The 139,975-nt window shown below is 51.3% G+C and overlaps 5 protein-coding genes and 1 pseudogene across 15 annotated transcripts in view; 4 read left to right on the top strand and 2 right to left on the bottom strand.

Moving 5' to 3' along the window:
- The window catches only part of ASB2 (ankyrin repeat and SOCS box containing 2), a 43,230-nt gene extending 21,948 nt beyond the window's left edge, over positions 1-21,282 (bottom strand). Inside the window, exons 1-3 of the mRNA XM_059056879.2 lie at positions 20,957-21,282; positions 7,528-7,804; positions 449-547 (exon numbers count right to left, since the gene is read on the bottom strand). Of these exons, the coding sequence (XP_058912862.1) occupies positions 449-547; positions 7,528-7,733 (305 nt within the window). The 5' untranslated portion in view covers positions 7,734-7,804; positions 20,957-21,282. The remainder of the gene's footprint in view (positions 1-448; positions 548-7,527; positions 7,805-20,956) is intronic.
- A 19,959-nt stretch (positions 21,283-41,241) lies between these two features.
- Positions 41,242-52,462, top strand: CCDC197 (coiled-coil domain containing 197). Its single transcript, XM_067027597.1, is given in 10 exon segments — positions 41,242-41,359; positions 41,794-41,921; positions 42,783-42,868; positions 44,139-44,158; positions 44,161-44,217; positions 45,639-45,817; positions 47,414-47,524; positions 48,221-48,286; positions 48,572-48,688; positions 52,259-52,462. Coding segments are annotated over 10 exon segments (1,086 nt in total).
- A 13,713-nt stretch (positions 52,463-66,175) lies between these two features.
- OTUB2 (OTU deubiquitinase, ubiquitin aldehyde binding 2) lies at positions 66,176-91,058 on the top strand. The gene is made up of 6 exons (XM_059056144.2): positions 66,176-66,348; positions 79,181-79,276; positions 80,640-80,758; positions 84,309-84,393; positions 85,001-85,195; positions 89,234-91,058. The coding sequence occupies exons 1-6, from the start codon at positions 66,346-66,348 to the stop codon at positions 89,438-89,440; spliced, it is 705 nt and encodes a 234-aa protein (XP_058912127.1). The 5' UTR covers positions 66,176-66,345; the 3' UTR covers positions 89,441-91,058.
- LOC131752042 (regulatory factor X-associated protein pseudogene) lies at positions 75,763-77,535 on the top strand (annotated as a pseudogene).
- Positions 91,059-94,034: 2,976 nt separating the features above from the next.
- DDX24 (DEAD-box helicase 24) lies at positions 94,035-114,173 on the bottom strand. 9 transcript variants are annotated; one of them, XM_059056137.2, is made up of 10 exons: positions 113,907-114,024; positions 113,194-113,291; positions 111,851-112,570; positions 104,321-104,869; positions 103,091-103,244; positions 102,315-102,830; positions 99,991-100,066; positions 97,643-97,831; positions 96,102-96,231; positions 94,035-94,588 (listed from the first exon to the last, which is right to left on the bottom strand). In XM_059056137.2, the coding sequence occupies exons 3-10, from the start codon at positions 112,563-112,565 to the stop codon at positions 94,314-94,316; spliced, it is 2,604 nt and encodes an 867-aa protein (XP_058912120.1). In that variant the 5' UTR covers positions 112,566-112,570; positions 113,194-113,291; positions 113,907-114,024; the 3' UTR covers positions 94,035-94,313. The 9 variants fall into 9 exon arrangements, with proteins under 9 accessions (XP_058912120.1, XP_058912121.1, XP_058912123.1 ...); XM_059056138.2 differs by having other exon boundaries at positions 113,713-113,930; XM_059056140.2 differs by lacking the exon at positions 113,194-113,291 and having other exon boundaries at positions 113,907-114,173.
- Positions 113,678-129,843, top strand: LOC131752112 (interferon alpha-inducible protein 27-like protein 2). Of its 3 annotated transcripts, XM_067027837.1 has the most exons (8): positions 114,086-114,105; positions 115,166-115,210; positions 117,843-117,865; positions 118,197-118,322; positions 118,728-118,877; positions 127,810-127,839; positions 128,883-129,044; positions 129,586-129,843. In XM_067027837.1, the coding sequence occupies exons 4-8, from the start codon at positions 118,250-118,252 to the stop codon at positions 129,792-129,794; spliced, it is 624 nt and encodes a 207-aa protein (XP_066883938.1). In that variant the 5' UTR covers positions 114,086-114,105; positions 115,166-115,210; positions 117,843-117,865; positions 118,197-118,249; the 3' UTR covers positions 129,795-129,843. The 3 variants fall into 3 exon arrangements, with proteins under 3 accessions (XP_066883937.1, XP_058912126.1, XP_066883938.1); XM_067027836.1 differs by lacking the exon at positions 115,166-115,210 and having other exon boundaries at positions 113,678-114,105; XM_059056143.2 differs by lacking the exon at positions 115,166-115,210 and having other exon boundaries at positions 114,083-114,206.
- Positions 129,844-139,975: the final 10,132 nt, after the last annotated feature.

Here is a 139,975-nt window from a genome sequence, read left to right as displayed (position 1 = left end):
TCGTGGGTGTGCTCAGATAGACCCACGGTGACGGCAGGCAGGAAAGTGAGACAGAATGGGAGGCTGGCTCATCGGCCTCAGCTCTGAGCCCCTGGAGTACTAGGGCCGTCTCCCCAGTCCCCCTCTCGCTGGGTCGCCAGGTTCAGAGCCCTACGGGGCTACTCCAGCATGCAGGGCCCATTCTGGGGGAACTGAGAGGTTAATCACAAGCTCAGCCTGGCTGGCAGTTCCTAGAGGATGGAGCCTGCGCCCACCAAGCCCAGCTCGGCAGGAACTGCCGGGTCTCAGGGGGACACACCAGGGAGCGGTGTTCCTGGGAGTCCCTCCAGAGTACCCCTCTTCCTGGGGGCTGTGGGACTGCTTCCCATCCCCGCACCCCAACCCCAGTTTGGAGGAGAATGAGCTTGGATGGTCTGGGGGCCGCGCGGGGGTGGGGGGGTGCACTTACGCCAGCTGGGAGGACTTGCTGCGGTTGTATTTCTGCATAACCTCCTGGAACAGGCCCTTGGGGGCTGAGGTCGGGGCGCTCTCAGGAGACACAGCGGACCTGGAGGGTGCAGGGCAGGAGTGAAAGAGGGAAAAATACTCTGCATATGAGAAGCGGGTCATGGCCGGAGGCAGGAACGAGGATGGAGGGAGAGCGAGGGGGAGAGACTGACAGACAGACACAGGGCTCTGAACCAAAGCAGATGGCCGGGTCCTCCCTGTGCGCTGGACACAGCTGCTGTGTCTCCAGATTATTTTTGGCCCTTGGAGGAAGCCCTGGGAGATTTAAATGACCATATAAGACAACAATGAGGTTAACCTCACCCCACCCCCGAAGGTCCCCCTCCCCAGCCAACCACGCAGGAGGCAGATATGAAGCAAGGTGACATTCTTCACCCAGGAGGATTGAGGAGTAGTCAGCAGCAGGTCCCAGGATGAAAGGGGCTCAGTCCCAGGGCGGGCCAGGCTGGGTCCCCCCAAGGATGGACAAGAGATTCGCCGGGCTGGGGGGCTAGGAGAACAAAGCTGGGGCCCCAAGCCAGGTCTGTGCTCCCACCCTCACCTCACTGGCTCCTCGTTAGAGGGTCCTGCTGTCCCAGGGTCGGGAACAAGCAGTACAAAGGGTAGAGCAAAAGGATGCACGCAGAGGTTCATCGGAGTCAGGGACACACTGGAGTCAGAGTGACACGGGTTCAAATCCAGGCTCTGGCACTCCCTGGCTGTGTGACCTTGAACAGGTGCATCTTCTCTGGGACTTAGTCTGGTGAGGCCTGAGTGCGCGAATGGTGTAAAGTGCTTACCAGAGGGCCAGGCACAGGGCTCCACAGGTGTCCACCATTCATTGCCTCATTATTTCATCTCTCTGAGTCTCAGTTTTCCCACCCCACTGGGCTGCTGTGAGGACAGGAGGGGTGAAAGGAGGGGAGGTGGCCACTGCACAGATCTGGATTGGTTGGAGCTGGAATGGGAACAGGACGTGCTGGCCCCTCCTCCAGCGGGTTGGGGACCCTGGTGCAACAGACACCCCAGCGGACCCAGCCTGGTCTCCTGCGCCCCTCTGCGGGGTCCTCTGCGGGGTCCTCTGCGGGGTCCCCTGCGGCATTGGGAAGGATGTTGCTACAGGTGACCATCATCGTGTGGGCCGCGGAGGTGCTGGAACTGTGACCCCGAGGCCCTGCAGATTTTGTGGACACCCTCAGCCAGGCCGGGGCACAGGGAAAGGGAGGGAGCTGAGAGAGACGGGAAGGATGCCTGCCCCCTCCACCTGCGGCACCAAGGTCATCACTTTCCACCTTCCTTCTCCCCCACCTGCTCCCGAGCAGCAGAGAGGCCGAGCGAGATGCCATGAATGCTAGAGAGGGTGCAATGCCACAGCCTTTAGGCTCTGAGAGGCGGGAAACGGCCCCAGGGCCACACACAGCTGCACAGTCGACTCCTGTGACACGTGTTCCCTCCTCCAGAGGCTTGGCGTCTCCCGCCCCTTTGTCCCTTCTCTGGCTCTCAGGCCGCCACGCTGACAGGCCCTGAAACTGGGAACAAACCCCCACCCCTCTCTGTGCCTCAGTTTCCTCCTTTGCAAAATGAGGAGGCAGGGCCAGACCAGGGGTTTCCTCGCTGCTGCGGTTGCCGTGGAGCCTTCACTGCAATGAACTCATGTGGAAACTCAGGATGCCATACAGATCTCGGACCACATCCTGGGGAGCGGGGTGCAGAGACTGGCCCTGCCAGGGCCCCTTTTCCCCGGCCCTGAGAGCTGCTGTTCAGTGTCATTATCTGCACTCGCTGCCGGCCCTGAAAAGCGGAGGATGCTGGGTAAGATGGAAGCAGCCTGAGGCCGGGCCCCCCTGAGCAGCCCCCAGCCCTGTGGTCATGACAAAGCCCTGGGCTTCTATCTCTACGTGGTCCCGGGGAGCCAGTCCCTCTTACCATTGATCCGTGTGTGGCCTCCCGTCGCTTTATGTTGTTAGAATGTTTTTAGCCGGGTAAAACTCACTGATGAAAACCTACCCCCCACCCTAAAATTAGGACATCTCTCTGATGGTATAATAATAACAGCAACAACAGAACGGAGAGGCCGGCGGGGATGGCGGCGAGATGGCGATGGTGACGTTCCCTCGCGCTGGGGCATGGCCTCGCCTCCTTTCTACCCTCCCTGCCACCTGGATGGTGTATTGGTCCCACGTGCAGAGGAGGAACAGTCAACAAGAATTTCCCAGCTCCTGCTGGTTGCACGCCCTGTGCTAGGGCCCGGGGGCGCAGATCAATGGCATACTCCTTTTTGTTGAGCCTCAGAGGCTCACGGGGTCGCAAGGGAGGGGCTGGGAGAAAGGCAGGAGGACTCTCTGGGAGCTCTGGAATTGGCGTGTTAACTAGGCTTTAGGGGCAGGCAGCATAGTGCTCAGATCCGGAAGGGGAGCCAGGCCGCTGACTGGGTTCCGTGCTCTTTCTGAGCAAGGCTAGAGGCCCCTTTTCACCTCAGGTCCAGAGCAGGGAAACTCCCAGCAGAGAAAACCACTAGGGCTGAGTCATCAGAGGAGAGAGGAAGCTGGTAGGATGTGGGCGCAGGTCATGCCCTGAAAAGGGTCCAGGTAGGGCCCCACGTCCTTTGTGTGGGCGGGCAGGTCGGGGCCGGTAGCATGTCACCATCACCAGCTCCCAACAGCCCTGTCCTGGAGCCCAGCTGGTCCTGGCTTCAGACACAGGTCAGGCTCGGTGAGAGTGGGGACCGGGGCCGTGATGACAAGGCCCCCTGACTCCTCAGTGGGCCCTGTCTGAGCTAATGAGAAGCCCCGGCCGGCCCCAGGAAGGGTGTTAAGTTGGCCTGGACCTGGCTGAACGCGGGTGGCAAGCAGGTGTCTTAATAACAGAGGGAGCTGGCAGATACAAGAGTCTTCCCGTGCCTGCCACCGAGCGGTACCCTACACCTGCTCTCCCGTCTGGTCCCCACATGAACCCTGTCGGGCACAGGTGTCATGAGTACAGGGCCTGGCACCGTAGGCGCTTGATACATTTAAATGAATGAAACAAAACAAGCAAACAAAAGCCTTTGTAGGGATAGCGTCCCGAACGGTAATCTTGGTGCTGTGTGGTTGGATGCCAAGCCCTCAAATTCCTGGAGAGCCAGCCCCCTGCCCTCTTGGCTGGAGAGAGGAAGAGCTCACACAGGATTGTCCCCTCCACGCCCGTTCACCCCAGGAGAGTTCTGTTTCCCCTTCACCCACTGGCCAATCCATCCTTTCTGGGCTGGCCGGAGAGGACTCACACATGTAGAGAACATGGATTCCAAGCTGCAGCAACTTCTGCCTTCCCATCCATGGCTAAGATCCATGGAGAGCTTGCTATGTACCAAGTCTTAGGATAGGCACATGGCACAAGTCATCTCATTTCATCCTCTCGTCCATTTTGTGAAGGAGACGAGATTGGCTCCCTTTTGCAGATGAGGAAACTGAGGCCCAAAGAGGTTTGCTTCCTCTAGCCTGTTTGGCAAACTCCTATTAATCTGGCAAAGCCCACCTCCTTGACTAAGAAATAGGTCAACCCTTCCTGTGTCCCTCTGACACCGAAGCAAGCCTCTTTGCTGCATCCATCCTGTTGGATGATTATGTATCTCTGGGCCTTTGCCCTCATTAGACTGAAAGCTTAGGGAGAACAGGAACCAGGCCTGATACACATCCAGGTGCAGAGAAGGCACCTGGCACTTCGTAAGTGTACAGTAAGTGTAGGTGGCTTATTTGAATTGTTTGCAGCTGTGCGCACATCAGCCCCAGCAAGTTCCTGCTTCATGCTTTCTTCCTTTTTCTTCTTAGAAGTTTAACCTTAAATAAAATGCAGAAGTTTAAAGACTGGAAGACTCAGCTTCCTGGACCCACTCAGACTGCTAATTTGGTACCCTTGGGTTCCCTGTTTCATGAGTGCATGAATCCTACTTCTCCACTGGATGGGACGTTGGTCTGCCTTTCAGGAGGCCCTCAGCGGGCCAAGGCTTGGAAAGTGATCCTCATACATGTTCAAACTTCAACCCCCTTACCTTGTGGTGGGAGAGGAACAAATTGGAAAATGACTCTAAAAGGGAATATTATATTTTCTCTGGGATGCTGAGCTGACTTTCATTTCTAGGATCCCAAAGACCCGCTTGACCTTTACGTCCACGTTTGCCATTTTGGTCACAAGCTGATGATAATAAATTATATTTCTAGAGAATTTTATTGGATTCAAAATGCAGGGACTTCCCTGGTGGTCCAGCAGTTAAGACTCCGTGCTCCCAATGCAGGGGGCCAGGGTTCGATCCCTGGTCAGGGAACTAGATCCCGCATGCTGCAACTAAGACCCGGCACAGCCAAATAAATAAATATTTTTAAAAAATGCATTGATTTGCCTAAAAACATTCATTGGGCATCTACAATGATCCAGGCTCTTTGCCAGGTAGTGAGGATACAAGAGTGAGTAATATCTGTTCCCTGTCCCCAAGGAGGTCTCACAGTGTCATTGGGGACACTCAGGAGGCCGGGCAATGCCTTCCTAGGGTGACACAAAAGCTTGTCCACGATACAGAGGCAGCCTTGAGATGGACACTCGGGGTCCTCGGGGAGGAAGTGGGGCGAAGTTGTTCAGGCTGCAGGATGTGGGAGAGCACCCACCTCATCTGATTAGCTTTTCATAAGAATACTGCAAATTAGGCCTGGGCAAATTTTTGTTATTGCCATTTTAGGCATAAGGCTGCTGGGGCTCAGAAAAGTCAAGTAACTTGCCTGAGGACACACAGCCAGCAGGTGGCAGAAGAAGGAGCAGGACCTCCCAACCCACTTCTGTTTCCGCTCTAGGCTGCCGCGTCCTCACTCATTCACCGGTTCATCTGTTCACAAAGAGCTTTGAGGTGTTGCCACGGATCAGGCCCTGTGCGCTCGCTAGACACGAGGCCTCACGGGAAGGAAGACGGCTGAGGCCCCTGCCTTCAAGGAGTTCACAGGTTCATGGCAGAAATAAATACATAGAAACTGTTGTAGTCAGGGCAGTGAAAGAAACAGCCAGGAAAATAAGAGAGCAACTTGCTTGACCTGGGAGGCTGGTCGAAAATGAGGCGGAGCTGGCCAAGTGGAGCCTCTGGGGACACATGTGATGTCTGCTTTCTAAACCTGCTGTGGGTCTACTTAGATGAGCACTATGATATTTTGGGATAAAAGTGGACAAGGACTCTACTGGGCCCCATATTTACTGTCACACCATGTCTGAGTGTGGACACAAATCCGTGTGTCTCTTGTTTGGGGGACCCTGAATCTCTGCGGGGAGGAGTCTCTTCAAGGTGGAGGAGGGACAGGAAATAGAGAGAGGCTTTTGCAGAATCAACAGAGCTGGTCAAGTGTCTGAACTTCAGGGTGGGACAGACCTTGGTTCCGTTCCTGGCCCTGCTGGGCGCGTGTTTTGTCATACGTAAAATGGGCACAGAAACGTCCACCTTGCGTGGCTTTTGTCGGGATCCAGTGAATGCCTGTGGGCTGGGCATGTGGAGGAGGAGGCAAATTTGATTAACAATCACATGGAAGGGATTTGCTTCCCTAGCAGGGCCCAACCCAGCCTGCTTTCAGAGATGAAAGGGCAGAACAGAGCCTAAGGAGGTTTCAGGTCACCTCAAGAGTGAGGAGATGCAGGTTGAACCCTCCTGCCCTGCATGACTGTGCCTGGATCTTGGGTGAGGGCCGCGTGGCCTTAGATAAGTCCTTTCTCTGCTGCGTGAGAGCTTTCTTTCTCAGGGTAAATGTTGACACCCCACATTGGGCCTCTACTTCCTTACCACTCGAGGAAGGAGGAGGTCAGGGCCCAGTTCTAATGTTTTCAAGTGTCTACAGGACTCCTGGAGGGGGTTCCCATGCTGGGGAGAAGGCTGCAGAGGCCCCAGGACGTATGGCTTGTGCTGCAGGCCAGGTTGGAGGGAACTCGCTCTTCTCTCCATCTGATTCCTCTGAGAAAGAGGAACCTGTGGTCTGACTTAGGCTGAACTGGCCAAAACAGGAACCAGGGTCTCTAGAGCATCAGCCACCATGAGTCCTTGGCTCTGGGCTTCTGTTTTTCAGATTGGGTCTCAGGATGGGATGTCCTTGTGGTCAGTAACCTGGAGCCTTCATATTCCTTCCAGCTGCCCAAGGAGGTTGCCTGCCTTCCCCTTTAGGGAGGGGGCTCCTGAGTGATGGGCATCCCAGGCCTTTGCCCAGCCTTCCTGGCAGAAGTGGTCCAGCCTTGGAGCCAAAGTCACTTGGGGAACACCCTGGTAGGTTTCATCAGGGCACAGGGCCAAGATGTACCGTCACCCACCTTCACCCGTGTCCACTGGCTCTGGTCATCGGAAAAAGTCTGTTTGTTGTTGCTGCTGTTATTACTATCATTGTTTGAGGTTCAGAGAGGTTAAGTGACTTGCCCAAGGTCACACAATTCAAAATTGCCTCTGTGGAACTGCAGTTGTGACCCGTGTCGTATTTCTACTGGTGCGACGTGGTACTGCTGTAGACGGCCCTGCTAATGGGATGAGGAGGTCATGCTGAGCTGGGGAGCCGGAACAGGAGGCAGGATGGTTTTGCTGGGCAGATGTCACTGCTTCTCAGACATGTTTTGCCAGGGAGACGGCATAGAAAGGGTTGGCAGCCCTGGCCAGATTCAGAACATCAGTTCCTTTGCATCCAAACCTAAAGCCAGTGCTACAAGGCCCAAGCCATGGGCTCTGGAATCAGACGGCTCCAATCTCTGCACCACTGTTTGCTAGCTGTGTGACCTTGGACTAGTTACTCAGCCCTGAGCTTCAGTTTCCTCATCTGTAAAATGGGAATATAGCATAGAGCCTCCTAGAAGGTCCTTAAGAGGATAAAATGAGGCAAAGTGTATACAGCGCCCAAGGTGGTACTTGGTGCCTTCAGAGCTCTGTAAGTTTAGATAACAAATGTAAGTCATTACAGTGTGAGAATGCATCTTAGAGACCAGGATAATTTGGTCTTGGATTAACAGTGTTCGGGATCTGTGCCTGATGGACGCCCCATCTGGCCTCCCCTCGCTCACCTGGTCCACGGGTAGAAATGCGCGGGTTCGCGGTTGACACGTGTGGACACAGCGGCCTCAGTGGCGGTTGGGCCCCGAGTCTTGTCGGCCAGGCTCTGCTCTATGGCCATCTGGACCAGCTCATCCTCACTCAGGCTGCTATACAGGTTGTACTCCTCTTGACCAATGGCACGCTGTCTGCCCCGAGCACTGATCTCCGTGGCCATCCTCTTCCACCCCTCACCTCGGCCTCCAGAAGACACTCAGTGGGGAGGAGCAAGCATCAAATCAGAAAAGTCTGTGAGGAGATCAAAGCCACCCTGGTCACTAAGAGTTTTGCAAGGTAGCTATGCTTACACACAGGGAAGGCTGTGCTTTCTTGTGGCAATCACACAATCATTTTTCATCCATTCATGTTGTCAGATGATCCACCCAAGCCCCCATTCACCTACACATCCGTCCACCCACTCATCTATTCTCACTCCGCCAGCCTATCTAACTATCCGTCCAACCAGCCGCCCGTCTGTCCAATTATTCATCGTCCCACACATCCGGCTGTCCACCCACCCACTCATTTATCCATTCACCCTCCCATCTGTTCACTTAGCCATCCGTCTGTCCAACCAGCTAACCATCCATCCAACACGCATGCTCCTTTCCATCCGCTCGTCTGTCTAGCCAGTCATCCAACCATCCACCCATCTCTCCATTATTCACCCTCAGATGTATCTGTCTATCCACCACCCATCCATTCATCCATCCATCCATCTATATATTCAACCAACCATCCACTCATCCACCATGCATTTTTCCATTCCAGACAGCCTATCTCTACACGTGTGCATGCGTCATTAACTGAGAGATTGTTTACTGAGCACCTCTTCTATGTCTGACACTCTTCTAAGCGCTGGTGATACAACAACACGATCCCAAGAGACAGAATCCCTGCCCTCAAGGAGATTACACAACCGCGCCCACATTCCTTCCTTCCAATCATCCAACAACACCTATCCACGCATGTCTCTGCCTTGTACAAGAGTTGAGATGATTACAGATGAATCACATGATCTAGTTAAAACCGATGGTTAAAATCATTTGCCATGTAATTCCAGGGACCGTCTTCTTTAAAAAATTGCCTTAAGGAGAAATGGACTTTGGTTGAGTCAACTGCTTTTAGGAAATGAAGTGAAATCAGCTAAGCCTGATTTTCATTTTGACTGGCTGACATTCAGTGTGACTGTAGGTCAGTGATTCTGAGCCCTGACTGAAGGTTAGAGTCACATGAGATCTTTTCAAAAATATCCAAAATACCAGTGCTGTAATTCGGTTTGCTCGGCAAATATTCACCCTCCCTTTTCCCCTCGAGGCAGAATGTTGCCCCTTCCTTCCCCACTGAGACTGGGCTTGGCCGTGTAACTTGCTCTGGCCGATGAATGTTAGTGGACGTGATAAAGCAGCCACTTGACATGCGCGTGTGCAGTGGCACTTGCTCTTCTGCCATCGCCAGGACTCCCCCTTGGAGCCGTTGCCCTTTAGCTGGGCCCCAGAGTGAACCCACCTGGGGCAGCCATAGCCCAACCTGCACGGAGGAGCTCTGTCCAGTGGGCCTGCAGCCTGAAGCTGAGTAGCCCAGCCTGGCCTGGCCTAGATCAGCCTAACGACCTGCAGCGCCAGAGCACGAGAATAAATGCTTGTTGGGGGTGCTTTGTCATATAGAATTCTTGTGGCTCTAGTTAACAAATACCCAAAAGACCAGGCCAGGCACTTCACAGAGAGGCTATCTAAAAGGCCAACCACCAAACGTAAGGGTGCTTAACTTCGTAAGTGTTTGGGGAGAATTCAGATCAAGACCCCAATGCAATACCACTATACACCCACCAGAACGGCTCAAGTGAAAAAGATGGGAAATGGCAAGTGTTGGAGAGGAAATGGAGCACCCGGAATGCCCCCCACTCGTGGCAGAAGTGTCAACATGGGATGGCGTTTGCTAATGCTGAACATATCCATGTCATGTGACCCCCAAATCCCACTCCAGTCTCTATGCCCAAGACAGGTGTACATGTGTTCACCAAAAGACAAGTTTGAGAATAATTCAGAGCAGCGTTATTCAAAATAAACCCCAATGGAAACTCCCCAAATGTCTACCAGCATTTGCATGGATTACTGCCCTGTGGTATATTCATGTGACGGATAGTGTGCACCATTGAAATAGTCAAACGGCCACTACACACGGTAACAGGATGCATCTCACAAACCAGCAGAAGTCAAATGGTAAAGAACATACATACACGATTCGATCTGTATAAAGTTCAAGAACAGGTAAAACTGACTTATGGTGGTAGAAGTCGGGAGAGTGGTTACCTTTGGGGGTTACTAAGTGGGAGGGAACACGAGGGCGGCCAGTCACGCTGTATTTCTTGATCTAGGTGGTTACGTGGTCGGTTGGTTCCCTTTGTAAGAATCCCTGGAGCCGTTCAGGTATGACCTGTACATTTCTGTACATTATACCACAGTAACACATCTACTTAAAAGAATATAAAACTGGTTCTAAAAGGGATTGGTGTCTGGGCCCCGTCTCAGACCCATTAAGTCAGAATCTCTGGGAGCGTGGCCTGAGCATCACGCTTCTTCGAAGGGCTCCATGGGTGACTGGGAACCCCCACTTGGCAGGAGGACCAGCCATAAAGCACCAGCGGTGGGGGGCACCCATCTGGGGTGGGAGCTGGGCGAGGGGTGGGATCTGACATGGGCTGAACCCTTGGTAGATATCCTTCCATCTCATTCCTGTCACAGCCCCAAGAGTACCACCTACTGCTCTGTAAGGCACTAGCAAATGAGAGTCGTGATTATCAAACAAATCTGGTTTTTCCAAACACAGCTAGACGAGGCTGCAGCTCCGAAGGCAGCAGATGAGCAGCCCGAGGGCGTCTGGGGACGACGGTCCTGCACCCTGGCTCAGCCTTCCTGGTGCCACTTCGCTCCACCTGCTTCTCCCCACCGATTCTGCCTGGTTCAGGCCTTGACTTCCTCCTGTCCGGCCTCAGCAGTGGCCTTCATGACGGTCTCCCAGCCCCACACCCCACACTTCACCAAGCCCTTCCTCTGCCTAACAGAACAAAGCCTGCACGCCTTGCCTTGGCCTTCCACCTCTTCAAAATCCAGCCCCCAAGCTCCTTTCGCCCTCTTCCTCTGCATCCCTGACTTTCCAAGGGAGGCGAGGGCACACCTCTCCCCCAACCCAACCGTGGTTCCTACCCCAGTGCCCTTGCTTGAGCTGTGCTGGACATACCTCCCTCCTTCCTGCATTTTAAGAACTCCTTCTCATTCCTCAAGGCCCAGAGCAAGTGCCTCCTCTTCCAGGAAGCCTACCCAGTTTCTTCCAAGGAACATTCTGCTGCTAGAACTTCTCCCTCCGGGCTGTGGTCAGTAGTTCATGTGTGGACTTGATCCTGGGTCGTCTTCCCAAGGTCAATGCCTTACGAGGGGAGAATGCCTGGTTCAAGTTTACTGTGCGGGTGGCTGTACGTCTCCACTATCGTAGGACACGGCGGACCCTCTTGATTGCCCACCCAACAGCCATTTCCCCCAATTTCTCTGACAGCAGAACCTGGCTTTGTTCAGGCAGCAGTGTGCCCTCTTCCATGGATGAATCATGACTGTTCCAAGTCAACTGGGACAATCTCACCCCCTTGGCCAGTGACTAATTTAGGGGAAGGCATGTAGCCTGGTTTTGTCCAAAGAGACATAAAGGAAATTCTGCTGGGGTCTCCCAGGAAAGACTTTCCTTTTCCTAATAAAAGAGAAAGCAGTGAAGAAAATGACTCCTCGCCCTCACCCCTGCTCTGTGCTGGAGGACGTGCTGCTTGGAGTGGTGGCAGCTATTATAACCATTAGAGGGACGGTGTCGCAGCAGTGAGTTTGACGGAGTGAATGACAGGTCTTCTGAGTCCTTCATTATATTGTTGAGCTGCAGAGCCAGTGCTGGGTCTGCCCATCCGGGCCTGCTTATTAGGTAAAGACTGAAGATCCTTATGGTTTAAGCCAATGTTAGGTGGATTTTTTTGTTATATGCAGTCAAAAATCATCTTAAAGCATGGTTCTTAGGCCTGACCGAGAGTCTTACAAACATGCCAGGGCTCTAGTCCCACCTGAGACCATGAGCTCAAAGCCTCCAGGGCTGGCGGCCAAGCACTGCAATGTTCAAGGCTTCCTTGACAATTTTAGTAGGTAGCCAGTGCTGAGAACCACAGCTCCACAGCGACTGTCAGGTAGCTGCTCTGTGCTCCACACTAGGGGAGGGAAAAGAGGCATTCTGACCTCACAATCACTTTGTGCCTAATGTGTAGGGTACTATTATTATTATTACCATTATTATTATTTTGCAGCACCGACAACCTCAGTTTTGTTTATTGTGTAAATAGCCCAAGGCTGGCAATGAAGAGACTTGGGGGTTCACGTCCCAGCTCAGCCATGAGCATCTCTCTTTCTCTCTCAGGCTCTCAGTTTTTCCATCTGTTAAATGGCGGGATGGACGAGAACCTGCCCTCCACCCCTTCCACCCTGGAAGGGGGCACTGTGCAGACAGGTGGTCCCCACCCCCGGCTGACCCAGGCCCTGCTCCCCATCCCTTCTTTGCTTCCCTGTGCCTGAAGTCCCTGCCTTGGCTTTTCCAGGGCTGGAGTTTGGCTCTACCGCCACCTGGCACAAGGCAGAGGCTCATTCATGTGGTGCCACCCTGACTGGAAGTGCCGACGCCCAGAGCCTGCCCAGCATCGTGGTGCCCTCGCCTGAGGGCATCTGATCCAGGCCAGGGGTGAGGGGGAAGAGCACTGGACTAAGAGTCGGGGGCCTGGGTTATAGTCTCCAAGTTGATGCTAAAGTGCTGTGTGACCTCAGCCACATGCCTGTCCCTCTCTGGGCCTCAGTTTTCTCATTGCAAAAAGAGGGTTTTGGCTAGAACGTTTCCAAGGGTTCTTCCAGTTCTAAAGCTTCTACAGCTCATTGAGATGTTTGGTTAGCTCTGCGCTAGTGAACACCAAACTCTCTGTCCGTGGGGGTCCCTTATGGTCACTTCAACAGGTCCACCATATGTATACAGCTTAGCATTGGTCATGGGGGAATAGTGAACCAAGCAGGAATGGAAGGATCGCAGATCTGAGTGTCAGGAACCCTACGTCTAGTTTCAATCCTGCAACTTACTAGCTATGTGACCTTGGTCAAATCACTTCCCCTTCTGGGTCTCTGTTCCTTTATCAGTAAAAATGGGAATGAGACAACCCACTTCACCATGTTGAAGGAGCCATATACATGTGCTGGTCAAGTGCGGGCAGCTGGGAGGGGACCCCTCCAGCCCCTCACCCTACGGCAGCATTGGCTCTGCAGCCTGGTATGGGTAGCTCAGAGGTACCCAGACAGCACCCGGCTCCATCAAGCACCCCTTCCTTGACCAGATGCCTAGGGAGGTGAGGAGAGCCAGGTGATGGTTACCTGGAACCGCCATCTCCCGCAGCTAATTCCAGACTCCCCAGGCCCTCCCCCATGGATCAGACAGCATCCAGAGACTTTCCTTTTGTCACTTATTCCATGGCATTGCCCTGACAACAGCCCTAGAAAGTAAGAACTTTTTTTGTTGAATTAACTTATTAATTCTTATGCATCCTCTCTCTTTTCAAAAAGACTTGATGCCCCTGCATGATTGATCCCATTTGATAGACGAGGCAACTAGATTCAGAAAGGGGAAGGGAAAGGTTTGCATGAGGACAGGCAGCTGGAAAGTATGGATTTGGAGCCCAAGCTTCCTACCTCAAATCTAGTGCTCCTTCTGGGAATTCCAGGGACACCAATCCAAGTAAGTGGCACCGCAAGGGTTCTGAGCAGGCAGGTTTAATACAGCCATCCTCACCCAACCTGGCCCCTGTGCGGTGGGGACCACGGTGGGTTCCCACAGATGGGGGTTGACCTTGAAGGGACCTTGAGGGAGAAGAACTTCCCTACCCTCACTGTGGGGTCGGACATCTCTTGATTTTCCCACTGAGATCCTTAGCCTTTTGATGGGCTTCGAGTAAGTCCCCATCTTTAGAATCCTTCTGTTCAAAACGGAGATCCTGGTAAGTACGATTGTTAAGGAGGTGGTGGTAGAATTAAGAGGTTCAAGCACGGACAGGCCTAGCGCTGGGTCTGGCCGTTGGTAAGGAAGTGTGTGACACCAGGCTACTTCCCCGTCATTGGGCCTGTGCAATTACAGGCTAGGGCTGCTGCCAGGGACACTGGCAGGTGGAACTGCTCAGCCTTAGCATGAGGGGGCAATTAGGAAGCAGCCTATGGGAGACTTCCTTGGCGGTCCAGTGGTTGAGACTCCACGTGTCCACTGCAGGGGGCACAGGTTTGATCCCTGGTCGGGGACCTAAGTTCCTGTGGGCCACGCTGCATGGCCAAAAAAATGAAAAAAAGAAAAGAAAGAAAAGAAGCAGCAGATGAGGTCAGCTTGGCCGGCTTCAAATCACAGCTTTGCTGGTTATCAGCTCTGTGACCTCTTAGAAGCTCAATTTCTCCACCTGTAAAATGGGCCTGAAAGAGTACTTATGTCATGGCAGAGTGAGGGCAGGGCTGAGGAGGTGAGATCCTGGGTGATGCCCTGCCCCTCTCTTGCCCTCAGTTTCTCCTCATCTTCATGCTGTCCAGCTTGATTTCTGAGGCCTCTGCCTGGGGGCTAGTCTACCTTCTGGGCCTGAGTCCTGGAGAGAGGCCGGTGGTCTCAAGGGACCCTCTGGGAGGCTGATGGGAATTTTAAAATAGCCCTTCCCCAGGGAAAGCGAGAGTGTAGTGGGCCCTGCCAGTGGAGCCAGAGGCCTCCAGAGGGAGCGGTGGTCGAGAGTGGCTGATCCAAGGTCAGCTTGGAACAGGGGAGACTGGAGCCAACCCTGAGGCTTCCAGGGGCTCCTCTTTTGCCTCCTTTGTGGGGCCCCAAATTCTGGCTCCAGGGGAGCCCCCACCTCTCTCAGGGCAGCTGTAAAATGGGGATAACAGTGGCTGTGACGGGGCTCCTTGAGTTAAGACAGTAAAGCACTCAGAGCAGTGCCTGGTCCATCCGCAGCCAGTGCTCTTCTAAGTTGGGCCTCAGTTTTTACATCTGTGAAATGGGCATAGAAACATGGACCCTTGCAGGACTGGAGTGAGGACTAAATAATAGCATTTGAAAAGCGGTCCTTCTTCCCCCCAGTTCCTTCCCCTCTCCGCAAATCCAGGCTCTCTGACAGCCAGGGTCTGCCTGGGAGCTGTGGTGGGGTCTCTGTAGCCGTTTGGGGGTCTGCGGCGGGAAGAGTGGTCTCCTGGATGTTCTATCAGAAACTGGGGGTGGGAGGTGTGGCTGGGAGGGTTGGGGGCAGGAAAGGGACTGGCGGTCATCCTCCAGGGCATCAAGCTCCCCTTCAGCCGGGGACTTGAGTCAGGAGTGAGAGCCCAGACAAGAGGCTTCCTGTCCTCCTCTCATCTCAGCCTTCCCTTCCCTCCCGACCTCATCCCCTGGCGAGCCACCCTTCCAGACGCAGTTCATGCAGCTCCTCCACCAGGAAGCCTCCCTGATCTGACGGCTGAGGCATCCAGAGCTGCCTCCAAGGGCACCTCTGACTGCCCACTTGTGGGCCTGGCTCCCTAGAGAGTCTGGAAACTTCCACAGAGCAAGCCTGTGTCACACTTGTGCCATAACCCCAGGACATACCCAAGGCCAGGTACACAGTAGGTACTTAATAAATGTTGGATGGGCAGGTGAGTGAATGATTAGGTCGAACCTTGGAAGCACAGTTATTATGAGAAGACACTGTGCGTGGTAGAGGGCGTGACCACAGGTGTCTGACTGCCTGAGTTCCAATTCCGCTCTGCCACCAGCTGGCCGTGTGATGCGGAGCAGATTACTCCACCCCCTCTGCCTTGTTTTCACCCCTCTGTAACATGGAGATAGTAATAGCATCTGGCCTACAGAGGCGCTGTCAGACAAAACGAGGTAACATATAGAAATGTGGGACAGGGCACTCGGCATGTGGCCGGTGGCCCAGGAAAATCTGCTTCCATTAGTTCATGGCTCCCAGGATGCTGCAGTTCTCTGCTCTGACCCATTCCTGCTGAGACGCTGTCACCTGGAACTCGTCCCCAGTTGGCAGTTTCCATGCAAACTGTTTTCCCCTGACAGCTGTGGTCAGGAGGGTCGGCTGTGGCTGTCGGCCCCCGGGCTGTCCTGGGTAGCCCCGAGGGACGCCGCAGAGACACGCTGGGTGGGCCCAGGCCTCAGCAACGGGGTCAGAGCTTGGGAAGGAGGGAGATCTCCACGCTCTCCCTAAACCCAGCCTGGGTGCAGGATGGCTTCTCCCCACCACTTCCAAATCCACTGCTCCCCACGACCCCTCTGTCTGCCGCCTCCCTTCCTGCTGGCACGACCTGCTGTCCTAGGAACTTCAGAAGGACCCACAGCCCGACCCACTCCTCCTCGTCCTGGGTTTGAGGTCATGTATGAGGTGACCACCTACAAATGACAATAGTGGGTTTCCGGTGAGCACTTAGCTCCTGGATCAGGGCCGTACGTAGTAAGGGCAGGATGAGTATATCAGGCAGGGTCCACGTGGATGTTTTAGGTGTGAGTGTGGACAGTGCAATTCAGCTCTCATGCAAAGCACTATGGTTCAGACACTGCAACAAGCACTGGGAGAACCACAGCCCTAATGCCTCCCTTTGCAGTTAATTTACACTCTTACGTATGTTGTTAGCTTGAGCTGCGTGATAGATTTGTGATGAGGGTGTGGTTCCCATTCCACAGATGAGGAAACTGAGGCCCGGCAGGAAGAAACTGATGAGGAAGAGACCAGAGGCTACATCTTCTGACTTCACACCTAGTCCTCATCCTATGTAACCCACAGCCTCCGGTTCTTTTTTAAGTTTTGAGTAAAGGCCTGGGTTAAACTAAATTAACTATCTATCTATCCATCTATCCATCTATCCATTCCAGGGCCTCACATCACATGACCTTAGCCCAAGGCAGTCCTGAATACCTGCTGCTTGGCGAGCCTGGGGCCGTATGAGGAAGTCAGGAATTGACCTGGGCTGTTCCTTGGCCCCCAAGGTCCTCAAGCCCTCTCCTTGCAATGCCCAGTATGTTTACGTCAAAGCTTATCTTTCTGAGCTGCTGTTCCCCCGGGATCCAGAGGGGTCCTAGGAAATCTGAAGAAACACTTCCAGCTGGAGAGCTCGTGATTGAAAAACATTAAAGCGTTCTCTCCCCTTCCTGGGTCCTATGGCTTTAAAACCTAAACTGTAAAAAACGCTGGCGCTCACACTACTATGTATAAAATAGATAAACAACAAGGATCTTCTGTAGAGCACAGGGAACTATAGTCAATATCTTGTAATAACCTACAATGGAAAAGAATCTGAAAAAGAATATATATATATATATAAACTGAATCACTTTGCTGTACACCTGTAAAAAATAGCCCCTTCCCAGGGAAAGCGAGAGCGTAGTGTGCCCTGCCAGTGAAGCCAGGCGCCTGTGGAGGGAGTGGTGGTCGAGATCCAAGGCCCGCTTGGAACAGGGGAGACCGGCGCCATCCCTGAGGCTTCCAGGAGCTTCTCTTTTGCCTCCTTTGCGGGGCCCCAAACGCTGGCCCCAGTATATCAACTATACTTCAATAAACTTTTTAAAAATAAAAATAAAAAGGCTGGTGCTGTGGGTCCTTGCACTGTTTCCTGGCCAGTTTCATGTATTGCACCATTTGACTTCTCCAACCCTCCAGAGTCAGGGGAGGATTCTTCCCATTGTCCAGATGAGGAGACTGAGGCCCAGATTGTAAGTGGCAGAGAGCCTGCCTGCCCCTCTTTTCATCGGACCTTCTGACACCGAATCTTTAGGGCAGTGGCCAGGGGTTCGTTACTCTGGAAGTCTGCTCTGGCTAAGGGGCGAGCCAGCCTTGAGGGGAGGGAGAGTGGAATCCAGGCCACCTTCATTGGCCCCCAGAGGGGCCCAGGTCAAAGCCCCAGTGTGGGCCTTTGTAACAGGCAGTGCTGACAAGCCTTTGGCTGCCGGTGTCCAGGGCCTGGCAGCGAATGGGATTTGAGCCTTTTGTCCAGACTCCAAAGCTCAAAAGCCCCTCCCAGCTCTGCTAATGCAAGAAACTTTGATGCTGGTTACACACTCCCCCGGCTTCTCTCTCGAGTTAGGACTTTAGATTTCTGAAGCTGGGCCAGGGTTTTTGGAGGTTACCAAGGGGATCTTACCACAGCTGACCCCGTAGCCCAGGAGGGAAAGCTGAGCCCCAGGGACGGGGCATGACACGCCCAAATTACCCAGGTAGGAGGTGACGGCCGGGGATTTGAACCTGTCTAAAGCTGCTTCCGCTCCCACGCCACCACACCGCCGGACCCCCTGTGCCCACTGTATGTTTGGGAGGCCAAAACTCCATCTGAAATGAGCTGAGTGCCCCTTGCTAGCCTGAATCAGGATGAATCACTCACAAGTGGTCTAGGACCCTGCTGACAAGTTTTAGAAGATTATTTACTTATTGCTGTACATTGAGGAAGCTACGGGAGGAGAGAAAGAGGGCGAGAGGGAGAGAGGGAAGAAGAAAGAACAAGAGGAAAAAAAAACCTCTTTGCTGTTTTTGGTGGAAAAGATTCCATTTTCCGAGGCGAAGCATAACTTCCACACAGGCCCAAAGGCGCACAGTCTGAGGCGGTGCCATGAGCGCCAGCTGAGAAAAGCACCAGTGAATATGCCAAGGTTGATCTCTGGGGGCCCCAAGTGGAGGACACGTCTCTCAGCCCCTGGCCCTGCGGGGGCTGGAGGTGACCCCTAGCTCTGCTGACCCCGGCACAGCCAGGCGCCTTCCCAAGCCCCTCCTGGTCCATCTCCCTGCCTTTTCCTGCCGCAGCCAGCCTGGCTGGCTTGGCACATACAGGTCTGGACGCGGGACTCCAGGCCCCTGCCCCAGTCTCTGTCCAGGGCTCAGCGAATGCCTTGCCTTGCCATCTGTGCCAGCACCCTGGGCTGGGGTGAGGAGGGGCCAGCTCACGGGTCTGGGGCTGAGCCTCTGACAGCTGCTGCTCTGTCCCTCTGCAGCCCAAGTACGGCCTTGCCTAGCCCAATTCTGGGTACCCGGAGAACAGGGACTCTCCCTCATCTTGGCCCCATGGGTGGCAGAAGGTTCTGGAAGCTCTAACTCCAGGCTTCAGAGGGGGAAGTCTCAGGTGGGGCAGGGGTGTCCACCCAGAGCCCCCTCCTCACCCAGCCTAACCACACGCAGGACTGGCTGGAAATTGTTTTATTCGAGATCACACCCAAATCAGCTAGGATTGTTCTCCTTTCTGTTTTTGTTTGTTTGCTCTTTGCTTTCCTGCCTTTATTTAAACCTTTTGCGTCTCTCTCTCTGCTTCTCTTTTTCCACCCCTCTCTTCTGTGTGCTTTTCTTTAAAAAATTCAGGCAGGTTAGGAATCACCTGACTTTTACCTTACCACCATCTCCCCAAAACGTTTCCCTCAACCGCAAAGCTCTTAACGACTTCATTGCTACTCCCAGGCATTAATGAGTCCAGAAGAAGGTGCTGAGGATGAGAAGTAAAGATATAAACAAGCCCTGTGACAGCCACCCTCTCCGCTCAGCAGTGGAAGGACAGTGGCTGGGTCCAGAGATATTTTTGTGCCTCCTTTGGGAAGACTCTCTTGGATCCAGCCTGTCCACAATATACGGCACCTTATGATGCTTCGAAGGTGCCAGGACGTGTCTGTTTACCTCGGTGCCAGTCCCCTGGGAGGCTGCAGAGACCACGGCTTAGACTGTGGGCAGTGGAGGCCCATCGGCCAAGAGGTCGGGATTTGAGTTCCAGCTCCAACTCCTCCTAGCTGTCTGGCTTTAGGCGAGACCCTTAACCTCTCTGGACTTCAGTTTCCACATCCGGGAAATGGGAGTAACCATCACATTTAACTTATGTCCAGGAGAAGAGTCATTGAGAACAACCACCGCAAGCCCTGGACTCGGTGCCTGGCTCACGGTAAATGCTCAATGAACACTCACGGATACTGATGACTCTTATTAACTGTAAGGTCACCATGGGGTGGATCATACGGGGTCCCCACCCCGAGGAGGAGGAGGAGGGCATCACGGGCTGGCCTGTTTGTGCAAGAATGGATGATGCAAACTAGAAGGGTGCCAGGTGGAGGCAGCTGCCAGCCCCTGGAGGAGGCTGTGTTGTAAACAGACCTGCCACCAGCTGTCGGGACCCGTCCAACCGTTCCAGAAGTGACTGGAGCATCTGCCCCTGGCTACCCCACTGTGCTCTGCCCCAGGCCTCCGACAGCAGAGATCAGGGCCCATGGCTGGTGGGCTGGCCCCTCAGGATCTGCCTGGGCCCCTGTGAACTCCCTCAGTCCCTAGCTCACACATAGGCTCTTCCATCCTGGGCAGGGGGCTTGGCCTCTGCCCCGACTCAGGTCTTCATCACTTACCTAAGGGTCGCTGCCTCCCTGCCTCCTCATTCGGGCCATCCCCCTGGCTTCCTGGGGAGCTGCCGGAAGTCAGATTCCACCCATGCCTCCTCTGCTCAAAAGTGATCAGAAAATGTTCCATCTTCCTGCCTCGCCTGGTGGGACCCCCCCCGCCATCCCCACCCCCGGCTTCCCCTCCCAGCATCACCCCCGCTTCTCACCTCCTGACCTTCTGCTATAGCCACACTGCGCTTCCCACCATCAGCCCAGACCCACCCCGGCTTGTCTGCCTTTGCCCGAGCCGCCCCTCCACCTGGAGGTCCATCTCCCAGCCACCCTCCACCCACCTGAAGACATCCACCCATCCTTTCAAAGACTATCACCTCCTTGAATATGTCCTCATGTTTACACACACACAACGCTTCTCATTCTTTACGTGGCGTCATAGTTTTTGTCTGCACACATTCTATTCCCTCTCCTAAACCCCACGTCATGGCAGGTACAGCCCATGGCATCCAAGGTTGCTGTCACCTGCCCCCCCACCCCCACCACAATACTGCACACACACAGATGCTCCATAAATGGCACATGATATTGACGACCCCATGCATGAAAATATCTTTCTTTCAACCTGAAAACATTTCTGAAATTCATTTGTCTGACACAGACATTGCCCAAGGCCTATGGAATCAACAATAGCATCACTGATAACTCCTTTTACATTTCCATTTTTAGAAGTGCACAGCAGAGTGACATTCGGAGCAAGAATCCTCCAGAAGATCGGACAAGTACGTGCAAACAGCCGATTCTTGTCCCCCAAATCCCAAATGAAAGTCACCAGCTTGCTTTATAACTCAAGAGAATAAGAGAAAGAGGGAGACGCAAGAACACACTTTGCCTTGAAGAGGTTACAAATAGGCACCGCGGCAGTAAGCCCCAGCCAGACAAGCAATCTTTCTGTATAAGAAAGTTGAAAGCATGCATTACCTGCTAGGCTCTGAAACAAGGGTACAATTCAGGGGTAATAAAAAAGATTTTCTTGAGAGTGTCTTAATTCCGAACATGCTCCCTGAGTTTGCCTTCTGCCCTGGCCCTGGGCTCCTGGCTGCTGTGCCAGGCAGTTCTGAAACACTCTCCTTTGAAGCAGGGAGTTTATTCTGGGCCCACCGCATGACCAATGATGGCAAGCCAAGCTATAAGATGTTATGAATCTCAGATTTCCTGTTTAAAGTTTGCACTGGGGAAGCCGCGATTCTGGTTCTTCCAGGGCACATCAATTACGGACTTCACTTCGGAGAGCATCTCGGAGCTTTGGCCCTCCCGTGATGTCATCACTTGCGATCCCTGACATGGAGGCCATATATGGATATGTTTCTGGAACTCCCCAGGAGGGAGCGAGAGAGGAGAGAGATGCAGAGGGTAAGAGACACGGAGCTGGGAGATAAAGACACAAGAGCAAGGAAGAAAGTGTAGGAGAGATGAGAAGGGAAGAGAATGGGGAGAAAAGAACGAAAGTGGGAAGAGAGGATGGAGGGAAAAGAAGTAAGAGGAAGGAGAGGAGACAGGGAGGCTGGGAAAGAGGAGAGGAAGGAGGGAGATTGAGAGCAGGCAGGAAGGCAGGGAGGAAGATGGGCTGGACGAGAGGGAAGGGGAGATGAGAGTGTTCAGCGTAAGGGCCTTTGCAGAAATCACTGCGGGTGTAGCAGGTGGCAGAGCCTGATATTCGGAGGTACCAGGATCCAGCTGCTGGAGGCCATGGGGTGGGGCTGGAGCTACAAAGGGCAAATAAGCATGTGGGCCAGCCTTGAGCAGAGGCACACAGCAGAAGGGAGCCTTTCCTCCAGGGCCAGGGAAGAATACCCCGTTTCTGGAATCGACGGAGTGCCATACAATGTCAGCCTCTGGTGGCAAAAAACAACACACATAGAGGCACACGCACTGAGCACACAGGATGCCAGGCGCGCATAAGCCTGCATCTGCGTTCAGATCTCAGGTGTCAGAGTCAGGGCGCCGGAAGTGTCACTTGGTCTATTCCTCTAAATGGAAAATAATTTCAACTTCAAAGACCCCTTCCCCCTTTCAGGATGTTGGATTTATGACCCCCTGGCGTGGCTCACTTTGCATAGCTCATCTGGAAATAAATCTCAGTGAGTTCAGGGTGCCCTGTGGTCGGGTCAGTGTTCTGGAGGGCTGACCCGAGGCTGAGGACGGGAGGACACGATTAGTCTCAGGCTGTCTCCCAGCTACTCACATCACTCCCACTGGGACAGTTCCCCCCAGGCCACTGTGGCTGGCGACCCTTCAAGGACAGCTCACATTCGGCCCCTCCCAGACCGTGTGCCATGGTGGCGGGGTGCAAGAGAAGGTGGCGGCTGTCTAGGCCTCTTTAACGTCTGGGAATTTTTCTCAGTAGGAAGGAGTTCTAGTGGATTCCATGGAATGCATCCCGGGGTCCTGCTGCTTCCTTGGGATCCCTGCCAGACATAGGGCACAGATTCCTCTTCTGCCGATGTGTCACAGACCTCAGATTTGGCCTGGGAGGGCTAGGCCATGGGCAGACACGGGGCCCCCTCTCAGGGGACCCTCTGCCTTGCCTCTCCCTGCCGGTCCAGACAAACCACTTAGAGTCAAGAAAGCTGGAGAAACTCAGTCTCCAAATCCTGTTGCCTGTGCCTGCACTCATCTTTTGAAAATTAAGAGCCCAAACGGTGGGTGAAGCATCACGGGAACAGACAGTGCATTGGGGGTGGACAGCAGGGGGAGGGGACTGGCCAGATACACTTTGGTTCGTATATGATAACGTCTTCTGGCTGTACTCACACACCTTTTCCAGCAAGTGCTGCTGTCACCCCATTTCACTGATGAGAAAACTGAGGCTCGGAGAGGCTGGGGCGTTTGTCCATACTCCCAGAATCTATAAGTGACGGTTTAGCAGTTTGAACCACATCTGCCTGATGCAAAAGCCAATGCTTTTAGTCGCAGCTCTATCCCCCAGGTAACGGGAATCCAAATGTTGGGGCAGAACAAGGAACCCTGAAAGGCTACGACTATACAAAAAATTGGTGAATATTTGCTGCTCCCCTGGTCCTTCACTCATCCCACTTGGGAGGCTTGATGCTGCAGAGAAAGGTCCACAGACCCTGAGATAAACTCGGGTTGGCATGTCTGTTGACATCACCAGTCACTCAACTCCAAAATGAACAGGTTGGGCTAACCTGGTGACTCCCCACCTTAGCTGTACGTTAGAATCCTGTTAAACTTAGCCACGCCTGCCTCTACCCCAGAGATTCTGATTTCACTCATCCTAGGCAACGCCCGAACAGCACCAATTTTTAGAAACTTTTCATGAAATAATAAGAGACCCACAGAAAAGCACACCTGTCATAAGCATACAGCTCAATCAACACACAGACACCCCAGCATCTACGTCAAAGAGAGAATCTTACCAGCACCCCAGAAGACCCCTTTTGCTTCCCGCACCCATCTCAGTGCCACCACCCACCACCTCCTGCCAAGGCTGACCAGTCTCGTAACAGCCAGTGGTTCAAGTTGTTTGAACGTCATATGAGTGGAGTCACGCCTGTGTCTTCCTCCACTGAACTGTATAGTGTGAAGTCCGTCTGCATTGTTTCATGTAGCTATGGACTGTTCTTCCCTGTTGCTGGGTAGCTTTCCATGCTATGAATATATCACAGTTAATTCACTCTACTGCTGATGGACCTTTGGGTGGTACCTAGTTTTCGGCTATCATGAATAGCATAGCTGTGAACTTTCTAGACTATCTTTTGGTGAATATCCCTACCCATTTCTGTCGGGTCAACACCTAAAACAGGAATCGCTGGATCAGAAAATCAGCGTAGGCTCAGTTTCAGGAACACTGCCAGTTTTCCAAAGTTGTTGTTGTACCAACTTACCTTCCCATCTGCCACGTGTAAGCGTTCCAGTTCCTCCACATCCTCACCCACACTTGGCATTTTCCATCTTTTCTCACATTATCCATCCCGATGGACAAGAGTGGTAGCTCACTGCAGTTTTAATTTATGTGTCCTTGATTACAAATTACAAATTCCACACGCGTCTGAGAAGTCCTGGCCCCGGTGATCTTTGGAGCCTTTGGGCCAGGCCCCAGAGGTGGTCCTGTGGAAAAGCCCTCCAGGGAAGGTTTTTATGGGGACAGAAAGGGCTAAATGGGGGCATAGATGCAGAGGCAGAAACCGAACAACTGGTCAAGCTGCAGGGAGGCAGAAAGAAGGCTGGGCCACCAAGAGAAAGCCCCCAGGGCTCACGCATGGCACCAGGAGGATCCTACATAGAGGGTCCCCTGCCTCCATCTCTATCTCCTTACCCTGCTTCATTTTTCTCCATAGCACTTATCACCCCCCCCCTTAACTATTATATATTTATTTGTCACTTGTTTATTGCCTGTCTGTCCCATCTGGAATAGTCTTTCTGTTCACTGCTGAGTATCAGTACCTACAACAGTTCCTGGCACACAGTAGGTGCTCATTAAATGGCTGTTGCTATGTGCGCTTACACGCAAGCCACACAGCTCCCGGATCTAAACTGGGAAGGGCTGTGGCACGTCCACCAGCTTCATCCTGGTTCTTGGCTACACATACTCTCACGCATAGACACACACAGACACACACAGACACAGACACACACACACACACAGAGCACACCTCTCCCTTTCAGGCTTCCCTCCATGTTTATTTTAATCTGAATTCAATGAGTAAAGTTTTGGGGAAGGAGGCAGTTCATAGAGCCCCAAACCTAGTAGGGACCAGAGAGGGAGCCAAACCCAGCATGTTTTCCATATGACAGCGATACCTCTTTCAGGAAGGAGAGAAAGAGAGAGAGAGGGGAGAGGAAGAGCCAGAGAAGGGGAAAAGGGGGTGGCAGCTGAGATGTGGTTCCGTGCCAAGTCCTCGGACAGTTCTGACCCAGTGATGGACCATCATCTGCTAAAATAAGCACTCCTGCAGCCTTGGCATCCTGGCCCCCAGCCCTGGCTGCCTCTTCATATCAGTTTATTTTGGTTTCAAGAGATGAAGAGGGACAGGAAAGTGTCAGATCCACACCCTGGGCAGAGTTCTGGGATGGAGAGGACAGAATGCAGCCTGCAGGGGCGGGGAGGGCAGACGAAGGCCGCACGTCCTGGGAGGGAGGGGGGTGCATCTGTGGAAAGGAAGGAGGGGGCGAGGAGAAGGCAGAGAGAAGTCCCTCACCCCTCTTCCTTTCTTTACAATGAGCACTGTGCCCTCCGGGGTGCGGCCAACTGACGGTATATTTCCTCTGGAGCAGTCTGGACCCGCATCAGCCTCCCAGCTCTGGGGGCCAAGGAGAACTCCTGGGAGAGGAGACAGTCTGCCTATTCATAGAAAGCAGAGGGAGGGTATAACCCCGCCCCTGAGACGGGAGAGAAGGGCTGGTCAGCCTCACACCCCATCGACACCCTAGATGTGGAGGTGACACCCCAAGGGTGAGGGGTCCCCTGGGAACTGGCCAAGGGCAGCCTGATCCTGGCCCTGCTCCCTCCGGCAGCCCCCACGCATGTCAAGGGAGGAACAACGGGGTCTTGTAAGGGTCTGCATCCCAGTTAGCAGATTTGAGGCACAGACTCCATTGTGGGACACGAGCGCTTTGCAGCCGGCTGGGGCCTTCCTGAGCCATGACCATCCACGACGGACCCTTCAGACAAGAGCGGCCAGGACAGAGCAGCAGGACAGAAAGAAATGGCAGAGCCACGGCCTCAGCCAGGCTCACATTTCCCTCCTCTATACCTCATCCCCCGTCATACAAATCACCAGCCATCCTCGGCTGGCAGCTGCGAGTTATCCCTGCTCAGAGATGCAGAGTAAGGCTGTCTACCTTGGCTCCTGGGCTTCAGCCCTCAGATATGGAAGCATCTGCAGCAGAAGCGCTGTAGCCCCAGGACCAACTGTCTGTAAGCTCTTTCTCCGAGGAGTGTCTTGCCCTTGGAGGAGATCCCAGTAGGGGGTGGTCCTAGGCCTGGTGGGGACACGTGCGATCAGCCCTGTGGTCAGCCCTCCACAGCTTCCTTGTGGAGGCACCACCCACATGCAGTCCCAGTTAGCACCGCCCTGTCCTGTTTCCAGCATGGGCACTGGTGCCGGCTAAACCCAGCCCAACCCTCGCTTGCTGTGGGGTCTGGCTACAGCCCTGCACCTCTCTGAATCTCAGTTTCGTCGTCTGAGAATAGGAGAGTGATGAGTCTTCTCTCCCATGGCTGTTAAGGGGTTAAATGAGGTCCCAGGGCTCAGACAGCCCACCCAGGGCCCAGCACTCAGGAGACGCTCATCCATGGTACTTCTTCCTTGCCACCTGTCACCTGCAGGGGGAAGGTGTGTGCAGGAGGGGAGGGCATCTCCCATGGGTCAGGCAGGCTCAGGTGACCAGTGAGTGGGCCTTGGACTGAGCCATCCTGGAGGCTGCTGACCCGTGAGCCAACCTGAGTCACCATGCCCGAGTCACTGTTGGGAACTCGAGTTAGCTCTGTTAGCTGCTGGGAACAGATTATCCACGAACATAAACATGTTCCAAGCAGGTCTGGGAGCTCTCTCTTGCCCTTTGGCAAGAGGGAAGGGCATCTCAGCTCCCAAGCAAGACTAGCACGCAGCAGGCCCTCCCTCCTGCCCCGGGGTGAGCCAGGCTGTGTCAGACGCTGCATTGCCTGTTGGATCCAGCAGCTCCTTGCCGGCCCAGTGCCATCCCTCCATAACTGCAGGGGAGCGGTGAGGGCAGGAGCCTTGGCCAGATGCTCTGGAGGCAGAGCTTGAGGGGAGCAAAGTGACAGCTCCAGAAACGCAGCTCTCACCGGGTTGGCATCTCTGCAGGGCAGCCAGCTGAAAGACGGCTGACTGCTTCACCTTGGCCTTGCTCCTCGGGGAATCCAAAGTGGCCATGTGACACGGCAGAGATGTCAGCCAGATCTGGCATTCCGAGGAAGGCTTGCTGCGACGAGGAGGGCCTGTGTTCTGCGTGGGAGGCGGGGCTGAGGAGGAGGCAGGCAGTGGACCAGGCGCCCTGACGTCCTGGCGGTGGGAAGGGATGCAGATGCCCCTGGTTAGCAGCCCCTGCAGGGGTCCAGGCATCTGCATGGCCGTCCCGGGAGGGAGGTGTTATCATCCTGATGGAGGAACCAAAGCCCTCCCGGGGCTCGCCTGCACTTGGTGATGGTGACACCTCCGCCCACCTAGCCTCTGTCCCACAGAGAACTGAACCATCAGAAGATCAAGAAATGTCAGAAGGTCCTGGGTTTCATCTGCTCCATTATCCTTTTTCTGAGAAAAGGGAATTTGAGGCTGGAGAGTGAGAGGGGCTCACCAAGGCAGAAGCCACAGCTTCCAGAAATTCATCCTGCTTTTCTGCAGCTGCCTCCCAAGCTTACGGTGTGATCCTAGTGGTTGATAATCACATCATGCCCTGGACCCTAAAACCTAAGTTGCTGGGAAAATTGGCAGGAATCCCACCACATTAGAGGGAGATGGGCCCAGAAAGTAGGCCACACATCCTCATGGGCACATTTATGATGCCTGTTACCCCCTGGAGACTCCCAGAAATGCTTCGAGGCAGGGAAGTTGTGGTTCGCAATAGACCACAAGCCCCAGTGACCAGCTGGAGGCTTAGGCACAGGCACTTTAGGTGTCAATGTCATTGTGCTTCCTTGTTCCCACTCCAGGGGGCCAGGCAGGGGCCACTCCCAGCACAGAATTGCTTGTAAGTTGACCGCCCCAGATCTCCCTCGCAGAGCCAAGCGGCTAAGAACCAAGACTCGAGTCATCTGCCAGCTCCACTACTTGCTAGCTGTGTGACCTTGGACAACTTACTTAACCTCTCTGAGCTTTGGCTTTCTGATCTATAAAGTGGGGAAAAAATGATAGTACCTATGCCTCATAGGAAGGTTGCAAGGACTAAATTTTATATATAGTAGTCGCCCCCACCTTACCCTCGGTTTCACTTTCCATGGTTTCAGTTACCCTCGGTCAACCGCAGTCTGAAAATATTAAGTGGAAAATTCCAGAAATAAACAACTCATACGTTTTAAATTGCAAGCGGTTCTGAGTGGCATGACAAAATCTCACACCGCGCTGCTCCATCCTGCCTGGGACGTGACTCACCCCTTTGTCCGGTGTATCCCGGCGTTAGTCACTTAGCGTCTCTCTCGGTTATCCGATCGACTGTTGCGGTACCTCAGTGCCTCTGCTCAAGTAACCATTTTACTTAATAATGGGTCTAAAGTGCAAGAGCACTGATGCTGGCTATTCGGATGTGCCAAAGGGAAGCCGTGGAGTGCTTCTTTTAAGTGAAAAGGTGAGAGCTCACAAATTAATAAGAAAAGAAAAACATTGTGTGCTGAGGTTCATAAGATCTAGGGTGAGAATAAATCTTCCATCTGTGAAATTGTGAAGAAGGATAAAGAAATTTGTGCTAGTTGTGCTGTTGAACTTCAAACTGCAAAAGTTACAGCCACAGCGTGTGATGAGCGCTTAGTTAAGATGGAAAAGGCATTGAATTTGTACAAGAGGTATTTTGAGAGAGAAAGAGAGGGGGACCATACTCGCATATCTTTTATAATTGTTCAATTTTATTATTAGTTATTGTTGGTAATCTCTTACTGTTCCTAATTTATAAATTAAACTTTATCATAGGTATGTATGTATAGGAAAAAATAGTATATATATGGTTTGGTGCTATCCATCATTTCCGGCATCCCCTGAGGGCCTTGGAACGTATCCTCCATGGATAAGGGAGAACTACTGTATATATACATTCCTTAGAATAAAAACTTATGTCAATAAATGTTAGATGTTGTTATTAGTTTATACTTCCTAATAGAGACAGAGGGGATGGTGGTTGGTTGAAAACAGCGGCTCTTAGCTGGGGACAGTTTCCCCCCAGGGGACATTTGACAATTCCTGGAAACATTTTTGGCAGCCACAACAGAGGGAGGTGGGTTTCCTACTAGGTGCTACTGCACCTAGTGGGTAGAGGTCAGGGACGTTGCTAAACATCCTACCGTGCACAGGACAGTTTCTCCAACACAGAATTCATGGTCAAAATGTGCACGGTGAGGTGGTACGGTGGGAAGAGGGCGTGCGAAGGGAGGAGGAGGTCTGCTAGGAGGGGGAGAAGCTCCCCAAGGATGGCTTTGGATTTCAGGAATGGCTGCCGTCAGGAGGGCCAGGTGTTTGGATTTCAAATACCTTGTGATTGGTATGGGGTGGCTCACTGAAAGGGGCTCATAAACAGCCCTGAAGGTCGCCAGCAGAGGGGAATGCAGCCGTAGTTCAAGCAAAGCAGAAGCAAGAGCTTCAGGGATCACCGTGGAGCTTGGGGTTCTCCATTAAGCAGGAAAGGGGGGCACTCAGCCCTGCTCGTGCCAGGCGTCCCTGCTGGTAGCTGGTGCATTCAGACAGACAGACAGACACACAGAACAGACACAGATACACACACACACACACACACACACACACGTGCTGTTGATGCTTAGGTCACACACACACTACGCACACAGCTTACCTTCTTTCAGTGAAGAGAAGAGGTGAATTTAATCTACCAGTTGGCAGGGCAGTTAGCAAATGAACTAGTCTTATAAATATATTAAGTAACTGTTGATGTCTCTTGTTTCCTAAAAATATAGATCTGTCTCTCTTTCTTGGTGCATGTGTGTGGTGAGAGGCACCTGGCACCTTGGGAAGAGCTCAGGCCTGGCCTCTAGGGTGCTGGTCTTGGCCCTTCTGGAAAGTTCTGTGTGACCCTATGCAAGTCTTTCCCCTCTCTGGAGCCCTGAGAAAAGAAGGAAGGCACGGCCCTGAGAGCTGTTAAGAACACAGGCTCCTCCAGACTCTGAGCGCCTCTGAAACCAGAATGAGCAGCTATAAGTCGGGGTACCCACATCTCTTTGCTCTCTGAGAATAAAAATTCTAATTGTAAGGCAGCTGGAATTCAAATCAAGCCTATGTAAATATTTCAAAACCAGAAATTAAAAATGGAACAACAATGGTTTTGGACAAGTCTCTGAATCCTGGGATTCAACCTCCCATTACACACGATTGCAAAGAAACTAGCTGTTGCGCAGAATTCAGTCAAGACGTGTGTTTGCACAGGTCACTGTCTCCCACACCCACGCACACACGGGCTTGTACACGCCCCAGTGAGGCTGACCCTCCAGGAGGCCCTGGGGTGAGCGGACACCGGGATGCGGTGTCAAGCCGAGAGCTTGAAAAGCAAGGGCACTTGTGGCCACTCTCACACTGTCCTGAGGGGCGGATGTGGCCGTCACCATCTCACAGATAAGGAGATGGAGGCTTTAAGAGACTTTTCCAAGTTCACTCGGTCAATACAGGGGCTGGATTTAAAATTCTCTCTCTCTCTCTCTCTGTTCTTTCCCTTCCTCTCTTACTTCCCAGTTTTCCTGCTGCCACTGAAGCCAGCCAGCATCCCCTCCAAACTGCACTGTCACTGCTCCTGGCCTGGCCGCCGAGAAGCGGGTGACCTGGGTGCACACCGGTGCTGCCAGCAGGGAGGGCTGTGCCGTGGGCCACGACTGCCAGCCCCTGGGCTCCTCTGCCTGTTGACGCAGGACCTATGGGCGGCCCCGGATGGCCAGCTGGCCCCTCAGTCTTGCCCTTCTCTCCAGGCCTCCAGGTCTCTATTTAGCCCAGATGGGATCAGGGGTCCGCTGTACCACATGTCCTGGGATAAGGACCACTGGGGCCTGAAGATGATCTCCAGGCTGCGGTGCCCAGTGGCCTGGTTTCTGACCCACGCAGTCTGGGGCCCGTTGGGGTGAGGGCTGCTGTGTCCCCCGGGGGCACGTGGATGCTGAGAGAATCAGAAGAGGCTGCATGTGACGCACGCTGCCCCGGCGGGCTCGGTGGCATCTCCGAGGCGTCTGCGGTCACATCCCCCCGGAGATTATCCCCGCCTTCTGCAGCCTCGTTCCCCCAGTGTCCCCGACCTTGCTCCGTCCGTCTGCACGTGGCTGCACTGGAGCCTCTTGGACCGGCAACGCCCTTTCTCCCCACCCTTTGGGCAGGTTCTGCACAGTGGCTGGTGCAGGATTAGAGTAGATGCGGCTTGGCTGGTCTGCTGACTGTCTCCTCTCCCGCTGCTGGACGGCTTACTCAGCCTTCTCGGGGCCCCAGCTTCTCCCCTGTAAGTCAGGAGCCGTAACCAGCACCTTCCTCCTGGGGCCGATACAGGGTTTAAATGAGAAGGTCTAGGGCAGTGGCCGCTTGAGGCTCAATAACTGTTACTATCACTATTTTTATCCCCGAGGCACAGACTAAATGCCATGAGCCCTACTAAGAGCCAGAAGCAGTGTCAGGCTGCTGGGATGTAGAAACCCTACATCCCAGCCCCAGGGAGGCACAGCCTGGGGGGCAGGGAGCAGGGGCCAGGGAGGAAGAGGAGTAGGGGGAGGGAAGGGGGAGGGGAGGAGGGTGGAGAAGGGAGGAGGGGGAGGGGTTAGCGGGGGGCGGGGGCGGGAGACCTTCCGACGAAGGAGGAACAGGCCGCCCTGAGTCTCAGCAGGTGAAGGTTGTCTCGCAGCACAGGTGGGTGCAGGGCACCACAGGCACAGGGCACAGCATGAGCCAAGGCCCGTGGCCTTGGAGCCCGTGGCCAGCTGGGCAACCACAGGAGGTGGGCCTGGCCAGAGTGCAGCGTGTAGGGGAGGGCAGACGTGGGGCTGGAGGAGTCAGCAGGCGCTGGACCAGGAGAGCTCTGCAGGCCACACGGAGGGCCTGGCCTGTGGGGGAGATGCTGGAGAGGTGGCCTGGTTTCCTTTGGGGCTACCAAAGACAGACCTTTACTCCTCTCGCGGATCAGTCCAAGGTCAGCGTGCCACGTGGGTGGGGAGCTTGCTTCTCAGTCGGTGACCCAGATTCTCATGTTGCACTGACATCCCTTAAGGCCTGGCATCATCTGTATGTTTGAGGCAGGGTTGCCACCGGTTCCAGAATTCTGGAGGCTGGGAAGAGCAATGTGCTGGCAGGTCCCGGCTTGTAGGTAGCTGGCTGTCTTTTCGTTGTATCCTCACATGGCAAAGAGCAGCCTAGGGAGGGTCCTGTCATTTCTACAGCCTGGTGCAAGGTACACGGGTGGGGGGAGGGATGGAGGGAGTGAGGGAGGGAGAGAGACAGAGAGAGAGGGGGTCTTTGCTGGGAAATACTCCGATATAAGTTTGGCGTGGATGTGACTCCCACCTCATTCTGGGCCTTCAGCAGAGGGGGAGAAGCTCTGCACAGCAGAGAGAGAAGAAGATTGCAGACCTGGGAAGGAGGCAGTGGGGGAGGGCGATGTGGATCACCAGCCCTGCACCCAGGGGCGGTGGCGGAGGGGAGAGGGGTGGCACCCTCCCACCTGCCTGAATTTCCCAGGAAGGTCAGTCAGGCTCCTGAACGGTGGGTGCCGTAGACAGTGAGCCTATGGCAGGAGGGGTCCAGCCTGGGTGGAGACGGCCGGCCTGGAGCAGGGGCCTTGCGGGCCAGGAGAAGAGAAACCCTAGAACTGGTAGAAGTCTTGGGAGAGGGTTTGGGCTCAAAGGGCCAGAGACCCTAATGGGCTTGGAGCCACTCTTTGAGGGGTGAAAGGCCCCTGTGGACATCTGGCCACATCTGCTTGGCCTGCACTCGGAGCCTCTTCCTGGAGGCCTGGGGGTCTATGTGTAGCATCTGTGACTCTGCCCCATCCCCGCCCAGCCTTCTGGGAAAGTCGTCTGTAAGTCTCGTCAAGGGGACAGAGCCCGAGGTGGGTTAAGGAGCCCTGGTTTCCTTTACCACACTGTGCCGGCTGCCCCTTTGCTGTCAGATCTCTGCTCTGCTCTTCTGTGCCCGGCAGGCTGACCAGAGCATCACCAAGGTCCCTGCCCTCTGGCTTTTGACTGGGTCCAGCCAATGGGAGGCCAGGTGGGCGGGACAAGAGAGACGTCGGGGGTGTTTATTTCTCCAGCTCCTCCTCTGCTTTGGGCCTAGGTTCCCAGGGACTCCATCCTCCATGGCTGCGGCTCTTCAGGGGGCTTCTCACCAGGCTCCAGAGCATCATTTCCTCCCTGGGATGGTAACAGCTTCCCTTGGCTGCTGGAGTCCGGGTGCCTCAGTCTGCCTTGGTGCCCTTGACCCTGCCCACCCCTCTGTCCCCTCATCAACTTCATCAACTTCTCTTCATTTAACCTTTTGCATGTGCCTTCTGTCTCTTGTATTAGATAAAATATAAGATATCCAGTTAAACTTGACTTTCAGACACATAATAAATCATCCTTCAGTCTAAGTATGTCCCCCAAATTGTGTGGGATATACTTATGCTAAACAATTCCTTGCTGTTTATCTGAAACTCAAATTTAACTGGGTGTCCTGTATTTTTCTTTCTAAACCCGGCGATCTCACCTGCAGCCTCCCTGGCTGATACACTAACACATCCCTCAGGTCATGGGCATTTCCGGCCACCCCTGACTAGAGGAATAGGTGGGTTTGAAGCTCTTATACTCTGCCCTGCCGAGACGGAGCTACATACAGGCTGCTTCTTTCTCCTACTGGGGCAGTAGGAGGCTTCCCTGGGGGCAGGAACATAGTCGAAAGATGAGGAGACTGGCCCAGACATCTCCCCAGTCGCGTGGCATCAGCCCCTAAGATGCCCCCAAGGCCACGGGCAGAAACGGTCCCAGTCCCTGTCCGCATGAGCAGGTCCTGGCCATCGGCAGAGACGTGGCTGAATTCTCAGCCTCAGCTTTGAGCTCACAGGAGAACCCCGAGGGGGTTGGCATCCAGGACAAGGACATTTGGAGAGAGAGAGCAGGGTGTCAGATGGACTTGGAGTCTCTTAGACTCGCTCCTCTGCCACCAGCGGGAGAAGGCGCGCTGCCTTTTCAGGGCTCCTGTGATTACGTCAGACCCACCTGGCGATCTCCCACTTCTCAGCCCACTGATGAGGACCCTTCATTACACCTGCACAGGTGATGGAATCACGAGTGTGATGGCTCATCGTATTCACCGTTCCGGGGACTGGGGAACCGTGGAGCCAGGTTAGAACTTGGTTCACCTCCGCCCGCTTCCTCCTGGCCTTCAGGACTCCGCACTCCCCTGCTCTTCCTTCCTCACTGCTGCCCCTGCCTGGTCTCCTTCACCCCGTTCACCCACCAGCACCAGCACCTTTAGGAACATCGGGATGCCCAGAGCCCCTAGGGAGCTGGCAGAAGCCACCCCAGCCGGGGATTCAGCCCCTACTCGGGGAAGCCCGTGGCCTGGGGTTTGGGGGCCTTGCCTCCAAGCTCGGTGGTGGAGTGACCTCCCAGGGTCAGGTAGTGCCCCGGGAAAGTTTGCGAAGTGCTGAGACTCCACTGTGAGGGGGCAGCTCTGGCAGCTGGGGGTGTGCACGTGGGCTGGGTGACCCAGACAGAACTGGCTCTTTTTCCAGCTTGGCTGCAGAGCTTCAAGAGAGGGTCTGGCCTTAACCAGAAACGGCCGTGGACCCGGAAGTGGCACAAATGCTGGATCTGGCAGTGGCCTAGCACCAGGCAGAGTAATAGCAATAATAGCAGCTGTTTCTGCGTCGGGGGCACTTACTATGTGCCGGCTGCTAAGTGTACATGAATATCAGCTAATTGAATCCCCACAGCTATGTATGAGGTAGGTACCACGTTAACCCCCATTTCCCAGAGAAAGGAACTGAGGCTCAGCCAGGTCAGGAGACTTGCCAAGACCGGACAGCTCATGACTAGAGAAGAGCTGCTGAGGGACGTCCCATCTGCTTTCACTGCCGTGCGGAAATGTGGCATAAATCTGTGCCCAACATGCACAACGTGGTTATAATGGCACGAGACTTTCCGTGGGCGAGCAGTTGAACTAGGACTTAACGAGGGACACTATGAGAAGACATATTTGGACTCAGTATAAGGGAGGGCAGATGTTCTGGCGGTCAGAGAGGCCCAGAGGTGGACCCGGCTACCTTGGGAGGGAATGAGGCCCCCGTTGCTGGATATATGCAAGTGAAGAGGCTGTTTCCATTTTCTGAGGCCCTGGTAACACAACAGATACGGTACTGAACATCCTACCCGTGTCACCTTTAGGTTCTCACTGCTCTATCACATAGGCACTGCTGTCCCCCATTTACAGAGGAGGAAACTGAAGCCCAACGAGGTTAAGTGACTCAGTGATGGTTATGTAGATGGTTGCTGGGGGAGCCGTGACTCAAACCCAAAGCTGCGTATCTCCAAAGCTGTGCTTGTCCCCATACAACTATCGGACGCCTGCTGTGTGTCTGGTACTATTCTTCTAGACACTAAGACCCAGCAGGGACACCTTAGTCCCAATCCTTGCCCTGATGGAGATCAGATTCCAGTCGGGAGAGAGACAACCCAGAGTAATGAGACCAAAATAGACCTCAACGAGAATGAGGTGAGACCGAAGGTAAGCAGGAGTCAAGGAGGTTCAAGATGGTCAGGGGAGGCCCCTCTGAGTGGTGCATCTGAGCCCAGATCGGAAAGGAAAGAAGACAAAATATTATGAAGAACTGGGAGAGAGAACAGTTCTCTAGGCAGAGGCGACCACGCGTGCAAAGGTTCTGAGTGGGGCAGGGAAAAAGCAATGTGGGAAGAACGGCCAAGGTGGGGGCCAGAGCACTGGGGGCTCGGTCATCCAGGGTTTCAACGTCATTAGCAGTTATCGGAGGGTTTTAAAGCAGTGGTGTGCTACAGCCAACTCATGCCCGCACGTGAGAACCACCCGTTAAATCTTCAGGATTTTTTTTGCACGCTGTTAAACTATGAGTAGCTTGAAATCAGCCATGGTGGGAGTATTTACACCATGGAAATGGGCAGCAGGTGGGTAAACATTTATCTGCCTCACACTGGTTTTAGACAGAGAAGTGGGGAGAGTGGATCTGCGCCTGAAGGAGCGCCCTCTGGCTGCAGGGGGGAGAATGGCCTGCAGGGGACGGAGAAGCAGGATGCCCCGCACGGAAGGCCATTGCCTTGGTCCATGTGGGAGAGATGGGGGTTTGGACCAGGATGGGCCAGTGGATGGACTTGAGTGATTTTGGAGGCAGAACCAGTGGGCCTTGCCGAGACGACCCCGTTACTGAAGGTCAGAGCAGGGAGGTGAGCTGCCCAATGTCACACGGCTGGAATACGGAAGAGGTATGATGGAGCGCGGGCCTGCCGGGCCCCTAAAGCCTTTCTGCTCCCTGTACTTCAGTGTTTCCCTAAGTTGCCATGAAGATTCTTCCTGGGGAAGGTTATGGTCTAGGATGAAGGGGAAATAATTAATGATGTCCCTGGCTGCCCTCAGCCCTGGCTGCCTGTGGTCAGAGCACCCCTTTCCCACACCTCTTCTCAGGAGGGCGGGTCCTCCGAGCTGCGGTTGGGGGTGGGGCGTGGAGGTGTAGGGCCTTAACTATACTTATACCCCTACTTCCCTATCGATACTTTTGAGCTTTAAGCTTTTTCGGCTGGCAATAAGATACTGGAATGTCCCCCCTGGGCAGAAACCGTTCCGAGCAAACAAGTATGGCGGGGGATGAGACCTCGAGCAAACCAGTATGGCGGGTGATAAGAATGATTAAGCCAGAGTTTAAAGGTCGCCCTAGCCAACCATAACTCATGTGACTCAACCCCCCACCACAAAAACACGAAAATGTAAAGTAGGCATCCGACAGCCAACCAATCAAGGAACTAGAGCCAAGACCCCACTCCGGTCCAGGAACAAACAAACCAATGAGAAAAAAACCCTTGATATATCCACACTTTGCATAATGAAAAATGAAAGCTATAAAATGTATGTGATTCCGCTTGGGGGGGTTCCTCTTCGGCCTCCTGCGTGAGGACCAAGGAACCCCGGTGCACCGGCTCCTAATAAACCTCTTGCGTGTTGCAGCGACTCTCGACTCTTGGCGGTTCTTGGGCGAGCTGGGATTCTTCGGAGACCGTTCAGGTCTAACAGAGGGAGCCAAGATGCCACCGTCATAGACACTGGGAGTCCCAGCTCCCACTGGTGGACGCTGCGGCCATGGCATCTGTCCTCCCTCCCAGGAGGGCCGCCCCAGAGATGGCCTCGGAGGGTCCCACGACCTGCTTGGGCGATTCCCAGCTCTGGGATGCGGGACCTCCCCTGGGGCAGGGCAAGGACCAGGGCTGGAACCAGTCTAGGACCTCAGAGGAGGAGCTGCCACGGCACAGCTGCCCGGGCCCGGGGCTGCTCCGGTTTTTGCTGGGGTGGGAGGGAGGGGATAGGGAAAGATCTGAGAGTCTAGCTCAGTGAAAGCGGGGCATCTAAGCAGCGCCAGGTCTTAGCGAGATGCCGGCAGAATCACTAGGCCCTGCTTGTCTGCCCGCACCTGCCCCCCCCGCCCCCCGCCAGGCGTCACACTCCCAGTCCCTTCCCTGAAACGGCCGCCGTTGGCACCAAACCCAACAACCGGGCTCATCTGCTCCAGCCCCTCCCTCTGTCAAAACTCACTCTCAGAAAAGGGTCCTGTGCCGGGGGATCACTGTCGCGGTGACCTTCTGCAGGAAGCGAGAAGGGAGGAACAGGAAACAAAACTAATCAAATACCTACCAGGTGTCGGGCAGAGCTGCTTGCTTTCCTCAGAGTTAAAACTACAGAAAGGTTTCCCCTCATACTCTGCCCCTAAAATAAGGCTCTAAAAAGTTTATTCTTATCCTTCTAGACTTTCTTCTTTGTACACACAGGCTATTTTTTTAAAAAATGAGATCATGTTACGTGTTCTACGTGGATTATTTCATTTAATCCTAGGTTGTTATTATCTCTACTTTGCATTTCAGGAAACTGACGCTCAGAGAGGTTATGTACTTTTCCTAAGGTCACACAGCTGGTAGAACTTCCTGGCTCCACAGCCTCACTCTCTGCATCCTGGGCATCACCTACGGGTGCAGAAGGCCAGCCTTGTTCCTGTTAGGGGGCATTTGGGGCTGCAGAGCAGGTGGGGCTGGAATTCTGGGCAGAGGCCTGAGCCGGCCTTCCCTTCTGTTGTGCTGTGAGACTCAAGCCCTGGGGTCAAATTCCAGCCCCACTGAGTCCTTGTCAATGCTTTTTAAAAAGGAATTCTATTGACATTTAATTGTGGCTCTGCCCTTGAAGCAGACTCCCAGCTGTCTGTAACAGACAGCTTGGCCTTGGATTTCTCTCTCCCAAAGCCCCGGGGATAGAGGCTGCACTGGGAGGTCTGCGACCTGGGCCACTCACCAGCTGTGGAACCTCGGCTGTTCCTGCCTCTCTCGCCTTGGTCTCCTCTCTTCAAAGTTCCTTTCAGCCCCAAGGTAAGCCCATGACTCCACCCCTAGTCACTGCAGCTTGCTGGAGAGAGGAGGGGGAGGAAGAGGACGAACCAGAGCAGAGAGTAGGGCTCTGGGGCAGCTTAGTGGGTTTGGAAGGGAGTGGGAGTTTAAGAACAGGTTCTGGAATCCCTAGACCTGGGTCCAAGTCCCAGGGCAGGACCTATGCAGTTGTACAGTGCCCAGGCTCAAAAGATTCCCTACTTGGTTTTTTGTGGGGTTTTTTTTTGCGGTATACGGGCCTCTCACTGTCGTGGCCTCTCCCGTTGCGGAGCACAGGCTCCGGACGCGCAGGCTCAGCGGCCATGGCTCACGGGCCCAGCCGCTCCACGGCATGTGGGATCTTCCCGGACCGGGACATGAACCCGCGTCCCCTGCATCGGCAGGCGGACTCTCAACCACTGCGCCACCAGGGCAGCCCCCCTACTTGGTTTTACGTTCTGTCATTGCTGTCTTGAAATTCTTAACTTTCTAAGTAAGGAGCCCAGCATTTTCCTGTTACGCTGGGTCGCACAAATTGCACAGCCAGCCCTGCTACCACTTATGAGCCGTGTGCCCTTGGCAAGTGATTTCACCTCATCGATCCTGAGTTTTCTTATCTGCAAAACGGAGCGATGCTTACACCCCCTGGGAGGATTGTTCTGAGAATTCAAAGAGAGATGCCCGGTAAAGAGCCAGGCAGCAGCAAGTCCATAAGCGGTGTCAAGCCCTGGTAATTGTGGCCATCTTTCTGTCTGGCTCTGTAGGACCTGACAGGGAGAAATATCTCCGGAGCCGCAGTCTGTCTCGCGGCCTTGTCCACGGGTCGGGGGGACATTTCAGGCCAAAAATAAAATCCTCACTGGGAGGCGAATGGTGCCACCATGCCCACAGCAACCCCTGCCTGTGGCTATACTGGGTCAAGTGGTGTAGGGCCCTAAGTTCCTGGGAGATCAGGTGCTGTGAGATTTGAGCCTGGGAAGAGATGAGGGTCTGGTGAGGCTGCTCCAGCACCGGCTTTCAGCTGGGAGAGGGTCAGTCACATGACCTTCATAAATGAAGGCCTGACGCCTAGAGGCGCTGATGGAACCTCCCCAAGGGCCGCCTCCTTCACTCTACGTCTTGGCTTGTAGGACCCCAAGGTGTTGTCCCAGCACCTCAACCTCCCAGATGTTTCTAGAGTCCCGACTTCCTGGATTCATAGCTCAGCAATTTCCCAATGGTGAGAACTTGGGTAAGTTACTCAACCTCTCTAGGCCTCAGTTTCCCCATCTGCAAAACACTAACAGGTTTGACTTCGTGGACATGTCGTATTAAATCGACCCCCGCGTGAAAAGTGCTTGCAAGCGTGCAAACGTTAGCCACTGCGACGACGGCTGGCCTGCCTGCCTCCCTCCTCTCCACGCTGAGCCCGACAGCAGGCTCGGAAATGCCGGTCTGACCACGCCTCTCCTTCAGCAGCTTGTTGCCTTCAGGATAAAGACCAGACTCCTTGTTCTGGCTTCTCTGAGCCTCCATGTCGTGAGCCCCTGTTCAGGGGCCGTTTCCCCTTTTAGAGTCCACAGCCTCAGGATTTGCTCTGGGAAACCTCCAGCCCCCAAGGCAGAGCCTACGATGTGACTGTCAGTCAAGCCAAGGGGCGGGCACATGACCCAGGCTCAGCCAGCTGGGCAGCTTCTGTAAGGACTTTGATTATTATTATTTTTAATAAATTTATTTACTTTTGGCTGCGTTGGGTCTTCGTTGCGGTGCACGGGCTTCTCATTGCAGTGGCTTCTCTTGTTTCGGAGCATGGGCTCTAGGCGTGCAGGCTTCAGTAGTTGTGGCGTACAGGCTTAGTTGCTCCGCGGCATGTGGGATCTTCCCGGACCGGGGATCGAACCCATGTCCCCTGCATTGGCAGGAGGATTCTTAGCCACTGTGCCACCAGGGAAGTCCCAGGACTCTGATTCTTAAGGATGGAGAAGCTTATGGAAAGGGGTTGGAAGGGTTCATTTGGGAGGTTATTCCCCTGAGCTCCTGCTGCCTGGATATCCAGGGCTACCCTGGGCCCCGGTCCTCTCTGAGCCTGGGTTTTTAGCCTTTCTTCCGATTCTGTGCAATCTCTCACAGCCTTCCGTCGATGCTCTCTTTGTCCACAGTAGCCCTGTCAGTTTCTGTTGCAGGCATCCAGAGATCCTGGGGGATACACCCTGGCTCCAGACACATCCCAACTTTGACCTTCACCTTCTGCTTTTAAGTATCTGCCTGCGTTTCTCACAGTCCGTGCGCGCTACTTTGTGCCTCTGAACCTTTGTCCCTGCTGTTCCTTCTGTCGGGAATGCCTTTCCCACCTTCTTCTCCTCATTCATTCTTATCCCAGGAACCACCTCAGACACTGTCAACTCTGGGGGGACTTCCTCCAATCCTCCTCTATACACCCCCGCCTCCAGGCTGGCTCTGACCCTCTGGGGCAGCCCTAGGCCCTGGGCTTCTCTCCCTCAGCACGGGCATTCCCTCGTCTGAACCCAAGGCCAGATCCAGGCCCAGCCACCTCCATTTCTCCGTTGGCCGCAACAAATGTGTTTTGGGCTCCAGAACCATGGAGGGTCATACAGGCAGCTCCCTTCGACCTGCCCAGAGATCCCTCAGCCAGCTAGGACCAAATCCATCGCCTGCTGCGGAGGGGTCATGAGGGGAGCTGCGGAGGAGTGGGAGATGGGGAATTGTCCCGGAATAACAATGAGTCCGACTCCTCCGGGTTGGCCATGGCTCCAGCCCCAGCCTTTGATCCAGAGCCTGTGCCAGCCTTCGTCATAGCCCCAGCCCCTGCCCCAGCTCAAGCCACAGACCCGACCTCACGCCCCCACCCTCGGCCCCAGCCCTGTCTCTGCCCCTGCATAGGCCCTTCCTTCCACCTCTGCCCTCACTTCAGACCCCAGCATCCTTCCCAGTGAGACCCACCCAGGCTGCCCTCTGTAGAGGCCCTGCCTCTGATCGAATGGGGCTTTTGGTGGGGAAGGACTGGCCGGTTAACCGGGCGGTGAATGGCGCAGGTATATCAGAGGTAGGTGCCGCGCCCAACTCCCCTCAGTGGCGCAAGACCTGCAGCTCCAACAGTAGGTAACAGAGCAGAGCCTTAGGCTGGGGCAGGGCCAGGGCCAGGTTTAGGTCCTGAAGTTTCCTTCTGTTCCCCGGCTCCCCTGCCCTGGGCCAGACTTAGTCCTGAGCCGTGGACAGGGCTGAACCCTCCATGGTTGCTGAGTGCCCCAGCCGGGGAAGTGCCCGAGCTATAGCTGCCCAAAATCAGGTAAAAGGAGGCAAAAGGAGGAGTCCCAGGACAAGCCAGTAGGATTGGGGAAGCTTGCAAGGTTGGGGTATCAGTAAAGACCACCACAGATGACCATCCTTGAAAGAAAGGCAAAAACAGCCTAAGTCTCCCCTGAGGTCACCAACGCCTCTCCACCCCTTCTCCTTGGGAACTGAACCAGGGCGGCAGGGATGGGGAGGGCCACAGGACCTCGGGGAATCAGGCCCTCCACTCCACCCACAGGTGGATCCTGCAATGGACACCTCATGAGGACAGAAGCCAGCACTGTGATGTCACAGCTCAGCTGCCGCTTTGTGCTCCTGGAGCTGTCGAGTGAGACAGCTGGGCCCCTTCCTCCCTCCTGTGCTCGTGTACCCGTGTGTCCGATGCTCAGGGCTGGACAGGTTGACTGTGTAGCCCCACCCCTTCTCTCCCTGCTCCTCCCATGTGCTGGGGCTGACCCAGCAGATGGCCAATGAACAGCACGCTTAGGGAGACTGTCTTCTTTTGGCCATAACTTGCAACCAGACTTAGGTGAGCGGCCCGGGAACTCTTTGCAAGGCTGTGTTGAAACCACCTGTCAACTAGGCCACCTTCCCAGCTTGACCGTGAGCTCATTCAAAGTGTCTGTCCCGGTCCCCAGTCTAGCTCTGTAGAAGCTCAGAGTATATGATGTCAGTTAAATGCATAAATGGCCGGAGGGATGGGTGGGTAGAGATAGATGACAAAGGTATCTCCTTCCTATGTGGGCTACTCTCTCACCCGTCCCCAGCTCTGACCCTCGGAGTCTCTCCTGAATGCTCTTGGAAGCTAGCACCTGTTGGAAGTCCCGGGCATCTTGGTACCCGTGGGACTTGATGGTGATGGAGCTGTCCCAGTTATGGGGTGACAAAGGCAATAATGCCACCGCAGAATGGCACATTTGGCCCCTCCAGAGCTGGGGGGCGCAGCTCAAAGACCTCAGACTTTGAACTTAGTGAAACCCGAGTCCAAATCCAGCCCTGTTGTACGTCCTCAAGCTGGTCACAGGGGCCTCTCGGAACCTCTGTTTCCTTTTCCATGAAGTGGGAATGTAAAGTGGCTTCTGAGGACCGTCAGGAGAATCAGAAGAGAAAGCTGCTGCCTTGACTGTTGCTGTGGCCACCCATCTCCTTCCTGCCTGGCCCACGCGGCCCTCATCCTCCAGCGTAGCCTGAGGTGGTGAGGGGCAATGCCGGAGGCCGTGGGCACAGGCCAGGAGGCTGAGCCTGAGCAATACCGGTGACAAGGACAGGGACCTGCACGTGCTGTTCCAGGAACTCTGCCAACTCCAGGCAAAGTACGAGCTGTCCCGTGCCCCCTGCCTCAGCCCCAAGGCCACCTGCGGTGGGCTAAGCAGCTGGGACTGAGCAAAAACGCCTGAGGAGGCCGGGCCAGGAAATGAACGGGGAGGGGACTGAGGCCTGGGAGTAAGTCAGGAGGGGCAGCTGATTTGCGAGTGGTGGGGAGTTGGGGGGCTTGGCTCCCGCCCTTTGACCTCAGACCTTGGGTCAGTCCCAGGCCCTGTGCAAGCTTAGTCTCCCTCCACGAAGGCAGGGCTGTGGGTGACGATCCGTACGCATCTGTCAGCTCGGCCCCTCTAAAATCAGCCTGCGAGGTTGCTGCCGTGTCTCCAAGCAGATGCCCTGAATCCTTGCCCCCGCGTGACTCTTCAATTCCAGGCTGCCCACGAAAGTCTGAGTTAGATGCAAAAGGACGGATTGCTACCTGTGAGTGATTTTATGGAGAAACGTCCCAACCGGTCCATCGGATTCTCATAGGGCTTCCCAACCTCCCCACCGAAAGGTTGAGCTCCGTGGCTCACAGGGCCCCACGTGGTATTGGCTGGGGGAAGACAATTTTTTCCTGCATTTTTCAGGACTGTATGGATGAGAAAATGGGGCCTGAGAGGCGGAGTGGCTTGCCCTGGGGAAATCAGCAGTCCCTCAGAGATACCCACCACAGCCCTTTCCTGCTCTGCCCGCTGCCCTTGACCACTGACCTTGAAGGCGCCCAGGGTGGGCAACCTGTTGGAGACTGTTCTTGCTTGGTGATGCCCCCTGACGGCTGGGCAGCGGCACGTGGCTGTCGCCCCTCTGGGGGCTGCCAGGGCCCCGACCACAGACTGAGTGCTTATGATGTGCTGGGAGCCCCAGACCCGGTCCCCACCGGCCTGTGAGGGAGGGGTCTGGTTACCCCGGTTACGGACGGGCCAGCCAGGCGCAGAGAGGCAAAGCCTGTGGCCGGATCACCGGCTACTGGGGGCTCAGGCCATCTGCCGCCAGCTCAGCCTGCAGGAGGGGATCCGTAGACCCCACGCCACGAAGGCCCGGCCTCGCTGGCCCCCAGGCCCCTTCCCCATGGCCTGACAACAGGCATCTCTTTGACCTGTTTGTGGCTCAGTTTACTCAGCAGTGAAATGGGGGTGGAGAGACTCGAGTCAGTGACCAGCCCAGCCGGGATCCGTGCAGATCCACAGAGGCTGGGCCTCGCCAGGGGTCACGACCTGGAAGTCCCCAAACCGTGTTCTCACGTCTGGCTCTCTCGCCGGCACTGAAATATCTCTACAGACAGAGGAAGCTGAAGAGAGAGGTCATAAGGTTTGTGAAGACTATCTGATCAAGGTCTTGAGAAAGTCCCCAAGGGTACGTACGCATGTAGCTTCCTCAGCAGGCGTGTCCTCTCTGCAGGCACCTCCCAGCCTGGGCACCTGGGCGCGCGTGAGCTCGCTGAGCACTGAGCTCGCCCGCGGAATGGAGATCCAGAGGCCGGTGCCACCGTGGTCGGGCCAGCCAGGGCACCAGCCACGCGGCCTGCAGCAAGTTCTCAGTGTCTCTGTTCAGTGGGAACAGCGACAGTTCTGTGGACAGGATCATCCTTTACGAGCACGTAGCCCGGTGCCCGATGTTTAGCTAGCACCCAGTAAGTGTCGGCTATTATTATTATCTCATTTGTCTTTGATTTTGCTCTTAGGAACTAAAATTACACAGGCACCTGAAATGAGTTTTGTGTTCTGTTTTATCACGATTTGCACCAGAATCCACTGTTATCAGTGCTGAAAACTTGATAGGAAAGAGAAGGGGAGACACACATACATAATTTTATTATCGTCATTGTCTTTACATCACCAATAATAAAAATAACTATTACTGTTTATGAAATATTTACTCTGCGCTAAGCTCTTTAGTAAATCTTTTTTACCCCTTCTTAGGAGCTTCTGAGAACTGTGTTACCCAGGCTCAGGGAGGTTAAGGGACTTGCCCAAGGTCGCCCAGACAGGAAGTGGTGGGGCTGGGTCTCAGGCTCTGGTCTATCTGATTTCGGAGTCACCGTGCTAAGTGCTCTGGAGCTGCGGGAGCCCCAAGGACTCTGCCCTGGAGGTCAGGGAAGGCTTCGTGGAGGAGGGGGCCATTCATGGGGCTCAGAAGTGTTCGGCAAAGGGCAACAGCACTGTAGGCAGAAGAACACTGCAGATGTGGGCTGGAGCCACGGCCCTGTGGCCCTGGGTTTGGGGTTGAGCTCCAGTGTGCTGGAGTGCCAGGATCTGGCAGGGGTCGCTGGGAGATGTAACTGGAAGAGGCTTGAGCACCAAGCCAAGGAGGGGCGCAGGCCTCCAGGTCAGGCACGGGATTTGAAGCAGACCCAGGGCCCAGTGCTGCTTCTAGAAGCCTCCTAGTTTGGGGCCTTCCTAATTCAGCAGTTCAACCCCGTTCGACCCATCCAGAACGAGCAGCCACCAAAGCTGGGGATCCCGTCACTCGGGACAGCACCCACCCCGGTCCCCTTCCTGCAGGCTCCCCCGGTCAGCAGTTTCTCCTGGGGGGGTGGCGGTGGGGCTTCTCCTGCCTCACTGGGCAGCCTGGATCCAGAATCCTTGCTCTGAGCCCGCGGTGGCCTTTCAAATGCTGATTCTTCTCTTGAAGAGGTGGGAGGTCAGTGATGGGGTACTCTCAACTTGGGGGCTCCAGTGGACAGCAGAAGTCCCACCTACCTTATTAGCATCCCTGCAGGGGGCGGGGGAGGGCTGGGCATTCTATGCCCACCCATCCTGCCATGCACTGTCTCTCTAGGCTACAACCAAGGGGAGGAGCCAGAGGAAGCCCCGGTGGGGGCCATGGCGGAGCACTGTGGGAAGTTCTTCGCAGTCAGCCAGGACGTCCAGAAGCACCTGGAGGCCTTCTTCAAGATGAGCCAGGCCGTCCACCAAAGCCTGGAGTGTCTAGAGGGAGGCCACAGGGCTCTTATCCTGGTAACAGCTGTCTGAAGCCCGGCCCATGCCCCTAGGCCCAGAGAACTGGGATGTAGGGACCCCCTTCCCTCTGCACCCCCGGAGAAGGCCTGGAGCAGGGGTGGGCTCCTGAGAGGGTCTGAGTGGGGCGGTCACTCCAGAGCCTTGTTCTGTACCCCTTGCCCTCCCTTTCCGCTGGGTTTCTCCTGAGGAAGACTCAGCTTATACTTAAAAGGTGTTCTTCGTGGTAGAAAACTCAGGAGTTCTAGATTCAGACAGACTGGGGTTCAAATTCCAACTCAGCCTCTGACTAGTTGCATGTCCCTGGGCACGTTTAGACCCTCTCTGAGCCTTAGTTTCCTCATCTGTGATGTGGGGGCAATTCAACCTAGATGGTAGGCTGTTGTGAGACACTGAACACAAACTGTCTCAGAGTTAAGTGCCCCAAGAGATCATCTCTCTCATAGTTGGTTAATCTTCTAATAAATTGAACTTTCACCCCAAGGGATGGGCATTCCATCCGGAAGAAACTGCCCTGGCAAAGGCATGGCATGATAAATTTTTGTGCTGCACGGAGAAGACAGAGGACGGGGACATGGAGAGGAAGGAAACAGTGAAAGGGAGGCTGATGAGTGCGCTGATTCTTGCAAAGGACCGTGGCATGGCATTTGCAGCCACTCTCTGCCCCCTAGTGGTAGCACTGAAAACCGACACCATTTTGTACGGGTTTTTTCCTTCGTGGGCGGGGCACTGTGAGAAGCGCTTAACAAGCTTTATCTCCTTTCAACCTCACCCCAGCACCCGGAGGTAGGTGCTTCTATTCCTAGAGCTGAGACTAGAGGAGGGGAGTGAGGTGAGCATGCAAGTAGAAGGTTGGATCCCAACTTTATTGAGAGCTGTGATACTTCGTTCATCGTGGATTTTTTTTTTTTTTTTTGCATTAACTTTGATTTTTAAAAAACACTGCATTTGGGAATTCCCTGATGGGCCAGTGGTTAGGACTCTGTGCTTCCACTGCAGGGGCACGGGTTCGATCCCTGGTTGGGGAACTAAGATCCCGCAAGCTGTGCAGTACGGCCAAAACCAAAAAACAAAAAATTGCATTAAAATATTATTTATATTAATTATGAGTTAAATGTTGCACCCTAGTCCCAGGCATATGCTGCTTTTCTCATTTGCAAAGTAAGAAAACTAGGCCTCAGAAAAGTGTGGACACGTATATCCTGTGTCCTCCAAACACACCTCGGCGGGGCCTGGCGTGGAAGTGCACCCAGCACATCCTGTGCCCTGCAGTCCTGGGCCGCAGAGGCTGTCACGGCCTTGCCCCCTGGTGTCCTCCCAGCGGTTCCTGCAGCCGGAAGGGCCCAGACAGGTGGTTCTGCTTACGGTGAGAAAAACGGGCTCCAGGAGCTGAGCTGGGATTCAAACCGTAGTCGTCCTAGACGTCCATTTTCCTGCATCTCCTGGTGCCTTAAAGGGCCCTGACCACCCAGAACTTTCCCCTCCTCCACCCCCATCATCGCTCAGACCCCCGAGCCGTGAGCTCCTCGGGACCAGGCCCAGGGCAGGTGCCCCGGGAGGTCAGCTGCACCGAATTGACCAGCCACCCTACCACAGAGCCTCAAGATCCGGCTGTGCCAGCTGCAGAAGAAGTGTCACCGCAAGCAGGAGAAGTGGTGGCAGCTGGAACGTGGTGTCACCTGCCAGAAAGACACAGGCAGCTGGGATGTGAGTCCAGTCCACTGGCTGGGGCGGGGGGCCGGCAGCGCAGGGGCTGGGGGCTGCTGTCTCCTCGATAACGATCGGCCCCCAACACACACGCACACGCACACCACTTCCCCACTTACCTCTCCTTGGCGACTGTTAGCTTTCAAAGGGCTTCTCTGAGATGAGCCAGATGTCGTGTGACAGGTGGGAGAACTGAGGCCACAGATAGTTAAGGACCAGCTGGGATGTCCCTGTACAGTCCCAGGGTCTAGCATCTGCACTCCTAAATATTGGTTGGTTGTTACTACATCTATTCACAGATGAGAAGAAAGAAGCTTGGAAAGAGCAAGTCAGGGCTGTAGTCCAGGATTTCTGGGGTTAATCCCTTGAGCTCCTCCTTCCTGGCCTGGAGAATGTGGACTACTTATTCTCCGGACCCCCAGCTCCTCCCCATACCAGAGCCTGTGCCCTTCTGGCCTTGGGGGCTGCCTGGAGGACACAGGGGAGCAAGGCTGGGGCACAAGGCTGTGCGAGGCACGCTCCACCTGGGCAGGGTGCAGTCAGCAAATGTGGGACCTTCTCAGGCCCTTGTGGGATCCCAGTTTGGAAGACATGAGGGTTGGGGTCTGTGGGCTGCTGACTTCCAACCAAGGAGCTCTGAGGGGGAACTGGATTGGCCACGGTTTATAGAGTCTGTTATGGGTCTTTATCTTGAAGGTGAGAAGTAAGGTTGCTGATCACAGCCCTGAAGGCCTGAAGTCCACAACTCTGGAGCTTCCCAAAGTGAGGAGCCCTGGGTTCCCCCATGTCCCCTCCTGGCCCCTCCCCTGGGTGTGGACCACAGATGTGCCCAGCCGGGAGGAGCCTCTTGGAAGTTAGTCGGTCCGGTGTCCCTCTTTGCAGAGGCGGATGCTCTGGCCCCGAGGTGGGGAGGGACTCGTCCAAGCCCCTTTGGTTGTGGAGCCCAGACCAGCAGGAGGAAGTGGCTCCTGGCTTCAGGACACTTCTCCGGCCTGAGTGAGCTGGGGGCAGGGGGCAGGGAATTCTGGGAGGGGCCCGAGCCTGCAGAGCCAGCTGCTAAACTGCATGCAAATGGCCATCAACAGCATGGCCCAGCAGTGCTGCGCCTCTGCCCACGGCGTGCCCAAGGGCACGGGTCTCTTCTCCAAGCTCGACCTCATCCGGGTGAGGACTCTCGTGCCCATGCTGGCCTCCGACCTGAGGCTGTCCTCGGCCTCGGCTCATGGGGCATGGGTGGTGAGCTGCCCTATCAGGCCCTCCATCCGCGGCTGCATGGCTCCTGCACGGGTTGCGGTAGGGTCTCAGGGTCTCTTTTAGGCTCTCAACAAACTTCTAATGAATGCTCATTGGTGCAGGGTCAGAAGGTTGTAAAGGAACTCCTGCCCTGCCTGGTCTTAATGTGTAGCCCCACCCTGGCACATCACACACACACACGGGGTACACACTCATACAGACACTCCTATGGGCTCTCCACACACCCTGCAATATACACGAAACATACACGACACACCTGCAAACAAACACACCAAGGTGCACACAGATGTAGTCACGTTTACACGGGGAGGCACATTTCAGTGACCGAGAGAGCGAGCCTCTGTGCAGGGTCCTCATTTTCAACTTCAGACTCTCGTCAGGTCCACTGAGATTTCCCGTCTCAGTGGGAAGGTCCCCACCAGGACCAAACCCCCACCAGTCATAATGCTGATGCTGCAGTAATGGAGGTCATGTGATCTGATTGGCTTCCACCCACAGCAACATATCTTGTTTTCTTTTTAATAATAGCTTTATTGAGATATAATTGTAGTACCCTAAGAGTTACCCTCTTAAAGTGCACACTTCAGTGTTTTCAGTACGGTTTCAGATTTGCGCAACTATCATTAGTATCTAATTCCCAAATCTTTTCATCACCTCCCCAAAATACATTTTGTATCTGGCTTCTTTCACTTTGCATGATGTCTTCAAGTTTCATCCACATGGCAGCACAAATCATTCTTTTTTTTTTTTTTTTTTGTGGTATGCGGGCCTCTCACTGTTGTGGCCTCTCCCGTTGCGGAGCACAGGCTCCGGACGCGCAGGCTCAGCGGCCATGGCTCACGGGCCCAGCCGCTCCGCGGCACGTGGGATCCTCCCGGACCGGGGCACAAACCCGTGTCCCCTGCATCGGCAGGCGGATTCTCAACCACTGCGCCACCAGGGAAGCCCCAAATCATTCCTTTTTATGGCTGAATAATAGTTTGCTGCACGGATAGACCACATTTTGTTTATCTGTCCATTAGTTGATGGACATTTGGGTTGTTTTCATTTGGGGGCTGTTATGAATAATGCTGCTGTGAACATTCATGCCCACGTTCTTGCATAGACATATCTTTTCAGTTATCTTGGGTATATACTTAGGAGTGGAATTTCTGAGTCTTGTGGTAACTCACGAGGTAACTCAGCGAGAAACTGCTGAACTGTTTTCCAAAGTGGCTGTGTAATTTTACAATCTTATGATCAAAATATGAGGATTCCAGTTTCTCCATATCCTTGTTAACACTTGGTGGTCTCTCTTTTATAATTTAGCCATCCTAATGGGTGTGAAGTGGTACCTCACTGGTTTTGATTTGCATTTCCCTGATGATTAATAATGTTGAACATTCTTTCACGTGTTTATTGGCCATTTGTATATCTTCTCTGGAGAAATGTCTATTCAGATCCTTTGACCACTTTTTAACTGGATTGTTTGCCTTTTTATTGCTGAGTTGTAAATATTCTTTGTATATTCTGGATAAAAGTTCCTTATCAAATACATGATTTGAAAATATTTCCTTTCATCCTGTGGGCTGTCTTTTCACTTTGATGGTGTCCTTTAAAGCACAAAGATTTCAATTTTGATGAAACCCAATTTATATATTTTTATTTTAGTTACTTGTGCTGTAGGCATCATATCTAAGACACTATTGCCTAATCCAGGGTCATGAAGATTTACACCTAAGTTTTCTTGTAAGAAGTTTATAGTTTTAGCTCCAGTATTTAGGTTTATGATGCATTTTAAGTTAATTCTTGTACATGGTATGAGATAGGGGTCCGCTTTCATTATTTTGCATAAGGATATTCAGTTGTCCTGATACAATTTGCTAAAAAAACTGCTCTTTCCTCATCGAATTGTCTCCTTGTTCTTGTCAGAAATCAATTGGCTGTAAATGTGAAGGTTTATTTCTGGACTCTCAATCCTATTCCATTGGTCCTTATGTCTGTCCTTAGCACGGTCTGGATCACTGCAGCTTTGTAGTAAGTTTTGTAATTGAGAAGTGAGTCCTCCAGCCTTACTTTTCCTTTTTGAGGTTGTTTGACTCTTGTAAGTGCATGTCTTGCATCGTGCGTGGAAGTTCCGTGTCTGGGTGGGTTTCAGGTCTGGTGTGACCCAAGGCTCCGTGGCACCACAGGGACCCGTCCTTTCTACCCACCCTTGTCTGCCAGCTTCAGCATTGGTTCCACCCGCCCTTGTCTGCCAGCTTCAGCATTGGTTCCACCCGCCCTTGTCTGCCAGCTTCAGCATTGGTTCCACCCGCCCTTGTCTGCCAGCTTCAGCATTGGTTCCACCCGCCCTTGTCTGTCGGCTTCGGCACTGGTTCCACCCGCCCTTGTCTGTCAGCTTCAGCACTGGTTTCGTCCTAAGTCATAATTTGCTTTTCTCTTTCGAGGCAAGTTCAGTGGAGTTGTTTGAGCTCAGGATTCTCAGCGCCTCTGGGACACTGGGAGCGAGTCCCATGGCCGATGTTGTCTAGCACCAAGAGTCCACAGTGAGCGAGCCTGCGTCTTAGTTGAGAAGAACTCAAGAGAATTTCACAGGCAGTATCAGGACCTCTCTGCTCCATGGCACAGCTCTTGGGGCACCATTCACAGCGAAGGCTGCATAACTGGCGTCCCCTGGGGCATAGATCCTTCACATCATGATATGAATGAGCATTTAAGTAAGGGCACATTTGCCCTACAGTCACTGTGTATTAATTTCATCTCCTTCCCAAGAAAAAGGAAGAAATTACCCAGTGATGTCAGGGCGTCCCAAAGATCTCCCTCAGCAATTATTCAGTCAAGTCTCAGAGTCACCCACGTGCGCTCAGCATGGTACTAGGGAAAGAGAGGTGGAGCGAGATAAAGGTCACCTGGGCCTTAAGAAATGAGTGCCCCGGGGCTTCCCTGGTGGCGCAGTGGTTGAGAGTCCGCCTGCCGATGCAGGAGACGCGGGTTCGTGCCCCGGTCCGGGAAGATCCCACATGCCGCGGAGCGGCTGGGCCCGTGAGCCACGGCCGCTGAGCCTGCGCGTCCGGAGCCTGTGCTCTGCAACGGGAGAGGCCACAACAGTGAGAGGGCTGCGTACCGCAAAAAAAAAAAAAAAAAAAAAAAAAGAAATGAGTGCCCCTCAGAGAGGGAGGCTGGGGGCAGTCAGGGTGGGCTTCTTGGAGAAAGCAGTGAGAAGAGGCAGGCAACCACATTCAGGAAGCCGCACAAGGACCTGGACTCTGAGCCATCCAGCTGTGCCACTGCTGGGCTGTTTCGCTTCAGACAAGTCACTTAACCTCTCTGAGCCTCAGTTTGCTCATTTGCCAATTGGCATCGATACCACATCTTTGGCAGGGCCCTTGTGAAAACTAAAGGAGACGCAGGTCAACCTTGATGTTGATTTGGCCCCTGGGAAGTGGTGTCCAGGGGCCAGAGTACAGTCAAGTGAGAGAGATTTCTTTTTTCTCCCAGGAATTTATGTTGGACAAAATGGATACTGTGAGATTCATCTCACTGCTCAGGGGACCCAAAGTGTGCTGGACAGCAGACAACCCCAAGGACTGGGGCCTCAGAAGGTACCCCAGACCATTCAGAAAACATTCAAAGAGTCAAGATTCGATCCTCGGGATCCCCTTTCCTAGCACCCAGACTTCAGAGTGCTCCAGCCTGCACTGACACAGCCCAGGGCCACCAGCCCTGCCAGCATCACGACCATCTCCTTACCTGCTTGGCCTCCTCTTTTCACCACCAGTGCTCCTGAGTGGGTGGGAGCCAGGGGAGGCAGGGGTCAGTGAGAGGTGGGGCAGCTAGGGCCAGGTGGGGTTGAGGGGGCGTGGTTCCCTGCATTGGTGGATTGGCAGGGATCGAGGTGAGGCCTACCTGGGACCGTGGGCGGGGCAGAGGGAGGTTCCCGAGTCAGAGGCAGCAACCAGGTGGGAGGTCCCAGGTTGGAGACCTGCACCCAGAAGCTGGGGATGCATTTCTCGCTGTCATTGGTGGGTCTGTCCGGGGCCAAGGAGCTTGAATGGATGCCCGACTGTTGGGAACGCTGCAGTCATAGGAACTCTCACAAAGAGCCACCCTGAGCCATAGGATGCGCGGGAGCTAGCCTGGCCCACAGCAGACGGGGGGTACTCGGTTTGCAGGAGGACATCTCATCACTGGTTCCCAGAAGCTGGATACCAGTTTGGTGCCTCCTGCCCACCTGAGGGTCCCTGAGCTGCCTGGAATGAGTGCTACCATCAGGGGGACTGGGGGCAGGGCAAAGCCCCTCTCTGGGCTGGTTTCCCCACGTGTGAAATTGGGCGCGAGGATGTCTAAGGGAATCCCCTCCGCAGCCTGACGTTCTGAGGTCAAGGTTGGAAGAGCCTCTGCGTGCATGGCACTGGCTTGGTGTTATTGAGCCACGGAGGTGAAATCATCCTGGCAGCCGAAAAGGATTCACTTCTGTGGGTCTGCTAATGTTAACTGATTTAGGTTAACTTCGAAAGTTCGGAGCAGCTGATTTGCAGCAAATGGTGATCTGCAGCTAATGGTGGGGCATCAGCAAATTACCTTTCAAAGGGGCGTTTCAGAAAAGATGCTGCTCTTCCTTCAACAAGCCCCGAGGGTCTGCTGTTTTCCAGGTGCTGTTGGGAGAGGGGACTGGAGGCTTGGAGGGAGGGGGTGGGAGGCTGAGTAGGACCTGGCCACTGAAATATTTAGGGAAGCTAAATATAAGAAAGAAGGTTATGTTGGGTCAGGTCTTAAGAGCAGTGTTTTTAAAAGGCCGGGGGGAGCTGCAGAGAAAGCATCATTTCGAGTTTCTGACTCTCAGGTCTTTGGGGCAAAGAGAGCATCCCAGATAGGGCTTGAGTCAGATTTCAGAAGGGAGAGGTTGGGGGAGGGCTGAAGAAACTGAAGGAAACACGGGGTAGGGCTTCCAGATGGGCTGGAGCACGAAGAAACAAGCGGGCAGTCTGAGGCCCAGGGAACAGTCCTCTCACTTTGCCCACTGAGGCTCTGTGAAGAGCTGTTGTCCTTCTGTCCCCTGCCACCTGCCTGCTGTGAACACGTTGTGTGCATGTTTGTAGGTCTAGTTCAGATGTTTGACACACGCCCTGGAGAGGAGGGCCATCAGAACAGACACCTGGTGTGGCTGTGACCTGGTCTAAGTTTGCTGTGGGCATCGGAGTCTTTTAGGAGCTCCCAGCGTCCTCTGGGCGGAGCTTGGGTCATGAAACTGACAACTGGGCACTGCATTTAGGGACCCTGGTCTCTCAGGCTGCTGGCATGTACTAGAATGCTGGGGTTTATCCTTGCCGGGTTTTTTTGTCAGACAGAAAGCTCTCTCAGCCCTGACCCTGTACCTTTAAAGCACTTTCCTCCTGGGTTCCATATTAGCTGGAGAAAGGCCTTCGAGGGCATTTGGAGAAAACCACAGTGGTTCAGGTACCTTATGAAATGTCATTTCATCTGACTGCCCATTCATATCCTGAGACCCCAAGACACTAGGAGGCCCAGGGCTTGGACATTTTCTGAGACTGAGAGCTCATTACCTGACATCGAATTCTAGCTTTAATTTTCTTCAAGTGTGAGGACATTCTTCCTACAGACCATCCAGGAAGAGTTGGACTATTAGCTAATGGCTGGTGCTGAGAAGATTGGCTATTTGGCAGGAAAATCAAATTATGTCCTCTTTCCACACCACATACTGTAGTATATTCCAGTTCCTTTGAATGATGGTTTTCCAACTTTAATGTTCATTAAAACCACCTGTGACATTTGCTAAACAGGGCTCATTCAGAAATTCTGATTCTGGCATGAGGTCCCCCAAATCTGGATTTTTAACAAGCATCCCAGATGGTTCCAGTGCAGACTGGTCTCCAGTCACAGGGTGAGAAACACTGGGTATCTCAATGTCAAAAAGAAGAAAATCTGCTCCACATTTACCTGGTCTTTAGTCAGGAAGAACTTTGGAAGCATGAAAGCAGCAGAAGTGACACCTGAAAATAATTTGACCACGTAAAAATGAAAAATGCATCTACCTCAGAACACAGCCAAATATCTAAAGACAATAAACTGGGGAGAAATGGTGAGAAATTTGGAAAAGGATCAGTGTTTTTGATATTTAAAGAACACTTACACAGTAAAAAAAAAAAAAGATATCAATTGTTCATTTCAGCAAATCACAAAATAAATAAAAATGGCCTATAAACATGCAAGGTATTTCTCTTCACTAAAAATAAAATTACACCTCATAACTTCTGCCCATCAAAAAATTTTTAGTTAATACACTAATGCATATAAGATAGTCTCTCCAACACTGTGAGGCTGTTTGCATAAACTCTCTGGAAAGCAGTTTGAGAAGAGATCTTAAGAGGCTGACAAAATGTTTATGTCCTTTGGCTCAGCAATTCTAGGTCAAGAAATTTAAGTTAATAAAACCAGAGCTATTTGGTTCAAAATGACAGAAAGCCCAACTCAACTTGGCTTATGCCAAAAAAGAGAATGTATTGGCTTATAAAATGAGAAGACCAGGGATTCTAGAGCTTCAGGAACAGCTTGATCAGGAGCTCAGTGGCAACAGAATCCGGTCCGTCTGTGGGCTCTGCTCTGTGACAGCTTGGCAGCATTTTCAGGCTCAGCATCAACAAGATGGCTGTCAACAACCTCGGCCCCGCATCCTTTAAAGTGGGAGTCAGAGGAAAAGAGAAAATGTCTCTTCCCAGTAAACCCTGGCAAGTCCCAGGATTTACTCTAATTGGATCACGTCGGGTCAGGTGTTGCTCTAAACAGACCTCTGATTGGCTAGGCCTAGGCTCCCTGTCCATCCTGAATGAATCTCTGTAACTTGGGGAGATTCCATGCTCTGATTTCCAGGACCTGATCATATTTTTGTTTGAGTTTTTGTGAGGTGGAGTATCTTCCATGGCTGGAGACCAGCCATATGAACTGAAAGAAGGGTTCCCCAAAGGGAAATCAGGCAGCTGTTATCACGGGGAGGTGAGGCCTGGCGCCGGGCAAGCACAAGCCAGAAATGCCCATTACAACACAGAAACGGCGTCTGTACCAAGATGTCCACCACATTGTTACTTACAGTAGCCAAACTGGGTACAGACTCAATATCTCAGAGGAAGAGTTCAGTCAATGATGCAAAACTTTATGATTTTGTAATTCTGCAGCCATTAAATTCCATGTTTTCAAAAATACTTAATGTAAGGAAAATTATCTGTAGGGTGTAAAAGTTAAGTGAAAAAAGCAAGCATTTTTTAAAAAGTTGAATATAAACTCACTTTAGTAAAAATTATATATGTAAAAGAAGGAAATAGACGAAAGCAGTGCTTCTAAGTGGGAGGACCCTGACCCTGGGGTGGAGTGGGAAGTCTTATACCCACCGGGTACAGTAGATGATGCGGTCCCTAGTCTCCACCCGCTGTGGTGGCGTCTACATCCGCGCTCCTGCCAGAGGCTCAGTATTCACTTCTTGGCTTTGGGTTGGCCCTGTGACTTGCTTTGGCCAATGGGATGTCAGCGGGTCATGACACAAGCAGAGGCTTGAGGCTTATTGTGCAGTGGGGCTTGTGTGCCTCTGGGAGCCTCCTGGCTGCAGGGGGATGAGAGCCACGTGGAGCTGACATAGACCCACCTGCAGCTCGGATCCACCGACACCATTCAATCCTCAGTAAATCCACGGACCACGGAGTGCGAAATAAATGCTTATAATTGTAAGCCAGTGAAGTTGGAGGTTGTTTGTTACACAGTATTACAGCAAGAGCTGTCAGATACACCCTCACACTTCTTCAGATTCCATGCTCTCTCCAATCCAAGAATCACCAGCGTGTGGGGGAGCCAATCCACCTGCTGGGCAGGAATTGGGTTCCTGAGGAACGCTGAGCTGTCAAAAAAGGATTAGGAACTCTGTTCTGCAATGTTCATCAACCCATCCTCTGGATTGGAGGATTCTAATTTTTAATTTTCTTCTTTTTACTTTTGCATATTTTCCAAAGTTTCTGCAATAAGCATGGTTAACTTTTATAACCAGAGGGGAAAAATAACTTTATTCAAAAATTGGAAAAATTAATTGGAAACCAACTCTTCTTGGCATCTCCCTGATCCTAACCTTTGGCGTCTCCAAGAACAAAGCTAATTGTCAAGTCCTTCACCCACAGGACTCTTTTCAAGTCTCTGAAGACAGGGTTCTTGGCCCCTGCACGCTGTCTTTTCTCCAAGTTCAGCAATTCCGATTTCTTGAATGTGTCTCCACCCTCTGAATGGATCCCACCGGTTTCTCGCCTTAAAATGTGACGTCCCAATCTGAGTTCCATTCCCCAGGTAAGGAAGCTGGCCAGACAGGGATAAAAGGATACATCTGGAAGAGGCTTCCTTGCCATGGCTCCCCCTGGAGAGGCACTGGGCGTCCCTGCCTTCGCTCCCAGCCCATCACCCCGGGGCATCAGGCTCTGCCCCTCCCCCTTCTTGGCCCAGGGAGGGCCTGGCTACTTCGAGGCTTGTGCCCAAGACTGTAAGTGCCGGCCAGCCCATGGGACCATCTCAAATGTCTTCAAACCCGAGCCCACCTGGCACCAGTATGTCCCTGTTTCTTACTAGGCACCTTCAGAAGATGCTGCACTGTTTCCCTGCCTTTTGATGCCGAAGCTTGCTCATCCTGGCTGCCAGCTATCAGGATGCCCAGCCCTGGGTCTCCAGGCTGCTCTCCAGCACTGTGCAAGGGGAGATGTGAGGCCCAGAGCTGCACCTCCTCACAACCCATGCTCTAGAGAGTGCCAGTTTCCCAGTTCCATTCTACAGAAGGGGCAGCTGCAGCTCAGTGCAGTTCTGTGGCTTGTCCAAGGTCACACAGCCGCTCAGTGGCTGAGCTGCGACATTTAACTCAAGTCCGTCGGGCTCCAGATGGAACAATGTAACTGGAAACAGGTTGATAGCAGAAAGAACTATAAGAACAAGCACTAACATGCACTGAACGCTTGCTGTGTGCCACATACTTCGCTAAACTCGTCATTGTTCCCGCAGCCTTCATACCCACCCCGTGAGAATGACTATCCCATTTTGCAGATGAGGAAACGGCGGCTCAGAGAGGTTGAAGGTTTGCCTGAGGTCACACAGCCCAGGGGGCAGACCCCACATCTGTCTCCTTTCAGAGCTGATGTTATGGGCTGAAGGGGACATGGGTATGAATCATGAACTAGAGTCAGGAGTCAATGGCTTAAGTGCAAATCCAGGTGGAATCAAGTTCCCAGGTGGAATCAACGGAGAGTGTGCAGATCCCTGCTACTCAGAGTGTGGTCCGGGGACCTGTGTCATGGGCATCACCTGGGAGTTTGTGAGAAAGGCAGAACCTGCATGTTAACAAGATCCTCTGGGGATCCATGTGCACAGTAAGGCACTGGTCTAATTTGCTCTGAGGCAAGCCTGGCGTTACCCTCAGGTGAACGTGGGACTCCCGAGGACAGCACCAGCTCTCATCATCAGGGTTCTGCTGGGGTCTGGGAGGGGTGTCTGTGAACTGGGAGGGGCGATGTCTCTAGCCCGCCAGTAAGCCCCCTGGGCTCCCACTGAGAGCTGCACACGGTCCATATGTGCTTCGAGGGAGGTTCCTTCTTCCCTGACTTTCTTTCCCTGCCCGTCCCTTTCCCTATCCACTTCCAGCCTCACCTCCTTCATGAAGCCTCCCCAGCTGCCCCTGCCCCAGGCAGAGCGAGTAGAGCCACCTCTGGCTGCCACCCCCTTGTAAAAGGCTCTCAAGAGTAATTACCTCGGTATAGGTGTCACTTAATTGTTTACATTTGTATCTCCCCCACTGGAAGGAGAAGTTCTCAAGAAGAAAAGCTATGTCTTAGCCACATATTCCAGCACTCATTGTGGAGGCTAGCGCAGAATAGGCCCTCAAGAAATATGTGTTGAGTGATTGCATCCTTATATCCTCTGAGTAAATGAAGAAGGAAAGAAGGAAGGAACGAAAGTCTTAAGCAAAGGAGTGAATCTCTAAGTGAAAAATTTTAAGGACCATGTAGGAGCCCAAAGTGAGGGATATTTTGGGGGACAGAGGAATCTTGGCTACCACTTGGCCCTCAGGGTCATCCATGTCCCATGCATCGGTGCCAGTGGATACCTGGGGCCATGCCACTTTACAGGATGAGCTGTCTCTCCAGCAGTCACAAAGGGCGAGCCTTGCTAAACCAGGCAAGGGTTTAATGAGTCCTCCAAGGGAATTATTAGGGGAAGAACTCCCTCTCTCCCCTCTCCATAACATCATAAATCATAGGAATGCTGTAGCCAGTCACCTGGGCTGTTCCAAGGAATGAGGAAGGAGGGGGCCTCAGGACAGCCAGTAGCCACATTGGAGCCTGTGACAGACAGTGTCCACCTCTTTGGAGCCAGCAGAGACTTGCTCTGGGGTGAGTGAAGCCACACAGGCCCACGGGGCTTTTTCAGTCCTCACTGGCCTTTAACATGTGGAGTTGAGATGGATGAAATGGAAGGGAATAGAGGTCAACACAGAGGTCAACATGATTGACCTCTGTGTGTGTGTGTATGTATGTATTTCTGTCTATTACTAGTTTATACACAATGGCTGGATAGACTATCACCAGCTCTGGAGGATGGACTTGGGAAGTTCTGACTAAAAATAAGATCACATGATATCTATAAAGATGGCTGATCCAAAGGTTGGGAACTTTCAAATTTTCTTTTTTTTCTTTCATACCGAATAGTGTAACACATCATTTTAAAAGATTTCAAAAAGTTGATCTAAGACCTTTATACAGTTTGGATTTTACTATAAAGTCTTGAATAAGATAGAGTGGGGGGAGTGGGAATACCTACAGTTTTTTATTCCTGCAATGATTGATTTCATTTGTCTATTTCCTGGGATCTCATATAAGCAATTATTCTAGGCAAAATGCTGCCACTTAGAAGATGAACAAATTTTAATTCTCCTTCAGCAACTGGCAAAAAGGTGAGAATTGTGAGTTGGAAAGCCAGTCTGAGAGGAACAACTGCTTGAAGTATGGGAGTGGCAGGGTCTTTCGTGGGCAACTGAAGCTGATACCTGGGCTCCGAGAGGTGCAGTAACTCACTCAAGGTCACACAGCAATCAGGTGGCAAAACCCAAGTCTGGCTGACCTCCAAGTTGGAGCACTTTTCCTGATCAAAGTCTAAAACTCCCCCCGCCCCCCAAATATGTCCAGTGGCAGAGAAGAGTTTACTAAGACTTGCAGGGGCCTGGTACTCAGACCCGAGGGAGACCAAATATTTTTACACTCTTGCATTTTCATCTGAAAATTTTATGAGTCAATTTGCTTTCTATTTCATAATACTTTGTTCTTATACAAAAAAATCATGTTTTCTTCCCTGTAAAAATCTTTGAGGAAAACAGATGATCCAAGAAGCTGCTCAGTGTTTATGTAGCACTTCAAGCTCTGCCTGGCACAGCTGGGCCCCCCCCCACCCCCGCCGGGACCTGGGCTGGGGAGCCAGCACTTACCCCACACAACTTCCATCATCTGTAAACAAAAGCTCGAGTTTCAAGAAGCTTTTACCAACACCTCCAAGGCGAAGCTTTTCTGAGGTTTGCTCTCCAGGGGTCTAGAGAGTTTCCAGGGATCACAGCCCTGAACTTCTCCATTTTTCACATGCTGGGGGATGGTAGTGGGGGGACTCACTCAGGCTCTGAGCTCTGCTGAATCTAACAGAGGCTGTGCTGTTGTGGCATCACCCCAGACCCTCTCTCTCCTGCTGCCCCACACCCAGCCACTGCAGGTCCTGTCCATGTCACTGTCTGCCCCTGGGTACTGTCCGCTTCCCCCATCTCTGTGCCCCACCCTAGGCCCCAGCCCTCTCATCTCTGGCCTTCAGGTCTTCTGCTTCCACCCCCGCCCTCTCGAAACCCATTCTCCTCATAGCAGCCACAAGGATCTCTCAAAAAAGCGCATCTGGGGCTTCCCTGGTGGCGCAGTGGTTGAGAGTCCGCCTGCCAATGCAGGGGACGCGGGTTCGTGCCCCGGTCCGGGAAGATCCCACATGCCTGGGCCCGTGAGCCATGGCCGCCGAGCCTGTGCGTCCGGAGCCTGTGCTCCGCAGCGGGAGAGGCCACAACGGTGAGAGGCCCGCGTACCGCAAAAAAAAAAAAAAAAAAATTCAGCTCCTCTGAGAAGACTTCCCTCTCCCCCTGAACAAGGCCAGGGCCCTGGGTTACGGCTCCCACAGCACCCTATTCTCTTCCTTCCCAGCACTTGCAGAGTTTGCAGTGAGACATCGATTTCTGTGACTAAAGCAGTAGTAAGGAATGATGCGAGGGAGCGTCCACTCTGCATCCAGTGGGGGCTTGAGGAAGTAATCCCAGAGCTGGCTTCACCCACACCATTACTCAGAGATGTGAGTATCATTAACCCCACTTCCTAGAGGAGCAGACTGCGGCTGAGAGCAAAAGAGGCTGTATTAGTCATCTAATGATGCATAACAAATCACCCCAAAACTTAGCTTAAAACAATGAACATCAACTACCTCATTATTCTTGTGGGTCAGGAATCTGGGCATGGCTTAGCTGGGTCCCCTGGCTCAGCATCTCTCCACAAGGCTTCAATCAAGCTGTCAGCCAGGGCTGGGGTTTCATCTGAAGGCTCAACTGGAGGAGAGTCGGTTTCCAAGCTCACTCATGTGGCTGTTGGCAGATGCAGTTCCCATAGCCCGTTGGACTAAGGCCCTCAATTTTTCATTGGCTGTTGGCTGAAGGCCTCCCTCAGCTCCTTGTCCCACGGACCTCCCCATAGGGCAGTTTACAGCGTAGCAAGTAAGAGAGAAGAGAGAGTGAGCCAGACAGAAGCCACTGTCTTTGGGTAGCCTAGTCTCAGAAATGACACTCCATCACTCTTGTACTCTGTCTGTCACAAGCCAGTCATTAGGTCCAGCCCATGCTGCAGGGGAGGGGATCACACAACGGCATGAACACAGGAGGTGGGCTTGTTGGGGGCCGTTAGAGGCGGCCCATCACAGTGGTCATGTACCTGCCCCAGATCTTGTAGCTAGGACATGTTCCAGCGTCCTTCAGGGGCCAGGCTCTCTGTCCCGCCTCAAAGAGGTGAGGATGGGGTGGGGACAGGAGGCTTTTGCCAAGCCCAGGACCCCCCCAGTGGCCTTGGCTTTCTGTCAACCATACCCATCGCTTTCTCCTCCCATGGAAGCTGGGAGTATTCCCTGCCCAGCCCAGGAGGCTGCGTGAGGCATGAGCATTTGCTACCCAGACTGGAGAAACGTTAGCTTTCAAAGCCCAGGCCTGGGAGGAACCCACAAACGGGCAGCTGGCTGGAAAAGTGGCCTATCTATTAGCCTCCTAGGGCTGTGGGTTATGTTTAAACTGAAAAGTGAGCTGTGATGTGGTATACCTGAGCCTTGTAAGGTTATTTCTCTTCTAGATTTTCTTGCCTCATTTGAAAAGCCAGAGCAGCCTGGCAGGTACATTCCTTTTGTTCCCCCCACCCCACCCCCCACACACCAAATTAACTCTCACTGTGTCTCCTAGGCTGGTGGAAAATTAAATCTCAGTCATCCAAGGGGCTCCCTCCTGTCCTGCCCGCACCCTATAGGGGTTGTGTGATCTGGACAACAGATTCAGCGCAGAGAGCCAGAGGTCACCACCCCACCAGAGCGGGAGCTGAGTGAGGCCAGAGACTTCTGTCAGTTTTGTGCACAGACGTGCATAGTAGGTGCCCAGCACACAGTAGATGTGCATTAAGTCTTTGTTGAATGTTGAGTGAGGGGTCTTTTGCTCTGTGGCCACAGTCTTTGCCCAAACATACATGCGCCTTGAATGGAGGGACAAAAGGGTCCTTGGCCAGACAGGCCAGCGTCCAGCGTTCCCCCGGGGAACACAGGCCTTTCCTCTTGTTCTGGGACACCTGCTTCCACCCCTTCCTCAATTCCAGAAAGTTCTCCCTATTCAGTCAGCCCTAACTCCCCATTCCCTAATTCCCCAAATTCCATTGTTCTTTCGGGAAAGAACTTTCCTTAAAAATAAAAGACTCTTTCTCAACGTTGCCCCTAGGAGTGGGAGCCAGAGTGGACCACTGACTCCAGGGCTGGCCCGACCGGGAGTGAGGGAGGGGGAGGGGGAATCTGATTCTATCTCATCCTTCCCAGCAGTGAAACAGCACACACGTTGTATCTCAACAAAGTTTTCAGCTCCAAGTTGCAGGCTCTGATGCGAGGGGTAGGGGCAGGGGTCAGCCAGGAGGATGGCATTGACATCCTGTAAGGAGGTGAACCACTTTACAACCCGGGGGTCCTGGTCCTCCTGAAGAGCACCCCGCCCTGCAGCTCGCAGAGCAGAGAAGGTCAAGTGCGTGAAACAGCACAACGTAAAGAACACCAGAAAGTGGGTCTACACTAAAACAGCTCCTGCCAACAGGGGTACAGATGCCTGAGATCCCCCCATCATAGTCTCCAGACATTGATTTGGGAGAGGGCAGATGACCCTCCTTTCCGGCAAAGACACAAACCTCCCTGGGGCTCCTTCCTGCCACATGCAAATCCCTGCCTGTCCTCTTTAGGCTTCGCCACACAAGATGAACAAGACTCAGGCCCCAGTAAGTACCAGGCAAAGCCCACATATATTGGGCACTTACTGGATACCAGGTACAGTTTCATGATCATCTCATTGAGTCCTCCCTAATGCCCTTTGAGATGGGTATGAATACCTTCACTTTACAGATGAGGAAACCGAGGTATGCCTTTCTCAAGGAGCGATGCCATGGCAATCGCGACACAAATATACACCTCATGCCATGGCTCATACTTGTAATTACCAGGTCCTACTGTCCCCTCCAAATCACAGTTGCAAAGGATCAGCCCCACAGAAGGACAGAGATGGTGTAGTGGAAATTCAGAGGAATTCATGACCAGCCTGGCAATCTGGGATGGCTTCATGGAGGAGGAGCCAGAATTTGAAGGAGGGGGGACTTTGACAAGTGAAGCCTGTGAAAAGGACATTCCAGGAGGAGCAGAGGCTTAGAGGTGGGAAAAATGGGGAAGGTTCTGGGCCCTTGGAGCCAGCGTCTTATGCTCATGTATTGGGGAAGTGGGGAAGTGAGGGTGAGAGGGGATGAGAAAAGTGGGCACATTGTCGAGAGTAAAATGGGGTCATCCTGCGAGAGGTCTCTGGGTCTGACCAGCCTGAGAAAGGCCAGGCCATGAGTCACAGGGAGGGGCCACAGAGCCCAGCCCCAAAGTCTGGGGGTGTCCAGCACCCAGGTGCCCAGGTCCTTTCCTGGAGGACAAGACACCCCTCTCCAAACCTGTGAAGTCGTAACAGCCATCCCCTGACACCACCCCCCACCAGCCCAGACACCTGGACGCCAGGCAGAAGCGGAGCAAGAAGAGGAGAGCAGATTCATTCCAGAAAGAACACGTTTACACCCAGCCAGAAGGCGGCCTCTAAAAAGACTGTTCGCATTTGCAGCTCCATCTCAGCTTGAAAACTGGCTGAACTCTTTGGAAGCTTTTTTTCTCTTCTAACCAGACTTTAGGGATCTCAGGAAGACGTCTGATTAGTTACAGACTAAAGAGACTACATTTTCCCTGCTCATTTGAGCCCCAGTTGAGGAAAGTTTCCATATACTGAGATTCTGGGTAAGATCGTGTTTTTGTTTAAAAGCTTCAACAGTAAAAATATATTTTTAAATCTTCTTTTAATGGCCGCCATTGTCCAATCCCTTCATTGAGTGAGGAATCAGTGGCCCAGAGAGGGCCTGGATGTCACCTGAGGCCACACAGCAGTGAGCGGTAGAGTCTAGAGCCAGCTTGGGGCTCAGGGTTGCCTGTGAACTCCAGCTTGGTGCTCCTTCCACACGCCAGTGCTGGCTTGGGTTGGAGCTGCTGTGGCCTGGGGAGAGAAGGAGATGGGCCAAAGGCCCAGGGCTTAGTATGGCCCAGCATGAGGGCTCCTAGAAGCCCTCCTTCTGGAAGCCCCAGATGCCTCAGATGTGGGCTTGACCAGGGTTAAGCCTGAGACCAGGCCCCAGGCAGTGCCCTTGCGGGCCCTTCCCAGCTCTCCTCAGCAAAGACACCTCGCCCACACCTGCAAGGGGCCACACCTGGCTCAGTCATTCCTCCAGCGAGTGAAGCCTACCTAACACAGTCTGGACCAAGCACTGGATGAGGAGTCAGAAGCCTGGGATCCACCCCAGCTGAGCCTCTTCCTAGCTGAGCAGCACTGCGCTGTGCCTGTCACCTCTCTGGCTTCCTTGGCGGTAAAAAAAACAGAGCAGAAACTCTCCAAGTGCAAAAAGAGGCACCGGGAGTACACAGCCCCTGCAAGCACGGAGTCAGGCTGCCTGGGATTGAATCCCACTGTGTGCTGGGTCAATGTGGGCAAGTAGCTTAATTTCCCCGTGTCTCAGTTCCCTTGTCTGTAAAACAAGGATAATAGGACCTACCGCCATAAACTAGTTGTGAGAAAATTAAGATAATATAGTTTGAGAGTTTTGGATGATGCTGGATACACAGTAAGTACTCAGTAAAAATTAGCTTTTATTATGGCTCTTTGAGCCTTGATTGACCCCAAACTCTCCAACTAGTAAATGATATGCACTTGGAAGATACAGATGTTTGTCTACTCAAGAGCCTAGCCTGGTGCCTGGGGCAGGGGAGTGACAGTGTGGTGTGGAATTACTTAATACGTGCTCCAGGAAGTATTAATACTTATAAAAGGGGCGCATACAATTCACTGGAGCCCCCTTTCCCCACCCAGAGCACCGTCTTCCAGCGGTCAAGGGCTGCTGAATGAATCTCTGAATGATTCATATTCCTCTGTTTGATGTTCAGCAATAATGAGCTTGTATGCAGGGTGAGTCACCAAGCGTGGTTCACGGTCCGTGCCTTGTACATAGCCGTACAATTCCACAGGCGCAGAATCAAAGATCCTGGAAATTCATTCATTCGACAAACATTAATTGGGTGCGTGGCAACCTACTGATTCAGGAGTTGGAAGGGTGTAAAATATTATTTTGAAGCTACACACGCAGGCTGGTAACTTAATGTTATTGGACACGTGTTCCCTAAGTGCCTGTGCTCTGGTCTTGAGCAAACTATACTTATATGACCTGGTTTATGAATTAATGAGGGCCAGCTAATCTTTCAGAATTCAATTTGCAGTTTTGGTCAACAGCCCTTCAGCCTTTACAACCTGTCTTCCTGGGTTGGGCTAACTCCTTTGCCAGTTAAAAGGTTTCTGTGTCTTTAAAAGGAGGCGGTACCCTGTCAAGTGTGCCCCAAAGGATAGGCTGGAGGCGCGTGAAGTCCCACCCACTTTCTGTGACGTCCTGTGGTCCGGCTTCTGATTGTCCGCCTCAGACGTCAATCGAGGGGTGTGTGTCTTGCTGGGACACAGTGGTGGTCTAACCTCTGGTTTGCGGAGCGGTCGGGTGTATTCTCCGCTCGCCCCCACGCCTTCGAGGCCCCTGCCGGCCGACCCAACGGCGGAGCCAGCCAGTGGTTTCCGGGGCGCCCTCCCGCACCGATCCCTCCTCGCTGGGGCGGGACCTGGCCCGACGGCTCCGGTCACTATGGTCAGTGGTCGTAGCGGGGAAGCGGGGAAGGAGGAGTGGGAAGGGGGCGCGGTAGGCGGGATCGCCGCCTGGGCGCATGTGCACTCGCGGGACTGGGGGTCGGGCGCGAGGCTCGGCCCCCACCGTGAGACCTGCAGAGTTCGGGCACCCCGGAAATACTGGGGGCCCAGTCCTTCCTTGGAAGGCCCCCGTGGACGGCCAGCGACGGAGACCCAGCCCGGCTGCCAGGCCCCCCGCCCCGGTGCGTTCGTTCCGGCTGTCCCCGAGTGCTGCTCGACGGTGGGCACCTGGAGGCTCCAGGGCTAAGGGTCGCTTCCTTTTTGTTAAGTAGACCTCCAGTCGGCAGGCAGCTCACGGCCCCGCCCATCCGAGGGCTCAGCCATGAGAGACCTCCCACTCTCAAGCCCCAAGAGTGGACCTGGGGAGGGCAAGGGTGGCCGGACATCCGCTCCGTCCTACACGTCAACAGAAGGTCTTTGGAGTTAGGACCCACGTGGAGAGGCTGTCTCAAGTTGTGAGACACGTGAATTAGGGGTCCCAGCAAAGACTAGAGGAACCCCTGATTCAGAAGGCAGAAAGGGCCCCAGAGACCTTCTGAGCCAGGCCAACCGGGTCTTGGTCAGCTGGGGCCACTGAGGCCCAGACAGAGAGGGGGCCGGGACTGATTGTGGTGGACTTGGACCTGAACCCAAGCCTTTGGACTCCCAGTCCAGTGCTCTTCGTATTACTACATCAGTCCATCTTGGGGGCAAGGGGAGGCGGGGGACAGGCTTTCTGCAGAGGACTGGGTGTGATGAGTGCCTAAAACTCTTCAACTCTGTGCCCTGAGCTCCAGGGAGCTTGCAGAGTATAAGGACTGGTGGCCTGGCTTGTGGTCACACAGCCCTGAGTTCAAATCTCACCTCCATCCCTTGGAAAGCCAAGAGGCTTTGGTTGGTCGCTTCCCATCCCCGGCACTATTTTGCAGGTCTGTGTACTGGGCTGCTGCTGTGAGGACCACTGAGGTGATGCGAGTGGAGCCCTTGGCTCAGATAATCGGGCACGGCTTTCCCTGTGAAAACGGTCCTGGAAATGCGCGTGCACGGGTGCCTGGTTTTTCGTGCTCGGCCTCCTCCCTCCCATGTCTGGGCAGAGAAATGGGTCACCACTGCAGGCTGCCACTGGCTTGGGGCACAGGTCGGAAACTGGTCACGGTCTGACGCATTCTGACTGTGGTGTGGGCAGCCAGGTCATCTGCGCTGGCCTGTCCTAGACAAACCAGCCTGCTGCTGGGTGTGGCTGAGAGCTTCTGGGGCATCTGGAATCACCAGCTTCCTACTTCTACCCAGTACCTAAGGGTGTACCTGGCTCTGCTGCTCCTGGAAGGGGACCCAGGTGTTTCTGCATCACCCGCCAGGGAGTGGCCAGAGCTGGGGTAATAATGGGTTTAGGCACCCTGGAGTCGAGGCTGGCAGGGCTTCCAGCCGCCACTGGGTAGCTGAGAGCATGGCAGGGGTGGTGAGGGCTGGGACCTGAACTTCTGGCCTTCGAGCTGCACAGTGAGGCCTCTGCCTCCATCCTCACGTCTGCCCTGGACTCACAAGACCGGAAGCTAGAGGGCAGATGGAGTCAGAGTAGCAGCCCTCAGCCGGTGGGGAATGGCGTGGCTGCCTTGGAGAGGGATGAAGTTGTTAACTCAACAAGTAGGACGCCTGCCGGGGAATCCCGGGGGGGGGGAGGGTGGGGGCGGCAGAGGCAGTGCAAGGTGTGTTCTCTTTTGTTCACCCAGCACTTATTGAGCACCTACTCTCTGCCAGGTACCGTGCTGGGCCCTTTGGTGGTTTTCTGAGTCTGTGTGGTGTGGATGGCGGTGAGTGTGTGTCTGGTGGGCAGAGGAGAATGTCTTTGGAAAATATGGTGTTTTCTTTCTGTTTTCATTTCAAAGTCACTGGGCTAAGCTTGAGGAAGGGTCCCAGGTAGAAGACACAGAACCCCTTGGGAACACAGGGGACCAGGGTGAGGACAAAGCCTGGGGCTGCCACTGGCAGAGGTTGTAGGTAGTGAGGGGTCTCATGCTCACTCAAAGGGCATTTAACATTCAGTGAAGAATGAGGGTCGGATTTGAATAGCAACACCACAGGGCCCTTCTGTGCTTTGTTCTTTGGTTTGTCAAACAAGCCCCAGTCGATACCCTAGTCCAGCCCCATGCTGGGCACTGATGAGAAAGACAAGGGGCTTGCCCACTCTTAGGAGCTCACTGCCTGTTGGACAAGGCAGAGCTGGACACAAGCAATTCTTGAGCTACCGGTCATGACCTAAGAGGCCTGACCATGGGCTTGGGGAGCACAGCAGGGCACCATGCACTCTGAGGGAGTGAGGAGTGTTGAGGAAGGCTTCACAAAGGAGTCTTTTGAATGGGGTATTGAAGGATGTATAGGAGTTTTCAGGAAGGATTTGGGTAAGAGTGTATTCTGGTTAGGGTGGGACAGTGTGCTTACAGGCCTGGAAACATGGTTAAGAGTGGGATATGCTGGGAAAGGTGAGTGGTCTGTATGGATGCAGGGAGCTTGGGGGAGGGAGGACAGATGAGTTTAGAAAAGCAGGTGGGGTCAGAATGTGCCATGAAGGGCTTCGCATGCTGCACTGTGGGGTTTGGATTTTATTCTGCAGGTGTGGCTGGTGAGGGGGGAGGACCCTAACATATTTTTGACAAATAAGAGATGGTTGATTTGGATGCCGTCTGGCGATGGAGTGGACAGAGGGTTGGAAGTGGCCAGGCTGGAGTTGGAGACCAGCGCATACATCTGTTCACTCATCTGCTCGTTATGCATTTTGGGGGCATTATTGTGTGGCAGGCACTGGGGACTCTGGTCATGACAGGCAGGCAAAGTCCCTGCCCTCGTGGAGTTGACATTCTCGTGGAGGGTGACAGACAGCGTGCAAGTAAACGAGTGAACCTACATGTCAGAGAAAGCTCTAAAGACATAAAACAAGTCAAGGCAGTAGGGGCGGGGAAGGGGCAACTTTCACAGGGTGGTCAGGGAAGGAGGTTGCGTCCTCTGAGTCATGTAAAGAGGCAGCGAGTCATTCCATGCAGAGGAACAGCATGTGCAAAGGCCCTGAGGTAGGAATGGGTGTGTCTTGGGGGAACACAAGGAGGGTCACTGTGACTGGAGCTCACGAGAGTGAGGGGAGCAAGGGCGGATGGCGTAGGACCTGGGTGGTTGTCATCCGAAGGTTGAGTCTTCTCCCATATGAAGGAAGCCACTGGAGGGAACTGGGAAAGGGCATGTCCTCATCTGCTTCGCGTGGTAGGAGCCTGTGCCAGCTGCTGTGGAGGATGGTGGGGATGGGGGGTGGGAGTGGGAGCCAGGAGGTCAGTTGGGCAGACACGTGGTGCAGCCTCCCTGGGGGCAGATGGTGGCGGCTCTGGCTGGACACAGGAGCCGAGCTGGCGGGGGAAGGGAGGAAGAAGTAGAAGAGGCCTCCCCGGTCTTTGGCATGAGCTCTGTCTGGACAGAGGGGCTTTTGAGGATCTGGCGACACCTGGAGGGGATGCAGGGGTGGAGAGAGAAAGCAGTTAGGGGCACAGTAATTCTGGGATCTTGGTCAGACATCCCAGCGGCTGGTGGTGTTTGAGGCCGGAGCTCTAGGGATAAGTCAGGGCAGGAGATCTGAGGGTCCCTTAGGAGGATGCTATGAGTTCAGGCGTCAAATGAGAGAGGGCCAGCATCTGAGTTCGGGGTCTCTGCAAGGCCAGCCAATAACTGTGACCCAAGGCGGGTAGGGGTCCAGATGCAGGGTCTTCTCTGTTTCCTGAATTGAACTGCAGAGATGGGGGAATGTGGGTGGTAGGCTGAGTAACAGCACCCCGAAGATATTCACATCCTAATCCCCAGAACCTGTGACTAGGGTACCTCACGTGGCAACAGGGGCTTTGCAGTTGTGATGAATCAAGGGTCCTGAAATGGGGAGAGTACCCTGGGGTACCCAGGTGGGCCCAATGATGTAATCACAAGGGTCCTTATAAGGAAGAGGCAGGAGGCTCAGAGTGAGGAGAACTGACAGTGGGAGGAAGGGATCCTGGAGAAACGCAGGCAGCTTCTAGCAGTTGGAAAAGGTAAGGGAGTGGGTTCTCCCCGTGAGCCTCCAGAAATGTAAGATAATAAACCTTGTTTTAAATCACTGAGTTTGTCCTAATTGCTGTTTGTACAGCAGCAATAGGAAGCCAGTTCAGGACACTAGGTCTCCCCTGAATCTTGGGCCTCCAAATGTTTCTGATCATTCATCAGTAAAAATGTTGGATTATCCCATATGTTGGTATATTATACATCATATCCTGAAGTAGACATTTAAAAAGCCATTTCCTCCGGCCCCTGCAAACAGCCCCCTGTGGAGACCCCAGCCCCAAGCAGGCAAGGCCAGGTTTGGAGCCACGGGGAGCCTCTAGAAGTGACAGGGACCTCCTGAGGGGAGGTGGTTGGCTGAGTTCTGGGCCCTGGCCCTCTGATGGTGAGCCTGCAGGCTCTGGCCTCTGCCATGGAGGAGATGGTAGCTTGAGGTCAGGCCACGTGGTGCGTTGTGGCTTCTCGGGGCTGGGCCTGGTTCACGAGGCTGACTCATGGCCCGGGGTCACCACACCAGCAGAGCAGCCTCGGAGGGAGGTCCGGCAGGCTAACGGCTGGCCTTGCCCGCCGGGGCCCAGGGTGGGCCCAGGAGAGGCCCACCAGCACCTCAGAGCCTTGGCTGGCGGTGCACACAGGGGCACCGAAGCGTACGTTATGGGGGGTTTGTAGGCAGAGATGTGAGCCCAAGGCCGGGCTGCTAAGGAGCCGTCAGGAAGTGATGATAGGGCACATGAGGGCCAGGTGGGTTCTCTTTGTGGAGAGCTGGGGCAGAAAGGCACCCAGGTCTGTTGAATACCTTTGATGTGCTGGGTGACCAGCGTGGAAGTTTCTCCCTGGATTGCCTCGCTGTGTGACCTCGGGCAAAGAGCTTGACCTTTCTGGGCTTCAGTTTCCATTTGTAAAACAGAGCTACTGCGAGGCCTAAGCGAGATTATCCCCAGCGCCTGGCATACGGTGACTTCCCAGCAAAGGTAACTTAAGTCATTCAACAGGTTCTTACTTAGTGCCTTCCGGGGGCCAGCTGCTGTTCCAGGCACTTGGAGTGCTGTGATAAAAGTGACAAAGGACCCTGTCCTTGTGGAGCTTCATTCTCCTATTGTTTCACCTCTCATGAAAGCTCGGAGAAGCTGCATTCAAACTCTGAAGTGAACTGTATCTGTTCCAAGAGGGGCCCACAGAGAACTCACAGGAGGGGCAGGGGTATGCTTTGGGTCACAGGTCATGTCATGGGTCAGACCTTTACGGCCTGCAGGACTAAGCTGCCAGGGCCCAGTCCTTTCAGCGTGGCCCTCCCCCACTCCTGCAGCTCCCTGCCACCCCACCGTCTGCTGGGGGTCCCTGGAGATGCTCGCACAGTGCCGGGCACGTGGGGTTCCCGTGGGCAGGGGGCGCAGCAGCTTGTGGGATGAGAGCTCCTGCATCGCCCTGGCAGTGGGACCTCACTCTGGCTCTGCTTGGTCACTTCCTTACCGGAATTTTTCAGGGCTTCGGATGCCACGCCAGTGGGGCAGGATCGTGGATTGGGGTATATGGATGGGGGGGGTATATGGACGAGAGATGGAGATCGGGTCAGCAGCACTATTGTAGGTGGTTACATGCTGGCTCTGCAGCCTCCGAGGCTGTAGGAGGAAAGAGGACCCCCACGAGGACTCAGATCTGGTCTGAACACCAAGCCCCCCGTTCCAGGGCCTCAGGCTAGTTCCCAGGGTTACTGGGAAGGAGCCAGTGATCGGAGAAACAACCTTCCCTCACTTTGAAATATCTTCCTCGACTCAACAGCTCAAAGTTTTTTCCAAGCAGAGGTGCTATCTGCCTGACTTAGTTAATTAGCATCTATTTGCAAACCAGCAGTTTAAGGCTAAAATCCTTTAGGATTAGGTAACCTGATTAGGTCTGACGGGACGGTGTCAGGCGAGGCCTGTCCTTTTCCCGTAACATTCTGGAAATTTGGGGCCATGATTTAAAAAACAAACCACCAATTAGAGTCAGCCAAGGTCAAAGCCAGAATATTGTACCTGATTTATGGGCTGTTCTTCCAGGGGTGTGACCAGGGCCGTGCCGATGGGGAGGGGGGCGGGGACCACCTGGGCTGACTTGGCTCACTCTGGGCTGCCAGGCAGGGACTTAAAGGCACCAAAGCAGAAACCCACGCACCCCTCCCGGTGGCGCCAGTAAACACACCTGGGACCACGAGGGGGCGCTGGAGCTAACTCACAGCTCCATCACAGGGCAGGGCAAGGGACTTGGGAGCCATCTGTTAGGAGGGGTGGATCTTAAACAGTATTGAGTGAAGAAAACAAAAGCCACGCTATCTATAGAATAATTTCTGTGCATATTTAAAACACGTGCGTACATAAAACAACCCTATTTTTAAAAAGACATACATTCCACTTACATGAGGTCCCTAGGATATAGGCACATTCATGGAGACAGAAAGCAGAGTGGTGGTTGCCAGGGGCCGGGCCGTGTGGAGATGAGGGGTAGGGAATGGAGAGTTAGGGTTTCATGGGTAGAGTTTCAGCTGGGGATGATGAAAACGTTCTGGAAAGGACGGTAGTGGTTGCACAACGATGTGAATGTAATTAATGCCACGGAACTGCACGCTTAAAAATGGTTATCATGGTATATTTTGTGTTATGTGTGTTTTAGCACAATTTTAAAAAGGCAGATGCGTAGTGAAAGACGTACCATAGGGAATATCTATAGAGGGTGGGGGGATGGCAGGGCGGGAACAGCGTTCAGGGAGGAAGGGGAAAAGGTGACAGAATGCCTTGCAGAGGCCGGTGCTCCCAGTGGGTCTCTTGAACCCTGAGTGTGATGAGCTTGGCTCTCAGCGACCCAGAGCCCCCCGCCCCCCGCCCCCAAACTGCTGTTTAATATTTTTCTTTTAAGTTGACTTTTAAATAGCCTAAGTCAATTTGCGTCGAATGCCCAGTCGATGTGACTATGGCAAGTGGAAAAGCTAGGGAGGCTTCCCCGAGTGAGGCCCGTTTCCCCTTCCTGACCCACCTTTAACATTCTCATTTTGACTGGTGATGGAGGGCTTTCTAACATCTTAAATACTTATCTCTACATATGTAAGATTAATTCCTTATACTCCTTTCCACTCTCCCAGCGATACCTTCTCAGAAACTGCCCATCAGGTAGAACTGATCTCATGCATTCTCCCACACCATGTGTCGTTGTTTTTGCGGGGCACTGCAAGCGCGAGCAGCGGCGTTGCTTTTTAATCACCCACTGTTTTAAAAGACCCAAGCCATCGTTTTTAAGTCTGCTGTGGGTAAAAACAAGACTTTTTGTTGGTGAGGTAGGTAAATAATGGGACTTTGGAATGAAAGGAGACGGCGGGTGGGTGAGTGAGCGAGACGGGCGTTGTCGAGTGGGGACACGGGCTGTTTCTGAATAGTACCTGTTTGTCATCCCGCCTTCCCCTCGGGTCAGCAGAGGTGGATTTTTAAATTCTGAAACTCATGGGATCCCGTGGATATTTGCTTTATGAGCACACCGTATGAGTGCAGACTTAACTGTACATCAGCCATTATGCCAATAATGTAAGTCTTCCATGATTTAGAATAGGTCAAAGCATGTTCACTTTTTATAACTATGCCAATGAAGTTAATAAGTTTTGGACTTCCCTGGCGGTCCAGTGGTTAAGACCCTGCTTTCTACTGCAGGGGGCGTGGGTTCAATCCCTGGTCGGGGAAGATCCTGCATGCTGCGAGGCATGGCCAAAAAATTAAAAAAAAAAAAAAAAAGTTAACAAGTTTTGTTTTAAGTTAGAAAAATTGCAAATGAAAATGCAACATTTGGGCCTCTCACTGTTGTGGCCTCTCCCGTTGCGGAGCACAGGCTCCGGACGCGCAGGCCTAGTGGCCATGGCTCACGGGCTTAGTTGCTCCGCAGCATGTGGGATCTTCCTGGACCAGGGCACGAACCCGTGTCTCCTGCATCGGCAGGCGGATTCTCAACCACTGCGCCACCAGGGAAGCCCGAAAATGCAACATGTTACGCTCCAAGTCAGAGGCCTTCTCACCCTTCAGAAGAGGCTAGCAAAGTGGAAAGGAGTTAAAGGTACACTGGAAGCCTGCTTTCTCCTTGGTGCAATTAGAAGGTTTGAAGAAAGTTGAAAAGAGATTAATTTTCGCTCCCAATGTCGCCAATGTCTTTTAACCCCCCATGTCCAGACATCACCTATAAATGATCTCTCACTCCACCCGTGAAGAGCAGCCCTCGGACTGGGGGATCCTGCTGTAGGCACTGAGGTCCAGAGCTGAGCAGTCTGCCTGTAATGGGTGGAGGGGGAGCTGCAGGGGCCCAGCCTGAAGGTGAGAAGGCCCCAGACTGCCCTGCACACAGTGTTCCTTTGAGGCCTAGCAGCCTTGGTCCCTCTAGAGCTCCTGGACTCTGAGCTCTGTCTGCTTAGCAGTTTGGCTTTGGTAGAATTTCCCTGGGCTTCAGAGTCAGACAGATCTGCAGCAAATCTCTTCCTGGCACAAGGGACCCACCGTTGTCAGTAGAGTGGGTTTAGTAATTGTCAGTCGGGATTAAATGAAATAACGGGAATATGTGAGCCTCTGTCCCAGAGCTTGGCCACACGGCTGGTGTACAGGAATGGCATCTGTTATTATTTCATACATCTTGGGCTTCGGGTAGCAGCAGATCATCAAACCATCCTCCGTGTGTTGGCTTTCAACCTCACGGTCACAGGATGGCTACTGGAATGTAGACATTGCATCTGTATTAAGTCAGGAAGAAGGGGGAGGAGGAGGACATGCTGTCTCTGTTCTTTACATCCCAAACCAAAAGCCTTCCCCAAAGCCCTCAGCAGATTTTTTTGTGAGTCCAGTTGGCCAGCCCCGGTCACTTGGCTGCCCACAGCTGCAAGGGAGGCTAGGAAAATCAATGAGGAGGAGGTTTGGGTTGTCATGACTTAGCCCAGGCATTTTCCATCACATTGCCCAGAGTAAAACAGGAATCCTGTCTGTAGGGAAGCAATGGGTAATGGCTGATGGGGAAAGCAGCCCCTAGCATCTGCCCCAGAATGGTTATTGGATTCCTCCTGACGGTTCTCCCCTACTCTGCCAGCGTGCCACTGTGGTGTCAGAGCAGACGTGAGGAAGGAGCCTGAGACTGACTGAATTTTGCAACAAAGGTTGGGTACAGAATAGAAGCTTCCAGAAGCAAAACCTAGAGTCCCTTCGCCCACCCACAAGCATTTGCACGCTCTCTTCCCTCTTTTAGAAGTACTTTTCCTCCTGTTTTTAGGGACAACATTCATCTTCTCACTGTTTGGCTTTCCTCTGGGAAGATGCCCGGGCCCCCCACATCTCGGGAGGGCATGTTTGGGGCCACCAAAAAGGGAGAAAAAGGGACAAAGTGTGAGTTCCAGGGAGGGCCCAAGCCTGATTCAGATGGGGTGGGGCAACCAGGGAGGCTTCACCGGGGAGATGGCTTTTATTCATTCATGTAACAAACATCTCATCCTCTGCTCTGGTTCGGGCCCTGTGAGGGGCCCTGGGGAATCAAGTGAATGGAAGGTCTCAGATGGTTTGACAGCTGCCCGCTGGCAAGGGAGGCCCGCGTGGCTTTGGAGACTTTGAGGGGTGGGAGCTTCCAGGCCCTGCAGAAATGCCCCTTCCCAGTCACACAGCCTGGATACCGACTACAGGAATCAGAGCCAAAGAAGCTCATTGTCAGACAGAAGTTTAGAGTCTGTCCAGGGTGGAGACCAGGTAAGCTTAGAAGTCACTTACGCCTCATTGTACGATTCTGTGGGCCAGCTCTCTGCTTCCGGTGGTGAGCTCTGGAGAATCTCATCATCAAAATCCAACACATTTCTCCAGATGGGAAGGGTTTTGTAACACCGAAGGCTCCTTTTCAAGCGCTGCGGTATTGGGTTGAGGCCACTGTCTAGTCAGTGAGGAAGCTGAGAGGCCGCCCGGTGACAGCTGTCAAAAATGATGGCCAGGGGGCTTCCCTGGTGGCGCAGTGGTTGAGAGTCCGCCTGCCGATGCAGGGGACACGGGTTCGTGCCCCGGTCCGGGAAGATCCCACGTGCCGCGGAGCGGCTGGGCCCGTGAGCCATGGCCGCTGGGCCTGCGCGTCCGGAGCCTGCGCTCCGCAACGGGAGAGGCCACCACAGTGAGAGGCCCGCATACCGCAAAAAAAAAAAAAAAAAAAAAGATGATGGCCAGGGACTTTTCCGGTTTGCTAAGTGCAGCTGGGCCCGGCAGGTGCTGAAGGGTTGGGGTCGTGGACCCCACCTGGTCTCAGCAGCTCGGAGGTGCAGGCTGTCGCCGAGGGCCGCACTCCGCCCCGGGGCCCCCGCAGCCCCCGCAGCCCGGCCGCGGCCTCGCAGTTCATCCTGCTGGTGATGCGCCCCTGTGGAGGGCAGGACGAGGCTGCAGCCCAGGGCGTCCTGCGGTAGGCTCCGGCCCTGGGGGGCAGTGCCCGGGCTGCCCGTTCGGTACCTGTGTGAAGTGGCGGGGGGGCGGGGGTGGCGAGGGGGAGGCGGGGGAAGACGAGGCAGACCTGCTGGACGCTTCGGACCCCCCCTGGGGGAGGCTAGAGCATGGCTAGTTTGGAGGATCTGGAGCACGAGGGGACCTACTCTGGGGGAGAGGGCGGCAGCGGTGGAGCCCGGAGACGGGGCAGTGGCGGGGCAGCGCCAGCAACACCTGCACCTGCGAGGGCTGCAGCCAGACCCCGAGCCGGGCGGCCAGACGGCGCAAGCCGTGGATGTGCAAGAAGCACCGCGACAAGATGTACAAGGATAAGTACAAGAAGGAGAAAAGCGACCAGGCCCTGAACTGCGGTGGGGCCTCCCAGCCTGGCAGCACGGGAAACGTCAAACCTGAGGAAAGTGCAGGTAACATACTCTCTACTGTTAGACAGAGAACAGGATCTTTTGGGGATCGACCTGCAAGACCGACCTACTCTTTTAGAACAAGTGTTAAATCAGAAAAGACTGTCATTACTAAGAAGTCCAGAAGTGGTGAAGTTTTCACAGAAACGGCAAGGAGTACTAAATCAGCAAGTTTTGGAGCAAAGACAACAGCAGTTTCCAGGAACATCAGTGTGAGGGAACTTATCAAGAAGTCCTACACGTTTTTTATCTTATTGTAGTGGATGGACATATTTTTATACTAAAGATAAATGGGGTAAGATTTGCCAGTAGAAGGTAAACAGTCATTTTCCCGTGAATGTCTGTGCATTTGGGGACAAATACGTATTGCACGTTGTGCGTCTATGACCCTGTTTCTGTTTTGCTATATTTGTTCATTTGTTTTTATAGATTCCACATATAAGTGATATCATGTAATATTTGTCTTTCTCTGTTTTCACTTCACTTAGTATGATAATCTCTAGGTCCATCCATGTTGCTGCAAATGGCAGTATTTCATTCTTTTTCTATGGCTGAATAATTTTCCACTGCATATATAGACCACATCTTCTTTATCCGTTCATCTGTTGATGGACACTTGGGTTGCTTCCAGATCTTGGCTACTGTAAATAATGCTGCAGTGAACATAGGGGTGCATATATCTTTTCTAATTAGTGCTTTTGTTTTCTTTGGATAAATACCCAGAAGTGGAATTGCTGGGTCATATGGTAGTTCTAGTTTTAATTTTTCTGAGGAATCTCCATCCTGTTTTCCATAATGGCTACAACAATTTACATTCCCACCAATGGTGCACAAGTGTTCACTTTCCCTCACCAATACTTGTTATTTGTTGTCTTTTTGGTAACAGCCATTCTGACAGGTGTGAGGTGATATCTCATTGTGGTTTTTTTTTTTTTTTTCGGTACACGGGCCTCTCACTGTTGTGGCCTCTCCCGTTGCGGAGCACAGGCTCCGGACGCGCAGGCTCAGCGGCCATGGCTCACGGGCCCAGCCGCCCCGCGGCACGTGGGATCCTCCCGGACCGGGGCACGAACCCGTGTCTCCTGCATCGGCAAGCGGACTCTCAACCACTGCGCCACCATGGAAGCCCTCTCATTGTGGTTTTGATTAGCATTTCCCTGATGATTAGTGATGCTGAAAATCTTTTCATGGGTCTGTTGGTCATCTGTATGTCTTCTTTGGGAAAATGTCTATTCAGATCCTCTGCCCGTTTTTTAATTGGGTTGTTTGTGTTTTTGATGTTGAGTTGTATATCTTCTTTATATATTTTGGATATTAACCCCTTATTCAGATATATTATTTGCAAATATCTTCTCCCATTCCGTAGATGGCCTTTTCCTTTTGTTGAACGTTTCCCTTGCTGTGCAAAAGCTTTTTAGTTTGATGTAGTCTCATTTGTTTGTTTCTGCTTTTGTTTTCCTTGCCTGAGAAGACATATCCAAAAAAAAATGTTACTAAGACCAATGTCAGACGGCCTACTGCCTATGTTTTCTTCTAGAGAAGTTTAATGGTCTCAGGACTTACATTTAAATCTTTAAACCATTTTGAATTTATTTTTGTTCACTGAGGTATTATGTTCTATAAAACGAATCAGTTTGGAAGTTACAAGTTGATACCCCTACATGGTGGGCCTGACCCTGGCTCCCTGCCCGCCGAGGACCATGGCGTCTGGGATACTAGTCACACACCCACAGGTGCTTCCGTCTGGGGGAGGTAACACTCACCGTGTCCTGCAGCCAGCAGTTCAGAGGCTTTCTGTTGGTGAAAGCCCAGCAGCTGCTTTTGAAATTGTCACAGCTTCACTCCTTTTTCTGTCTTTCAGAGTGAAGCATCTTTCAACCTAATATCAGAAAAATGTGACACTCTATCCATTCTTCGGGATCACCCTGAAAACAGGATTTACCAGAGGAAAATCCAGGTAAGGCGGAGGGTCGGAAGAAGGGGAGCCTAGATGAAATGGGCTGCAGTCGGGAGCAGGGAAAGAGGTGCCGCTTTGAAGGTAAAAAAGGCTTCGCATTTGGACCAGGTTCCTGGGCAAATTAAAGGGCTCCCAGAATATCGTGATGTTGGGCATTTGCCTTAATGAGAAATCCTTTCGCTGCAAGAAAAAAAATAGCACTGTTGTTTTTAAAAAGCTAGGCACTGTCCTAAGTGTTTCCTTTCTCCCCGAGACCTCAGTACAACATTGCAAGGTCAGAACTTTTATTACCCACGTTTTACAGCCGAGGGAAACGAGGCCCAGAAATTATATGGCAAGTGCACGGCCCTGCTGCTAGCGCGCGGAGGCGCTGGCATTTAGACCAGGCAGCCTGACCTCATAAAAGTCGTCTCTGTAACCGCCCTGCAAGGGCATCTCTCAGGAGGGAAAGCCCACTCCAGCCGGGCTATGAAAAAGGGGCGGTTAGGGTTGCTGGAAGGATGCAGGGACAGTCACGGAACAAGGAGGAGTCTCCACCTCTTGGCTTCCGCCGGGGCAGGAGCAAAGGCTGGGCAGCACACTGACTCTCGTGTCCCCTGGAACCCCCTCGGGAGCTGACATGGAGTTTTCGAGGAGCGCATCCTTCCCTACGGCCTGCCTCTGGTGGGCCCTGTCAGCTCCACTCTGGTGGGACCCCTTGAAAACCAGGCTCTGCTGTCAGAACCCTGATTGTAGGCAGGCCCAGGAGGCAGCCGTGGGGACTCCGGGCCGTTTCAGAGGGAAGCTGCCAGCCAGGAGCAGAGCCGGAGGGGTGGCATGGGCAGGCCACACCTCCCAAGAAACCCTTTGAAGGACTGGTCAGGTCAGACTGCTCGGTGAAGGCTGGGGAGGCCCTTCCTACCGACCCTGCAGCCTCCTGGCCCGCCTCACAGGCACGCCCAAGCTCACCGCCCCACCGTGCACACCGCCGCTGCTCCTCTCAGTGCCATTCCTCCAGGAAGTCTTCCTGGACTGCCGAAGTCTGATGTAGATGCCACTGCTCCGTGGCACCCCGGTACTTCCCCCGTTCTCCTGTCATGATCATCTGACTGTCCATCTCACCTCAGACTGTAGGCTCCTGAGGGCAGGGCCACGGGACACCCCGCCCCCCCCCCCCCCCCCCCCCGTTCATGCTCGGTGTCTGACACAGGACACACTCCGAGTAATTTTATTTTTGTGGGATAAGAGTTGGGACACCGTGAAGGGCAGCCAGTCTGAGAGGAGGGAGCAGGTGTTACATGGGGGAGGCAGGGGCCCCGGCCCTGACAGGACACGACGGGGGTGCTGTTGGTGCAGACACCCACATTTCCTCTGTCCCCCGCAGGAACTCAGCAAAAGGTTCACTGCGATCCGCAAGACCAAGGGGGATGGGAACTGCTTCTACCGGGCCTTGGGCTACTCCTACCTGGAATCTCTGCTGGGGAAGAGCAGGGAGATACTCAAGTGAGTGGGGCACAGGGGATGCTGGGTGGGCCGCCAAGGGGCCGGCTGGGGAGGGACAGTGACCTAGTGGGCACTGTCAACCTTGTGGTCTCAGTATGCTTAGGCAAGTCGCGTTGCGTGCGTTCTCGAAGACTCACTGCAAGGAGAACGCAGAGAAGCGTTGCCCTGTTGTTCTGGATGATCTCAGCTGACCTTGGATTTGAGTGTGTGAGTAACCCAGGCGTCCACCTGGATCTAGAGTTGACGCTGTCCAAGGTCCCCCTGTCCCGCAGCTGCTGCGCGTAGCGATCCTCCCTTAGACCCTCGGGTTTTGGCTTAGCTCGAGGCTTCTCAAACTTCATCATTTGTGCAAACCCCTGGGATCTCCTTCAGATGCAGATTCCATAGGGCAGGGGATTCTGCATTTCTCCCAAGCTCCCCCAGAGAAGCCGCCCCTGCCGCTGGGCCTCGGACCCCACTGAGGAGCAAGGAGCTGAGAGCTGCTTCCTAACCTGGGAGGTCTCACAGCCCTTACAGGATTTGATGAAGACCCCGGGCTTCCTCGTCAGACACCCTCCCCCCACATACGCCGGGGAAGAGTGCAGAGTGGTCACGGGTCACAGAGCCCCTGTGGTCGAGCCGTGGACCCCGGCACCAGAACTCCTTCGCTGAGGCACGTTTCTACCCTGCCTTCCTTCCGGGGCCCCCTTGCTCCTGCAGCCGTCACCCAACTGGGTGCCCCACGCAGACCGTGTTGTGGGCCCTGGGGATGCAGCAGCAAACAAGAGAGACAAAAGACCCTGCCTGTGGAGCTGGCATCCTAACTGGAAAAGAGGGACAGTGGATACGAAGCGTACTTGACGTGTCAGACGGTGATAAGCGTTGTGGGAAGAAAAATCAGGCAGGAAAGGAGGCCAGGTTGTCCAAGGGCAGAGGCTGCAGTTTTAAGTAGGGGTTGGAGAGGTAGGGGGCGCAGGTGGGGTAGGGCCTCACGGGCCTTTTTAAGGACCTTGAATGTCGGCCTGAATGAGATGGAGCCACAGAGGGTTCAGGAGAGCAAGGAGCCTGATCTGCGGGCTGCTGCGTGCGGGATAAACGCAGCGGTGTGCGGCCAGGGAGCAGCAGGGGACGTGATCCGGGAGAGCCCGGAGGAGGGGTGGTGACGGTGGCCTGAGCAGGTGGAGGTCGATCGCAGAGCCCTGCAGGGGTGGCTCCAACAGGATTCCCTCATGGCTGGAGCGGGGTGTGTGAGCAGAGAGAGGAGTCGAGGATGGGCGCCTGGGGTTTGGCCTGAGAGTTAAAAAAGCAGGAGCTCCATGTTGCTAAGTCCGAAATCCCCGTGAGCCATCCAAGCGGGGTCCAGTGGGAAGTACCAGGCGGGTGTTACCCCACTTTACAGATGAGTAAACCGAGCTTTGGAAAGGGTAAGTGACTTGCCCAAGGTCCCACTGAAGCTGGTGTGTGGCCGAGAGGGCCTGTGCTCCAAGTCCTGACGCCGTCCTTCTCCTCCCTCACCTCGTCGGGGCGGGAGTCCTGCCCTGGGTGTTCGTCCCTCGCTTGACTGGGTCTGTGTGTCGCCGTCTCTGTGTCCCCAGGGCTGGCACGGCGGGGCCAGCAGTCGCTGGTGAGGAACGCGTGTGAGCGCGCGGCGGGGGCTCAGGAGCGCGTGGCCGGGGTGGGGGGGGGGGGAGGGTGTGAAGGCAGGAAAGCTGGGAACACAGCTGTGCACATTCACAGCCTCGCAGAACAGTGGCCAGAGGGGCCCTCCTCGCACCCCTTGTGGAGGCCTGTCACCATCACCCTATGAATGTCGGCCTGAACGAGGTGGCCCAAAGCCGGAGAGCGACTTAGCAGCAGGGCTGCGGCCCCCAGCACAGCCCTCCTTCCCACACCTGCCCTGGCCAAAGCGGGCGCAGATACGCCGGCCGGCCCGGCCTTTGGTGCTTTGCCTTTGGGCAGAAGCGCGTCACCTTCCAGGTTAGACGGCTCCGCTTCACACACACCACCCTCTCCTCACCTCCCGTGTCCCACAAGGCGCCTGAGCCTCCCAGGCCTTTCTCACTGTGCCTTTAGTGCCTCGTGAAAACCCCTCCCGTGTCCTCCTTGGAGTCTGGTCTCCCCTCCCAGGGCACAGGCGGCGGCTACGCCCGTGCCGGCTGGTCCCCCAGAGCCTCTCCACTTGGTCCTTCTTGTGGGGGATGCGACCCTCCTTCTGTGGACCAATCACTTGGGCTGTATCTCGTCTCTGCTGCTGAACTCTGTGTCCTGGGGCGGCTCCTCGCCATCCCCAAGGGGACCAGGACAGGTCCCAGATGGGGCTGTGCCAGTGAGAGCACTAGCAAAAGCAGGGGTCCCTGGACCAGGTCTTGAGGGACGGTCAGCGCTGGCAGAGGTTTAGTGGCTGTTTGGCCGGGAGGCCTGATCTGTGGTGTGAGTTGATTTCTGTAGTATAAATACTCTTGTCATGATTTTTTTTTTTTTTTTTTTTTTTGCGGTACGCGGGCCTCCTACCGCTGTGGCCTCTCCCGTTACGGAGCACAGGCTCCGGACGCGCAGGCTCAGCGGCCATGGCTCACGGGCCCAGCCGCTCTGCGGCACGTGGGATCTTCCCGGACCGGGGCACGAACCCGTGTCCCCTGCATCGGCAGGCGGACTCTCAACCACTGCGCCACCAGGGAAGCCCATGATTTTTTTTTTTTCAAGCCGCCATCATGGAGTCAGTGAACAGGGAGTTGGGAAGAGATATGTAACACATGCTATAGTCCAAATCGTATTTCCACCATCCACGCACAATAGACAAAGATTCCCTCAAGATCATAGATTATAATTTGTGTTTTAAAGTTATTTAAGTTTACATAACTTGATTCTTGAATAAGGGCTGTTTAACACCTGGATGGCAAAATGCGTAAATTTAACAACTAGCTCTTGTGAGCAGGTACAAACCAGTGCTAGCCCACCTCTGAGAAGAGCATCCCTGGCTAAGGGGACAGTGGATGCTAAGGGGTGAAAACACAAATGGGTAGTGGCTGTGGGGTGTGAGGGAAGCTGTGAGACTTGACTAGAGATGAGGCTGCTGAGCTCGGCAGGGGCCCTTCCAGGACACCTGTGCCGGGGAGCTGTGTCCTGAGGGAGAAGGCTGTGGCAGGTCACTCTAAGGTCCCTGTGGAGAGGGGACCAGGAGTGAGGGAAGGCTGGGTGTGGCCCAGGCCAGAGATGGTGTTGACACACCAGGAACCATGGGGACAGGAAGGAGGGACAGAGTCAACAGACCTTCGAAAGGTAGAATCAATATATCTGGGAGTGGGTAGTGATTACCTCAATTTCCTCATCTGTGAAATGGGTGTACTACCCACCTCCCGTGACTGTACAGGGGAGGATGGAACAAATCAGTGTGTGGTCCACGTGGAAGTGCTTGGAAAAGTAGAAAAGTCCTGCTAGGAAAAAAGTCCTAGTAGGAAAGTGACACGCACCCTCTCAGGGGTGTATGGGGGTGGCAGGTGAGGGGGCCGACAGCTGACGTCACAGCAGCACCCCCTGCGTTCCCTTTTAAGTACCAGTCTTTCCCCTCCAGGTTCAAAGAGCGTGTCCTGCAGACCCCAAACGACCTTCTGGCTGCTGGCTTCGAGGAGCACAAGTTCCAAAACTTCTTTAATGCTGTGAGTTAACCTGGGCACGACGGCTGAGGGGCCAGGTCCGCCCTCGCTGGCAGAGCGGACAGGGGCGGGCACTGGCCGGAGTCCCCTCACCGCCCAGGGCTCTGTGCTTGCGCCCCTCTGGCTCCTCCCAGCTGGGGAAGGGCTGAGGGTTGCTTCCTGTTTGTGGGGACATCGAGGGAACAGGGAGCCCAGGGCCCTGCCGTCTCTCTGGAAGGAGGTACCTCCTTTGGGGCACTAGCTCTCAGGCTGGAAACTTCCCCCAGCCTCTTTCAGCCCCTGCCCTCTCCACCCCATTCCCCGGACCCCGCTAGTGAAGGCAGTGGGCTTGGAGGACTGTCAGTTCTTAATCTGTCAATAAGAACTGCAACCATGGCAGTGCGGAGGGAGACTAACCGCTGCTCCTTAGACGTGACTCCGGGCTAAGGGACTCGCTACAGAATAGCTCCAACCCTGTTACTGAGCTTTGGCGGGATCTCTGATGGATTTTGGCACCTCACCTTGAGGATTTGAAGATAGAAATGCCCGTGGAGGGGGGCCCGTGGAGGGGGGCCCGTGGAGGGAGGGGCGGGGCTTGCCCGTCCCCCGGCTGAGGGCCCAAGGGCTGCAGTTTTACAGCGTGGTAGAGCTCGTGGAGAAGGACAGCTCCGTGTCCAGCCTGCTGAAGGTGTTCAACGACCAGAGCTCCTCGGACCGAATCGTGCAGTTCCTGCGCCTGCTCACTTCAGCCTTCATCAGGAACCGCGGAGACTTCTTCCGACATTTCATCGATGAGGAGATGGACATCAAAGACTTCTGCACTCATGTAGGTCCTCGGGGCCCAGGCTTTGGGGACTTGGCCTCCGGCCCTGGGCTCCGCTCTCATCCCTGTCTCCTTAGGAGACTTTAGCACCAGCCTTCCCTAACCAGGGGACCTGGGTGTCATGTCTACACTGCAATTCAAAGAGCACTAGGTTGGCAAGCTGGAACACATCCTCCTCTGCCCAAACTGTGTGGCTTTGGGCAAGTCACTTTCCCTCTCTGGGCCTCAGATTTCTCATCTGAGAAATAAGGGCTTTGGACTAGACTGTTCACAAAATTACGGAGTAGCAACCCCAGAGTCACATTTGCCCAAGACCTGTTTTGTTTATGATGTATGATATTTACCTGAAAGAGCTGCCAACATTTAAACATTGGGCAATTTTCGTATGAATGTCTGGATTTCTCTGGAAAAATCAGAAGATCCAGCTACCCAGGCCTTATTTCTTTCTCTTTTCTTTTTTTTTAACATCTTTATTGGCGTATAATTGCTTTACAATGGTGTGTTACTTTCTGCTTTACAACAAAGTGAATCAGTTATACATATACATATGTTCCCATATCTCTTCCCTCTTGCGTCTCCCTCCCTCCCACCCTCCCTGTCCCACCCCTCTAGGTGGTCACAAAGCACCGAGCTGATCTCCCTGTGCCATGCGGCTGCTTCCCACTAGCTATCTACTTTACGTTTGGTAGTGTATATATGTCCCTGCCACTCTCTCACTTCGTCACAGCTTATCCGTCCCCCTCCCCATATCCTCAAGTCCATGCTCTAGTAGGTCTGTGTTTTATTCCCGTCCTACCGCTAGTCTCTTCATGACATTTTTTTCTTTTTTAGATTCCATATATATGTGTTAGCATACGGTACTTGTTTTTCTCCTTCTGACTTACTTCACTCTGTATGACAGACTCCAGGTCCATCCACCTCACTACAAATAACTCAAGTTTCATTTCTTTTTATGGCTGAGTAATATTCCATTGTATATATGTGCCACATCTGCTTTATCCTTCATCTGTTGATGGACACTTAGGTTGCTTCCATGTCCTGGCTATTGTAAAAAGAGCTGCTTCCATGTCCTGGCTATTGTAAATAGAGCTGCAGTGAACATTTTGGTACATGACTCTTTTTGAATTATGGTTTTCTCAGGGTATATGCCCAGTAGAGGGATTGCTGGGTTGTATGGTAGTTCTATTTGTAGTTTTTAAAGGAACCTCCATACTGTTCTCCATAGTGGCTGTACCTATTTACCTTCCCACCAATGGTGTAGGAGGGTTCCCTTTTCTCCACACCCTCTCCAGCATTTATTGTTTCTAGAGTTTTTGATGATGGCCATTCTGACCGGTGTGAGATGATATCTCATAGTAGTTTTGATTTGCATTTCTCTAATGATTAATGATGTTGAGCATTCTTTCATGTGTTTGTTGGCAATCTGTATATCTTCTTTGGAGAAATGTCTATTTAGGTCTTCTGCCCATTTTTGGATTGGGTTGTTTGTTTTTTTGTTATTGAGCTGCATGAGTTGCTTATAAATTTTGGAGATTAATCCTTTGTCAGTTGCTTCATTTGCAACTATTTTCTCCCGTTCTGAGGGTTGTCTTTTGGTCTTGTTTATGGTATCCTTCGCTGTGCAAAAGCTTTTAAGTTTCATTAGGTCCCATTTGTTTATTTTTGTTTTTATTTCCATTTCTCTAGGAGGTGGGTCAAAAAGGATCTTGCTGTGATTTATGTCATAGAGTGTTCTGCCTATGTTTTCCTCTACGAGTTTGATAGTGTCTGGCCTTACATTTAGGTCTTTAACCCATTTTGAGTTTATTTTTGTGTATGGTGTTAGGGAGTGTTCTAATTTCATACTTTTACATGTACCTGTCCCGTTTTCCCAGCACCACTTACTGAAGAGGCTGTCTTTTCTCCACTGTATATTCTTGCCTCCTTTATCAAAGATAAGGTGACCATATGTGTGTGGGTTTATCTCTGGGCTTTCTATCCTGTTCCATCGATCTATATTTCTCTTTTTGTGCCAATACCATACTGTCTTGATTACTGTAGCTTTGTAGTACAGTCTGAAGTCAGGGAGCCTGATTCTTCCAGCTCCATTTTTCGTTCTCAAGATGGCTTTGGCTATTCAGGGTCTTTTGTGTTTCCGTACAAATTGTGAAATTTTTTGTTCTAGCTCTGTAACAAATGCCAGTGGTAGTTTGATAGGGATTGCATTGAATCTGTAGATTGCTTTGTGTTTCCGTACAAATTGTGAATTTTTTTGTTCTAGCTCTGTAACAAATGCCAGTGGTAGTTTGATAGGGATTGCATTGAATCTGTAGATTGCTTTGAGTAGTAGAGTCATTTTCACAATGTTGATTCTTCCAATCCAAGAACATGGTGTATCTCTCCATCTATTTGTATCATCTTTAATTTCTTTCATCAGTGTCTTATAATTTTCTGCATATAGGTCTTTTGTCTCCTTAGGTAGGTTTATTCCTAGATATTTTATTCTTTTTGTTACAGTGGTAAATGGGAGTGTTTTCTTCATTTCACTCTCAGATTTTTCATCATTAGTGTATAAGAATGCCAGAGATTTCTGTGCATTAATTTTGTATCCTGCTACTTTACCAAATTCATAGATCAGCTCTAGTAGTTTTCTGGTAGCACCTTTAGGATTCTCTATGTATAGTATCATGTCATCTGCAAACAGTGACAGCTTTACTTCTTCTTTTCCGATTTGGATTCCTTTTATTTCTTTTTCTTCTCTGATTGCTGCGGCTAGAACTTCCAAAACTATGTTGAATAAGAGTGGTGAGAGTGGGCAACCTTGTCTTGTTCCTGATCTTAGTGGAAATGGTTTCAGTTTTTCACCACTGAGGACAATGTTGGCTGTGGGTTTGTTATATATGGCCTTTATTATGTTGAGGAAAGTTCCCTCTATGCCTACTTTCTGCAGGGTTTTTATCATAAATGGGTGTTGAATTTTGTCAAAAGCTTTCTCTGCATCTATTAAGAGGATCATATGATTTTTCTCCTTCAGTTTGTTGATATGGTGAATCACGTTGATTGATTTGCATATATTGAAGAATCCTTGCATTCCTGGAATAAACCCCACTTGATCATGGTGTATGATCCTTTTAATGTGCTCTTGGATTCTGTTTGCTAGTATTTTGTTGAAGATTTTTGCATCTATGTTCATCAGTGATACTGGCCTGTAGTTTTGGGTTTTTTTATAAATTTATTTTTTATTTATTTATTTTTGGCTGCGTTGGGTCTTCTTTGCTGCGCGTGGGCTTTCCCTAGTTGCAGCGAGTGGGGGCTACTCTTTGTTGTCGTGCATGGGCTTCTCATTGTGGTGGCTTCTCTTGCTGCAGAGCGTGGGCTCTAGGTGCACGGGCTTCAGTAGTTGTGGCACGTGGGCTCAGTACTTGTGGCGCACGGGCTTAGTTGCTCCGCGGCATGTGGGATCTTCCCGGACCAGGGATCAAACCCGTGTCCCTTGCATTGGCAGGCAGATTCTTAAGCACTGCGCTACCAGGGAAGTCCTTCCCAGGCCTTACTCTCGCCCGGCAGTAATCAGCAGGAGCTAAATGGCAGCTGCCCTAGTTATTGGGACTCAGTAGGCAGCTTGTCTCTCCACTGACTCACTCATTCGCTCGCCTAGCCCTCTGTAAGCACATAAGCTTGAAATCCCTTTATGAAAAAGTCCCTTTCTGCTGAGATTCTTTGACTCTGTGCATTAGGAAGCCCAAGCTGAAAAACTCCTGCCCCCCTTTCCAGATTCTTCAAAAGTGTCCTTTTCTCACAACTCGGGGGTCCAGAATCAAAAAGATCTAGATTCAAGCCTTGCAATTGTGGCCATTTCTATCTGTTACCTCCTCAGTGAGCCTGCATTTCCTCCTCTGGAAAATGCAGATGTCAACATCTGCCTCACAGGTTGTTGTGGAGATTATTTTCCAGTGCAGAGGTTTTGACCTAGGACCATGAAAGCCAGGGTTGGACCTCTCACTTGTCCTCTGCCAGGCCTCCATCATCAACTGGGTTGTTTTTTCATTGTGGCCTTTGCAGGAAGTGGAGCCCATGGCCATGGAGTGTGACCACATCCAGATCACGGCCCTGTCCCAGGCACTGAACATTGCCCTACAGGTGGAGTATGTGGACGAAATGGACACGGCCCTGAACCACCACGTGTTCCCCGAGGCTGCCATCCCTTCCGTTTACCTGCTCTATAAAACATCCCACTACAACATCCTTTATGCAGCCGATAATCATTGATTAAATTTGAGGCCACGCAGTGGAGCCTGTCACCTAATGGGACTGCATTCTGAATGGAACATTACAGCTTTTCAATTTTTTTAAGCGATTTAGACCATAGTTAGAAAATGTGCAGCAGCAGCCTTTTGGGCAAAGTCACTGGGGATAAGGCCCACTCACTACGGACTGGTGGTAACTTGGCGATATTTTTAATATTTATTTTCATGGAGGATCAAATGTTTTCTAACTCTGGGCTAGGAAGCCATATGCCCTGGCTCTACCCCAGCTCTGAGAACTTGAATAGGACACCTTCTCTCTCTGGGCCCAATCCTTCATCTGGAGGAGGTTCCTGCCAGTGTGGACATTCCATTGTTGTATAAAGATGGGGTCCTCTGGTTTATTTTCACCAGGGGCAGTGCCTCTCTGTAGGGGAAGAAACGCTCAGGATCAGCTGTCTTATGTGACTTAACCAGTTCTGTAGAACATCAGGTCCAGTCGGCTGTTGGTCTGGACTTTGGTGCACACGGTGAATTGAGGCCAATTCGAATGCGAGGGCTTCAGCGTACTTCCAAGCATTCACGACAGTGTTTTCTTACCCCCAACTGGAGGAGAAAGACACTTTTATGCCAAAGTCTAGAAAGAGGCCCGTAACCATCGGCACGAAGCCCAAGTAGTTGGGCCCCTGCATCTCCCTCAGGGCCAGGACCGCCCGCCTTCTGGGGGGCAGCCCTGCAGGGTTCCGCCGCCAGCCCCGCCTGGACAGACACTGAGGAAAACTAAGGTCTGGGACCAAGAAGGTGTCTCATCGTCCCCAACACATCCTGGAAGCAGAAGATGGATATACTCAGCCAGGTGGAGACTTCGATCGGCACATGCAGCCGTAGACTCCAGCTGAGCGCAACAGACAAGGTTTTCTGAGGCCGTCTTTGGCTTCCTTTCCCCTTTCCCCGCTTCTGTTTGGCTTATGTGCTGGCTGGAGGTTAGGTGGGAAAGAACAGAGGTAAGCCAAGGAGACTGACAGTGGGGGAGATCACCACTGGGGAAAACTGCCTGGTAGCCGAGAGCCCGGGCTCTTGCCGGCCTCCTTGTTGATCCACCTGGACACGCCCCTTAAGAACCTCCTCACCTTGCTGCCTCAGGATCTCGAGGAGCCCTGGCTGGGCTGGGGCACTGCCAGCAAGCTCTCTTCCTCTCTGGCAAGAAGTGGAGAATGTAGGGGTGTGGCATTGCCTTCCTTAATCGAAGGCCTCACAGGTTCCATTCTGCAGGGATTTATTAGAATCTATTGGTGCTGCAGCGCCAGACTGTGGTGTCTGCCGACAGCCAAACTGTGCACCAGGAGGACTGGGTGGCAGACTGCTCCCAATCCCTGCATACAAATGTCAGATTTGTATCAGTCTTCCGCCTTTGTGAAAACTGACGTCAGGGTGCTTTTAATCCCAGGCAGGGACCCAGGTTCCCATACTGCCCTTGGCTGGAACTTGGACCCCAAGGGCTCAAGCTAGGTGACTGTCACTTTTTCACAGGAATGTAAAGCTGACCCTGATCTCTGAATCGGTGCAGCGGTCCCACCTTGCTCTGGGTAGGAGTGCTGTGACAAGTGTACTGTAAAAGTGGGGTAACATGTTACATGATTTGTGAGTGTCACGAGCCCTGTTTCCAAACTGAAGGACACTGAGCTGAGTCTTGGCTGCTCTGAGCAGTTGTGAGACGGGTCCTGGGCCCCCAGCTGGGCTCTCAAGCACAGCATAATCAGCACGGGCTGCCGCTTCACTGCATTTGTAACTTGTGTAGCATTCACAAAAGCAAAGCTTCCTCTTTGGCAGACAGGCTGGAGAGATGCCCTCTGAGGTGTGTCTGGGCCGCGTTTCCAGGCCTGAGAGGCTGCCAGTGCGCACGTGGGACCCTCTGCCCAGGAGAGATCCTATCAGTTTAGAATCAGAAAGCTCAAGAGAGGCAGGCTGTTTTCATGACCTTCCTCTCTGCTCTCCCATTTTTCATAAAACCACTGGCCAAATCCAAGCCGCTGCTCTCTTGCCTTCACATCCGCCCTCAGATCTCGCCTCTGAAGGGAGAGCACTATGGAGGAAAGGGGTGGCAGGGTTCAGAGAAGCTTTAAGTAACAAACGTAAAACCCAGTCGTCTGTGGACACCGCCCTGCTTCTGTTCAGCCGCCAGTCATGCCAGCAATCACACTTCCTGGGTAATTCTTCACCCGCCCCACAAAGCCTCCTCTCGGTAGACCAAGAGCTGGAAGGAAGGTTGCTTTCAGAGTTTTGTCTTTACAACTGCACATGTGTTACCTTCCTTCCAAAGGGAACTTTATAAACCAGTGTGAATATTTAGCAACAAAAAAACTGTCCTTGCTTTCGGTTCCTACTTTAAGCACAAAGTGGCTCTGGAGCCAGACTGCCTGGGTTCAAATCTTCAACTTTGCTACTGACTAGTTATATGACTATAACCTCACCTTCACTATAACCCTTCACCTCCAAGTTGCAATTCCCACATTAGTGAAATGGAGACAATACCAACACATCACAGAATTATCGGTCCAAGTGGAACAAGATTACATGTGAAAACAATCGCCAAGACCTGACGCATAGTGAGTGTCCTACAAATGGGATGCTTCCCCCCACGGACCCTTCCCAGTGGGCTGCAGCAGAACACTGCAAGATGGGAAAACACGCCACCTTGGCAGTGGCACTGTGGTTTCCCAAACAGGGAAGAAGTCTGAGGACCAAACACATTCCCGTGCTGAGCGGAAACAGGGACAGGGGCTGTGGCTCAGTAAATGGTTCCCCAGGGGCCCCTGGTCCCGTGGGATGTAGGCCAGGCCCACAGCTTCCTTGGGCAATTGGTAAAAACATTTTCCTAGCATTAAAATGGTTTCTGTAACAACTTTTTTTCCTGGCTTCTTAATAGTTGGTACCTGGCATGCACCAAAAATCGACACTACTATCCCACGGAGCTTGTACGTGTGAGTGGATTAGCAGGGGAAGGAGTGTCCTTGTTTAGTGAAAGGTCCAGACACCCAGGAAATTCTGTCCTTGGGCTGGGCTGGAGGCGCCCAAGGAACCACAGGCCTTACCAAAGCTTCACCTCATCAAGTCAGAGGGCAAAACTGTCAGGGAGGCTGGCCCTGTCTTTTAAAACCTAGCTCTTTAACATGTTACCCCACAAAAAAGAATCTGCTGTTAGAGGGCAAGGACAGGATGTCACTGGACATCAGTGGATCTGTTTGGCCTGTGACAAGTGTCCTCAGGCCTCTCATGGCTCAGGTGCCGCTGAGGGGCCTTGACCCTGCTTATACTTCCGCTGTATCATCTGGAAACTGGAGAGTCCTCCTGCCATCCCCTGATAGCTATCACTGAGGAGCTTCACAGACTAGGGCTGTTTTCTTCTGCATTCTCCTCTCCCGGTCACTGGTGACACTGTGGAGACGGTCTCTGGCAACACTGCTGACTTTTAAAACCGAAGCAGTTTTCTGAACTTGCCTTGAGCCTACAAGGAAACACCCAGGGTTCTTATCCCAGCTCTGCCACTTGACTGCCGTGCGACCCTGAGCAAGTCTTGGCCACTCACAGTGAGCCTTCTCAACTGCAAGAAAGGGTACTAAGACTTACGTCCCAGGGCCTTGACGGAAAACCACGTGACAATCGAAGTAGATAGAAGTACCTAACCAACACTCAGTGATACCCGAATCTGACTTCAGGCCAACAACCCTGTTGCAGTTGCCCACAGGGACCGAGGGAACACAGCCGCCAACCATGAGGCCAAGGGAACGTCTGTTTAGAAGCCCAGACTTAGCTGTGCAGAAAGCAGTGGTTCTCCTGTGACTGTGGCTACTCACCCAGGCTGAGCCAGAGGAAGCTGTGGTGGCACCGGGAGGTCTCGGGTTCCCTCAGCACATATTTCCACCAGGCCCTGATGTAAGCGCAAGGACTGCCAGGAGTAATAAGCAGCTTCTGCTCGCAGGGAGCTCAGCAGGGTGCCGGAGACCAGCGTGGCAAGTGCTGTGAAGAGGCTGAGCCTGGGCGCTGTGGGAGCTCACGAGAGGAACACATCACCTCCTGGGTCTCGGGGGCAGGAAAAGGCAAACAGGCCAAGGAAAAGCGTGGACAGAGGCTCAGGGCAAAAGGATGGGGGCATGAGACCGTGGGCAGCAACGAGCTCCGTCACACAGAGGAAGGAGGAGCAGAGAGACGAGGCTGGAGGGACGGGCCAGGGCCAGATCCCAGGTGCCCCACAGCTAGACTCAGCGGACTGCTCCTGGCTTGCCCCGCACGTGGCTCTGTGATGTCACAGGAGCCGTGTTCTCTTGGAAGCCGGAGACGGCAATCTCCTCCCTGCCCACCTCCCAGCAAGGCTAAGACAAGACAGCAGCTGTGAGGTAGAGCTAAGGAGCTGTTAGGATTCTGCTGTGGAGAAAAACAGGAACACACCTGGGGGACCCAGGCAGAAGTGACTTTACAGTGATCTGTGAAGCTCACCAGCCTCTCGCTCTATCCACACCGTGCGTGCGGCGGAGTGAGATGCACCCCGCGTGCATCCTGCAGCCAGAGGACTATGACAGTGTCTCCCGTGTCCTGGCTAAAAACTCAAGAAAATGCACTGCTTCTGACCATTGTTTTTAATTGAGGAAATCAAGTTAACCATACAAGAAGCCTGTAAACCCTGGAATGCAGAAACATATAAGCTGCTACGTAGAATTCTTACTGTGAAACAACACAGATCTGCATGAGGTCTCTCCTGCTATGGGAGGTGGTGTGGAAGAAGGGAGATTTTCGTAACCGGGGCTGACAGCGGAGCGGAGTCGAAGGCGCGGAGGTTTTCCGCACGACCAGAGACCGCAGACGCGACGCGCGGTCGCCAGCGGACCCTGGCCTGGGGGCGGTTAGTCTGCACTCGTGCTTGGCTCCGGCTGTCCCTGCTGCTGCTCTTCCAGCGGCTGCTGCTTCTTCTTCTTCTTCTGTTTGAAGAGGCAGCTGAGCGCGGACTCACCATTTCTTGGGGCGGACACGAGCTCGGGCAGCTTGCCAGACTGAGTGGGATACTTGGTTTTCAGGTCATCTTTAAACAATGGTTGGGACAGTAAATGGCGCAGCTCCTTCTTCAGGACTTTCATCTGCTTTTGTCGCCGACGCTCTTCTTGCTGGTCAGCTTTTCCTCCTTGAAACACAAATCAAAATAGATCATGTTTACTATGACTTGTAGGAGCATTCTGTGTCCCTTGATGGATAATACTTGCGATGAGAAATGTTTTGGGACTCTTGGGGAGGAAAGCTCTCTGCAGAAACGAGTGTTGGCTAACTTCCAACACAGTTTAGGAGAACTGCTCAGGGCCACTCTGTCCTTTACTCCTCCAAAAACCCCTCTAAGACAGGAATTATCTTTATTTTACAGTTGAGGAAATCCAGGTCACTTGCCAAAGGTCACGGAGCCTTCTGTGACCTAGCTGCCAAATTGAGATTAGTACCCCAGTCTCCTGACCTGAAGATCACTTTTCTTCCTATGACCCACCCGCTGGTCGCCTGGAATTTGGTGACTGGATGGCTACAGACCCCTCAGGAGACAGTGAAAGCCACCTACGTAGCCCAGCTCCCCTGCATCTCCCTGCCAGCGCTGTAACTGCACCTGCAGAGGTGGACATGGCCAGAGGGCTCCATGCCAGCCTGGCCTCAGGAAGGGAAGCCAGGGCCTCACATCACAGCCCTAGCCCCAAGCCTGAGCTACCAGGAGGACCACTGACTGTCATCGAGCCGAGTGACCGGGCTCCTGGCTTCCATGGTGAGCAGACAGCAGTGAAGCCTGCCTCTGAATTTGCTGGCTTTGGCACCGAGAGGCCAACACCTCAGCTGAGCTGCCCACCTGGGGGGTGGAAAGAGCACTGGACCTAATTCTGGTGTTAGTTCTAGATGTGGTTCTACCACTTCTTAGAGTCAGGAGCTTTCCCAGAGCAAGGACCACACAGATTCATCCCCGAATCCTTAGTCTCTAGCATGGTTTCCGAGCAGGGCCTCAGTCAACACCTGGTGCTGGAGCTGCTTCCCTGCACAAATCGCTTCTGTGAGCCTCTAGTTCCCAAATGTATAACAATTCCTGCTCTGTTTACATCATGAGACTGGAGAAGATCAAATGAGATGATGACAGAAGTGCTTTGTCAGCTTGGAAGACAGGTGACAATAATTAATAACTTAAAATGTACCCAATACTTTCTATTTGCCAGGCACTGTTATAAGCATTTTATACTCATTAACTCAAGCCATCTTTGCAACCCTCTGAGGCAGGTAGGTACTGTATGACCTGCGTTTTATAAATGAGGACAGCCTAGGCACAACACAGAGGTTACGTACCCTGACCTGGCCACACAGCTAGTAAGGGATGAGGCAGCAGGCAAACACGTGCAGTCTGGCCACAGAGCCCGCCCGGGCATCACTGTGCCCCACTGCCTCTCCACACGGGGATGGAGCTACAGGCTCCAGACTAACGATGACCGAAGGAGGCAGAGGCTGAGGCCTTTGGGCTCATCTGAGATTAGGGCCTGTCACGAAGAAGGAAAAGGCATCTTGCCGGTTCTGATAGGACCCCTGGTGGTGGGGAGGTTCCAACAGACAGAAGTTGAAGGGAAAAACGAAAGATAAAAGCTGAATGAACCCTCCCTCAAGTCCATCTTGTCCCTTACCCTTATACATTTCTTCTTCCAGCTCAATCTCAAGGGCAGCCGCTGCCTGCTCAATCCAAGAGTTGTGCAGACAAGCCTGAAAGTTGTGATACTCAGCTTTTTCAATCTGTCGAGCTAAACGGATTCGCTCCTAGGGGAAGGGAACAGAAAGTATTCATCTGACAGTGGATTCAGGGCTCTGGGAAGAAAAGTCTCATTTAAGTTGTGTTTTTAAAAAAGCTCTTGAGTTCAGTGTTCAGTGAGATGCACCTCAGCTCCCATCAAAATGCATTTGCTTTGGTTCCTGATTAAAGCACAGAGGGCAACTGCTACTTTTGAGCGTGCACACACAAACCCCAATAGCCGGCTTTCCAAACCTATTCCCAAATAGCCCCTCTTCTTGGCAGCCCACCTCAGTCACACTCCTGACCTACACGTGTCAAAGGGAGCTGTTTCCCCAGACACCGCAGCTGGCTTCCACAGCTGAGCTGAGACCTGGAGACACCCCGAGAGCCTTCAGTTAGGGCCCCGCTCTCACTAACAGGGACAACACAGAACTGTCTCAGAACTGCCATCCCCCTCTTCCACACTGTCCTCTGCCAAAAACACTTCAGTTCTCCTTCTCCTGGGTTCTGGGTTCAGACTGCAGCGACAGGATACACCAGGAAAATGGGAAAGATCTTGTGATGTGGGGGACAAGAGCCACGGGAAGCCAGGGTGGCTCCAAATCCTCTCTGCATTCTCCGCCGCTCCATCTCCCCTCCCACCATATTCCCCACAGCTAACAGTCCTTTTGAGCCAGAGGAGCCAGCAGAGCTTGAACCATTCCTTGCTTTTTGCTCCCCCAATTCCTGGAACTCCATCCCTTCTTTACCCCTTCACATCTCTGCCTGCAGGAGGCTTGGAGGAAACTCAATCTCCTACCAATGTTACCATATACCCACCAGTCCACAGTGCTCCATTTGTACCTGAACTTCAGCCTGGACTCAACCTGCCTCACGAGCCAGTGGATTTCTATGGAAGAGAACCCACCCTGCTTTGGTGCCTGACACGCTGCAGCCAATAATAAGCAGCACCCACTCAGTGAATGTTTATTGAGTTAAAAATAAACCCCTGAAGGTAGGAATTACAGGCATCTGCTTCAGGGATGTGACAAACCTTTAGCTTCTGCCTCAGCACAACACACTGACCTCACTTCCCTACAACCCTCCATCCAATGGCATGTCCAGACAGCCACGCACTGCCCTTGTCCACGGGGCGGGGGAGCGGGCGATGGTGGAGGTTCCAGGGGCGGAGCGAAGGAAGGGTTCATTAAGAAAACTCCTTGCACTCTGGCCACTCAGCCTATCCTCCCTTCTGCCAGACGCAGTGCCCCCCAACCCATTTCTTTCTTTTCTTTCTTTCTTTCTTTTTTTTTTTTTTAAAACAAATCTCCCTGCTTAGCTATTGGTGGAACTACTAATTAGGTTCCGAGGGTGGTACTGCAAGAATCTCATAGCAAAGTGAGGGAGTAGCGCAGTCCCTCCCCTCCTTAGCACTGGGCTTCTAACTTTTCTTTTTACCTTGACTGCATCCATGTACTTTGTCTGCACAGGGAACAGCGGGATGTCCTCATCTTTCTTAAGGGTTTTGTAGATCTTCTTAAAGTTGATCACATCCTCAGGCCCAACCAGCATCAGGCTGAGGCCTTCACTGGTGGCACGAGCAGTTCGACCGCTTCGGTGGACATAAATCTCCGAGGTACGAGGGACCTGCCAAAGGAGGAACTGGGAGGTCATCGTGGCTATCACCAAGCACTGCTCTTCCCCTCAAGGCCAACAACCCAAGGCTGGACCCTCTTCCCTCTCAGCCAGGCAGCTAGAAACCTCTCCAGCGCTGTGGACAGATCCAGCCCTTCTCCCTAAGTCCCACATCCAAACTGTCCCCAGGTTTAGCCCATTCACTGTGCAGGCTCTGCCCTCCCATGCCCCCTGCCCTGGTTCAGGTCCTCATGACCATTCAACTGGCAATGGCAGTCACTTCTTATTTGGTCTCCAGTCCTGCCACCGCCCCCCTGACCCAACCCAGAGCCGCCAGTGTCATCTTCCTGAGTCAAAGCTCTGACCATCATAACCCCTCTACCCAAAGAAACTCTAATGGTTCTTCATTAACTCTGCATGGATGATTGATGATGGTAATCATAACCAACATTTATTAAATAATTACAATGTGCCAGGCAATTCTGAGCACTCTGCATGTATTACTACCCCATTTATCCCTCAACAACAATAACATGAAATAGATGCTTTCACGATTATCCATATTATAGACCGGGAAACCGAAACACACAGATGTTAAGCAATTTCCCCTAAGTTAACCAACTAAATGGTGGAGCCCGGATTCGAAATGAAGCAGTCCAGCTCCGAAGACCATGCTAACGCCTGGGCTATGCTGCCTCTACTCCAATAAAAACTGGATGTATGTGGCATGGGAGCTGACAATCCCTCCCTTCACACACCCATGGCACACACCACTAATCACGAACAGTCTACTCCACTGAGCCCCGGTAACGCTCAGCATCTCTTCCAATGCGGTGCTCCAACCACGACTGTCAGTGGCTCATATGGTGCTGGAAATGATGCCCTTCTCCACTCTCCTCTTCTAAATACAACCCCTTCTTCTCACTCCCTGTCAACTGCCCACTTCCACGTTTCCTCCTTCTCCTCCTTCCTTCTCTACCTCTACATGCCCAAATCCTCTCCATCCTTAAATGCCAAGCATCTTTTAGAAAGCACTTTCCAACCTCCTAACCTCCCAAACTAGCAGTTATCTCTCTCTCCGATTTTGTTTTGCAACTTTCTAATACCTTCTGCCTTAAATTACGGGTATGGTCATCTCATGTCCTCTGGTGGATGTGATACTTCTTAGGGGCTAGAACGGTATTTTGTTCATCTGGATATTTCCTGGAGACTGACCCAGACTCTTTCCCCCAAAGAGGAAGAATAAAGATTTGCTAAACTGAATTGGCGCCCTCAAAGACGGTTAAAAGCATGAAGGATTTAAAGGGGAGATAATCGTGCCAGAACAGCTCCCATTTATTGAGTACTTATACTCGCTAGGCAATCCGTCAGCATTAGCTCATTTAATTCTGTGATAACCCTATGGCGTAGGTAGTATTACTCCCAATTTACAAATGATGACATACATTGAAACCAGAGATACTAAGTAACATGCTGAGAGCTAACCCACTAAGCAGCAGCCAAGAAGCATTCAAATGATAGAAGTGTGGTTCTGGAGCCCATATGCCTAACCGCCACCCTATGCTAATCTTTACTAGGTACACGCGCTGATATTAATGTCGGTATCAACAGCAGCTAACATTCAGGAAGTGCCACCTGGCTTTCGAAACTCCTCACACATAATAACTTATTTCACCTTAATAAGAACTTAAGAAGTCGATACTGTAATAACTGCCATTTAACAAATGAAAAAACTGAGGCACAGAGAGACTAAATAACTTGCTCAAGGTTACACAGCTGGGATTTAAGCCCAGGCAGGACTTAATTACCACACTCTTTTATTTCTCTACAAGCAGGGTAATCATTTTACATGCTAAACTTATTATGCTCATTTCATGGAAGAAACTAAGACTCTAACCTGCCAACATTAAGTAGTCTGCCCAAGTCAAAAAGAAAGGGGCTATCTGATATTTGACATCAGACAGTGTCAAGAGGTTCTGGAGAATAACTCACCACGTGTTCCAAAAGTGGCAGCAGCCAGTTGGTCACCAGATGCTCGTGGTGTTCTCTGTTGCATGAGGCCTTGGGACCAACAACTCCTCCTCCCTCCCCTTCCTCCCTCCCTCAACACTTGCTTTAAAAATTCCCCACTCAATGTTGGGAGATGCCTACAAATTCCCTGATGTCCCTACCTGGTAATGGATGACATGCTGGACTTTAGGAATATCCAGGCCCCGAGCTGCCACATCTGTCGCCAGGAGAACACAACTGTGGTGGAGACAGAAAGCTCATTAATAACAACTAACGGCTGACATTAATCAAATTCTTAACACCAACTGAGTAATCTAAACACGACAATCCTTACAAACACTCTACGAGACAATACTATTACATATCTCCCTTTGACAGATAAAGAAGCTGAGGCTCAGAGAGATTAACTTCCCAAGGTATATACGGCTATTTAGTTGTGGAGCCAGGATCCAAACCCAGGTTTCACTGGCTGCAATCGACAAGCCACTCTCTGCAATAATAAAGACTACCTCAAGTGCATTAAATGGGGCCATACTCTAGGTCGGTGACCGCATCTCCTATCACCCGCCCACTTAATTCCCTCCAGTCACACAGGCGTCCTTGCTCTCCTCGCTCTTCCTCAAACATGCGAAACCTGCTCTTACCTCCCAGTCTGTGCACTTAGTGCACCTAAGGCCATAAAGGTCTTTCTCAGATATTCACATTTTCTTACTTTCTTCCTCTCTCTGCTCAAACCTCACCTTACGAGAAAAGCCTCCCAGACCACACACCCACAGTCTGCACAACTCCCTATACAACTTTACTTCTTAGCACTTAGCACCACTTGACGAACTGTATACTTACTTTTCAGTTTATTACCTCCCTCCCCTGGGATGTAAACTCCATGAGAGCAGGGACTTTGCACTACTCACTATTCTATTACCAGCCCCTAGAACAGTGCCAGGTTCACAGCAAGCACTCAAGAATACGTACTGGGTGATGTTTCTTTTTTCTTTTTTTTTTTTTTTTTTGCGGTACGCGGGCCTCTCACTGTTGTGGCCTCTCCCGTTGCGGAGCACAGGCCCCGGACGCGCAGACTCAGCAGTCATGGCTCACGGGCCCAGCCGCTCCGCGGCATGTGGGATCTTCCCGGACCGGGGCACGAACTCGTGTACCTTGTATCGGCAGGCGGACTCTCAACAACTGTGCCACCCGGGAAGCCCAGGTGATGTTTCTTAATGTAGGTGTAGTTTGAGGGGAGTCAAAAGCACCTGAGGTGTGTCTTAAAAACTAAAGATCTTAGGCCCTTCACGGTCCCCACTTCCTGCATCTCTGAGATAGTGCTGTGGAATATGATGCAAACTGAAGTTCGTAAAATATTAAACCACCGTTCTAAGTCAAGGTCAGCAAACTTTCTGTAAAGGGCCACAGAGTAAACTATTGTTGGCTTCGTGGGCGACGTCTGTTGAAATTACTCAACTCCGCCATTATAGCACAAAAACAGCTATAGACGATACATAAATAGGCCTCGCTGTGTTCCGATAAAACTTTACTTATAAAAACAGGCAACAAGCCAGATCTGGCCCATGGGCTATAGCTTGCCAACTCCTGATCCAATGAACCACTAACTCTACTTACTAACATTCAGAAGGAAGTGAACCACTTGTTCTCGAAACTCATCTGTAACCAGTAACCTGACAAAACAATGTGGGCAGAAGCCAATTTAAAGCCCAGCTTCCCAGGCCCTCACTTTGACAATCTGCACCATGCTGCCTGCCTGACCATCAGTCTGGCCCCAAAGCAGAAGGACATGACAGCATAAGCTCTGCAGTATGACAGGCTGGTCTGAGGCCCAGCTCTACCACTCGCAAGCTGAGAAACCCTGGGCAAGCTTATGTGCCTTTCTAAACCTTACTTTTTTAATCTATAAAATAAGAATAATGACAAGTGGTAAGTATTAAAGCTAACACTTAGCAAGTTCATACCATGTGCCAAGCACTGTTCCGAACACTTCAGATGCATAAATTTACTTACTCCTCAGAGCAATCCTCTGCCATAACTTCTATTATTATACTGATTATGAGAAAACTGAAACACAAAGAAGTAATCTGACCAGCTAGAAGTGACACAGCCAGGATTTGATCTCAAGCAGTCTGCTTCCAGTCTGTGCTGTTAACCATGACTCTATTCTTCTTCTCAAGGATGTTAGAAGTGAATGAATGTAATGTAATAATGTATCTAAAATACAAGCACAATACTTAATCTATTATTAAGTGTTCAATAATAATAGGTATTATTGTCACCATTACTCATTATTAAAGAAGTTTCTGTTGGGCGTTACCAGCAACCAAATGTACTAGATGAGAGTGAGCCTGCCTCACGCTGTGCAAAAAAAAAAAAAAAAAAAAAAGCTACCTTCTACCGAAGGCTCCCATGAGAGAAGGTAGCTTCTCGCCGTCCTGGCTACCTAGACCCAATGGCTAATCTGTGAACAGGCCTGACTTACTCCTGCAGATGGGCAAACTGCTCCAGGTTTCTGAGCCTCTGCTTCTGGTGCATGCAGGCATGCAGGGTCAGCGGCATGACATCCAGGGCTTTGAGGAGCCCAGAGAGGCGTCTGATGCAGGAGATACTGTTGGCAAACACTAAGGTGCGGCCTGGATACTGCATCAGGAAGTAGTACAGATATAGGTCTTTCTCATCAGCCTCACAATGGATCTTGGTCTCTGTCAGTGTCTCTACCGTGGCCTCCTTTCTCGTAAGGTCGATGACCTTGGGCTTGCCCCTCATGCCAATCTTCTGCATGAGGAGGTCAAGTTTGGCAGTTTTGTCGATTTTCTTAGCGTGCTTCTTGTGAAGGATTCGAGCAGGAGCTTGATGTACCAGGGTCAGCGTGGCCGAAAAAACAAGTGTCTGTCTCTTTGGGTTGTACTGGGCATCACTGAGCATCTCTAGCAGCTGTGAGAGTTCAGCAAAATGGCCTTTCTCAACCATGCGGTCAGCCTCATCGACCACCAGGCACCTACAGATCCAGACAGACCCACATCACCTGGTTAGTAGCAGGTAAGAGGAGTCATCCACGGCATACTCTACCACCCCACCACCCCCAGGGCCCTCAACTAATCTCCCTCACACATGCTGGGTTTTCTAAAGGCCCAAGTCTGGCTGGTACCATACCATGGCACTCTGTAACAGGGAGAAGGCATTGCACACTGTACCATGTCACCTGAGGTCCACTTCAGAACAGGGGGTGGGGGAAAAGGGGAGGTACTGGTTTCTCACCTGAGCTGCCGAAGGTCGCTCAAATGAGGGTGCTTTTCTTTAACTAGCTCCCACAGCCGGCCTGGAGTGGCAATCACAAGCTCAGGCTGGCGGTTCAGCATCCTCTGCTGTTTCTGTGTGGACATTCCACCAACCAAAAGAGCAGTTTTAATGCCTATGGTACACAAAACATAAGGGGCACTGTTATTCAGACTGATTGCTTATTTCTTCCAATGCTGACACAGGTGCCCCCAGATTAGTAAAGGCTGCCAGTCACCAGCACAGCTCCCCTCTCCAGGGCAGTGCTAAGAGCTGGCCTGCCCTGTTGATGCCATTGCTAGAGGGCTTACCAGGTCTTCTATGATCTAGGCCCTGACTATTTCCCCAACCTCATTTTTTTCTACTCTTTCCCCTCCAACCATACCAGTAGGGCTGGATTTGAATGCAGGGATGGTGACATCCAAAGCTCTGGAAAAAATGAGCAGTGGTGCACCACAGTGCTGGCAAAGATGTAACTTGTAGCTGTGACACACCTCCCCTAGGAGTTCCTGCCCAGGCCCCTCAATTAAAATTAAACTGAATCTCCTCTGATGGCTAGTGTTCTCTTCTCCTCTCTAATGGAGGACTTCGCAAGGTAGCCAGTATGGAAGGAACACAAAGGGTCATGCAAGCAAAACGCTTAGTAAAGTGCCTTGTAATACACAGTCAGAGCTTGATAAGTAACTGCTCCTTTTACTATAAAATTGAAACCCCGACTCTGCAGCCTTTCCCAAAGAATTCCCTGAAAAAGTTAAGTTCTAATGCCCTAAGGCAAGAGTCAGCAAACTTTTCCAACAGTAAACATTTTTAGCCCTGTGGGCTAAATGGTCTCTGTACAATTACTACCTCTATTACACTCTGCATTGGTGATGCAAAAGTGACCATAGACATATGTAAATAAGTGGGTGTGGCAGCACTTTATTTACAAAAACCCCCCCACAAAAACCCAAACAGTGGTTTGCCAAACACTGCTCCAAGTATCTACTGTATCCAATAAGTTAACTAATTTCCTATGCAGCTAGAATAGCATTAGTTATGTGTTATCCCTGGGAGAATAAAGAATGTGTCACTCAAACAGTTTTTCTGTCGGGATTAATTCTCTGGCAGAAGAGAAAGGTTTCCTCTAGAGGGCGGGCACAGCTGATTCACCTCTACCACCCCAGCTACTGGAATCCTTTCAGGCAACATTTATTAAACGGAATTAAACCTCACTTGTAAACTTGGCCACAGCATCAATGTGTTGTTTGACTTGAACGGCTAGCTCTCGAGTGGGAGTCAGAACGAGTCCAAGCAGAGGACGCCTTGGATGTGCGATTTTGCCACCCAATTCTTGTTTTAACTTTCTAGTCTGCTCTTCATCAAGCTTTTCCTCCTTGTGTTCATCCTGTTTGGGAATGGGCGTCTCCCTGACCAGGGAAGAAGGTCCTTCACCGGCATCGTCATCATCATCATCATCACAGGAGGGCAGCACCTGGTTTGAGACTGCAGCTCCAATCTTGGCTCTTGCCTGGCTGGGTGGTGCTCTAGCCTTCGCGCCAGCCTCACTGGGCAGTGCTTCACCCTCAATTCCAATCTCAACAGGCAAAGCTCCAGACTCAGTTCCAGCCCTGCCTGGTGATCCTGTCTCAACTCCAGCCTTATTACTGGTCTCCCCAAGTGGTGCTCCTGTGTTACTTAGAGCTGGGCTAGGCTTCTTCTTCACCTGCCACTGCAGCACTGCATGAATCATTGGAATGGCAAAGGCAAGAGTTTTCCCACTTCCTTAGAAGCAGAACAAAAAAAAAACAAAAACAGTGTGAATCAACAGATGTACATACTTTTTGCCTGAGATTCTATCCTTTACACGGAATAAGGGACCCTGAAATAGCCAAGTGCCACATTGACCAATCCAAAGCTCCTTCTACCCTACACAGGTATGCACTGCAACCAGAGGGCACCTGTAATTAGGAGTCTGAGGAAAATCTGACAGACTGGCATTGCGGGCTGAGGTCACCAATAAACTACAGACAAATGTCCAAACAATGAAACCCTAAAGAGATGGGCAAGTTGTGTGTGTGTGTGTGTGTGTGTGTGTTTGTTGCTGTTGTGAAGGAACACAAAATTGAAGGGTGAGGAATAGAAAATCTGTATAATACTTTCCCAAAACCTTTCTCTGGTAGGGAAGGTGGGAGTAAAAGAAAATTTTATTAGTTTTCGAGAAAATTTTAAAACTTTTGTCTATGCTTGAACATTTTCAAACTAGCCTTTGAATGTATATGCAGCCCAAGTATTCACACCATCTGTGTGGACAGAAACAAACAAACAAAACAAACCACTTCAAGCTAAGAATTTAAAGTGGTTCCAAAATTAAACTGCCCCAAGCACAAGTAAATAAGTGATCTCTGTATGAAGAAACTTTTATCACAGACCTCAAAGAACTCTCACAGATAATTTTCAGAGGAAAATGAGCATCTCTCAGGAACGAGGTACTATAAGCAAGAACTATAACAAAAAAAAAAAAAAAAAAAAAAGAAAGAAATCAAACTCACTCATAAACCTTCAGAGAAGAAAAACAGCACTTTTCATCAGAAACAACAAACGTTACAAAACAGTGCAATGACATCTTTATCTGAAGACCTGGGGAAAAAAATCTGACAATCTACAACTCTACACTTAGCAAAAATCTCTTTCAAAACAAAATGCAAAATACAGACTTTTGTAGGTATACAAAAGCTGAAAGAATTTATCATCAGCAGACCTGGTATACAAGAAATATTAAAGGAAGTCTTTCATGTAGAAGAAAACATGATATTGGCTGAAGCTCTGGATCAACACGAAGGAATGAAGAGCGCCAGAAATGGCGACATGGATAAATATAAAAAGTCTTTTTCTTATTAAAACTTCTTTAAAAAATAATTGACTATTTAAAGCAAAAATAATGACAATGTGTTCGGGGATTTCTAACACATATAAAGTATAAAACAAAAAGCACAAAGCAAAGAAAAAAATGGAAATATACTCTTGTAACGTTCTTGTACTATATATAAAGTAGTATATTATCACTTGAAGGTAGAGTATGATATACTGAAGACATCATCTGAGAACCCAAAAGCAACCTCCAAAAGGACATAACAAAGAGTTACAGCTAATAAGACAATAAAAAAGATAAAATGGTATCACAAATATTCAATCCAAAAGAAGGTAGAAGAGGAACAAAGGAATAACGAATAGCTGGGAGAAATAGAAAACAAATAGCAAAACAGATTAAAACCCAACCATTATGAATAACCAGGTGAAACGTAAATGACCTCAACACAATTAAAAGACAAGATAGTTAGATTAAACAGCAAGACCCAATTATATGCTGCCTATAAAAAACTCACTTTGAATATAAAGATATAAATAGGACAAAAGTACAAGTATGGAAAAAGATACACCATGCTAACATTAATCAAAATAAAGCTGAAAAAGCTACATTAATAACCTGACAAAGGAGATTTTAGAACACAGAATACTTCAGGGAAAAAGAGGGCCATTTCTTAATGAAAAAAGTGAACTCATTTAGAGGATACAACAGTCCTAAACATTTATGCATCAAATAACAGGGTTTCAACATTCACAAAAAAAAAACTAACTGAACTGCAAGTAGAAAACTATCACTCAAGAAAAAATAAAAATATTTCTAATATGGTACAGTAATTAAGTTCATAATTAAAAACCATCCTATAAAGAAAAGTGCAAGCACAGATGAGTTCTACCAAATACTTAAGAAAAATGCCAATTCTATACACACTCTTTCAGAAAATTGAAGGGAATACTTCAACTCACTCTGAGGCCTGCATTACTCTGATTCCAAAACCAGTCAAAAACATTACAAGAAGACAAAACTACAAACCAATATCCCATTAACAGAAATTCAAAAACCATCAACAAAATTTTAGCAAATCAAATTCAACAATGTACAAATAATACACTGCGACTAAGTTCAGTTTATCACCATTATCAACAAACTGAAAATGAAAAAAAAGTATATCTCAATACATGCAAAAGAGGCGTTTAAAAAAATACAGTAACGATTCCTGATAAAAATCTTTCTGCAAACTGGAAACAGAAGAGAATTTTCTCAACCTGATAGAGGACAAATAGGAAAAAGCCTACTGCTAACATCACACTTAATGATGAAACACTGAAAATCTTTCCCCAAAGATCGGGAACCAAGCAATGATGCCCACTATACCACTTCAGTCCCAATTGTGCTGGAGTTTTAGCCAGTGCAATAAATAAGACAAAAATAAACAAAAGGCATCCAGACTGGATGAATAATCATCTTTGAAGAAAATCCTATGTAATCTTCAAGAAACTAGTTGATGGTACCAAGTTGCAGGATACAAGATCAATATACAAATATGCAGATTTCTATTTATTAGCATCAGAAATAGGAAATCTTAAATTACCATTTACAAAAGCATCAAAAATATGAAATATTTAAGGATAAATCTAATAGATGCGCACACATTAAAAACTACAAAGCGCTGCTAAGAAAAACTGAAGACCTAAAATAATGGAGAGCTATACCACATTCATGGACTGGAAGATTCGATATTGTCCAGATGTCATGTCCTCAGTTGGCTCTATAACCAATGTAATCCCAATTCAAATACCAGCTGACTTTTTTTTAGAAATGGAAAAACTGACTCTAAAATTCACTTTGAAATGCCAAGGGCCTAGAACAGCCAAGATAACTTTCGTAAAGAACAAAATTGGAGGACTTATACTACCTGATTTTAAGACTTATTCTAAAGCTACTGTATCCAACATAGTGAGGTATTGGGAAAACAGTAAAGATAGACAAATAGATCAATGGAAAAGAAAAGACTCCAGATGTAGACCCACACCTGTATGGTCACTGATTTTCAAAAAAGATGCAAAGGCAATTCAGTGGAGAAAGAGTAGTTTTTCAACAAACGGTGCTGGAATAATTAGATAGCCACATGCAAAACAAAACAAAACCTTTGATCTGTATTTCTCCCCATAAAGTTAACACAGGAAGGATCAGACTGAAACACAGAACCTAAAAGTATTAACACTTCTAGAAGAAAACACAGGAGAAAATCTTTGTGATCTTGTGTTAGGCAAAGGATTCTTAGGTAAGCACATCTGTAAAAGAAAAAGTGATTCATTTAAACTTCATCAAAATAAGTAACTCTTGCTCTTCAAAAGACACTGTAAAGAGAATGAAGAAATAAGCCACAGACTGGGAGAACAAAATGCACATCACGTATATGATAAAGGAGGTGTATCCAGAATATATTATGAATTCAATAGTAGGAAAACCACAACCCAACTAAAAAGAACTAAACAGACACCACCACAGAAGATAATATGGATACAATTAGGCACTCGAAAAGATACTGCTCAAGGAGTCACTAGGGAAATACCAATGAAAGCCACAAGGAAATATCACTAAAATTTTTAAAGTCTAAATCAAATTAAAGACTGACCAAACCAAGTACTGGCAAGGACATGGACCAATCTGAACTCTCATAACCTGGTGATTATGTAAAATGGTACAATCACTTTGGAAAACTCCTAAAAAGTTACATTTACCATAAGACCTAGCCATTCCACACTTAAGTATTTACCCAACAGAAATCAAAGCATATATCCATACAAAGACTTTTACACCAATATTTCTGATAGTTTTACTTGTAAATGCCAAAAACTAGAAAGAACAGAACTATCCATCAATAGATAAACAAACTGCACTATATCCATACAGTGGAATACTACTCATCAATAAAAAGAAATGAACCATTGGTATTTGCAATAACATGGCTGAATCTCAAAGTATGCTGAGTTAAAGAGCAGACACTCTCCCTCCCCAAAATACATATTGTATGATTCCATTTTAAAATCCTGGAAAATGCAAACTAATTTAGAGCGACAGAAAGACTAACAGAGGTTACCTGGGGATGAACAAGGAGGGGAGCCTAGGGAAGGAGGGATTATTAAGGGGCCCAAACGTCTTTTGGGGATGATGGATATATATTCATTATCTGCACTGGCAGCAGTTTGCCCACAGCCCCAAAAGTCTTTGAGGCTTGGACCTGTGGATTCACAGCATTCCATAGAAATAGCCTGAGAGGAGCTGTGGTATAAATCCAAATGTCAATCTCTAGCCAAAGTGGCTCACATCTCTCCTCTGCCTTCCAGAAACAGACTTCCAGGCCTCGCTGCACATACCGAAGCAGTGTAGCAGAATGCTCAACAGCACATAGACCTAGTCTAGAACTATACAAGCACTACCACTTTTCAATGGGACAGTTTTAGGGACACTGTCTACCCTCTGTGAGGCTGAGTTTCCTCTTCAGTAAGATGGGAATAATACCGGAACCTACTTCAGGGTGGTTTTGAGAAACTGAGTTCATGCATGTAACATGGGGCGTGACGTATTTTAAATGTTAAATAAATGTTCTAAGCTATTACTGTTACCTCCATCCCCCTTTCCTGGGCTTTCCTCCCTCTTCCATCTTTATGACTCTTATACAGGACCTCACCTCAAGTTTCCTGACCACTCTTCCAGAAATCCAAGGCACAAAGTGTCTAGATCAGGGGTCCCCAGCCCCCAGGCCACGGACCGGTAGCGGTCTGTGGCCCCTTAGGAACCAGGCTGCACAGCAGGACCAGGCTGCACAGCAGGAGGTGAGCAGCGAGTTAGCGAAGCTTCATCTGTATTTACAGCTGTATTTACAGCTCCCCATCGCTCAGATTACTCCCTGAGCTCGGCCTCCTGTCAACATTATAGTGAACTGTATGATTATTTCATTATATATTACAATGTAACTAACAATAATAGAAATAAAGTGCACAATAAATGTAATGCACTTGAATCATCCTGAAACCACCAACCACCCCCCCCTTCCATGGAAAAACTGTCTTCCACAAAACCGGTCCCTGGTGCCAAAAAGGTTGGGGACTGCTGGTCTACATGGTCTAGCTCTGAAATGGATCAGGACTCTATGGTCCTTCCCACCCATGTCCTCTGCCTGCCTTTTGTCTGTGGAAAAACTTCAGCCAAAGAATAAGTTTAATCAGAGAAGTGAGAAAATGCAGAAGCAAAGGAAAGCAGTCCAACAAGACTAAATAATAATAGTTTAGTCAATAAGCATAGCTAAGGACCTTTAGTTCCTTCTCAAGGGCTATAGATAATATTCTCAGCCATATCCTGTGAGCTGTCTTGTAGATACCCTCTGTTTATCTACAGATAAAATGCCCACCAGGTGGAAAAAGTTAACTACATGATGACCAGATTGTAGCCATGACATAAGCCACCATTCTGAGAACTGGCCTCAAGAAAATGGAAACAAACCGACCCTGGAACTGAAGATTAACTGTACTTAAAACAATGAAGATGATGCTAGTCAGCCCACCAATGACCCATTTCAAGGTGACTGTCAACAGCTGACTGTGCTGTTTCTGCATGTGCCCCCCCCCCCAACTATAAAAGCTCTTGCCCACTGGTTGGCGGGGGGGTCGGCTTTCAGACAGGAGCACCCCCACACACAACCCCCGCCTCCATTGCTGGCATCCAAAATGAAGCAAACTTTCCTTTCACCAACCTGGCCTCTTTATTGGCTTTTGAGCGGTGAGCAGCTGGCCCCCACTTTCGGTTACAGTTCTATGCCATACAATATAGTAGCTACTAGCCACATACAGCTGTCAAGCACTTAAAATGTGGTTACTCTAAACTGAGACGGGCGGCAAGCTGAAAATACACATCAGAGTCTGAAAACAGTATAGAAATAAGAATGTAAAATATCTCAATAATTTTACATTCATTGCATACTGAAATATGCTATGTAATTGGTTAAATATATTGTTAAAATTAATTTTTACTTTTTAAGAACCTTTTTTAACATGGTTCCTCGGAAATTTTACGTTACATACGTGGCTCACATTACAGATATATTTCTCTTGGTTGTTTCTGGTCAGGTTAGACTGACAGCTCCGGGCGTGTATTTTTGCTCCTTTCCCCCATCAGTAGTTTAGTCTCCCCAGGGGGAGTCTACCTGTCATCGCTTCACAAAGTCTCAGATGGCCCAAGGAATGGGGGGTCTTTAAACAATGCCTAGTGCCAACAGTCACCTCCTGCCCAAGTCTGCCTACAAAATCCACCCAATAGTTATCACAAACTCAAATCCTTCCGATGCCAATAAACCCACCAACTCCCAATGCAGCCCTTTTTATCTTTGGACAACTCTTGCGAATGAGACACTTCTTCCTTACACTGATGAAGATCTCCCTCTCCAGAGGGCTGATCTTAGCCCTACTTTACCCCTGAGCCATTCAGAAAAGGCTCAAGACCTGGAAAAAAACTACCATTTGCAAATCACTTACAATGCACTGTGTAAATTTTAGTTTACTATTGTTTTTTGTTACTGGTTTACTATTGTGTAAATGTATAAATTTAGTAGGCACTTACATTTAACCCACATAGCAAAAGAAGTAGGTACTGCAGTTGTCTATCTCCATTTTATAACAGGGTCTACAGGGCTCAGAGAAATAAAGTGATCTGCCTAGGGCACCAATCAGGAAGTGGCCTATTTCAACCCAGAGCTAGCCGACTTCTAAAAACCTTCACTCAACAGTGCTTTTGTGGTCATGCTCCCAACATTCCCTTCTCCCAGCCAACCAGCCTGTTAGCAGCCACAAGCTCAATCCAGAAGCAATCTTGCCCTGGCCTCCAGATAAGGATGCCCTTACCTGTCTCAGCAGCCCCAAGGATGTCCAGTTTGTCACGAATGGCAGGTGCCAAGGTCAGAGCTTGGACTGGTGTGGGGGCAGAGAAGCCTAGAAAGCTGAGCGCTCGGAGAACTGGCTTGGGTACAAACAGATCTTTCCAAGCTGATACATCTGCCTTGTGATCATGCATTTCAGGCATCCAGGTCTTTGCTTTTTTGGGCACCTTTGGAGTAGTACCCTGGGAAGGCTCTGATTTTTTTTTCCCTTTCTTGTTCTTCTTTTTTGGAACCGTCTGGGCCGGGCTTTCTGATGCCATCTCCCCTACCTCTGGATCAGGACAAATTGTGCCATCTCCCTGGGGCCCTGGCTCAGTATCCTTGCCCTCAAACACTTTCTGGGCACTGGTTCCTTCAGTTTCCACATCTTTACTCTTCTTCAACTTCATCTTTTTCTTTGAGGAGGTAGACTCTCCTTCCTCCTCTCCTTCTGAAACAGCTTGTGCCTTTCTCTTCTTGGGCTCCTCCTTTGAGAAGAGACTGGAGGAACTCTCCGCAGAGGAGACCAACTGATAATCCGTCAGTTCCTCAAAGCACACCAAGTCATCCATCTGTCCGCCTGCAAACACATTTGGGTCAATCTTCACCTGCTTCCATTTTCCCACAACTTTGATGCCCTTCCTCTGAATTCTGCCATAGTTTGGTGGCTTTGGCCTCGATTTTTTCTCTTTCAACTTCATGGTTGCTGAAAAGGAGAGAAATGTTCCATTAGATTGGCAGCTGAGAAGCACAGGGTTCTGAGGCAACAAATATTTTGTAAGCAGCCTATAGAGTATCAGGCCCTGCAAAGAAGTGAAGACACAAAGATGGCTCTAACGCTGATGCTGCCAGCTAGAGAAGATCAAAGAAGGAAAGAAATGTACCCGCATAGTGGGCAGCTTGGCCTGCAACAGAGGGGACACAGGAGGTGTAGCAAAGACATATGAGCTAGATCTGGTTTGGATTCCAGATCCAATACTGACTGCTTGTGTGCCCTTGGCAGGTCCTGCTTAATCCTCTCTGAACCTCAGTGTTCTCATATTTTAAAAAGGGGGGAGGGGTTTACTAGCTAAGTCACAAAATGTTCTCTGCAATAAATAACATTATGTAAAGCATGGAGGGTGAAGCCTGCCACACCCAAGACATTCTGAAGGCTGAATAAGAATCTGCGAGGGGGTCGCTGGAGGGTGGGTGAGGGGGACAGCTTTATTAAGAGTGCACAGAGCCTTCTTCCTTCTCAAGCCTTTGCCCCAAGAGAGCAGATGCGTGCCTTTGCCACCACTCTGGCCTTTGCCAAATGGCCTAAAACCCAACCAGCTTTTTCATTACCTTTTAAGTGATTTAAAAACAAGTGATCTATGTACAAGTCGTCAGACTTGAAATCGAGCCACGTTCTCCCTTTTCAGAAAGGCCGAGAAAAACAGATCCTGTGGAAAGACAAAGGGAAGCCTTGGTTCAAATCTGGACCCGTCACTGGCCAGCTCTGGGTCTGGGTGCACGTATTAATCACTGTGAGCCTCAGTTCCTCGTCTGGAAGATGGGGATGATGAGGATCTGTGTCTCTTTGGAACGTCACGCGAAGACAAAAAGGTGACGCACGTCCGGAACCGCTCAGCATGGCGCCCCGACGGCAAAGCAAGCCAGAGCGCAACGAAGGTTCACCCCCAGCATCGGCTCCGCCGCGATCACAAGCAACCCGGATCAACGACGGGGGGAAGGGGGGAGGCACATGGGGGCGGCACATGGGGGCGAGGACGCGGACTGCGACCCGCAGAGCAAGCGGGCGGGGTCCCTCCTCCTGGCGCCCGGCCAGACGCCCGCAGCTGGCGCCTCGCGTCAGGCACGAACCTGCTCACGAAGCAGAGAAACCGAGGGGCCCGCGGCGCAGGGTCGGCCAGGCCGCTTGACGAGGCCGGCGGCCGCCCTCTCTGGTCCCGAGAACCCAACGGCCTGGAGAGCCCCGCGCTGGGAGGCCGCCTCCAGCTCCTCTCAGGTGCCGGGGCCGGCCCCAGCCCCGCTCTGGATCCGGCCTCGGTACTCACCGTGTACGGACGCCGACTAACCGCCTCAGACTCGGCTGCACCAGCACTCCTCGGCAGCGTTCACCGCAGTTCCGGGGAGGGGCTTGCGCTCACGCACGTGTGCGCGTTGGGAAAGGAAGTCCCGCCCCCATTCTAGACCCCGCACTTAATTCGCTGCGCGCGCCGGGCTTCGGCAGTTCCGGTACTGAGCCCGCAGAAGGTGAGTGCGAGGGGTCTCGCAGATCGGTCCTCCTTTCAGGCAACAGTGGAACCCGCCGTACTTCCTTTGTAGGGGCTCTGTTCTAGCTCATGTATGGGAACGTAAGTTCTTGTATTCTTGCTTTGGTTTTAGCGCAGTGGCTGTTTACGTACTGGCTGTGTGCCTGGAGCCTCGCAAAAATTTTAGCATTTAATTTACAACTCAACCAGCCTGTATTGGAGGTGTTGTTTTCCGCAGGTTTTCATGCCTCTCCTGTTGCTCACTGATGGTTGGGGAAGGTCGGGCTGCCTCCAATAATCAAGCTAAACTGGGTCCTTTGTTATATGCAGAGAAATCAGCTTCACGGTAGTTACTCTTTTTTTCGATGTGGGGATCACCAGACCATCTGGGAAAGCTTTCCCATACACTGTCTCTGTGTCCGGTGACTTTGGGAAGTCCTAAAGGACAACGGGGGAATTCACCAGGCTTAGGTCGAGTGAGCCTCCCCACCACCCCGGAGCCACCGTGGGACACAACTTAACTCATTTCTTGGAAAAACTTGCCAGTGTGTCCCCAAGAGCCTGGGTGGCATAGTCTGTGCCCACCTGGTGCCTGAAGTCCACAGAGACTGCACTTCCTGTGCCCCGGACTTCCTCATAGGTACTTTAACATCTGGCTGTTCACTTGTATTCTTTAATATCCTTTGTAATAAATCAGTAATGGTGAGTAAAGTGCTTTCATGAGATGTGTGAGCCTTTTGGCAAATTATCAAACCCAAGGAAGAGGTCATGTTAGTGAACGCAAGTCTGTGTGCCTGACGAAGAGTGAGGCCAAGCAATACCGAAACGTCATTTTGGAGCAGAGAAAGGTATATTGCAGGGCCTTGCAAGGAGACGGGTGGCTTATGCCTTAAAAACCCAGAACTCCCCAAGCTTTCAGCAAAACCCTTTTATAGGAGAAGTGAGGGAGGGGCGTGGTTAGTGGTTGGAAACTTCTTGGTGTCACACCCTTTGTTCTTGAGGTCAGGTCACCATGTTCCTGTAAACCTCCACCGAACAAATGTTATTCTCTGTTCTGACAGGAAGGGCAAGGTCCCAAGGCACAGCTTTCACCTTCCGAGGTCCAGGTACTGCTTAAGAGGAGGGGGTCCCTGTGCAGACAGGTTACCCTGCCCGGGAGCCTTAGTCCAGCACCCAGTCTGGGTTCTCCCACCAGTGTCCAGGCCCCGCTAAGGAGGCAGATCTCAGCTGGTGGTACCCTCTGGGCCAGGTCCCCAAACCCTGCCCAGCCGTCATCACTAAGGGACCCAGGCGCCCAGAACCCCAAGGGCCCTTAGGCTCCTCAGGCCGCCCAGACAGAGGCCGGTCCCATGGACGGTGACCCATGGAGACCGCTGCATGACCAAAACAACCCAAAAAACCTGTTCTGCTTAAGTTACCTAGAGTGACTTCTGTTATCTGCAGCCAGACTCTGACTAACAGGTGCATGGAACACACACACACACACACACACAAAGTTATCTCTTTTAAAAATTATTTTTAGTATTAGCAGATTGAACACATTTTCAAATATTTATTGGCCATGTATAATTCTTTTTTTAGGAACCACCTCTTCTAGTCTGAGTTCCTTTTTAAAGACAGTTCTTTTGAAAAAATTGTTTCATAAGAACTTTCTTTACATTGGGGATTCTAATGATGCAAAGGGTATTGGGTTTTTTTTTTTCCTCTCAGTAGATTACATGTCTCTTACCCTTGTTTGTGGTGTTTTTAATGTCACATGTCGTCTGATGGTACCAGTCTCTTCTGTTCCATAGGTTGTCTTTCTATAGCTGTCTTCTAGTGACAGGAAATTCAGGGAAACCAATAGGCCTGTTTCTCCAGGAGGGGGATGTCCCTCATGCCCTGAATTCCACCAGGAAAGTAGGTTGGATACCAAGTGACGTGGAGGAGGGGCTCCTGCAACCTTGCTCTGAAAACCTCTCCCCTCTGTGTCCCATGGACAGTATCACCCAGTATCTCAGGGAAAACTGGAGCGGTTTTTGCTGAGCTGTTTGGGGCTGTTGTCCTAAAGCTAAGCAGGGGTGGGGGTGGGGGACAGACAGGTCCTAGGTCTGGTCCCTCATGTCCTTGTCTTGCATGAGGGACAAAGCCTCATTTCCCAAGACATTCAAGCATATTCCAAGCAGAGGCCTCTTCCACCCCTGATTCTGCCCCTTCTTTAATTTCCTGCTCCTCCTTTAACCCCCAGCTTCACGCTGAGATTCTCACTTTCCCCTTTTTACTCCTTATTCATTCTTTCATTCAAAACACATTTTGGGGGGGCTTCCCTGGTGGCGCAGTGGTTGGGAGTCCACCTGCCGATGCAGGGGACATGGGTTTGTGCCTCGGTCCGGGAAGATCCCACATGCGGCGGAGCAGCTGGGCCCGTTAGCCATGGCCACTGAGCCTGCGCGTCCGGAGCCTGTGGTCTGCAACGGGAGAGGCCACAACAGTGAGAGGCCTGCGTACCGCAAAAAAACCAAAAACCAAAAACCAAAAACACATTTACTGGGACTTCCCTGGTGGTCCAGTGGTTAGGGCTTCACCTTCCAATGCAGGGAGTGGGGGTTCGATCCCTGGTCGGGGAGATAAGATCCCACATGCCTCGCGGTCAGAAAACCAAATCATAAAACAGAAGAAATATTGTAATAAATTCATTAAAGACTTTAAAAATGGTCCACATCAAAAAAAAAAAATCTTTAAAAAAAGTATTTACTGAGCTCCTGACCCAGGGGAAGAAGACAGACAAATCTACACTTTTCATGAGACTTATTCCACTAGGGCTAAGGAACAGAAAGAAGTAAATGTAATAATAGCACCTATTTTGTGAGTGCCTATGTGCGTCCAAACTAAGGCACATCAAGGGTAATTCACTTGCCAAAGGTCACAACTAAGGATTCCAACCCAGGCACTGGTCAGAGATCATGCTGTTAACCATGAACCCATACTGCCTTCTTGGTTATTACAATACGAGATTAGGGCTCTGTGCCATTTGTCAGCCAAGGTAAGATGTTTTGTGCTATAAATTTGGAAGTCATGGCAGGCAGGGCAAGGATGATCTCATACAAAATAAAGTTCACAAGAATTGCAGTTGAGTTTTATAAAAAGGAGGACTATGGATTTCTCACATATCCAAGAAGGGATTTTGAGGGAAAATAATGCTCCCCCAGGAGACTCAGCCACGCAGGCCTCATCCTTGCATTAGCATGCAAAGGTGAGTTCTACCTGGCACCAAACCTGGGAAGAGATAGACTCACTTCCTCCTTGGACTTTTGGGCTTAGACGTCATCCAGCATGCAGGGGATGGAAAAAGATATTCCATGCAAATGGAAATCAAAAGAAAGCTGGAGTAGCAATTCTCATATCAGACAAAATAGACTTTAAAATAAAGACTCTTCCAAGAGACAAAGAAGAACACTACATAATGACTGAGGGATCAACCCAAGACATAACAACTGTAAATATTTATGCACCCAACATAGGGGCAACTCAGTACATAAGGCAAATGCTAACAGCCATAAAAGGGGAAATTGACAGTAACACAATCATAGTAGGGGACTTTAACACCCAGCTGGTGTCCTCAGCAGCCTCACTACCTGCAGAACTTCTGATACTGCTTCCCAGACAGTGACCTCCCAGGGTAGGCAGGGGCGAAGGAGGTGGGTGAGTGGAGAGAGCAACAGGTCTCCACTCACTGTATCCCTCTCTGCTTCCATCCAGGGCTGCTGTCACTGTGACCAGAGGTGAGTGTGCTGGGAAGGGGCTTGAGCCCACCTTTACCAGGAGGCTTTGGGAACCTCCAGTCTTGTATCAAGCCAGGTCACTCTGAAGCCCTAAGACTTAGGCTGGGTGGGCAGTGGGCAGGGCACAGATGGATTATTAGAGGTGAACAGGATTCTGGAGATCAGGGAGCCAAGCAAAGTCATTATTAACTTTAAAAGCTGTGGTCTGTGCAGATCTGGGGGGCAGGCTGGAAGTGCCGGCTGGGACAACAGAGAGGTGCCCCTGCCCTGCTCCCGCCAGTCCTTCGTAAATCAGGCAGAGCACACTTCTCATTTTCACACTGTTTCTCAGAAAGATACTGGTGTCCTTGGCTCTGCACCTGGTGTTCCCACACTGCCTCCAAGATGTCAGATAAAGAGATAAAGAGCAGGGAAGGAGATGCCACTGACCTCTTCCCGCTGGAATTTCTCTTTGATGGTGAGTGGCCTAGGGAAGCTCCAGAGGGCGGGGTGGCCCAGGGCTTGGGGTGCCTGAACGAGGGCAGAGGGGGTCTTCTGGGTTCTGGCTGGCCTGGAACTGCCGCCAGGTGCGCTGCACCCCATCAGGTCCCTAACCTCCTGGGCCTCAGACTCCTGCTCTGTGACGTCTGGAACCTGCCAGCTCCGCGTTGGTGCTGGGTCTCCCTCTCTGTGTCTTCTCCTTGGGTTCACCTCCAAGCATCTTTGTCACCTCTTAGCACAGTTGCCGTTGAGGTCCCCTCCCGACATCAGAGTTTTGGGGAGTTTCGGGAGATGGTGGAGGGCGCAATGTGGGGCCTCTGGTCCCTCAGCTGCCCACCCCGCTGGGAGCTCCCCCCGCATCTTTTTTTTTTTTTTTTTCCAGAGGAGGATGAACCTTCCCAGTCACCCGACCAGACCTCTGATGGTTCTCCTGGGGAGCCACCCCAGGGGCCACCCCAGGGGCCAGATGGATCTGGCTCTGACCCCAGAGACCCACGCAAGGCTGGAGGCAGCAATTTCTCCCATAAAGCAGGTAACTGATCCCTGGGCATCAATCCACGGGCCCCCACCCAACTCCCCACTGCTCACTTCAGCCTTCTGAGTTGTCAGTGTCAGGCCCACGTTCCTGATAGAATCTCTCTGACACTCACATTGTCGGAAAAAGGGCACAGTATACATGAGAGATGAAATAAATGATGCTCTAGAATCAGAGGAACCACACTTCAGGACTTGGCTCTGCCTCTGACTTGCTGAGTGACCCAGAACCAGTCACTTGCCCTCTCTGGGCCTTGAATGGTTTGCTTTTAAGAGCAGGGTAGGATGAGGTCCCTCTTAGGGCTTTCCCAGAGCCAGGTCATATTCTGTTAGGAGGGATTGAGGTGCTGCTCAGATTCCTGGGCAGCCGGCAGGCGCAGGCTCAGGCACGGCTCCTTGCCGGTTAAGTCCACTGGCCGTGCCCTACCTTTTGGCCCCGTAGCACCCAAGGCGGGTGAGTACCATTTCTCCATTTTCGCCCCTCCCGTGGTGCCCCAGGGCCTGGTTGCTAAAGTCCACCCAGGACACTCCCTGGCAGAGCAGTGTCACGTGTAAGGGTGGGGCTAGCCCGGGCCTGGGCAGCAAAAGACACAAGCATTTTGGTTTTTTTTTTGGTCGGGGGGGCAGTAGAATACACATAGCATTAGATTTACCAACGTAACCATTTGTCAGCGTGCAGTTCAATAGGGTTGACTATATTCACAGTACCATGCAACCAACCTCCGGAACTGCCTTCATCTGCCCAAAGTGAAACTCTGTACACATTAAACGTTAACTACCCATATCCTCCTGCCCCCAGCTCCTGGCAACCGCAGTTCCTTCTGGCTCTATAAATTTGACTAATCTAACCTAATCTCCATGGAGGTGGTATCATACAGTGTTTGTCTTTTTGTGACTAGCTTATTATGCTTAGCATAAGGTTCCCAAGGTTAACCTATATGTCAGAACTTGCTTTGCAAGGCTGAATGATATTCTGTTGTGTGTATATACCACATGGTGATCACCCATTCATCCATTGATGGACACTTGGGTTGCTTCCGCCTCTTGGCAATTGTGATAAATGCTGCTGTGAACACGGGGGTGCAAATATCTCTTCAAGACCCCGCTTTCAATTTCTTTGGATATATATCCAGAACTGGGATTGCTGGATCATATGGTTTTCTATTTTTAATTTTCTCAGGAACTACCATACATTTTCCATAGGATGGCAATGGTGGAGCCAGAGACAGATTGGAGTCATGCAGCCACAAGCCAAGGATTGTTGGCAACCCCTAGACAATGATGCTAGAAAGAAACAAGGAAGGATCCTCCCCTAGAGCTTTCAGAGAGAGCCTGGCCCTGCCTACACCTTGATTTTGGACTTGTGACCTCCAGAACTGTGAGGGAGCACGAGAGAATCAATACAGTTTGTGGTAATTGGTTATAGCAGCCTCAAGAAACTAATATGGGCAGACCTCATTTTATTGTACTTTGCAGATACTGCGTTTTTTACAAGTTGAAGGTTTGTAGCAACCTAGCGTTGGCAGATATTGGTTCACATTTTTAGCAATAAAGTATTTTTAAATTAAGGTATACTCCTTTTTAAACAAAAGGCTATTGCACATTTAATAGACTACAGGATAGTATGAACATGACTTTTATATGCAATGGAAACCAAAAACTTCACATGATATTTGCTTTCTTGCGGTGGTCTGGAACTGAACCCTCAGTATCTCTGAGGTGTCCCTGGACAGAGATTGAAAATCCCATTGTGGTTGAAGGCTGTATTAGAGTCAGAATCTGTACAAGGAGGAGGTGGGAGTCTCTAGTGGGGTGCTGGACATTGGTAATAGAGAGGGGGCAGTTTTTGTTAGTGACAGGGTCTAGGGCAGCACCATCCAGTAGAGCTTTCTGCGGTGATGAGCAAGCTGTGCGTGATCCAGTATGGTAGCTGGTAGCCACGTGTGACTATAGAGTCCCTGAAATGTGGGCCATGGGCCTGAGGAACTGAGTTTTAAATTTTATTTCATTTTAATTAACTAAGATTTAAATAGCACACATGGCTAGTGGTTCCTATAGCGGGCAGCATGGGCCTAGTGTATGACCTTGGGTGTGTGTGGCATAGAGGTCAAGATCCTTGGAAGTGAGGCATGAGAACTTCAAGGCCAGTTTGTTGGAAATGTCACCCGTGCAGATACAGAAACCCTCAAGACAGGTCAGGGGTACTGTTGGAGAGAGTGGTGATGGTGAGCCATGAGCTGCAACCTTCAAGAAATGACTGGAGGTCTGAGGCTGATTTGTACCTTTTCTCCCTTGCCTGGGACCAAGGCTCTTCTTCATGGGGAGCTGGCTGAGCTCACTCCTGCAACTCCTAAAATCTCCGGAACTCCTGCTCCCAGCTGCCCCAGCACCCCAGTCCCTGCCCCTGTCAGATGTCCCTGCCAGCCCCAAGAGCTCTCAGCAATTCGACGTGGTCCAGGCATGCTCTGCCCTGTGGTCCGGGGCTCCAGCCACAAGGCAGGACACATAGAGGAAGCAGGGTGACGTCTCTCTTTTTTTTTTTTAAATTTTTAAATTAAATTTTATTTTTTTATACAGCAGGTTCTTCTTAGTTATCCATTTTATACATATTAGTGTACACATGTCAATCCCAGTCTCCCAATTCATCCCACCAATACACCCCCCACCACTTCCCCCTGTTTGTTCTCTACACCTGTGTCTCTATTTCTGCCCTGCAAACCGGTTTTTCGAGGTTCCACATATATGCGTTAATATACAAGATTTGTTTTTCTCTTTCTGACTTACTTCACTCTGTATGACAGACTCTAGATCCATCCACGTCACTACAAATGACCCAATTTCGTTCCTGTTTATGGCTGAGTAATATTCCATTGTATATATGTGCTACATCTTCTTTATCCATTCATCTGTTGATGCGCATTTAGGTTGCTTCCATGTCCTGGCTATTGTAAATAGTGCTGCAATGAACATTGGGGTGCATGTGTCTTTTTGAATTATGGTTTTCTCTGGGTATATGCCCAGTAGTGGGATTGCTGGGTCGTGTGGTAATTCTGTTTTTAGTTTTTTAAGGAACCTCCATACTGTTCTCCATAGTGGCTGTATCAATTTACATTCCCACCAACAGTGTAAGAGAGTTCTCTTTTCTCCACACCCTCTCCAGCATTTGTTGTTTGTAGATTTTCTGATGATGCCCATTCTGACTGGCGTAAGGGGATACCTCATTGTAATTTTGATTTGCATTTCTCTAATAATTAGTGATGTTGAGCAGCTTTTCGTGTGCTTCTTGGCCATCTTTGGAGAAATGTCTCTTTAGGTCTTCTGCCCATTTTTTGATTGGGTTCTTTGTTTTTTTAATATTGAGCTGCATGAGCTGTTTATATATTTTGGAGATTAATCCCTTGTCCCTTGATTCGTTTGCAAATATTTTCTCCCATTCTCCTTTTCGTCTTGTTTGTAGTTTCCTTTGCTGTGCAAAAGCTTTTAAGTTTCATTAGGTCCTATTTGTTTATTTATTTTTTTTTAATTTCCATTACTCTAGGAGGTGGATCAAAAAAGATTTTGCTGAGATTTATGTCAAAGAGTGTTCTTCCTATGTCTCCTCTAAGATTTTTATAGTGTCCAGTCTTACATTTAGGTCTCGAATCCATTTTGAGTTTATTTTTGTGTATGGTGTTAGGGAGTGTTCTAATTTCATTCTTTTACATGTAGCTGTCCAGTTTTCCCAGCACCACTTATTGAAGAGACTGTCTTTTCTCCATTTTATATCCTTGCCTCCTTTGTCATAGATTAGTTGACCATAGGTATGTGGGTTTATCTCTGGGCTTTCTATCCTGTTCCATTGATCTATATTTCTGTTTTTGTGCTAGTACCATATTGTCTTGATTACTGTAGCTTTGTAATATAGTCTGAAGTTAGGGAGTCTGATTCCTCCAGCTCTGTTTTTTTCCCTCAAGACTGCTTTGGCTATTCGGGATCTTTTGTGTCTCCTACAAATTTTAAGGTTTTTTGTTCTAGTTCTGTAAATAATGACACTGGTATTATTTTGCATTGAATTGCATTGAATCTGTAGATTGCTTTGGGTAGTATAGTCATTTTCACAATATTGATTCTTCCAATCCAAGAGCATGGTATATCTCTCCATCTGTTTGTGTCAGTTTTGATTTCTTTTATCAGTGTCTTATAGTTTTCTGAGTACAGGTCTTTTACCTCCTTAGGTAGGTTTATTCCTAGGTATTTTATTCTTTTTATTGCAATGGTGAATGGGTTGTTTCCTTAATTTCTCTTTCTGATCTTTTGTTGTTAGTGTATAGGAATGCAAGAGATTTCTGTGCATTAATTTTGTATCCTGCAACTTTACCACATTCATTGATTAGCTCTAGTAGTTTTCTGGTGGCATCTTTAGGATTCTCTATGTATAGTGTCATGTCATCTAAAAACAGTAACAGTTTTACTTCTTCTTTTCCAATTTGGATTCCTTTTATTTCTTTTTCTTCTCTATTGCCGTGGCTAGGACTTCCAAAACTGTGTTGAATAATAGTGGTGAGAGTGGACATCCTTGTCTTGTTCCTGATCTTAGAGGAAATGCTTTCAGTTTTTCACCATTGAGAATGATGCTTGCTGTGGGTATGTCATATATGGCCTTTATTATGTTGAGGTAGGTTCCCTCTATGCCCACTTTCTGGAGAGTTTTTTATCATAAATGGGTGTTGAATTTTGTCAGAAGCTTTTTCTGCATCTATTGAGATGATCATATGGTTTTTCTTCTGCAATTTGTTAATATGGTGTATCACATTGATTGATTTGCATATATTGAAGAATCATTTCATCCCTGGGATAGATCCCACTTGATCATGGTGTATGATCCTTTTAATGTGTTGTTAGATTCTGTTTGCTAGTATTTTGTTGAGGATTTTTGCATCTATATTCATCAGTGATATTGGTCTGTAATTTTCTTTTTTTGTAGTGTCTTTTTCTGGTTTTGGTATCAGGGTGATGGTGGCCTCATAGAATGAGTTTGGGAGTATTCCTTCCTCTGCAATTTTTTGGAAGAGTCTGAGAAGGATGGGTATTAGCTCTTCTCTAAATGTTTGATAGAATTCACCTGTGAAGCCATCTGGTCCTGGACTTCTGTTTGTTGGAAGATTTTTAATCACTGTTTCAATTTCATTACATGGGATTGGTCTGTTCATATTTTCTGTTTCTTCCTGGTTCACTCTTGGAAGGTTATACCTAAGAATTTGTCCATTTCCTCCAGGTTGTCCGTTTTATTGGCATAGAGTTGCTTGTAGTAGTCTCTCATGATGCTTTGCATTTCTGCGATGTCCATTGTAACTTCTCCTTTTTCATCTCTAATTTCATTGATTTGAGTCCTCTCCCTCTTTTTCTTGATGAGTCTGGCTAAAGGTTTATCAATTTTGTTTATCTTCTCAAAGAACCAGCTTTTAGTTTTATCGATCTTTGCTTTGTTTCTATTTTGTTTCTTTGTTTCTATTTCATTTACTTCTGCTCTGATCTTTATGCTTTCTTTCCTTCTACTAACTTTGGGTTTTGTTTGTTCTTCTTTCTCTAGTTCCTTTAGGTGTAAGGTTAGATTGTTTATTTGAGATTTTTCTTGTTTCTTGAGGTAGGCTTGTATTGCTATTAACTTCCCTCTTAGAACTGCTTTTGCTGCATCCCATAGGTTTTGGATCATCGTGTTTTCATTGTAATTTGTCTCTAGGTATTTTCTTTATTTCCTCTTTGATTTCTTCACTGATCTCTTGGTGAAGAGATTTAGTAACGTATTGTTTAGACTCCATGTGTTTGTGTTTTTTACGTTTTCTTTCCCTGTAATTGATTTCTAATTTTATAGCGTTGTGGTCAGAAAAGATGCTTGATATGATTTCAGTTTTCTTAAATTTACCAAGGCTTGATTTGTGACCCAAGATGGGATCTATCCTGGAGAATGTTCCATGTGCACTTGAGAAGAAAGTGTAATCTGCTGTTTTTGGATGGAGTGTCCTATAAATATCAATTAAATCTATCTGGTCTATTGTGTCATTGAAAGCTTGTGTTTCCTTATTAATTATCTGTCTGGATGATCTGTCCATTGGTGTAAGTGAGGTGTTAAAGTCTCCCACTATTATTGTGTTACTGTCGATTTCCTCTTTTATAGCTGTTAGCAGTTGCCTTATGTATTGAGGTGCTCCTGTGTTGGGTGCACGTATATTTATAATTGTTACATCTTCTTCTTGGATTGATCCCTTGATCATTATGTAGTGTCCTTCCTTGTCTCTTGTAACATTCTTTATTTTAAAGTTTATTTTATCTGATTTGAGTATTGCTACTCCAGCTTTCTTTTCATTTCCATTTGCATGGAATATCTTTTTCCATCCCCTCACTTTCATTCTGTATGTGTCCCTAGGTCTGAAGTGGGTCTCTTGTAGACAGCATATATGTGGGTCTTGTTTTTGTATCCATTCAGCGAGCCTGTGTCTTTTGGTTGGAGCATTTAATCCATTTACATTTAAGGTAATTATTGCTATGCATGTTCCTATTACCATTTTCTTACTTGTTTTGGGTTTGTTTCTGTAGGGCTTTTCCTTCTCTTGTATTTCCCACTTAGAGAAATTCCTTTAGCATTTGTTGTATAGCTGGTTTGGTAGTGCTGAATTCTCTTAGCTTTTGCTTGTCTGTAAAGCTTTTGATTTCTCTGTCAAATCTGAATGAGATCTTTGCCAGGTAGAGTAATCTTGGTTGTAGGTTCTTCCCTTTCATCACTTTAAATATATCATGCCACTCCCTTCTGGCTTGTAGAGTTTCTGCTGAGAAATCAGCTGCTAACCTTATGGGAGTTCCCTTGTATGTTATTTGTTGTTTTTCCCTTGCTGCGTTCAATAATTTCTTTGTCTTTAATTTTTGCCAATTTGATTACTATGTGTCTCGGCGTGTTTCTCCTTGGGCTTATCCTTATGGGACTCTCTGTGCTTCCTGGACCTGGGTGGCTATTTCCTTTCCCATGTTAGGGAAGTTTTGAAGTATAATCTCTTCAAATATTTTCTTGGGTCCTTTCTCTCTCTCTCCTCCTTCTGGGACCCCTGTAATGCGAATGTTGTTACGCTTAATGTTGTCCCAGAGGTCTCTTAGGCTGTCTTCATTTCTTTTCATTCTTTTTTCTTTATTCTGTTCCGCGGCAGTGAATTCCACCATTCTGTCTTCCAGGTCACTTATCCGTTCTTCTGCCTCAGTTATTCTGCTATTGATTCCTTCTAGTGTAGTTTTCATTTCAGTTACTGTATTGTTCATCTCTGTTTGTTTGCTCTTTAATTCTTCTAGGTCTTTGTTAAACATTTCTTGCATCTTCTCGATCTTTGCCTCCATTGTTTTTCCAAGGTCCTGGATCATCTTCACTATCATTATTCTGAATTCATTTTCTGGAAACCACTTCATTTAGTTGTTTTTCTGGGGTTTTATCTTGTTCCTTCATCTGGTACAGAGTCCTCTGCCTTTTCATTTTGTCTAGCTTCTGTGATTGTGGTTTTCGTTCATCAGGCTGCAGGATTGTAGTTCTTCTTGCTTCTGCTATCTGCCCTCTGGTGGATGAGGCTATCTAAGAGGCTTGTACAAGTTTCCTGATGGAAGGGACTGGTGGTGGGTAGAGCTGGGTGTTGCTTTGGTGGGCAGAGCTCAGTAAAACTTTATTCCGCCTGTCTGCTCTTGGGTGGGGCTGGGTTCCCTCCCTGCTGGTTGTTTGGCCTGGGGTGACCCAACACTGGAGCCTACCAGGGCTCTTTGGTGGGGCTAATGGAGGACTCTGGAAGGGTTCACGCCAAGGAGTACCTCCCAGAACTTCTGCTGCCAGTGTCCTTGTCCCTTGGTGAGCCAAAGCCACCACCTGCCTCTGCAGGAGAACCTCCAACACTTGCAGGTAGGTCTGGTTCAGTCTCCCCTGGGGTCACTGCTCCTTCCCCTGGGTCCCGATACGCACACTACTTTGTGTGTGCCCTCCAAGAGTGAAGTCTCTGAGACTTCCCTGGTGGCGCAGCAGTTAAGAATCCACCTGCCAATGCAGGGGACACGGGTTCGAGCCCTGGTCTCGGAGGATCCCACATGCTGCGGAGCAACCAAGCCCGTGCACCACAACTACTGAGCCTCACTCTAGATCCCACGAGCCACAACTACTGAGCCTGCATGCCACAACTACTGAAGCCCGCACCTAGAGCCCACGCTCTACAACAAGAGAAGCCACCGCAATGAGAAGCCTGCGCACTGCAACGAAGAGTAGCCCTCGCTCTCCACAACTAGAGAAAGCATGCCTGCAGCAGCGAAGACCCAACGCAGCCAAAAATAAATAACTAGATAAATTTATAAAAACAGAAAAAAGAGCAAAGTCTCTGTTTCCCCCAGTCCTGTCAAAGTCCTGCAGTCAAATCCCGCTAGCCTTCAGAGTGATTCTCTAGGAATTCCTCCTCCCATTGCCAGACCCCCAGGTTGGGAAGCCTGACGTGGGGTTCAGAACCTTCACTCCAGTGGGTGGACTTCTGTGGTATAATTGTTCTCCAGTTTGTGAGTCACCACCCCCTGGTAGTTACGGGATTTGATTTTACTGTGATTGCACCCCTCCTACCGTCTCATTGCAGCTTCTCCTTTGTTTTTGGATGTGGGGTATCTTTTTTGGTGAGTTCCAGTGTCTTCCTGGCGATAACTGTCAGGAAGCAGGGTGACTTCTGATGGGGGAATTTGAGATGCTTCCTGCAGAAAGTGACAAGTAGGCTGAGCCCTGGAGGATGGGGGGCTTTCACTCCAGCTGTAGCCTGGGATGGGCATAGGGTGTCTGGAAGAGGGAAAGACCAGAAAAGTCAAATTTATTCCATCACAAATGAAAATAGCATGCTTTTCTTGATTTTTTTTTTTTTTTTTGAGAAAATGATACCAAATGTATTGACTTCCAGGAATGGCCTGTGCAACCGTGATTGGAGGAGGTGAGTCTCTTTGGGAAGAAACTCAAGCCCCCATCTGACCCTGAGCCTGACCCTGGGCCCCCGGGACCACCTGGTCTTGACCAAGCCCAAGATTGCCTTGAGCCCCAGGACATGGGTGGGTAAGGGTGCAGTGGGCAGGGGACAGAGTTGGAACACTCGAGGTGACAAGAACCTTGCCAAGAAGGAACTGAAGCAAAGCCATTCAAAGCACCCAGGTCCAATCTCAGCTTCTCCCAAGTGCAAACCATGTGATCCAGGCAGGTTGTTAAATCTGTCTGAACCCATGATTCCTCCCCAGAAAGCAGGGCCAGGGGTACCTCCAGAGGGTTGTAGGGGGTGTGTAAGCTGAGCTGTAGGGATTCCTCAGACTGCTTTACAAACCCTTTAGCTTATCCTGTGAGCCCAGAGGTTTCCAGCTGTGCCCCTGGCCAGCATCCTCTAACACGGTGGCCAGAATCCAAGAAAATGAAATCATTTCTGTCACACCAGCCACAGTCTCAAGTGCTCATTGGCTACCTGCGGCCAGTGTGTTGGACAGTCCAGATACGGAACGTTTCCTGGTTGCAGAAAGTTCTATGACTGCACTCTCTGGAGATGTAGGGGACCCCTGGGGGGACGCCCACAGGCAGCTGCAGGGCAGAGGGCAGAAGCTGCCACCCCAGCACCTCTTCAGAAGAGCATCTCTGTCCTTATTCTGTGGATCCTGTGATTGGGGGAAAGACACTATTTTCCCTGCCAAAAGGGGGCGCTTGAAGACCACTGCTCCTTTAATTGTATTTCACACAAGGGCGGTTGAGGCACAGTGAGGACAGGTGAGCCTTCCAGGACCACAGCAAAACAGAAGAATGCACAGGCCTGGGATCCAGCTTCTTGGGGTGGGGGGCATCCACTTGTGTCCACTTCTACAGCCTTCCTTTGCTTCAGGCCCTGTGGCTCTCACGAGAGCAAAGTGGACCCCTCACCTCATCCCCCCAGGAAGGTATCAGGGAGATCTGGGGAGTCTGTCCCCCGGGGCCAACCCTAAAGCTCCTCTGCACCTACAGCCCTGGCCGTGGGGTCTGTGCCCGTGGTGCTGGGTGCCATGGGCTTCACCGGGGCAGGAATCGCAGCCTCCTCCTTAGCGGCCAAGATGATGTCAGCGGCCGCCGTGGCCAATGGGGGCGGAGTTGCCGCCGGCAGCCTTGTGGCCACTCTCCAGTCCGTGGGTAAGTGTCTGGGTGGGAGGAAGTGGGGAGGGTGTGACACACCAGCACAGGATTCAGGCCAGAGGCTAAGCCGGAGGGAGGGCCTGTCTGCTTCCTCCAGCTTCATGGGCATCAGTGTCCCTGGTCCTTTGTGTCTCCCTCACTGTCCCCTCTTCTGGTTGGGGGTGGGTTTGGGGGCACTGGGGCCGTGCAGCGCAGCAGTTACGCGTTCCCCATCAGCCCTACAAAACCTGCGTAGGGCCCTCCCCTCGCTGGGCCCAGCCTCGTGCTGGGGAGAGACCCTCTGCCATTTCTCAGAGGGTCTGTCCTGTCGCCGGTGGAGTCACTACCAGAGTGTGTGTCTCCTCTTTGGGCAGCCATGGGCAGCGGCCCCTCCCCAAAACAGACCTCCTGGGGTTTCAGGAAGTAGAGGAGGGAACAGGACTGGGATGTCCGGGACTTGGGCCTCCTGTGGGTCCTGCGTTCTCTGACCTCCACGGTCTTGCTGGGAGCTGCCGGGGCTGCCTGTCCCCTTGTGCTCTAACCCCCTCCTCTCTCCCAGGGGCAGCCGGACTTTCCGCTTCATCCAACGTCATCCTGGGCTCGGCTGGGTCAGTGCTTGGGGCCTGGCTGTGGGGTAGTAAAAAGAAAGCCCCTTCCTCTCCTCCACCGGGATCCAGTGCTGAAGCAGAGAGAGGCTCCCGTGCTGGAGATGACCCTCCAGGGCCTCAGGATGTCAGTGCCCCAAATGACAAGTTCTCTGCCTCCTAAAGTTCTTCAAAGAAGCACAGGAAATAAAGACGAGGCGCTGTGACCTTCACGGGTGTCTGCACTGCATTCTTGTTTACCAGGCAGGGCACAGCTCATCTGCAGAGCCGTGGCTTCGGGGTGTTGGTAGCAGGAAGTCTATAAGAATGGGCACTGGTGTCTGCGACAGGAAGCCAGGTCTGTTGCAGTCCTGCCACCCAGCTGTGATCCTGGGAAGGTCGTGTCTCCCCCTTGAGCCTCAGTTTGCTGCTCTTTGGATGGGATCGTGGATCACATGTCTTCAAAGATGTCAGCCAGAGGCAGCATTATAGGATGGCTTGGCCTTGGCGTCAGTTTGAGCCACTGACCCTCAGTTATGACAGACTTTATCCTCAGGGATTATTAACCCCTCCGCTCCCCACCCAAGACTCTGGGTCTGACTGTATCATGAGTCTAGGAACTCAGCAGCGCTGTCTGCCTGGCCTGGTGGCCTTTGGAGCTCTTCAGGTAGGTAGAGAATTTGCATTTCTCTAGAGAGCTCTGTCCCGGTTGGTGTAGAGCTCAGGGTCCTTAGGCTCCAAGGGAGACTGGCCAGAACCTGCAAGGACAGACAGGACTCCCTCCCCTGGTGGGGCTCCCAAGAGGCTTGTCAATACAGAGCACTCATCTATCTCCTAAGGCCCACTGGCTGCCTGGCCCTGGATGAGGTGGCAGCCATTCTATGTGTGTTGACCTGGCCTCTGCCACCTGCCTGCCCGCCCGCCCATGCAGATAACCCATACCCAGCTTCTGGCAGCCCTGCTTCCACTTTAGACTTGAGTCTCAGATCTCATCCTATTGGCTCCAGGACCCCAGCCCAGGTCGCCACTCTGGCCTTCACCCCTGTCTTCCTTCACTGCCCCTCCTCCACCAGGCTCTCTCCCTCAGATGCTGCCTCACTCATACAGCTCCCAGCTAGCCTCAAGGGCTCCCAGAACACAGACAAGCTCAAGACCCACAGGTCAGTTCCACATCTTCAGAAAGTCTGCTCCTTTGGGTAAGACAGGCAGGGGTGGGCAGGGGCTGCTCCTTCCCGATGGCCCTACCCTCGGGGGGTGGGGGTGCTCAGCGAGTGGAGGGGAGACCCGTGTGGATCCACTGGAAGAATTGTCTCATGTTTTTCATCTGGGTGGCTGCAGTCAGAGAAGCTGGGTCTTGGGAGGGAAGCGACTTAAGCCCCCACCTGGGCTCTGGGACTCCGGAAGCCATGAGCCTAGTCCACGCCCGGGTGACCCTCAAGCCCTGAGCCTGGGGAGGGGTGAAATGGGCAGGGGGAGAGACAGGCATTAGGAGGAACAAAATCAGAGCCATTCCAAGCCCACGCTTTGGAGGCAGCTGGACCTGGATCGAGTCCCGCTTTGCCAAGCCGAGGTTTGTGATCTTGGATGAATCTCTTACCCTCTCTGTGCCAGTATTTCCTCATCGTAAAATGGGGAGAGTAACCTCATCCTTCTCGTTGAGTTAGTGAGGAGAGCGCGTGAGAACGGGAACGCAGAACAACCTGACCGTGGTATAGGCCTTAAAAACGTAATTCGTTCTGATTTCCTAGTTCTGGCACATTTTAAATTACTCCATGGAGATTTAAGGGGGTTCTAGAAATCTGTGTTTCGGGAGGAGGGAAGCAGCCCACCTTGGGAAGTAAAATCTCCCTCCAGCCCCCTCCCCACCTTCCCCTCACACGGGTCCTTCTGTAACCCCAGTACCATATCTTGGACCCTTCCCCGGCCTGCATCTTCCACAAGCTCAGAGCAGCCTCTCTACCCCTTGGAGCCCCTTGAGATTTTTAAGGGCAGTGGGTGTGACCCGAGTTCTGGTGTCCTCATCTCCCCATCAAAGCTGCACTGTTTCAGCAGTTTTGGTGCCGGTCAATTTCTGTGCCATAGAATTTACCAGCGCTGTCCTCTTAGCCTCTAACCTGGCTTCCAAGATACTGTCTGCAGGGAGCCTCAAAAACTAAAGATAAGGCTACCATATGATCAAGCAGTTTCACTCTTGGGTTTATATCTGAAGAAAGTGAAAACACGAATTCAAAAAGGTACATGCACCCCAATGTTCATAGCAGCATCATTTACAATAGCCAAAATATGTAAACAACCTTAATTAAACATTAAAAACCCAGAAGATAGGATGAGGTTACTATCAGCTGCTGAAAATCTTCTTGATGAGGAAAGTTAAGTATGCACACCTACTCTTCTCCCTAGCTGAGAATCACAGTTTAATGTAAACAGTAAGATCATTAAAAACAAAGCCCCAGTTTTATTTACTGAGAATCATGTAAAGCGTTCTTTCCAATAAAATAAGTATTTTCTTATACATTTGGAAACAACAACTCTGGTCAAATATATCATTAGAAAGAGGGTCTTTTTCTTCCTTAGTGGATTCAGAAAACAAAAGGGCTTTTCTAGGTACCTCATTTAAATTCTGCAGCGCTATTAATTTACACACAAGTGGATGTCCACATTCCCCCTGGTCAAAGTGGGCGGGGCAGCCTCTGGAGGTGTCTTGGCAGGACTTCCTTGGCTGAGTGTTCCTGGCAGGGACTGGTGGGAGGTGGCATGGGGGCTAGGGAGGGCACAGGGTCCTGCCCAAGGACCCATGGGAGGGGACAATAGCATCACCTTCAGTCTCTCCCTCCCGTCCTTCCCCTTGGGTGTCCGCCCTGGCTTTCTCTCTGAGAGGGGTCAGAAGGAGGCAGGTCCCTGGGCACAGGGGATCTGGGCCCCCTGTCCTCTCCCACCTAGAGAGGGGGCACCCTAAGGGATCCTGCGGCTGAGGCCCACTCTCTGGCTCTCACTTCCCCAGGATTCACCACCAGAAGTCTCCTCCTTTATGCTTTTACCTAAGCGTCCAATCTGCCTTTCGTAAGTTTGTCCTGATGGATCTCAGATCCAGAGAGTTGATTTGAACACAATTCTTCAATTCAGGCTCATTTTCTTCAATTAGTTCTTGAAATCCCCCTTTCTGGCTTTATTTATTTATTCTCGCTGTTTATCTTCCCTTTTGCCTGCAATTCTCCCCTCTCCTATTAGAAAGTCAGCCTTTCTGACTTGTTGAACGTGTATCTGCTTTTCGTATATATTTTTGTAAACTGGGTGTTGCTTTTTGTTTGGATGTGTTTTAATTTACATACAGAAGAGTGTATTGTAGATCTCATTTTATTTTTTATTCCACACTGAGAACTATGTTTTTGAGATCCCTCGGGGTCGATAGGTGAGCTTCTAATCCCTGCTCTCAATCGCTGCGAAGTGTTCCAGTGTGCATTCGCCACCGTTCAACTTTCTGCGCCTAGGGTGGACCCCCGGGGTCCTCCCACCTGTGCCAACAGAAACTGTACAGGATAGAATTGGCCGGGGGTGTGTGTGTGTGTGGGCGGTGACACAGCCTCCAACCACTGCCCAACCTCTGACCTCTGACTCCTGTGCATCACCCTCTGTTCTTAGGGCACACCCTGTCATCCAACGCCTCCCTGGCTGGGGCCACATCTACCCTGGGATCCTTGCTGGGGACAGTGAATGGCTCCTACCCGCTAGGATGCCCTGCTGCGGCCCTGACCGCTTTCCCACTAGGAGATAACTGGCCCTGGGTGATAGATACCCCTCCTTGGACGCCTACCCAAGCACATGGGATTATGACGAGAAAGTTAAGACCTGGGCCACAACTGGCAGTCTTCCTCGTGGTCAGAAATATGAGGACTCCTCAGCTTATGAGAAACAATTCATAAGATGAAAAGAATCAGAACAGCTGAATTGGATCAAACGCTGTGATATCCTAGTCACTAAGCTTAGCACTTGATATTTATCAATTCATTTAATTCTCATAACAACCCCAGAGAAAGATGCTATTGCCCCTTATTTACAAATGAAGGGAGCGTTGTCCAAGGGCCCTGGGCTGGGAGGTGAGGTGGGGTGGGTAGCTGCTCCGGAGCCTGGGACAGGAAGTAGAACAGAAATGCAGGCGCCGGGGCCTGGGAGGAAGGCTCAGGGCAGGGCAGGTTCTGAACAGCCCAGAAGGGCCATGCTCCTCCACCCGGAGATGTCCACTGGGGGAGCCCTGCAGGCAGGCCATCAGACAGACAGCACCCTTTCCCCTGGGCCGTCTGTGTGTTGGGGCCCAGGTGTGCCAAGCTGCTGGCCAGCCTGGCATCGTCTCTCCTCCCAAACAATAATGCCGAGCCTCAAATACCCTTTAACTGGGCTCTTGATTCTTGAGTCTCTGGTTCCATACCCCAACCAGGTGGCCCACTGGTCACTTAGGGTTTAGCTTTCATACCCCTTAATCTCTTTACTTCCTTCACTGCCACCCCAAAGCTCTCTTCTTGGGGAGCTGGCTGAGCTCACTCCTGCACACCTTGCTAGTTTTAGAACTCCTGGTTCCCACTGGCCCCAAAGATTGCAGTCCTGGCTGCTATGGCTGCTGCAGACCAAGACCTCTGCCAGGGAGTTCCAGGGACTCTCAGTGTTGGGGAGCCAGGCAGCTATGGTCCAGTGTCGTGAGTGGCTCCAGCCACAGGGGATCAAGGATAGTTCTGATTGGGAGGGTCAGGGTGAGCTTTCCAGAGGAAGGGGCAACGGGTAGGGCCTTGGAGAATCGGGAACATTCAATGCGTTCCAGCACTGTTCTCAAGCAGCCTTCAAGCCTTCAGCAGTGCTTGCCCTGATTTCAGCCGGGTCCTGCAAAATGAAACACACCTCTCCACAAGGATTTACTGCTGTCGGAAGAGGTTTCTCTGGACGAAAGGAGAAGGTTATATAACGCCCCCGCAAGACACACACTCATAAAACACCAACCCTATTTAAGATGAACTAACATCCCGGCTCAGAGGGCATGACCTCACTTCCTTCGCCTTTTCCTGCCCCAGTCAAACCACCATGCCCTAAATTACTTTGCCAAGAGTCCCGCATTCACCGTGAAGGGGGCTGCAGCTGCATACCTTCCTTCCCAAATCTGTAAGGTTTTGTTTGTTTTTGTTTTGACCAAACCTGGCTTCGAAGGCAGAGAGAAAAAAGAACTTCTGTGCTTCCCACAAACAACCCCCAACCAACCAGTCCGCAGACATTAAAAAGACACGCAACAAAACCCCTGTCTGATGGTTGGATTTTTCTGGAACAAGGCCCTCAAACCCCGTCTCCAGGTTACTCTAGGCCAACGCATGCAGGTCCACTCAGGACAGGTCACCTGCCTCCCCAGCAGCCCTTGCCAAGCTCAGGGCTGTGGCTCACCTTCTCAGGAAGAAGCAGGCAGGGGTCCTTCCTTCCTGTGTCTCCCAGCCTGGGGCAGCCCCCCCATAGGTGGGCTGTGGGCTCAGGGAGTGGAGGGGCAGCCGGTGTGGATCCACTCACAGAATGTTCTTTCGGTTTCCAGCCAAGGCTGCTGCAGCTGTGGCAGGAGGAGGTAAGTCTCTGCCGCGGAAACCTGCTCCTCATCCATCCCCAGGCCCTGGGACTTGGGCAGCCGCTGGCCTTGCACCTGCCCCAGGCTTCCTGTACATTGTAGGGGAGGAGGCGCTGGAGTGAGAAAAATGGCACACAGAGGCAGCCCCAGCAGGGGCCCAGCCTCCTTGTGGAGCCTCCACAGCGTGACTTCGGATGTGGCTTTGAACTCCTCTGGGTTCAGCTTTCCTCGTGAAAAACAGGCCAAGGCTGCCCATTCAGGGTTATGTGAGGGTTACGTAGGATGAGACATGCGCACAGTCTGGACCCAGGAGGTGTGTTAAGCAGAAGCCCTTGGCTCAGCGACTCTGGCTTCCAATTGCTCTGCGGTGACGCCGTGGAGACCCGGAGTTGGGATCCAAGCAGGGCTCAGAACGTGCTCCTTGCTTTATGCTGGGCCCTGGGTAAGATTTGCTTGTATTAAAGATTTCCTCAGTGAAGACAAGAAGCTTGCAAACCTCCGCCCCACCCCCAGCTTAGTTCCAGGATTTTACTAAGGCAGAAACTGAGGCCTTTCCCGAGGAAGGTCCCGCTGCAGATCAGAGGCCTGACCCCGGTGGCCCCGCGGCCCACCCCTCCGCTTTCCCCACCAGCTGTGCTGTCCTCGACTCCTGACTGCGGGCCGTGCCTGGAATCTCTCCCAAGCTCAGGCTTTACCCCTTCTCCAGGCTCCCTGAAGTCCCCCAAGCTTGATGTGCTCTGTGTGTGTGATTGGGGGGGCGTGTCCATCTCCCCCTCAACCCAGCTCCTCTGCCCCTACAGCCCTGGCCGTGGGGGCTGTGCCCGTGGTGCTGGGCGCCGTGAGCTTCACAGGGCAGGAATCGCAGCCTCCTCCTTAGCGGCCGAGATGATGTCAGCGGCTGCCATGGCCAATGGGGGCGGAGTTGCCGCCGGCAGCCTCGTGGCCACTCTCTCCAGTCCGTGGGTAAGTGTCCCCGATGGGGCTTGCTGTGGAGGGTGAGGGAGGACAAGAGCCTCAGAGCATCCAGCCCTGACCTTAGCCCTGGTGAGCTCCAGTCTGCCTGTGCCTTTGTCTCACCCTCCGTGGTCACTCTCTCTCTGGGTCTCTGAAGCAGGTGCGTTGCCGGGGGGGGAAGGTGCTCTGGCCTAGGGTGTGCTCAGCTCAGGCTGACTCTGCCCAAAGTGGACTTTCTGAGTTAGCTGGGGCGTCTCTGTCCCATCTGGGGTCCAGCCTTCTTTCCCAGAGAGTGAGGCAGCTCCCAGCTCTCGGTTTCACCACCGCAGTTCATGCCTTTGGGTACCTGCTTGCAGCAGCCTTTCCCAAACAGAGATCCTTGGGGGCTGGGGAAACAGAGAAGGGTTCTGGGTGGAATCTCTGGGCCTGAGGCCCTCCTGACAGGCCCTGGAGTCTCAGACCCTATGGTTCTGCCCCACAAGCTGCCCCAGCCTACCCATCCCATTCTACTCACCCTCTGCTTCTCCCCCAGGATCAGGTGGACTCTCCCTGTCACCCAGACTCCTCCTGGGATCTGCTGGGTTTGCCCTTGTGTCCCTCGTGGTGGGCTTGTGACAGCTCCCTGTCACTCCCTTTGCAGAGAAGAGGACCAGGTAGTGCCCTGCTCGCCAGCCTGATGCAGTAAGGGACCAACCGCTGCACCCCCAGAGGAAAATAAGAAATAAAAATGAGTTGTTGCAACCCCTCTGGATCCCTTCCTTCTTGTTTGCCTGAAGTCGGGGTGGGGGAAGGCTCACTTCTCTTAGAGCAACATGGTGTCTGGGTGCCCATAGATGGACTGAGTCAAATGGTGAAGCCTGGAACCTGCCCTTGCCCAGCTTCTGACTCTGTGTGTGACCCCGGAAGCCCGGGTGGGTCACCTCTGCTCTGGGCCTGCATTCGGCCCTCTCTGTATGGGGAGTTGGTCTGAAAGACCTCAAAGGTCCCAGCCAGGGTGGGTGTTTGGGCTCAGTTCCTGTGCAGAGTCAGGAATGGAAGGGGATGGAGCACCCTGTTTGGAGCCTCATTTGCACGCACCCCACTCCCACCCTCTGCAGATGTGATGGCTATTTCCTACGTGGCCTGGCTGAGGCTCAGGAAGCAGTGGCCCCAGGATGTCACTGCTTCCTCCCAAAGTCAAAGGCCAGTGCCCTGGCCTTCCCCCCGCCAACAGCTAGAAAGAAAATCTAGTTTGTCAAGGGCTCTGATCTTTCTGCTTCAGGGCCATGGTCCCTAAATATCCTTCTCCCCGCAGTACAAGGTCTTGTAGAAACTTCTCATCACCAGGATGGGATCTATCCCAGAACATCAGAAAATTTGATTACGTGTTGATTTACTGCTCCTTTCCACAAACTCTTTGAGCGTGTGCTGTGGGTCAGGCACTGGGCTGTGTGCTAGGGAACTTGGCCTTTCCTAGGTAGCACTCTTGGTCTGCTGGGTGGGTGGACCAACAGGCAGATAGCCATTGATGTTGCCCTCTGATGACACCAGAGGCCAGCCCAGGGCTTTGGGGGTGCCCAGAGGGAAGGCACATAACAGCAGTGTCTTAGTCCGTTCAGGCTGCTATAACAAAAATACCATAAAATGGGTGGCTTATAAACAACAGAAATTTATTCCTCGGGGTATTGGAGGCTGAGAAGTCAGAGATAAGGCTGCAGCAGATTTAGGTTCCTAGGTGGCTGTCTTTTCACTGTGTCCGCACATGACAGAAGGGGAAAGAGAGCTCTTTGTGGCCTCTTTTAGAAGGACACTAATCCCATTCATGAGGGCTCCACCCTCATGATCTAAGCACCTCCCAGTGTTTCCTCCTCCTTATACCATCACCTTGGGGGTTAATATTTCAACTTCTGAATTCTGGGGGGGACACAAACATTCAGACCATAGCAAGCATATTGGGGAAGGGGAGCTTGGATTCTATCCTGAGGGTTTTGGAGAAACACTGAAGGGTTTTCAATATGACCGTGACCCTATCACAGATCCTATTTTGCATGAAGGGGGACCCCTTCCAGGTCCCGAGAGTGACCTCTTGTCTAACACTTGGAAATGAATCGTCCAAGGAGACACAGGTGCTGACAAAGCAAGAGACTTGATTGGGAAGGGGCGCCCGGGTGGAGAGCAACAGGGTAAGGGAACCCAGGAGAACTACTGTGCCACGTGGCTCGCAGTCTCAGGTTTTATGGTAATGGGGTTAGCTTCTGGATTGTCTCTGGACAATCATTCTGACTCAGGGTCCTTCCTGGTGGCGTGTGCATTGCTCAGCCAAGATGGATTCCAGCGAGGAGGATTCTGGGAGGTTGGCAGGACACATGGACAGGCGAATCCTCTCTCCTTTTGACCTTTCCCGAATTCTTCTGGTTAGTGATATCTTGTTAGCTCTGTGTCCTTACCAGGACCTCATGTTGTAAGACAACTCATGGAAGTGGCTACTAGCTTGCCTGGCCAGGGTGGGCAGTTTTGGTCCATGGTTCCCCTAACACGACATCCCTGCACACCCTGTCCTAGATGCCATCAGCAGCCTGACAGGATCTCAGTTTCCAACAAGCACCAAACTTGTGAGTCTGGTTTTATGGACCTTTTAAAAGTTAACTCATCCGTGTCCTCAAGTGGCTCCTAGTGGGTTCAGTGAAGCATAGTTGTACCCAACCACAGGAGTAAACTCCTTAGGGTACTAATTAATTCAACACTTGATTCTTTTTCTTTCCCCCATTTTTTTGATGTCTTGGAGAATCTAAGAACAGCTGTGAACGTTTCCCCCCAAAATGCACACATTCCCAAAATCATGCTCTAACGTCAAGTCCTTCATTAGAGCCTCCAAAGGTCCTCCTGGAGCTAAGGGCAAAAGCTCCTGCCTTAACTACAAGTCTGAGTCTCCCACAAGAAGGGCACTTGCTCTGATTTGGATCTGGAAGGATGGAGACCACCTTCCTGGAAGGTCAAGACCATCTGAACTTCTGACTGACAACTATTAGATGATAAAAGCGTGTTATTTTAAGCTGCTAAATGTGTGGTAATGTATTACACAGGACTGGAAAGTAATACAGCTTTGATTCCCCCCTCTCTCTACCCAACGGAGGTTGTTCCCTCAGGAGCTGGCCGAACATACTCTGGCCAACCCAGGATTCCTGAAACTTCTGGCTTCAGCTGGCTGTCACCCTGCCCCTGTGGGTCCAGGGGTCCCTGCCTGCTCTCAGAGGTCCCCAGGGTAGTGAAACAGGAGGGAAGGGGGCAAGGCACAACCTTTACAAGAATGACACAGCCATGGAGGATACAACACAAACTGGTTAGAGCCTACCGTTTTGCTGAGAGACTTACTCTCAGGCTTCAGGTTCGGAGATTTGTTGGCAAAACAACCGCTCTACACTTAATTAAGTAAGAGATAAGAAAGTCTATTAGGTTAGTTATAAATCATAGCACGAAGATAAGCAAAATAGTCAGAAATAAATGTATTTACCATCAGCAAGTTGGGGAAACAGCTACATCTAGATCCAAGCAAGGCTGGGAAGTCGCTTGAATAACAATCCGGAGTCCCAATTGGAAGTAGTAAGTTACAGCATAAGGACAAGCAACGTAGCAAGAAATAAATGTATATACATCACCAAAGTGGGGAAACACCTACATCCAGATCCAAGCAACCCTGGGAAGTCCCTGGAACAGCGATCTGGAGTCCCAGTTGGAAAGTCCTGAGCAGCGTATCCACCCCATGGGTGAGACTTCAGAGTGCTGCTCAAAGGAGTCCTGTTCTTTTTTTTTTTTTTTTTTAAATTTATTTATTTATTTATTTT

This window comes from Kogia breviceps, chromosome 3, assembly GCF_026419965.1.
Source record: "Kogia breviceps isolate mKogBre1 chromosome 3, mKogBre1 haplotype 1, whole genome shotgun sequence".
In the NCBI taxonomy this organism is placed as follows: domain Eukaryota; kingdom Metazoa; phylum Chordata; class Mammalia; order Artiodactyla; family Physeteridae; genus Kogia; species Kogia breviceps.
Note: the sequence above shows the minus strand (reverse complement) of the source record. Positions and strands in the feature narration are given on the sequence as shown.

Bases quoted from the DNA above. Each gene is read 5' to 3' on its own strand.
- OTUB2 (XM_059056144.2), top strand. The intron at 80,759-84,308 runs GTGAGTGGGGCA...TTTCCCCTCCAG, and splicing joins AAGAGCAGGGAGATACTCAA to GTTCAAAGAGCGTGTCCTGC. The intron at 85,196-89,233 runs GTAGGTCCTCGG...TGGCCTTTGCAG, and splicing joins TCAAAGACTTCTGCACTCAT to GAAGTGGAGCCCATGGCCAT.
- LOC131752112 (XM_059056143.2), top strand. The intron at 118,878-127,809 runs GTAACTGATCCC...ATTGACTTCCAG, and splicing joins CAATTTCTCCCATAAAGCAG to GAATGGCCTGTGCAACCGTG. The intron at 127,840-128,882 runs GTGAGTCTCTTT...CTGCACCTACAG, and splicing joins TGCAACCGTGATTGGAGGAG to CCCTGGCCGTGGGGTCTGTG.
- DDX24 (XM_059056140.2), bottom strand. From the start codon at position 112,565: ATGAAGTTGAAAGAGAAAAAATCGAGGCCAAAGCCACCAAACTATGGC. The intron at 104,870-111,850 runs GTAAGGGCATCC...TCTGCTTCTAAG, and splicing joins CCTTGGGGCTGCTGAGACAG to GAAGTGGGAAAACTCTTGCC. The intron at 96,232-97,642 runs GTAAAAAGAAAA...CCCTTCCCCTAG, and splicing joins AGTACATGGATGCAGTCAAG to GAGCGAATCCGTTTAGCTCG.